Source organism: Hydra viridissima, unplaced genomic scaffold (assembly GCF_058129835.1).
Source record: "Hydra viridissima isolate aposymbiotic clone 2 unplaced genomic scaffold, HvirCarnegie_v1 scaffold_3, whole genome shotgun sequence".
Taxonomy (NCBI): domain Eukaryota; kingdom Metazoa; phylum Cnidaria; class Hydrozoa; order Anthoathecata; family Hydridae; genus Hydra; species Hydra viridissima.
In genome coordinates, this window is record NW_028324302.1 from 14,616,141 (window position 1) to 14,759,289 (window position 143,149).

Genomic DNA, 143,149 nt, shown 5'->3' on the forward strand with positions numbered 1-143,149 from the left:
TGTTCATTTGGTAAACCATTGTTAACTATACATTGGTTGAACACAATTTCAGCGACATCTGAAACCAATCACTTCATTGTGAAAAAAGTTAAAACAATACCCAAAAACTTATATAACAACTGGTCAACAGTCAATCACTCCTAATATGGAAAAGTTTAATGCCAGAACAGGAACTTCAAAAACCAAATTAGTCAGCAATATATATATATATATATATTAAGGTGGGCTGAAAAAACTGTCTTGAAAACTAGGAAACGGCAGGGCTTGCAATAGTTGCTCCATGACCTTGTTAGTTATTGTGTAAAATATTTTGAATTTTGGAAGTTATCTTGTGGTGCCCCAGGGAGTCCCAATTTTATGACTGCCAAATGGCCCTATTTGGTTTTAAAATGGTATAGCTTCCAATGAAGTACTACTAAAAGCAACCATAATTATAATTAAGGGCAGTGAAACAGAATCAGGTAGTTAGGTAATGCAACAGACTGTTATAAATAAACTGTGCTTTCTCTATTATCACTCATTCATAACGAAAATAAAGTAAATACTATACAATTAACTTAATGTACTTTTCAGCAAAACAAAGAATGTCGGAAGTTATTATGACACCCAGTAGCAAACCAAAGAATCTGACTAATGCTCAGGTAAGCAGTACGACTATATTTATTACGTTATTGCATTATTACATAACCGTAACCCTATTATTGTTGCAAGACAGAACTTAGCAAATCATGCTAACTTGAAAAGTGTTAAGGTTAAAATTAAAGTTTGGGTTAGGGTTTAGGTTTACATGCATCGGCCGCTTCTCAGCAATTACTGAGTTCGTGTTGTTTATGTTTTCAGGAAACAGAAAAGTGCAATACTACACCCCGCAGCGCATCGAAGAAGCCGACAAGAAAGTCCCAATGCTGTCCGGTTTTCGGTTATCTGTCCAGAGCCAAAGAGACCCAACTGCCAACAAAGTCGGATTCAATGCGAACCTTTTTGCAGATACGACGAGAGATGAAAGTGACAGACAGTGCTCCGGATCCTGCAGTTTCCACAGTCGCAGAAAGAACAGCGCAACATATCGAGCATATATGGATCAAAGCGTCAATCCCGGTAATATCACACAAGAGAATTGTAAAGAAAATCAGAATGCTCCACAGCAATTACTGAAACTTGCTAAAACCATATAAATTCAGAAATTGTGATCCGGCATACACCGAGCGACTTAAAAGATTTGCTACCGAAACAGATCTGCAACTATTTGATATTGCAATCTGCAAATGTATCAATTTTCCAAGTTGCAGATGCAAACTTGAGCATAAGGTGCCGCCTTCGGAGAGAAGCTTCTTGACGGACCAACGAAATCAACGAAAAATGATGATCGGCGGCGTTGATGTAAGAACTACAAAGAAACTCGTGTTACGACAAAAACGCCAAATACGAGTTGATGATTTCATGGAAAAACATCGCAAATGTATCAAAATTGATGAAAAAGTTGTCGATGTAAATGTTTCGGAAACGTCTGATGAGGACGACTCAAGAATGGATGCAATTGATCCGGATTTCAGTGTTACCACTGACACTACTGACAGTAAAGTATTGGATATTGATAACAAGCAGCGCAAGAAACAAATGCGACTAGAACTACCAAATGTATCTAAGATGTGCGATAGATATAAAGTTCCAGGTCGTTGTGCAGCAGCTATTGTCAGTGCAACATTGCAAGATGTGGGTCTTATACACAAGGGGGACACATCAATGGTAATAGATAAGAGTAAACTTGGAAGAGAACGGCGAAAAGTCATAAAGCGATTACAAACCCAGGCATTTCAGCAAAAACTGAATGGACTCTATTTCGATGGCCGCAAAGATAAGACCAGAGTGCAAACTAGAAAAAGTAACAAAAACCTTGGACGGATTATTGTAGAAGAACATGTGTGTCTAGTTCGCGAGCCAAATTCAGAGTACCTAGGCCATATTACACCTTCAAGTGGAGGAGCCGAGAGCATAACTACAGGTATCTGGGACTTTCTAAAAGAGAATAAAGTCAAAGCAGAGGATCTAATGGCTTTTGGGTGCGATGGCACTAATGTCAATACCGGCACACACCAAGGTGTGATCCGTTTGCTCGAAAAGCGCCTTGGTAGACCGCTTCAGTGGTTCGTCTGCTTATTGCATGCAAATGAATTACCGCTGAGGCATCTGATTACTCATCTTGATAGAGTTACGAGTGGTCCGAAATTGTTTTCTGGACCCATTGGAAGTTTACTGCCGACATGTGAAGAATTGCCCGTTGTACCATTTGTGGCTATAAAGTTTGACAACTGTCCTCCTGCGGATTGTGCTGACTTGAGCACGGATCAAAAATATTTGTTCAACATGTGTAAAGCAGTGGAGACTGGGCAATATCTTGAAGATCTTGCGTTGCAAAAGCCCGGGCCGGTCACACACTCAAAATGGTTGACTACCGCTAACAGGCTACTTCGGTTTTATGTAGCGACAGTTATTCCTTCCGAGAATCTTGTGGAACTTGTCACGTATGTCATGACTGTGTATGCACCCTTATGGTTCCACATTAAACTCAGGTCGACGTGCACGAAAGGATCGCGACATATGTGGAGACTAATACAGTTTTCCAGATACATGAAACAGTAACTCAAAGTGATCGTTGATCCCGTAAATGCCAGAAACGGTTACTTTTGCCATTCTGAGAACATCTTGTTAGCAATGCTTGCTGATGAAAGAGACCACATCAGAGAGCTGGGCTGCAGACGGATACTTGCTGCACCGAAGGAGAATCCATCAGAAGCACTGCGACAATTTCGAGTTCCAAGTTTAAACAATGCCAGAGATTACATTGACCTGGTAAACTGGAACAACGAAGACCGCTGCGAACCTCCGATGACAAAATACCTGGCTGAAGCAGAACTACAAGACTGCGTTAAGAACAGGAACAACCAGATTGTTAGAAGCCTGCCACAATTTCCCTGCCACACCTAAGCCACCGAGCGACATATTCGTCTAGTGACTGAGGCATCGGCGGCAGTTTGCACTGAACAACGAGACGGATTTATCCGTTCTGGTATTGAATCCAGAAAGAAAATGAAAACGTTTGACAACAAAGCACAATACAGACTTTAACATTTTATTTGCATGTATAGTGTATACTTGTGTACTGTGTAGTACAAGTATTTTAAGTAACTAAATTAAACATTGCTTAGTTGTATGTAAAATGTCAGAAAATTACAAAATTGCATAAAATTGTTGATATCTCAATAGTGTTGGGGCACCCCAAGACCAACGAATTTATGAGCTCTACTTTTTTGTTTTCACTAATGCTACTATGGAGCAACTATTCCACCCCCTGCCAATTTTAGATTTGCAAATTTTTTTTTTTACAATACTTTCAGCCCACCTTAATATATATATATATATATATATATATATATATATATATATATATATATATATATATATATATATATATATATATATATTGATTAAAAATATGAAAACAAAACAGAATAGATGATAAAAAATTAGTTAAAAAACATAGCTCAAAAGTGAATTTAAAGTCTACCTTTACTAGTAATTAAAACAATATACATTTTCTTAACCAACCGTTTTTTAAAAATCAATATCTGCCATTTTTATTTTGATATAGCATAATAACAAAATACACTTTTTTGCACCATGTTTTTTTTTAAAAAAAAGTTTGATTGAATGTTTTTTTGTGTTAACTTCAATTGAAGAGTTCTATTTTTTTAAATTATTATGAAGCTTTTCGACATTTAGTTTTTGAGATGTAAATGAAAAACTGAATGTTTCACTTGTAACTACCCAAACTATGGATATGACTGTTGCATACTGGAGTTCACCAATGATGACTGATCAACTGATTTAGAGAATTATTTTAAAGATTGCTTCAAAAATGAAAAGGATACTGTTTGATGTTTTTATAGCATACTGATATAATTTTTAAATCTTAGGTTTTCACGAAACCAAAATAAAAAGAGCAAACTTTTTTACACTGTCAAGTTTTCAATGTAAAACTGACATTTTTTTCTAATACATTAGAAAAGCACAGAATATTTAATTTTCAAAAAGTGAAACTTAAACAATGTTTAGTTAAATTGGTATGCTATCCAAAAATTGTATTGAGTGAAGGTCATAAAAAGATTTACCAGGAAGTTTCTTTATCAACTTTCTCATTGGTGTGGTATGCTTGTTTCCTTCAAAAGTAGAGTTACGCATAACAATTTTCCAATTGGCACTATTGACAATAACAATTGCAGCCTCTCTGTGTAAAAAGTTTAAAACAAGGATACAGGCTAAACCATCAAATACATTTAATGAACATCATAAACCATTTACCGCTTAACTGATGCTTTTAACATGTAAAGAAACAATTACAAACTGCAACTTTAATGTTTAGGAACTTTTTCAGTTTTGTAAACTTAGTTTTACAAACTTTAACATGTAATAAAAACTTGACTTTAATAGAAATTCAGTTTACAAAACATTAAAAAAAAAATTCGCTTGTTCAAACCTTTGATTATTATCAATTGCATAATCTAAGCAGTTCCTTCCTAGGTGATCTTTCCGTGAAATATCAGCATTTCTAGATAACAACAACTTTATCATTTCTACATGTCCTTCTTTGCTTGCTAAATGCAATGGAGTTATCTGAAAAAAGAAACACAAAAAATTAACACAAACTAAAAAAAAATATTAGAGTCTGGTTTATCCAAACTAAACCATATTTTAACAGGCTACATATAACTGCTTTGCTATCATCTAAAATATATAGCGCCCATGATTTTTAAATGCTCAATCAGAAAATATTTAAACTTGTGTTACATAAGAACTAGGTGTACCTTAAACTTATCCATTGGATTAACAAGAGAATCAGCATCTAGAAGAAACTCAGCACAATGCTTCCACCCTCGAAATGCAGCACAATCCAATGGTGTCCATAGCAATGCATTTCTAAAAGATTACATAATAACATTACTAAGATAAAAACAGCCAACCTTTGTTAGAACAAAAAAGAAACAGTACCAAATTTGAGTTCTTAATAAATATTCAAAAAAAACCTAGCATCCACAGCAGCACCAGATTTAATAAGAATCTCAACAATTTTAACATGTCCTTCCATTGCAGCAAGATGAAGAGGCGTGTTTGAAGCATCATCAACATCATTCACAATGCTTAAGTCATTTGATAAAAATATTTCAACAATCCTATAAAACAATATTCAAAAAAAAAAAAAATCTACAGCAGTCCTGGCATTTGTTTTATTTTTATATTGGCATGCACCATACATACCAGTGTATAAGTTGAGGCTTTAAGGCATTTAGAATGGATCCACTGGTAACATGTTTTTAACAAAAAAATCCACTGGTAACATGTTTTTAACAAAAAGTCTTTTTGTATATTGGCATTCATCATTAAAAAGCCAATGCTTATATTTGTTGATCAAAATGATAATAATTCCTAAATCCTTTTTAGAAAATTGTATGAGGCTATGTTTGCGATAAAGAACTATTCATAACTTTTCGGAAAATAATGATATCAATGTGTTATGGGAAACACTTGGAAAATAAATTAAGTGCATTTACTATAAGTGGAAGCTTGTAAAAGTAACCTCCAAAACTGACTTAAAAAAATTCAAAAATTGACATAAAAAATGTGTTAATAACAATTTTTAACAATCTTAAAAATACAAAATTTTGAACTACAAAAATGGTATTTATGAAGCCGTATTGAGAGACAGGGAATTTATTAACACATTCATGTTCTAACAAAATAACTATTAAATAATAATAAAATAAGATTTTTAGAATATTCAATGGAGCAAAAAAACAGGCACTGCCAACTTAAATATTTTCAACTATCATCTGTATTTGTGTTTGGAAAAATAAATTCACACTACATAATTCTTCAGTAGTTAAGTTTGCCTAATTAGTAAAACAAACACTGAGTAAGTATTAAGATATCAGCATTTGGTTTTGTTATAAATATAAAATATACATTAAAAAAAAGCCAATTTTAATAATATTGTATAATTAACTATAAAATATTACAAATAATCTAACCTGAAATGGCCATACTTTGATGCTAAATGTAGAGGAGTTAGATTTTCATCATTTTTTGCATCAATACGAGCCCCCAAGTCCAGAAGCGTCTACAAAACCAGTGAAATTTTTTATGTTTAACACAAAAATTCTTGTAATATAAAAAACATCACAGGCTAAAAAGAATGTAGTTAAAAAAGTTAGAGTTTCTGGAAAATAAAAAAACTTTTTCCCCTAGAAAAAAAAAAATTTTTTCAAAAATGCCTTTATGCGCTTACAAGTTAAAACATGCTAGATTGATAGATTCTTAGTTTTCCCGATGAGATATATAATCTTTATTCTCCTCTCCGAAAAATTTCAAAAAAATTTAAGAGCACAGAATTTGAAAATTTCATTTTAAAATTTAGCAATAATATGCCTTCATTTTGACATCCCAGCAACCCTGACACTTCTTTTTTAAAAAACATAAGTACTGTATACAGTTAGAGAGATAAAGATCTAAACAAAAAACTTTATTGTGAGAAATAAACTTTGGTAAGTATATAAATAATAAGCAATAATTCAAGGTAATAATGAGCAAGCTCAGTAAAACTTAGTTATTGTTCAAGACAAGGTAAGACATTCAGTTTCAAGGTAAGACATTCAGATTGATGCAAGAAGCAATTGGAATGGTATTGGTAGCCATCAGCAACCTGATTAAAAAGTACAAAACGTTTGGATTTGTGAAAAATCAGCCAAGATCAGGAGCTAACCACAAAACAGATTTGATTAACGAATTACTCAGATTTGATTAACAAATTGGCAATATGGTAAAGAAAGCTGATTTTTTTCAGCGCCAAACACATCAAACCTTCTTGAAAAAATTAAAGCTATAGACTCTGAAGTTTAAGCCAAAATTCTTGATAAAAATCTTCTGGCCTCAACTAAAAAACTACCAATGGGAAAAAATTTATTTTTCAATAAGACAATCACTTCAAGTATACATCAAAGATAGCAAAAACATTTTTTAAGTAGATTGAGTTGAATGGTTAGCTCAAAGTCCAGATCTCAATCCTCTTGAACACCTGTGAGCTATTCTGGATCAAAAAGCTGGTGCACAATATTTCAAAAAGAAAGAAGTGCTAAAGATCTAACTCCAAGTAGCTTGAACTCAAATTGAATCAGATACAACAAATTAGAAGGTTGAATAAATACAAAACTGACTTGCAGAAGTCATTTAAGTGATGGTGGCCCAACTTGATACCAGAAAGTCAAAAAAAATTTCTTAATTCTAGAAAATTTTGATCTCAAAAACCCTGTTTGGATATTTATCTAAGATTGAAAACTTTTAAGTAGAAATATTTAATTGTGATAATAGTTATAATAATTATAATAAATGTTACAATAGTTGTGGGCAGAGAAAGTTTTTTTGTTATCATCAGAAAGTTTTTTTTCCTGAAATAACTTGCTAAAGTTTATTTTTCACAAAAAAAATTTTTTATATACAAATTTTAATTTGAAAAGAGTAAATTTAAACAATCTGCAAAACATTTAAAAAAATCCCCATCATGCAAAAAAAGTTACTTCATACCATGTAATTACCACTTTCAATTTCCCATTTAAGGGACTGATCATCTGTTTTGAAATTGAAAAAACCAATTAAAAGTCAAACTTATAAATTTAGATAAAGGTTTAGAGCAATTAACTTTTTTAAACTCTGATTTTTTTTATAATAAATATGCAAATTTGTAAAACATTCCAGAGATAACAAAAATGTTTATCGTATTCACAAAATCCATATAAAAATAATTTTATTATCAAAATCAGAATATAAATACAATTTGGTAACTGGCATTACTAATTTATACTTATAAAATGGTTTTTTAAAATAAAATAAAAATCAACTAAGAGATGTTTTTTTAAAACATTAAAGAGTCTTTCAAATTTTAATTTGAAACCCAAATAAGTAAAAAAAATAAAGGTTTCTTGGATTTCTTGAATCTTTGCATGAAACCTATATATGAATTAAAACAAAAATATGTATTGACAAATGATTTTAAAATGAAACAATATGTATATAAGAATCTCAAACACTTTGTTCTACCTGATTTGATTTTTGTGTAATAAAAAAATACATTTGAGTAAGTTTAAAGAAATCAACAATCATATCTTTGTTAATAGTTGAAACCTAAACCTTTTGAAACCCTTTTTGAATTTGTGATAAGTAAATATGAGCTAGGATTATTACAATTTCTTTACATCTTATTATATAGAAACTCTACCAGCACAATGTTCTCATGGCCCTCCTTTGCAGCAATATGAAGAGGTGTCATTTCATGTTTGTCAAACTCTTCTAACAGTACTTTTATGTTATGTTCACAAAGAATCTAGAAGAGAATTTCCATCAATTAGCTTTAACTCTATTCATTAAAAGAAATACACTCTAGGATTCAATAATCAAAAACTTTAAAATAGTCAGTGTCACAAATTTAAAAAGTTGCATTAGTCACTTCAAATGCAATAAAACAGTTTAAAAAACAAGTTACAAAAAAAACTATGATTCCAATTTCAAAATGCCACCTCAAAAGCCTCAATAGAGTTTTCTTCAGCAGCAACAAACAAACACGTCTTATCATTTGCATCTTTTACTGTCAAATCAGCAGAATGATCCAGCAACAACTTCACTGTTTCCAAATTGTTTTTGCGCACAGCCATAAGTAGAGGTGTTTCGTTATCTTTATCTCTGCTGTTTATACTTGCTCCTCTAAAAGAATTATGAACACATAGAACTTTGATTGATACTAAATACAACAAAGTTTACAACTTTTTCAGTTGCCTTAAATATCAAATATCTAAAAATCCAGCTCATAACAACTGTTCATTACTACTGCTTCAAAGAACAGAGGATCAGCATCAGACTTGAGGTCAAAACTCACTTTGATAATAAATACTCTACAATCTCTGCACGATTAAATAAAGCAGCTCGATGCAGCGGTGTTTCTTGAAGGGAATTCTTTGACTCAATATCAGCACCGTTTTCCACAAGAAGTTTTGCAATTTCAATCAATCCAGAAGTGCTGGCCAGGTGAAGTGGCGAAGTCATATTTGCTTTCATAAGATTAACATTAGCACCTTTATTTATACAGAACTCAACAATATTTATATGGTTACTTTCAACAGCAAGATGTAACGCAGTTTGCTCATCTCGATCATGAGAAAAAATCAATTTTGCTAACATGTTAACGCCGCCTTGTTTTTCTGCATAGTCGAACAATAACATAACAATATCTGTACAAATAATAAGAAGAAAAAATCATAACTTATTGAAATATTGCCCAAACATTTATGTTTTTTTCTTTTTCTTATAAATAAAAACTGTTTTCTTCAAACTTTCATTAAAGCTACTCAAAATCTTTCTTAAGGCAGAAAGAAAAAAAAGCGCAAAGAACACAACAACTAAAAAGGAAACTTTTACTTACATTACAATGGTTTAATCAACTATGATTATAAATTAAGTATGATTATAAAAGTTTTTTTTTCCACTAATTACAACTAATTTAAGAAAAAAAAAAAGCTTCAAAAACCTCATTATTTTTATGAGAATTGATTGCAATTATTATCACCCATACATGGTAAACTGATACTTTGCTAAGTTCATGATTATTACTTATAAGCGTAACTTTTTTTTAGAACATTTTTTACCTAAGTGACCTTCCATAGCAGCAAAATGCAAAGGAGTCATATCTTCTTCATCTTGACAGAAAATATTTGCACCATGTTCCAGTAGTAAACGACAAACAGCAAAAGATCCTGCACTGGCAGCACAATGGAGTGGAGTAATTTTTGTATGGTCAATTGCCTATTATAAGTAAAATATTCAGCAAAATACAAGATATTAAAAATTTCCTAATCAGATTAAAAAAATCTTTTTTAAAAAACAATAGATAATCTCTTTAAAACAAAAAACAAAGCAAAAAAACCTCTATTTCAATATTTCGTTGCATTAACAACTGTTTAGTAGCAAATACATTCCCTCTCATTGCAGCATAATGAAGTGGTGTGGAGCCATGAAAGTCTTTTGCATTAACATATGCTTTTTGCTCTAAAAGATACTTCAATATGGAATCCTCCTCAATTCTGTTGCATGGTTGCTTCCTCCTAAATATGTCTGGTTTTTTTTTTGAAGTTTTTTCCTTTAAAAAATCAGTAAACTCATTAATAGTGCCAAATGACTTTTCCTCAAGTTCATTAACCTTTTCATTTAATGATGATGATTCTATGACTGTGTCAGATGAACTTACATTTTTTAAGGCTGGTAAAATCAAAGCATCTACACTATTTAATGCCACTAACTCTTCTTTACTAAGATTATCAATAATGATAACAGGTCTTTTAATTTCACTTTCTATTTCATTATCCTCATAACTGCTTTCAGGGTTTAAATTTCCAATCAAATCAAAATTAGAAAGTGTTCGATTTGTGATGACATTGTTATCTGTTTTAAAAGCATTTAACTGAGGTTTTTTCCCAAATAAATTGTTGATACCCTCTAAGGAACAATGTATTGTAGTTTTTTTATTTTGGTTCTTTTTCTTCCCAGTTTCAAAAACAGTCTTTATACTTTTTGTAAGAGATTTTTTACTATCTGATTTGCCTGAGTTCATAAACTGGTGTATTGGTTTTGAACACTTCTGAGGATTGTGAGGCCATATTAGCTCATTACTGACTTGAGAAACTTTTTTTTTTTCAACAATGTAGCGAGAAGCATAATGTAGTGGGGTTGCTCCATACTCACCTTTGATGTTAATATCTAAAAATAAGAAAATAAGGAAACAATATGAATAGCTAGATCTCATCTATTTCTTCTACTCTATTCAAGTAAGACTGATTTAAAATCTAAAAAATCTCAAACATCTTAGTTGCATTTTACTCATTAAATTGACTACCCCATTTATTACTAATCAAAAGCAATTTCAAGTTCTGAACAACAACAGTTTACTAAAAAAAAAGAGGTCTGATCACTTACATGGCAAAAGAAGTTTAGTTCAATCAGTAATAAGGATATGAGTATAGAAAATAAGAAATTATATAAACTATGTTAAACTTTAAAAACTTACTAGCACCATTTTCCACAAGAAGCTTTACAACTTGAAAATGGCCATAACGAACTGCATAATGTAATGCGGATGTTTGTTCTGCATCCTTCATATTGATTTTTTTTCTATCTTTGCCATAAGAGTTCAAATACTCTTTTACCATATTGATCTGACCATCACGTGCTGCCTCAATAGAAAAAAAAGGAGAGAATAAAATGAAACTGAAAACTGTAAGAAATAAGTTATAAAATCAAATTTAAAGTTGACAGTTATATTCAGAACAAAACCTAAAAAAAAAAAGCTTTCAGAATCTAAACAAATGTATATACTTGATGAAGTTTTAATAGTGAAATTTCTACATATTGATCAGACAGGTTACTTTTTTGCTTTGATCGACCAGGAGAAAAAAGAATTCCTGGATTTAACATTTCTTCTTGTGACACAAATGGCAAAGATTGTCTTGGTAGCATATGTGAAAATAAGTTAACACAAGAATCCAATCTTATATTAATCAAATTGATCTCTTCGTCCATTTTTTTTTTCAAATACTGAAGTAACAATAATAGTAATGGTCAGTTATTTTTAAAAATCCAAGAAAAGAAAAAAAAAACAAATTAATTAAACTAATTATTACTATTTAATGACTATGTTTTTCTCCTAATCAAAATTTATTTCCTCATTTAATCCTAGCATACCAGGTAGATTGAGATACTTTGGTTTTCATTAAGGTTTTAGAATGGCCCAATTAAATAAAAGGCTTCCCAATATTCTTCATATGCTTCTTTAATTTTCAGGATTAAACAGTCTTTTCTGAAGGTCCGCAGATCTTATTAATACTTTTTTTAATTTAGATATACTTGGTCCTTTATATTGTAAAATCTAAATTATATTTGAAAATATATTTATATATGATGTTTATTTTGAAGGTAACTAGCTGTTCAACTTTTTTTCATGCTTTAAAAGTTATTAAAACAAATTAAACTAAATAAAAAATAGATTATTAAACTAAACTTTTTAAGTTAGATACAAAACTAAATTATTTAAACAAAAAGGAAATTGGTTATAGACATTTTTTTTTAAAAAAATAAGGTATTGAGACAAACCTCATCCGCTCCCGACCAATACATCTGGAGACATAAAGTAATGATTCCCAAAAAAAAATTACTTACTTTACATTGAAATGCTTCATATATAAATATAATTTTACTTTCCACACAGTTTGAAAATGAAAATAATTTCTCTTCATATTGTCGTTATTTCTGCTTTGCATTCGTAACGGATGACCTTTAGCTAGATAATAGAGTTCGTAAACAAATTTATAGGAGATTGTATGAGATATTATGTCGTGAATTGATGAATAAGATTGTATCGTGGTGGAGAAAATTTTGGAATTTTAGAACCCCCTGTTTAACAGTTTTTCCTTTTTGTTAAGAATTGAAGTTTGGAGTACTGTCGAACCCTTGTTTTTTTCTTAGTTTTTTATAAAAGTATAGGGAAAAGAACGTGATTGGATTAAAGTTTTTACGAAACGGTTTTTGATGTTTATTATCTTCCGCCCTTATTAACTAAGAAAAATGAACGTTTGATCCAACTTGCGAGATGTTCAAACTTTGCTGAACGTAGATGTTTGGTATTTTTTCTGCATGAAAAATAAAAAAACTTCAATAAGTTTTTCAACATTTACCATCATCTAGCTACAATGTTGGATAGATACTAAACAAATCCAAAGTTTTGTTCAACAATGTGTTGGATTAACAGATTCTCCACCATCCTGTTATTCTTTTTTAAGTCTTATTTTGTTAAATTAGTTTTTAAAGAGAAAAAGAATTGAATTGCAAATACTTAAATTGATTGGAAACTAAGTACTTCAGACGCTCATTATACTAAAAAATATGTATTGATTTTCAAAAAAGTTTTCAACTTTTCCTGTGTTTCAAGAGTATTAGTTTAATACCTTACTCTCCTTTCTCAACACCCACAGTGAGCCAGAGAGACCGCCAGGTTTTATGTTGTCACTCAAGCAAAGCCTTTATTATTAGTTTAGTATTAGTTTATTTTGATCACTAAAAATATTTTTTAATTCAAAATAGCGTGTTATCATGTTAAAATTTTAAGTTACTAAAAAATCATCTTTGTATTGACTTTGAAATTCGGGTGATTAAAATCCTAAGATTATGGTTAAAACCAAAAAAAATCGAGTTTCTTTTTTCAAATGATACAAATTACTTTTAAAAGTAATTATTTAAGAATCAGATATTATAAAATTAATTTTCAAAAAGATCTAAAAAAAAATTTATATTAGCATATTTTGTAGATTGCATTTTAAATCATATTTTTCTGAAACCAATATATTTTTACCTAATTGTGTCATTTAAAACAAGGCACACGAGTCATTTTTGGATTTAATCAAAATTGAATTTAATTGATTAAAAAGATTGTTTTCTTAGCCCGTCGACTGTTTCTCTGCTGATAGGAATTTTTTGGAGCGAGATCCAACTCTTTATCCTCTTGTAAATTTAACAATAGAAGATCTGATGAAGCTGTATATATCCTAGGTATTCCCTTGAAATTAGCTATTACCCAACTTTAGTTTACTCTGGTTATGGAACAAACTCTTACTTGATGAAGTCGGATATACACCATTTTTGGTTTATTATAGACGAGAAAGTTCTTTCGAGTGTAATCAGACAGATAAGCGAGCTATAAAGCATGTTACATGTGATATCTTCTTGTAAATTTTAAATTTATAACAGAGTTTAAGACTATTTTTTCAATAAAATTTTTTATCATTTTAAAGAAAAAAAGTTATTTAAAAGATGAGCTTTCATCGAATAATAAAAATGGAATTACTTAATGATCTTTGAAAAAGCGGTTCTTTACAAATTTGTGTGGCTATGAAAATAGCCATTTTTACAGGATTATAGTCAGTGTTCTGGACTTGTTGATTTCTTTTTCTTTCTAAAGCAGCATTTCAAAGTTATTGCTAAATTAAACTTTTCTTTTATTAAACTTTACTGCAGAGGATAGCAGTTGCTCTCCATGTTGAGTTTGCTCTGCTACACAATTAAACCTGCTCCACGTAGGTTTAAATTTAGAATGAATAGCCTCTCAACACTGTTCAGATAAATTGGATAGGTCACAGTTATGGTATTCATCAAAGCACTATGGTTTCTGAGACCCGAATTTTTGGCAGAAACCCATTTTTTTTAAGTTATAAAAAATATTTTTTTTATGTGGTACCTTAATGCAAACCCATCTAAGTGATAATAAACGTGTTCTATTTTTAAATTAATTGCCTAGTTTGTTTTTAATATGCACTCAAGTTGAGGGTATATTTAATCTCAGCTTAGTTTGCAGTGAGTTAGCGTAAAGTGAGCTGTTAATTAAATAATACATAACTTTTGAAATAATTAATATTTTTGATTGCTGTAAAGAAAATTATTTTTATACAGGTATATACTTTTTAAAATTATTTAATTACATTAAAATACTGCATTATTATATTGATTATATAAAAGAAATAAGCGCGTGTATAGAATTTTTTCTTCCTTGACATTTTTCAAAATTTTGATTTGGCTTTTAAAAAAATCTCCGTATTTCTCCAAAAATATTTTTACACGATTAAATTTTGGTAATGTTAAGGAATATATTCCAATTTTTAAATCTTGCCCCTAGTTGCCCTAATTAAAAATATATCTGTTTTTTTGCAGTGATGGTCCGTTTCAAATACGAGGACTTATTTAATATATGGCTGGAAAAGAAAGATGTAAATGAGAAAAAGTCAAATGCTTTTGAGCACGTCATTTAAATAGTTGGAAATGATGAAACAGTAGTTATTAGCAATAATATTCAAAAGAAAAAATGTCATTTGTGCAATTCTTTTGAACGAAAATGGTCAGATTGTCAAAGAACAATATGCCGATTTAAAAGTAAAAATTCGGATTGGTTGAAAAGAGAAATTACATCTACTGATGATGCTTTTCCATCAATATCTTCTAGTCAATCAATTGCACCAACATCTTTTGGACGACCAAGGTTATCATATACCGAAAAATTGGATCGGGCCAAGAGATTGGAAGCATCAGAGTTATGCCGGGATAATTTGCACGAAACATCTTTTATATTACAAGCAGCAGGTATGGTTGTACGTCAGCAAAAGAAACGTGATTTAGCATTGGTTCTAAAAGAATTGAATACAAGTCCATCTCGGCCAACTAAAATTAAAAAAAATATATTTTCACCAAAAAAAGAAACAGTACGTTATACAGCCGAAGAAGCATTAGAATTAATTTTGGATATATATATATATTATAATCATATAAAATTTAGTATAAAATATTTAAAACATATTGCCAATCGTGAGAAATAAAAATTATTCGCTAATTTGTCTTTAAATTGAAGTTATTAATTTATGCCAAAAAATTGCGTCTCAGAAACCATAGTGCAAAGGGGTGAATATGAAACAGCAAAATGTGAAGCTTTCAACCTCTTGAAATAATTTCCCCTAGAACCTGTGCAATACCTTAGGTAGATAGAAAGGAGTTTTTTAATTCAGTTAATTCTAACTTATACTCGGATTCAATTGTTTGATTGACCAAAACAAGAATCATTTACTATTTTAAAGTCTTTCATCACTGTACTATAGATCTAAGTTGAGGAACCTGAAATGTTACTATTTTATCAAGTTCATTCAGGTTTTTCAAGATATTGATGTAATTCATGTGGTACCAAATGCTGGGTTAGAGAATCTGGACTCTTCTTGAGGTAAAGAGTCCTTTGATGTAAAACATTATGTAGTATTGGGTCTTTGATTTTTTGGAGTTATTTTCAATACTATAACTTTCATACCAATAATCTAGATTTCCAAAGTTTTCATTGATTTTTTTTTTTTTTAAGAACATTACAAATGGCTTGTTCTGCAATATCGAAAGAGCTGTAAGTGACAAGAACAATTTTCATTTTATTTATGTTTTTACAATCTGCTACAGGGCTATGCAAGTAAGAGGAACCAGAAAAATCAATTTGTTCCTGTTATACTTTTAAAACGCTTTTTTAAATCATTCTGAAAAGGTTGCTAATAGTAATACCTACAAGAAAATCTTATAATTATTTAGAAACCAACAAATGATTTTAATGGAAGAGTCTAATTTAGTTATACATTACACACACACACACACACACACACACACACACACACACACACAAATATATATGTGTGTGTGTGTGTGTGTGTGTGTGTGTGTGTGTGTGTGTGTGTGTGTGTGTGTGTGTGTGTGTGTGTGTGTGTGTGTGTGTGTGTGTGTGTGTGTGTGTGTGTGTGTGTGTGTGTGTGTGTGTGTAATATATATATATGTAAAAACTTAAAAATTGATTTTACAATCCTTAGTATGCAAACCAGATTTTAAAAAATATTTTTAATCAACCATTTCCATTAATATTAAACTAATAATAAAGATTTTGAGCGAATGACACGACATAAAATCTGGTGGTCTCTCTGGTCCAAAGTGGCGCCAAAAAATCATAGATGTTGAACCATCTATGATTTTGTAGCGTCATCCTTGTAGTTCTATAAAATGCTTTCTGAGTTTTTATCTATCTTTGCGTACTTGCTTACTTAAATAAAAATACAGCATAATACAAGAGTCAGACTATATCTTTATAATTTATGCTCATCGCTGATTAATTCACATCTTGTAAAACTTTTCAATTTTACAATAAATAATGCAGTTTATATTTGTGAAATGGGCCGTTTCAACAAGCATTCTTTTTAAAACTGTCTCAAATTTTTTATAAATAAATTTTCTGATAAATTGTCAAAAAAAGCCAATCCATCGATAAAAATAACCGATATTTGTAATAACATCTGCTTTTTAGATCAATATCAGATGTTTAAACTTTTGAGTTGTAAGATTTCTCAATATCTTCGATGTTAATCAACTTCTTTAACTGTTCTTCAAATCGAGCTCTTCAATAAGTTAAGATATTGTTCTTTACAGAAATTATTGCCAATTCTCAATGCACCAATAGGCAATAATTAGAATGAGAAATAGATTTTTAATGGCCCTCAATGGGCTTTTGGGAGTCCTTAAATATCCTTCTAATTTTTTTTTACTTTTGCTTAACGACAGGTTCGGACCTTTTCAAAAAAGAAAGTTTGTAATATTTCAACCTTCAAGTAAACTATTTGTTAATAACATCATAATATGATAATAATACTAATACTATAGCAGGTGTAATTAATTAATCAGTTGATGATTAACAAATACTTTTTATGTAAAAAAATTCTTTTAAATTTGTCGAATTTTAGTTCTATAGAAATCCTTAGGCTGTTTTTGAACACTGCTCAGCTTGTTTCAATTATTTGCATTTCTTACTTTAAAATAAAACAAAAAAAGATGTCGTGTAAGACAACGAAGTTTGCATTAACTAGAAACCGCCGGTTTGTTTACTGTTTATCGGATTGTCGGATTGTGCACTGAACTATCTATGCTGATCGGTTCAAACTATTTACGGATTGATTTGATCCGAAAAAAATGTCGCAAAATAACTCGTTAAAAATTTTTCGGATTATAATTTGGTCCGATTCTTTAAGATCGGGTTGCAGTCTGAAATTTTTTTCGAATTGGAATCCGAACCGATATTCCTTTTGCGGATTTATGCGGATACATAAGGAATGCTTTTGAAATTAAATTCATTTTTTATTTATTTTTAATATTCAAACATACAATCAAACGAAAATGATTTCCATGTTAAGAAATAAAAAAAGATGTCAAAACCAGATTGAATTTTTATTTTCCAAATTCATTTCCTGGTCACACAATGTCTTTAACTTTGCTGAGTTGCTTAGTGTTTTCTTTCATATATACCAACATCTCAATCTTTGAGATTGAAAGATTAGTTCTTCTAGAGTTGCACATGTTCCCTGCCATTGAGAAAACTCTTTCAGATGTTGATGATGTAGCAGGTTTGCAGAGGTTTTTTCTAGCTAGCCTTGACATGATTGGGTAAATATACTGGCTTTTTTTCCTGTTTAATTCCAGTACATTTTTATTTGCTAGAACTAGTTTTGCATTCAAATGACCTTCAATTTCAGCTGAAATGGCTTTCTTGGTGCTTGTTTCGCCTCCTGGATTAATGTAATCTGCACCAAACACTTTCTTCCTGAGCTGTTCAGTGAAATCCAAGTTGTCATCATCCTCATCATCCAGTATTGAAGGAGAAAGAGTGTTTTAGCTAGCCAAAATTTTTTTTTTTTGACAGTTTTTCCATAGCTTTCATTACTGCAGTTTCGACTATTTTAAATTTTGCCCTCTCATCCACAAAGCACATGCTTTTGTTGTTAGGGTCTTAAGAATGAGCACTAGAGAATTTAATACTCATCAGTTCCCGTTCGAATCTTTTGCTTAGATTTTGATTGAAGTAGTGAACAAGCTCTGATGACACCTCGGTTTTTGGCTTGATCATCTCCCTTACTAATTTTCCTCTGATGTTGTATAGGCAATTATTAACGGAACAGATGCTAACATTCTTTTCGCTGCTGCATTTCTCAGAGAATTCTGAGAAGTCTTTCAGGAGCCGGATAACAGACTGAATAGATTTCACTTCATCTTCTATTGATAAAAGATCTCTCAACCCACTATCTCCAAAAACAGTGGGATTCGGAAGATCTATCAGACTCCATTTGATGGAGGTCAGAGTTACATCTTGTGGGGCATCTCTGCACTAAATTCGTTTTGGCAGCATTAACCCTTTCGCGACTGAGTTAAAAACATTTATATGACTGCGTATAAAACTTGTTCGCTTTTTAGCCATTTTTCAAAAGTAATTTTTTATCGATCTATAAATGCAAATAACAAACGGTTTGAAGTATCAACTTAAAAAATTATTCCTATTTCAGATATATATTTAATGTTTTCTCAAGCCCATATAGATGTTCAGGAAAATTTAAAATTATTGATGAACCGCGGTTCACACGTCATTTAGAAACAAGTTTGCATGATTTGACGTTTACTTCTTGAATTAAACGTTTAAAAAATAAGACTTGCGTACAAAATAACGAATAATAGTTCATTACTTACATTCATCATGAAAAGAATAAATTTAGTTCCTATCATTCAAGAGTTAGGAATTAATCATGATAATTCATTTGAGGCTCTTCTACTTGAGTTTCGTATATTGGAGGGTGTAGATCATGAAACTATTGATGTATCTGAAATGATAAATCTCAAGAAAACGCTATCAATGTTTAAATGTTGATTCAAATCTAAATTACTGAAACAATCAAGAACCTTCTCAAGACTTCTGGAACATAAATGAAACTGTTTTGATAAAGAAATAACAGTTAGCAGAGAAGAAGTTGCAGCAAGTTCAGGTAGAAAGAACAAAGACTGGGAAGTATATTTAACAGAAGTTTAGAGTGGAGCTAAGCCTTATAGTTGAAATGCCCAAACAGGGTTTTGGCAACACTTATGATGAGAACACTGTCAGAAGGGCATTTGAAAATGCTGGGATCTTTCCTGGATATAGCAGGAGTAGTGGTAGATGTAGTTATCAGATAAAGGACAATCCTTATATAGTATACTCCGGTTGTGAGTTGAACTCTGAAAGGTTTGGTCAGTATTGTCATGACATTACTGCTCTTATACTAGAAATGAATTCTTGGTATGTGATTCCTCCAACTGTTCATAAACTCTTCGAACATAGGGCGTAGATATCTGAGACATTAGAACTGCCTATCAGTTTTTACCCTGAGGAGTCACAAGAGATTCTGAATAAGGAAATTCGCAAACCTAGATTGAATCTGAAGCTAAAATATTTAAAAAGAATGTTATGATGAACCTGTACCATTACCTCTTGATCAGAAGTGTTCTTACAATATCTAACATTAATTTCAAAAAACATAAATCCGAAAATGGAAAACCACTTCTCCCTGAAGTTTTCTCTTTATTAATGGCGTAATAACAAAATAAAGATGTTTTTGCTAATACTAGTTTTTTCTTTTTTTGTTTTGGTCATAGAAAAGTAAGACAGGACAACACTACATTTTGGTTTTTTAAATGCAAGTTTTTTCAAAATTTTTGTAAAAATCCAAGTTCATTTAGTTAGTATATGTGCGCGTTTTAGTTTAAAGAACTCAATTTTTTTTTTTATTTAAACCATTATTTGCCCGCGTAAATGACATAAAAAGACGAACGTAACCCGCGTCTTGGGTACGCGTAAAATTTATTTCTAATTTAAATTATCCGACCCAAAAATACTAGCATTGATATATCAAACTTTTATATTTGATGGTTACATCATTTTTACTGTTTTTTCACCTTTCTGACTCACTGTGCGTTGGTTGTTTCAGCATTTATCATCTTTATAGCACTTAATAAATGTAATTCCTGATGAAGGATGAATTTAATAAATTTATCATCCATCAAGAATTTCGACGATTCCGGTAGCAATAGTTTAATTCTTGCCATCATATTTTTCTGTATTTAGTATAACTTATCTTCTACAACATTTTGTATTGCTACTGAAAAAATATAAACAAATAAAAACAAATAAAAACAAATATGAAGCTGAATTCTTTATTATATACACTTTTAAAAAGTTCCAGAAAGTTCTAAAACGCCTTAGAGATGGTTACTTTCTTTTTCAATGTTTTTTATGCAAAAGTTCATCCATTAATGATACAGCTAACCGTTTATAAGAAAGAAAAAAAAAAAGTTCTTCACACTACTGTACAGTGTACATGTTAAAAAAAATAAAACATCATACAGTGCGGATTAATCACCGGCAACGATTGAAATGAGAGAAAAAAAACTTAATTTTTTTTCAATCTGAAAACTCTTTTAATAAAGAAATTATTCAAAATAAGCACATCACTTATAATTATAACTTGTTAACAAGAATGTTAAAAATAGATATAAAAACAATTTAACTGTCCTTAAACCTCATTGGCTTAATGAAGTAATTCGAAAGCAATTATGTTAACACCGATTAAATCTAATGATTTAAACTTAAAAAATATTTTTAAAAATTTATATCCAAAAAAAAATAACTTTTTTAAACATTTATTACAAAAAAAACTTTATTGGTTGACATTTAGGTGGTTGACAATGCCATTTAACATGTCTTCCACTCGATTATTTTGTGCTTCGATAGCTTTCATTCTTCTGCGTAAGCTATGAACGGTTTCTCTAAGTTCACTGTGTTCTTTTTTAATATTCTTAATGTCGTTCTGAAAAAAAGTATAAAATCCGCTGATATAAGCTTCTGACATACATTCAAATAGCTTTGCAAACAAATCAATCCTCAAAGATAATTAAAAAAAACAAACCAAGTCTAATACATTGTATAATGTATTAGACTTGTTTTTGTTTTTTTTAATTTTTAAATATGTACATAAGTATAATGTATATACTTATGTACATATTTAAAAATTTTACAATTTATTTACACTAAACTTTAAAATATTTATATTGCATACCCACCTTTTTATTTATATTTGTGGCCGGAGATTCAAAAGACCAAAAAGACCAAAAACTCCATGATTTATGTTCATTTGGGTAAATTGATTCTTCCAATTTCACTAGTCGCTTTTGAATTGAGATGGGCAGTGCTTTTTCTACATCCAATGTTAAATCCACCTTTACAAAATAGTTTGAACAACAAATCTTTAAATATGAAAGTAACCATGCCCAGAACATTTATATTATGCATAATTTATATTACGTAGGTGTACTTTGATATATTTTGAATGCGTGTAGACAGTAAATTTAAGTACTAATTTAGTTTGTAAATAAACATTATAGTGTTTTAGCTTGAGAAATCATTGAATGAGAAGGTTTTGGAAACATTGGAAGACTTACAGAGTATAAAGATCTTTCCTTTAACTTTTGTGAAAGTATAAAGACTAACTTTATATAAAGACAGAACTGATGGTTTAAACTCACTACATAATTATTATAAGTGTTGAATCAATATACTATACTATTATTCATTGGGAAAAGAACATTAGAAAATACAGGTGGAAGAATAACATTTTTTTTGTTTTGTTACCAGCATTGCCAATCTTTTTAGGACGGCTTGTTTTTGTACGCCTTTAATATCATCAACAGCTAAACCAATCTGCAAGTTAAAATTGAATATATTAATATAAAAAGTTTTGTTTGGGGAAACAAAGCACAAAGTTACAATAAGTGCAAAAAAAGTCTCAAAGAAAAATTTATTCTAAAGTGATTATTGCAAAGTGCTTTGCAGTGATAAAGATAAAGTAAGACTATTAGAAAAGTTTAAAATTTACCAATAAATTCATCAGTATGATGCCATTAATGATTACAAAAAAAATGTACAAAGCCCATCCAACAGGTAACGGATCATATGAATTATTAAATATTGTATCAAACTCATACTCTCCCATCATCCCCACAATTACTTTAACAAAGGCTCTAGCAGGTGTAGAATATGAGATAGGTTTCTTAAAAAAACAAAAAAAAACTATAATATCAATAAAAAGTTCCAATTGGTTAAAACATTTGACACAAAATTGTACAGTGAATTGTTTATTGGATACACACACACACACACACACACACACACACACGCACGCACGCACGCACGCACGCACGCACGTACGCACGCGCGCACGCACACACAATTGTGTATCCAGTAAATTATTCACTGATATTAACCAACTCTACACCCAACAATGTAACTATAATTTTAAAGCTACAAGTATTGCCATGAGGTTAACATTTTTAACATACTTTTAGCTTACAAAGTAAAATGCCTGCAGTTTAGCCTATTGTAAACTTGGCAATACACTATAATGATAATTACATAATAAATATTGAGTGCAGGGTTCATGGCAGTTTTAGAAATCCATTTTCCCTGAGTTTTCCCTGAGTATTCCCTGATTTTTATCCGATTTCAAGTACTTTTTCCCTAAGTTCAGGTGGCGAAAAGTATATAATTTTCCTTGCTAATGTTGAAGGATATAATACTTTCGCAACTGAATCCATGTTCCCCTAATATTTTCATCAAAATTTTTTAAGGATATAAATACTTCTTAATTAATTGATAGCAATCTGTTAAAGGAAGGTTTTTAAGTAATAAAAAGTGGTTTGATAAGGAAACAAAACCATAAAAGTTCAATAAATATTTATCATATTATCTTTCCATACAATTTATTGATAATTAAACCTTATTCCTTTTATTATTCTTTTATTTAAAAAATAAAATGAAGAAGTTTTTTTAAAAGATATTTTGAACAAAGTAATGTGTTTTAACAAAATATAAACTTTATATGAGAACCATTCTATATAAAGTTATTTTAGCAACTTTCTCTTTTGCTCTAAGATATCAATGCTAGCTCTAATTTCCTAATTTCTTCGTTTTTCTCATTTGCTTTTTGTTTCTTAGCATTAGTTTTAGAAATTAACCCTAGATCTTGCTTCTCTTCAGCTTCCTCAACAAATTTTACAAAATCAAACTGCAACATTTCACTGGTCTTCTTCAGTTGATCTCGTCTTGTTTCAACATCTTTTATTTCATCACTAACAACTTTCTTTGCCAATTGACTTGCTTTTTTTTTATTAGTGTCTGTTATTGAACTTAGGTAGCTTCTATATCTTTCATGGGATGATCTTACATTGATTATCATTTTGTTTATAATTTCAATATCATGCGGCTGAAGATTATTTGATAGCATATGATCTTTAACTAAACGCCTTGCAGTTATTGATTTTTCATTCAAATTTTGTTCGAGTGTTGCGGCATTTATACTAAAACCTCTCTCAACTGAAGCTTGTCCATGACTTATTGTCAAAAGTATTTTGACAGTTGATGCCAACTCGTTACATTTACTTAGATTGCACTTTTTAAAATAGAAGTCATCTAAACTATCTCTATCTCTATTGAATTCATGAAAATTGTTTTGATAAACCCTTGATTCTCTAAAGAAATTCGTAAATTGATTTATAACTTTATCAGAAAAGACTGGTGAAAGATACTTTAAGCTAATCAAGTGTTTCAATAAAGATTTGTACTTCTTTTCAGCATTTTCTGGAGTCATTGTTATCAATGCATTAGGGTTAAAAACCTGAGAATTGACCCTAATGGAGTTCGCTCTATCAACTTTTCAAATAACCGTACATACATGTTAGTGCAATCTTTTTGGAAACTTTGAATATCAGTAATTGTTATCATATCTTTCTTTTGTTAAAAAGCTAATCTTGTTTCAGCTGCAAATCCTAGTTTGATTTGATTTCCCTTAAGTAGATTATCTTTTTTATGAAAGTCAACTCTGGTATAGACCAATTTTTAACAACTTCACATTTCACAAACAAGCTCAGTATGGATAGCAACAGCTTTTCTAAGTCACTATACATGAATGGAATCATTGGCTTGTCAGTTTGGTATGCCAATAAATATGGCTCTAATATGCTGGCAACAAAGCTGAAAACTTCAATTTTTAAAAGAATAAATTTGTCTTTAACAGCTTTTTTGACAATTAAAAAGCTTTTTGATTTGGGTTGCTTTGAAGATGGTAACTTTTCCCAAAACTCAATTAACTTGCATATATTAGGCCAGATATCAATGCCACAATCTGCAACAGATTTGCTTTCAACCCACCTTGTTTCACAAAAGAAAAGAGGGTATTTTTTGCATCTGTGACTGTTTCATAATCTTGACACCTAGCCGGGCTGTCATGAAGAATTTGCCAACACCCTTTCAGAATTTCTTTAATATTCCATGTGGTTGATTCAATAGCTGCTTTAAAGGTACCATGAATTACATGCAAGGAGCAACTTCAAATATTTATAAGCTGTGGCATCTTGTTGTTCTTTCTGTGTTTATTTAGATCATTGAGAAATTTCTAATTTGTAGAGGGTCCATCCATGGAAACTTGAAACATTTTACTTGAATCAAATTTCGATAAGTTTTCTTTGAAATGAGTAAGAAGGTCAAAAGCTGTAGAATGACCAAGAAAAGCTGATGTCCAATATCGTATTTTGACTTTGTCATTGACATCCCATTATCGAACGAGTAGGTCCATCTGACATGTTTGGATTATGCCATTCAAACTCTCATCAAAAGATACAATGTAACAATCTGATTTTGTGATTTCTTCTTCTAAGAGTGTCTTGAAGTATGGCACTAGTCCATGGTTAACAATGTATGATACTTTTGAGGAACTCATGGTGAAATCTTCTGCTACCTTGCTGTCAGGAAACATCTTTTTAAAAGTGTTGTTTAAACTTGCACATGAATTATTAGAGTAGCAGCTCATTGTAGATTTCAGTGCCCATATGATCTCAGTGTTAGTTGATAAGGGTGATTTAATTGAGGAATCAATAGTTGTTTGTTTTTTGGTGGAAAATGTCATATTTTTTTTTCTTCACATCTAAGTGACTCAGCTTGCAACTCTTTTCTATTAACAAAGAAACAGCTAACAGGCTTTGCAGCAGATTGATGCTTTTTACCTAAAATAACATAATTGAAGATTAAACATTTAGCTTTCAAAAATGTGTCACATTTTAATGTTATCTTTTTTTTCACAGTCAGTTTAAGTTGCAAAACTTGAAATAGTTATGTGAAAAAAATAACAGCAACTACAAGGTTGATTACAATCTATTAAAAACTGAGATTATAATAAAAAATCAAGAACTAATCAAACATTATTTCTTTTTAATTTTCACTCTCAGGTTAAAAAAGTTTATACAAATACCTGCAGCATGACTTTTAACAGCCTGAATACCCATATTAGACAATTCAAACAATTTTTTACATCTTTTGTAATGAGCTTTAGTTTTTGCATGATCATCAGGAACTAACCAATCTTTATAAATATGATGTTGTAACCAATCTTCTTGAAAATAGGTCTTTTCTGAAGTCATATCTTATATTATTATATTTAATTAAATAGTTATCTTAAGATATAGTTACTATATATTATAAAAGTTATAAAACCACTGTAGTGAGCAACTTTCAATAAAAATAAAAACTCAAAATTTTTATATTGCAAAAATAACTTCAAGTTATATACAAAACTAAAAAACATTCCCTGAGTTTTTCTCTGATTTTAAAGATTTTCAAAAAAAATTCCCTGAATTTTCCAGGTATTCCCTGATTTTTCATAATTTAAAAACTTTTCCCTGGTTTTCCAGGTTTTCCCTGAGTGCCATGAACCCTGTGAGTGTTTAACTAATTACATTTAATAAAGTTGACTAAAAAAATATTTTACTTGTAATAAAAAAACATGAACAAGTATTGAAACTTACATCTATAAACATAACCAAATGAAAACCCAGACTAAAGGCAATTACAAACAAAAACAAAACTGGAGAGATTTGAGCAAATGTCTTTAAGATGTGTGTAAACATCACAACATAGATTCCAAGTTTAGGAAACTTCCTTAGGAACAGCACCAAGCCTAACCATGATAAAGTTACAGTAGCTGCTCCAAGCTCATGCTGTGTATCTGAACATCTATGGCAAGATGTAACATCTTAAATAAATATATTGATCTTTATTTATGTGTATATAAAAAATCTGAATTATGCATGCTATATGAAAGTATTTGGTTGGATTGTGTGTGTTTGCATTGTATTTATATGAATCAAACCATTACAAAAAAAAAGAAACTGAAAACAAAAACTATTACCGTAAACTATCTTTATCATTAGTAAAAGAAAATGATTCACAAGCATAAATCATTGAGCAAATATAAGCTGTTAACTCTATAACTCTGTGCATATGAAAGTAGTGATAGGGATCAGTTAGAAGTTTGATGAACTAAAGGTGATTGAAAAAAAATTAAAGCTAGAAGCAAGATTCATATAATTCTCAAACTTTCAAAAATTCATTTGAAATTTTCAGGTGATTGTAACAACTAAGGAGTTCCATTTAAAAAATCATGTCAGCAGAAATTAATTTTAAGAGGTTATTGAAGCTTTACAGAGGCTAATCTGCTTAAAGTCTTAATTATGAAATTAGTACGAAGATAGAATATATGAAAGAAATAGCAGCTTTAACATGCTAAAGAATATTATCAATGCACAAAATACCTCAATTCCCAAGCTGATACCACTTAATATTATAACAAAATATCTGCCTGGATCTATAAAGAACTTTACTGTAGAGCTAACTGATGTATACTTGGGTTCACAGAAAAAACTTGTTTCATTAGAATTGTTGACATTCTTTTCCACAAGTTCATATAAATTAGCTTGCAAAGATAAAGCGTATCCAGTTAAAAACAAAAGAAAGATCATATACAAAAACAGTCTGGAGTAATATACATATCGCCCACAGCAGCTCCATTTGCGTCTTAGTAAATATGTAACCAAAGGATGACACAAAAGTCTAGTACGCTCATTTTGGACCTGGAAAAAAAAAGTGTTTGAAATGATGTTCTTTACTTTCATTACAGAAAATATTGTTAAAAGAAAAAGTTTAAGTATAAAAATGATCAAAATTATAAATTAAAAGTTACACACTATAAAAACACTAAATTTGACAGTTTCTCAGGAGAAGGGAAAAAAAACTAATTTGATGAGCTAGATAAACTTATTACACTTACTAATGACAGCCATTTTAAGAGCAATATATGGTAAATATATGGTTGACCTTAGTAAGTACAATAAGTTACAATTGATATGAAGTATATAAAACATACCATTACATTAATATCTCAATTTTGAATAAAATACATTTTAAAATCTGAAATAGATAAAATGCTTCTAGTCAAAGTTTCTCTTTTTTTAAAGTAAGATTTTATATTATCAATAAAAAGTTCATAAGTTTTTTGAATATAGTTTGCATGTTTTTTTTTTTTTTTGTTTTTGTTTTTTTTTTGACTTTTTGTAAATTTGTTATAGCTATATTGTTTTAAATGTAAGAATAAATTCTTTTAAGTAATAACAAAATTTAAAAATACCATGAATTTCAATGGATGATTTTGTTTAAAATCCTTTCTTTTCATACAATCAACTGGAAATTTCATACTTGAGCTGGACCTTATTGAGAAAAATGATTTTTCAGGATGGATATCAAGTGATTTGTAATGTTGCTGGTCACCACCATCTAAATCAATAGTACCCCATGAAGTAAACATATCTTCAAGAAACTCATAAGTGCATGTTATTTTGAATTGAGGATGTTCACGAGGTAAACCGTTGTCCAATATGCATTGATTAAACACTAGCTCAGCAACATCTAAAATTATATTTTGCTAATCTTCAATATATATCAAAATTTCTACACACAAACTTACACAAAACGTATTACACAATTATTTAAAAGAATTAAAAAATTTAACTAAAAAATATTAACCAGGAAGTTTTTGAATCAATTTTCTCATAGGTGTAGTCAGTTTATTTCCTTCAACTGTTGAATTACGTAATGCATCTTTCCAATTATTACACCCAATAATTGCCATAGCAACCTCTCTAAAAAAAAACAGTAGATTTTGAAATAATCAAAGTTTTTTTTGTTCTGCCTGCTCAAAAAAAAAATGTAAGCTAGGAATTTTTTGATCTCAAAAACTCAATATCAATATTGATCCCTGTCAAAATCTAAAATAACATAGACTTTATTTCTTCTAAAATAGACGTGCTTCCTGCTTTTTTGTAATTTCTATTTTCCAAACGGCTTTCTTCTATTTTTAAATTATTGCTTGTTACTAGATTTAACAGTATAAAAAGCAATTGCAGTATTAACTATCTATATTTAATATTGGTGGGTTGTGTAACGTTTATTGCTACATGGAACTAATTCATTATTTAAAAAGCAAGTTATTTTGTTGTTTTTTATTGAGCACCAACAACTTTCTTTGAGCTTCATACAATGCCTGATTTTTGCAATTGTAAATTGTTATGTGCATGAAGTGTATTATCTTAAATAAATATTATCAAATGTGAATATTTTGTTTGTTTGTAAAACAATTAATATAGGGCAATATATAAACATAAAGAATCCAATTTATCATTTAGTTGCTGTGCAATAGCACTTTTTCAACATTATTTATTCGTTTGGAAAGAAAGTTCTTTTGCACTTGAGAAATTACAAATCAATCTTATTAAAACATGAAGAAATCTATGATTTTTGTTTTAATGCATCAATGGTAGATTATTTTCTAGAAATTTCCATGCAACTATATAAGCAAGTACAAGTGATTTACTTGACATAAGATGTCAGATCAGAAATCTCATATTCGATTGGTGAGGTGAACATAACATATGCCAAGCCCTAGACCAAAGCAGTATTACTTAACACATTTATCCAATTTGGTTTCAACATTTTTTTGTCCCAATGACTTCCAACTCAAGGATTGTCCAAGGTCTGCTTGTCTGACTGAAGTTGATTCTGAAGTAGAATGAAACTGGTTGAGGAGGATTCAAGACTTCAATGTTCTCAAACATCAGTGCTGGATCATCTTTATTAATTGGGAAAGGTCTTAAAGTTGGTGATTATTGGAGAGTTGGGGAGAACCCAAAGCAGGTCCTTACCAAGGTCATATTGTTAGTGTGGTGGAATATACATGGCATCATGAATTTTGAGCTTCTACCTTAAAACACAACCATAACAGCTGATTATTACTGTTAAAAAATGGAAAGACTCAGGCAGAAAGTCACTTGAACATGGCCACAGCACTAAAAGATTTATTTTTTGCACAACAATGTGACCACGCAAGACTAAATTTAAATCTTGCCCCACCTGCCATATTCTCCAGAAAAAGCTCCAAGCAACTAACAGCTTTTCCATGCCCTGAAATTTCATGTCAGAGAAGAGCTTAATGATATCTCAGATGGCAAACTCAAAGTCGACCTTTGTAAAATCTTTGAGATGCAGCCAGGCAGCTTCTACAAGAATGGGATCCATTCCTTTCCTAATAAATGGATAATTGTTGTTGATACTAATGGCAATTGTATTATAGATTAATTATGTTTATTCAGAAAGAAAATTCTTTTGCACTTTCATGAACTAAACTATTTGATGAAAGTGCAAAAGAGCTTTCTTTCCATCCTAATAATTTAAACAGACATTTAAACTTTAATTTAATTGCAAAATGAGACACAAATTTTCAAGATTAATACAATAGTATAATCTCAATTATGATTTGATTAATACTAATGATGAAGTAGAATTACACAACCAAAATGTTAAGTGCATGCCCAATAAAGAAGTAAACTACAGCATTTGTTTAAAAAAATGTAATTAAGTTATATTAATTTATTTAAATTTTGATGATAATTTTGTTTTATTTATTTTTCCTGAATCTATATGAAGTTCTAAAATAGCAAAAATTTCAGATGGATTTCTTGGCAAGTAAAGTATTCCAGATACTTTGCAATTCTGTCTTATTATCTGGAATAATTTGTCTTTAAACAAAATCATTTATCATGTTAAAGAGGACAAAAAAGATTTGCTTTTAGTTGGAGTCCGTGGTTTTCACATAAGCAAAAGTTTTCCAATTCAAAAGTTAATTAATAACAACTTATCTTTATCCAAAAATAAATAAAATGAAAACTGAAACTGCTGTAACTTCAACAAATCCTTACTATTTATTCTTCTCTTTTAAAAAAAAAATTATACAAAAACATGGAAAATTTTAAAAAGGCTGAGCAAGACATTAATCTTACTTAGGATTTCAACAAGAAATCAACTAAAGATGAGGAACAACTTCAATTTTAACTTTAAGTTGTTAGAGATCATTGGAAGCAAATCCTGACTGTGCTAAAAGCATTTGTATAACCAAACCATTATCAACTATTGAGTAGTTGTTAAAAATTTTTTTTAAATTTACAAGATTTCATTTACCTTATATAAAAAAACTTAAATTAAAATGCAATTTTTAATAAATAACTTTAATTTAAAGAATAAGGCTTAAGTTATGCATAAAATCAGTGCATAGACTACAATATACAATAAGCATTTATAAGCATTTTTTTGTAGACATAATATAAAAGTATGAAGATTTTCAGTAAAAAGATAACCTTTGATTATTTTCAATGGCATAATCTAAACAATTTTTTCCAAGGTGATCTCTCCGAGTGACATCAGCATTTCTTGATAGCAATAAATTCACGATATCAACATGACCTTCTTTACTAGCCAAATGTAATGCTGTCACCTAAAATTTAAAAAATAACTTTGAATATTAGATACTGTATACATCAATCTATAAGGTGAGATTTTAGCCCATTTAAAATACTTATCTGAATATTTTAAACTTGAATTAAATAGTTGCTAAAATATCTACAATCAAATAAACTATATCTACTAAGCTTCAGCATTTTTTTTTTCCATTAACAAACTAATACAAACTTCTATACCAGTCATTTAAAATAAATTAAATTTAAAATAGTTTATGCTTAACAGCTACTCCTAGCAGTTATTAAGTTAAAAGTTTGATTTAGTTAGCATAGAATGATGCTAATTGGTAAATAAATAAAAATCAAGATTCAATTGAAATATTTTGTTTTCTGATGTATAACAGCTTTACATTAAAGTATGTTAGTTATAAATGAAGAGGAATTACCTCAACTTTAGCTTTAAGTTGTTAACTATAATTGCAAGCAGATCTTGACTGTAGTTAAATTAAAACTTCAAAGAAACACATTACTTTAGTCAGTTGAAGGCTTTATAGATTGTTGAAAAATACGAAAAAACCATTATTTTCAAGAAAGTTTACAATAGATATTTTAATGTTAAGCTTAGTTTAGTTCATTGACATCAAGTAATATCTTTTTTAGATATCTTATTAATGATTGCAGTAACTGAAATAGTAGATAACAATTTTTCTAAAAAGAAAGCACCAAAAATAATAACATTTCTGCGCCTACTTTCCTATATCGTTGAAAAAAAAACTAGTAATACACTTCTCTTAAAATACAGAATTAACAAAATGAATAAGTTTAATATTTTCAGAGATTATTAGTTTTTTTAAATGCTAAAACAGCAAAATTTAAAATAGGTTTCACATTAGGTTGCTTTAAATTATCATTGAATGTCTTTTGAGATTGTAGATCCTTTGATTCTGCTATATTCAATTAAAAAATCTTCTAAAAAAAAAAGATTCTGAACCAAACATGCATTTAGCAAAGAAATCTATTTCTAGCTTGCAGAACAGCATGTAAAAGCTATTTTTACTTTTTGTTTATATGCTTTAGGTTTATCATAAATTTTTACTGCATTATCTTATGTGTTCGTCATAACTAATTTGCTTAAAATGATACTGAGATGTAGTATTCATTTAAAACAACATATTTAAAATTTTTAAATTCTCTCTCTTCATCATTTTTACTTTCAACTGTAAAGGTTTGTCAACTTAAAGCAGTGTTTCTAAAACAGGGAGAAATTCGACCCCAGTGGGGAATTTCAATTTTTTTAAGTGGGAAAGAAAATTGGTAACATAAATTTTTTAAAAAAAGAATGAAAATTAGTTTTTGGTTTTAGCCAAATTAGTATCATTAAAACCAAACATAGAAATAGACTAAATGTGGAGCCAGATGCTCACATCACACTATCTATAATTGAGCCAGACATTAAAGATCTTATGTACAAGAAGAAGCTCATAAGTCACATTAATTGTTTTAAACTTAAATTAAAAAAGGTTTTTTTAAACATGAAATATTTTTCTTCTAACTTACAACTACAAGTGCCAGGGGAATAACATTTATATTTTTCTAAAAAAAGTTAAAAGAGGGAATTGAATAATAAAGTTTAGGAACCACTGACTTAAAGGATTATGAAAATACCAAAATTCTTTATTTATGAACACCACCACAGCAACAGCTTCTTAATGATAGCATCCACATCATCATAAGAAGTATTAATATAACTTTAATGCCTTACTATTTTAGTTTAAATAGTTTAGTAAACAAAAAACTAACATTAGCTTGTAAACAAAAATCAAGTAGTCAATTAACATTGTAAATGTAAACAGTAAAGTCTAATGACAAATTTATTTATTACAAGAAATATATCTGTAGTCTTGAAAAGTCTTATAAAATTTTGTTTAACTTAAAATTGACACATTACAAGACCGCTTGCACTAAGCCTTGATATATCTGAAAATGTTTCAAGACCAAATCAAGTTTATGATAGTATTAGGGTTGAAATAGGTTTATTTTGAGAAACAGACTCATAAAAATTGTGATGTTTTTATAAATTTATTAAGTCTGAATACTTTAGAATAGAATTTAAAAACTGTTTAGAATAGAATTTAAAAAAAGTTTAAAATTGAATTTAAAAACTGATTGCCTATAAGAGAATCAAAAAAAATTTTTAATGGATGTGTAAACAATTAGAGAGAAAAAATAAAAAAAAGGATGCAATATGTACTTTGAACTTATCAGTAGGATTTACAACAGAATCAGCCTCTAGCAAACATTGTGCACATTGATTCCATCCACGAGAAGCTGCACAATCTAATGGAGTCATCAGTTTTGCATTCCTAAAAAAAAGAAATTGTTTAGAAAAAAAATTACATATACAAGTTCCTGTAGAAAAAGTGTATTTTAAATATATATGTATATATATGTATATATTCTTTTGTTTTAAACTAAAATATATTTTGCTTGTTTTAACAGAATAATAATTTTGCTGTTTATATTTCTAACTTGTGTCTTCTGTAAAAGTGAAGAATGTGTTGGATGGTTTTCACATTCTCAAATCATCCATCCACATCACCTTGTGAAATAGATGAAAGTTTTCTGTCTTACATGGTGATGCAAGTTCTTTCTGATGCGTTGTTCCCAGATTTTGGTGTATAGCCTGTTCAGCATATTTCTGATTATAATTAGTCAGTAGTTGGATGCTAGGTGCCTATTTCCATTCTTATACAAGGTTATTGTTTGGCACCTATTTGCTTCAACGGGGATTCCATGTAAGTACCACATGTTAAAGATGTTACATCGGGGACTTTTTTCACATCTTGTGGTAGCAAGCTGCCTAGACCTGCTGCCAAGCCTTTTTGCTTGCTTTTAGTACATTTTTTACCTTGGTGGTCATGATGCAGCCATATGCTTCTAGATTGAACACCTCATCTGTTGCTCTTATCTGAGTAGTATCAAGCCAAGATATTACCTCCAGCTTGTCAACTTACATCTGTTGTACTTTATCCAAACTAGATTTAATTTTTTCCTCAGGTGCATTTCTGAATGTTCCATTGAGTATCTTGCAAACAGTCACTTTCTTCTTTTCTCTATATCTTCCCTGGAAAAGCTATATTTCCTCCGAATTCAAAGGTTTCTATTGACTTTGATACCATCAGGAAAGTCACAAATTTGCACCTTCCATGGTTGTCTAAAACGCCTGGCAGTTCTCAGTCTCTTAAGCACAGCTTTTTTAGCTAAATCCCAGTCGTTTTTCTCCCTGCAGTATGCAAGGATTGACCTGCCAGTGACACAGTGAAGTTAGATAAATTTCAGCATACTGTCTTTGCAAGTCTAGTTCCACCTCAAAAACAGCCTGCCTTTCAGGCATTTCAACAAAATTTCCAGCAGTAGAGATGTTAATTTCAACTTACATAATAATAATACTAGCAATATTAGCTTGCAATCCTTCAATTGTAGTTAACTTATCAGCAAGACTTTAAACTTTACATAGCCCCAAAGAAAAAAGTCTAAAGGTTTAGTACCCATGATCTCGATTGCCGACTTAGTGGTCCAAGATAAAAAATGAACTGGTCATCAAAATGATTATGAAAGAAATGAATTGTTTCACAAGTTGTATGGCAAGTAGCACCATCTTTTTTAAACTAAATGTCATTGAGATCTCAGGCTTTAATTTCAGGCACCAAGTAGTTATCATGGCTCAATAATGAGTGCAATTCACAGTTAAATTGGCACTACCTCATTTTTGAAGATATGATTCTACCGGCTTCATTTCTTTCATAAGTTTAAGTTTATATGCCTTCAAACCAAGGTCTCTGCATAAAATTACTCAAGTTGTTCCATTGACCATGGTGCCAAATTTATTCTTCAGGGTCTTTGTGAAAACTCTCAACAACAGCTGCCATATTTTCTGCACTACATAACAGATGTGGTCTATTTGGTCATGTATTATCTAATACTTTAAAAAGATTCTCAATTTTGTTAATGGATGCCAAAAAGTGGGTTCAGTAGGTTCATATGTTGACAATTAAGTTTTTACTGCATTATCTTATGTGTTCATCATAACTAATTTGCTTAAAATGATACTGAGATGCAGTATTCATTTAAAACAACATATTTAAAATTTTTAAATTCTCTCTCTTCATCATTTTTACTTTCAACTGTAAAGGTTTGTCAACTTAAAGCATCAATATATATATATATATATATATATATATATATATATATATATATATATATATATATATATATATATATATATATATATATATATATATATATATATATATATATATATATACCTACTACATTTTAAAATTCAGATCATTTATAAGTAAATAAACCAAATCATTATATAATTGTAGCCATATATTAAATAATAGCCAAATATAGTAATACATTACTAGATTCAAAAAGCTAATTAAACAAATAAAAACTTAGTGTCTTTGAAAATCTAACCTAGTATCAACAGCAGAACCAGACTCAATAAGCATTTCAACAATTTTGACATGTCCTTCCATTGCAGCAAGATGAAGCGGTGTATTAGAAGAATCATCAACATCATTAACAATGCTCAAAACATTTGATAATAACATTTGAACTATTCTACAATTAAAAATGTATATTTTTAAAACTTGAAGTCAAAGTACCAAGATACTTTACACGTAAAATTTCTATGAAAAATTCCTGTAAACACATTTTTAACTTTCTAATTAATGCTAAACAATGAAATATACCTAAGTCTGTAAAAGTTTAAAAAGGTTGAGGTTTGCAGTTAACATTATTTCTAACAAATCTTTAATGCACTGATTAACTTCAATGAAATAAATTATGATAAAAATAAAAAACTCCTTTTTTTAAATGAATTAAAAACTTACCTAGAGTGACCATACTTTGCAGCCAAATGAAGAGGAGTAAGGTTTTCATCACTTTTTGCATCAATACGTGCACCTAAGCTCAATAGTGTCTAAGAAAAATAAAAGTAAAATAAACTTGATTTTCCCTCCTCACAATATTCTCCCTTATAAAATGTGCTCAGGTGTACAAGAAACCACTCTATAAAGTTAACCTAAGTTTTAGAAATTCCTAAAAGTCTTTAACTTTCTCACATTGGATATTTGAATTATTGCATGTAATAAAAACAATTTTTTAAAACTTTATTTAAATTTAGTATAAACTGAATATTTATAATCTAAAAAGTGCTCTTCTATTCTGGATCTTGTAAATTTTTTACACAGCTTAAAAATAAAAGAAGATTTAGTTACAAGGGTTAAACTTGTACTTGAAAAACAAATTCATCTTAACATTCCCTTTTAATTCAACTTAATCTTTTCTAACTTCCTTCCTTCATTTTTCAGGGTTTTACTATTTAAAAACATGTTATATATACAAGTACTTACTTAATTATATTTAACATACTAATTAACAGTAACTGTAAAGTATTTTCTATATATACAACTATGTTTTAGGTATATAAAAACACAACTGAAACTTATTATTTTCTGTTTATCCCTTTTTATAAATGCTGCGATGTCAGAAGGCTGGGAGACATGTTTAATTTTGTCAAAGGAGAAGAAATTAAAAAATTAAATAAAAATTAGTCTCAAATTTTTTAAATTTCTCTTACTGATAATAAAACTCTTTGCAGTTCATGATGACTTTTTTATAATGAAATGTAACTTATTTATCAACACCACATAAAATATCTTATAGTTTACTTAATATCATTTAATGTTATTATTTATTTTTAGATTAGTGTCTGAAACTAAATAATAAAATTAAAAATGGAGTCCACATTAGGCAGGTTTATCCATTGTAAACTATTATCTGAGGTCAACCTTTTTTTTTTGAATAGAAATCATCAGCTAGAACAATAATAGAGATCTTTATGTATTCATTTGAAATTTTTTTTGCATACAACTATTAAAAAGCCGAGGGGAGACCTTTAAATTTGTTCAAAATAATTGAAGCATTTTTATCTTTTTTTTTTATAGCAGTAATATAACAAATGAAAACTTTAAAAAATCATTTCTTAGGACAGTCTGATTAGGATTTTTAACAAAGTAAATTTCCTCAATATTAGTATTATAAAAATGATTAAGTTACTGAGTGCAGTCCCTTTTAATGAAAAAATTTTTAATGTATAATTTTTTTTAGTAAAATGTCAGTCAAAAAACAACTAATGAACTATTAAAGTTTTGGATTGGTGTTCAAAAATTCTTTTTTTAATTATTCTTTTTTAATTTTTATCATGCACTAACCTGGACAATATTCTCATGTCCCTCTTTTGCTGCAATATGGAGAGGTGTCATTTCATGCTTATCGAATTCTTCTAACAGATTATGAATATCAAATTTACATAAAACCTAGACAGATATAATAATGCAACAGAAAAAATAAAACACACAAAGAAAGAACATGGGTATAAAATCAGTGTATTTGTTTAAACAATCATAAATTAAAACAAAATTTTTTGAAAATATTTAGTTTATATTTAAGTCATATTTAAGTTACTCTTAGGATTTGATAACTACCTCAAAGGCCTCTCTAGAATTTTCTTCAGCTGCTATGAACAAGCATGTCTTATCATTTGCATCTTTCACAGTAAGGTCTGCAGAATATTCAAGCAATAATTTTACTGATTCCACATTATTTTTACGAACAGCCATAAGCAAAGGTGTTTCATTGTCTTTGTCACGACAATCAACATATGCTCCTCTGAAAAAAAATATCTTATTTGTCATCAATTCTTTGGAAAAAGTTAGATGAAAAATAACTGATAATCTGGATGATCTGGAAAAAAAAAAGTAATAGAAAATAACTATATTAATATTTAAGTATGCACTTACTTTACTAACAAAAATTCAATGATTTCTGTTCGATTAAATAAAGCAGCTCGATGTAATGGTGTTTCTTGTAGGGAATTTTTTGATTCAATAATAGCACCGTTTTCCACCAGAAGCTTTGCAATATCTACTAATCCTGATGTACAAGCTAGATGCAGAGGGGAAATCATGTTCGCTTTGACTAAATTCACATTTGAGCCTTTACTGATACAAAATTTGACAATATCAATGTGATTGTTTTCAACAGCAAGATGAAGTGCACTTTGTTCATCTCGATCAGGTGCAAAAATTAACTTGGCAATCAATGTAACACCACCTCGACTCTCAGCATATTCAAAAAGTAGCTTAACAATATCTATTAAATAGAGTAAAACAGAGTAGAATGAAATAGAAGGTACAATGAAATAGTTATGACAATGTTTATTCTTTTGCTGCTAGTTAATTATTGAATAAACTTCTTCCAAATATTTTTTGATCATGTTGTAGAGAATTTTTTTCTGAATAAGATGATATCCAACTTAAACTTTAAAAAAGAATTATTAAGTTTTCGAATGTGAAACAATATTTTTTTTCTTTTTTTTGAAAAATGGACATAAAACTCTTGGAAAATAAATTTGATATGATTGATCTTAATAAGTATACTGGTAAAAATTTTTACACTAGTTAAGAATCTTTTTTCAAAATTAAACTTTCTTTTTAGGGAAAAAAGTTAGGAGTTAAAAATGGAAACGGAGAATTGTGGGGTTAAATGAAATACACTATTGCTCACTTGTTAAATGCAGCTTTTACTAATTAATTAAATCTCAAATGACCAATCAATCTCTATAATTTTTTTGTATAAATTTTAAATGGATTGTTATTAAATCTAATCTAATATAAAATATGCCTCAAAACAACTTGCTCTAAAAGAAAAAAGAAAAACACTACACAGAAGATCAAGTTGGGCTTGCAGTGGCCAAAGTACAAAGCAGTGAATTTTCACTTAGTAAAACTGCTCAATCATTCAGCTTACAAGCTTGGGAGTGGTTCAAGCACAAGATTGTCACAACAGCTTGAATCAATTCTGGTAGATACGCTCATTAAATTATCCAATTGAGGCTTTGGTAGAACTTATAATGATGTCATCACAGTATTTACCAACTATTTGGAACACCAAAGTCAATCTCATTTGTTCCTAATGGTACACCAGGGAGAGATTGGTATAAGCTTTTCATAAACCAGTGGAGTCATAAGTTGAGCATCAGAGCCATATACAATATTTCATCACTCAGAACCGCTTATTGCATACAAGAGATAGTAGCAAAGTATTTCACTTTGCAGTAATACACTGCAAAGAGAATTCAACGAAGCCGATATCAGCAGGTATGTCATTTATGGAATTTTGATGAAATTGGTTTCTCTGGTGATCAAGGCAAGCAATACAAAGTTTAAAATACGCCATATCTCATCCCAGATGGATGGAAGATAAGCAATATGTGAAGTGGCTTACTGGTGTGTATGTTCCCATCATTAAAAAAAGTTTTAATCAATTAACTATTTAGTTAAATAAACATAATTATAGTTACCTAACTATGGCCATTTATACTTTAGTTGTAGATGGACATGTGACACATGTCACCTATTGGGTCATACTTATTTGCATCAAAAACAATATCTTGTTAATTTGCTTACCAGCTCATTCGTCACACATTCTGCAGCCACTAAATATCAGTGTTAATTGCCACGTTAAAAGAGTTTGGTGAAAATTACTTCAACAGTTTTATGGAAAGATAAAGTTCAGCAACTTGTCAAAAGAGTTTTAGTCAACTGCAAGCAAAACTTTTCAGCTCTGGTGAAGTTTTAATAGTCACTGGATTTCAGAATGCCGGCTTGTTTCCACTTGACATCAATAAAATCAATCAGTCAAAATTGTAAATTGCTAATACGTTTGAAACACTGTCATCTCAACCTGAGCCTTCATCATATCAACCACCAGAATACCATCTCAGCCACTGCCTTCTGAATGTACACCAACATCCTCTAGCATCAGCATATGTTGCATAGCATCAACTTTAAAGTCACCTCCAAAGCCAACTCGCCTGCAAACAACCTTCAATATTGTAGTAAATCCAGATATTCAAAAGGAAATTCATTAGAGGTTGAAAAATAATTGCAAAGGGTCAATCGCTTGCAGTAGCTTTGCAACAAATGTTTTGCATTCAAAACATTGACATAAAAACGTGCCAAAGCAATATGCAAATGGCGCTGAGTTTTTTTGTACCAAAAAGTGCCGCACAAGTGACAATTCAGCTCAACCTCTAGTACCTCTCTACGACTCAACATCATCACAAAAATAAAGTTTTTTTATTTGGTTGTTTTTAATTATTATTGGTTGTTTTTTAAATTGTTATTATTGGTTGCTTTTTGTTTTTTTTAGTTAAGTGCTGCTTTAGTTTCACGTAGATTTGCGTATTTCATTCTCCCCGAATGCGAGGATAGAATGAAATAACTTTTTTTTCAATTAAATAATGTTTCTTAAAAAACTAAAAACTTTTTTTATTTGATTTGTATATATTTAAAAACAATTCAAAGTCCTCTACAATTTTAAGAAGAAAAAAATTAAAAACCTTTTTCCCGTAAAAAAAAAAAAATTAATTAAAATCCTAAACTAGTTCATTTGACCCTATTTTACTCTAAATAGTTTTAAAATTAAACTTAATTTTTCTTTTTAATGCATTTTTTTTTTTTTTTTGTAAAAAAAAAACATTTCAAACAAAATGTGTAAATGCTATCGCATCTACTTCTAACTTATTGAAAAGTCAAAAAGTTTATTTGCAATTTTTCTGACAGAACTGATTTTAAATTGTCAGAAAAACTGCAAATAAAAGCTACTTAAGAAATAATCATTATAAAAATTATATTTAATGAAAAAAAGGGTTCCAGTAATTTATCAAAAAATACATACAACCAACTGTGTTCTTATAGTAAGATTTCAAAAGAAATATAAAAAAAAAGCTGAAAAAGTATCATAATATTTTTCTAATTTATTAGCAGTCTAGCTAAAATATAAAATAAGAATTTGTATAATGGAATTTATTTCATTAAAACATTTCAATTAGGCAGAATTGAGTCTAAGCATTGAAAAAAGAATCCAATTATGAGGATATGTTTATTTCATGTTATTCATTTAAGCTTATTTAATTATTTTCATTTAAACTCTTTAAGCTTATTCATTTCCATTACCTATATGGCCTTCCATAGCTGCAAAATGTAAGGGAGTCATATTTTCTTTATCTTGGCATATAATTTTTGCATCATGCTCTAGCAGCAGGTGGCATACATCAAATGATCCAGCACTTGCAGCACAATGCAAAGGTGTCATTTTTGATTGGTCAGTAGCCTAGAATAACAAGACAATCAAATTGAAGTACTCTAACCCGAATAATGTTGATATGAAATTCAGAATTGAAAACAAAATACCAAACTTTACTACTTTTTGATTCTTTGTTTTTGGAAACCAAAGTAATAAGTAATCTAATGAATATTTTAATAGTTTTACAAGTAGAAATCTTTGTGATTACTTTGTAAAGTAAAGGAAGCAAATAAAAAACTTGATTAAAAAAAAAAAAAAAAACTCGCTAACAAAAATATCACTACTATTCAAAGCACTGCTGTAATATTTTACTAAAATAATGAAAAACAATAAAGAAATTAAAAGATAAGTCTGTATTCTTTACGAAAAAAAAAAACAATTTAAAATAAATCCAAAAAATGTTTAAAAAAAAAGAGACTTTAAAGTTGTCTTAAAATTTTTAACTGCAGTGCTAAAATTTTGTTTAATAAAATCAAGTTTGTTCTTTTAATTTTCAAAGAAAAAACTTTAGATGGTATGGTAAATTTGATAGTAATAGAGATGGTAACAGTAGATAAGGTAATTGAGAAAATATAGATTTATATAAAACTTTGTTTGAATGCCATTAAAAATTCAATAATATTGTTTCTGATAAAAATGCAAATCAAAAAATTTTAAAAATTAGAACAATATCAGTTGAGCCAATGGGAATTCTATCTTCAATATAGCTTTTTGTTAATAACACTATCCAAAAAAGTTTTATGACAAACGTTTTACAATTTTATTTTTATGTTAACTTTGGACATTTTAATTTTGGTATTTGTTTGAAAATTTAGTTTGTAAATTCTAATTTTTATGAAATGCATTATATATGTAATTTACATAAAATAATCCCTTAATGATAATGCTTATGTAAGTAAAATACAGTTAAATTAAAATAAGTAAATTTAAACTTAAGTGAAAGTGCAGCTTACATAAACAAACCCATTCAAGAGATGTAAAGTGAGTTCTTAAAAATCTCATGAAATTTTACAATGCATGCATTAAAACATGTGTAAAAAAATATTACTGAATTGTGTAACTTGGAAAAAAAGTTCACTAAGAATCTAAATGAAAGACAATAGCAATATTTCATTTTTTTTTTTTTTTTTTTTATAGCAAAATTTATATCAGCCAAAAACTCAGTCTTAGTAATGTGGTGCAGTCCTAATATGGGTAACATTTTGTATATGTGCAGCATTTTGGATGTTGATCCAAAAGAGACCTAATCTTTTTACTCCATAGCCCCCCCCCCCCTCAGGATTAGCTAAGAAAGACAGTTTTTTTTTTCTGCTATTTAACACAATAACCAAAAACTATAACTTGAAAAGGACCTATAATATTCCTATTCTATACAGTTTTAAATTTTCTTTTTAAAAAGTATTAAGCCACATTTTAAAATTAATTTTTGGTATCAGGTAGTACTAACTTAAAATGAAAACTATGAAAAGAGCAGAAACATTCAAAATAAAGTCTTTCAAACATGGCTTGCTATATAACAGGCCTTGCCAACGCGGCTTGCGTAAAAAACTGGTGTCAAGATTTAAAATATTACTTTGCAGTAATTTACATTCTCAGTTAGGTGATTTTTGCCTGAATATAATATTTGTATGATATATTTACTGAAAGTAACTTATAAAAAGTGAAAAGATGAATTTACTATTCTTTTATTTTTTAATTTTGTTTATAACTAACATTGTAATATATAAACTAACAAATAACATTTATAACAACTTTAAATTAACTTAAATGTATCTAAAACTAATTATGTTTAAACAATTTAGTTAGTATATATATAGATTTATATTTTGCTATAATTTAATGTTAGCATTTACCACAAAATTTATTAATGGGTTTTTTAAGTATTAAAAATAAGTTTTTGAGAAAAAAAGAGATAAAATCTTTAGAGAATAAAAAGTAAATACAAGCTTTTTAGATATTTTACTAAACACTATTTTACAGTTTTTGTTAAAAACATTGCAAACATTTTACTTTGTGCTGAGTTTTATCAACTTCTGCTTTGGCTCCTTATGTGAATGAGGTGAATAGAGTCAACAATAATTGTTAAATGAAATATTTGTCACTGTTAATCCATGATGTCTTTGCATACCTAATGAATAAAATTCTGATAATATCATAAGGAGGTTACACAGTGATGACCAACAAGTGTCATTATATACTTTATAAAAAAGAATATAACAGTAAGTTGTCCATTGACAAACTTTGTCACCAGGAATTGTTAAACCTCCTCGATTTATATCCTTTACAAAATTTCCATACACTTCATAGAAATAAAAGGTGTCATCTGGATTTTCATCTTCATGAATAATGTACCCAGCAATATAAACTAATGACATTTTAATATCAACAGTCAATGAATCACACAGAGCAGGTAAATTGTCAATAACGTTGCAAATACCCTCGCTTGGTAAAAATTTACATTTTGGACAAGAGTGATCTGAACCTTGATTGGCTAACACATCTGAACTTTTCTCAAACTTTAATAGTAATTTTGTACGGTATATAGTTACTTTTTCAAGAACTTATTTTGACAACTGAACCAAACCATAACAGGTCTGAGCTAAACAATTAGCAGTGTCTCTTGTTAGTAATTTAACTCTTTTTCCTTTTTCTGTTTTTTTTATTTGTATTGCAAAATCACCCATTGCAGAAAGTTTGCTTAAACTGTCATCATTAGCAGAAGCAATAGCAGCTCGATTAGAATCTTTCAAACAAATGTCTGCATATAGACTGTGAACATTACAAATTTTACAAAATTCAATGACTTTATAGATAAAAATAATTGTCCCTTCATTTTCATGCAGGTCTGGATGACTTTTTAATGCTGACAATGTTTCATCGCAAAACACTTGCAGACAAGTGATAACTTTTTGTCTTTCAATCGACTTTGGATAAACAGAAACTTCCATTAATTTAGACATTTTAACAATGTTTTTCATTTCAAGCTTGTACAAATTAATGATATCAACCCAACGTGCTATTTTCTTTTCTCCATCAATATAAAATTCAAGTTCTTGAGTTTTTCTGTGAACCAGTTATTACGTATACTTTTTAATGAATGAACATAATCAAATAAAAGAAAAATATTTTCTTTAGTAAACCATACTTCTTTTTTTTCAAAAAAGTTATAAAACTTCCGATTGACTGTTACCATCACAGACAATAGCAACAACATTGCCCCCATTATTTTTAATTGCATCAAGAATAAGGGTTGTCTGTTCAAAAGAAACTCAGCATCAAGTTAAACTGGTAACATTTTGTAAAAAAATTTTGGTCCATTAAACAATGTTACAACTAAAAGCTCAGTACTGTGTTTGCTAATAGATGAGGTTTGTGAACTGATTTACCAAACACTATGCCACCATGATACTGCAACATTGGTTTAATATAAACCTCATCAAGAAGTAAAATGCATGTTTTTTGTCTATCATCTCTAAGATTAGAGAAAATATGTTGTGGTATCATCTAAAGATTTAAGTGGTAAGTGGTCTCATCTAAAGATTTGCATTTAGATGTAATTCTTCCTAAAGTATGTAAACTTGGAAGTTCAAAATCTTCTCTGATGCAATTGTAGGCTGATTGTGAAAGAGAAAAATACTAAAATGCTCACACAACTGTTTCAATCGGATACTTTTTTTCCCCAATACATGTTTTATTCATTGAAAAAATTTCTTGATATTTAACTTCTTTTTTGGGTGTTATTTCACAACAGTTTAAAAATCTTAATGTTTCTTGGATATGAGAAAATTTGTTCATAATATAAACTCGGTTAGATGATAAAGTCGTAACACTAATTTTAACTCCACAATGAAATGCTTCAAATGTGAGATCTTTATTTATGCAAAGAACAAATCTAGGACTAGCACTTTCCTTTAAAAAGTCTGAAGACTGAATATATAATTGCATAAATAATTGATAATAGCAAAATTAAATTCATTAGTTTTTAACTTTTCATATAACACATTAATACTTTCTATTTTTTCTTGTGAATTAAATATTGCTAACTCATCCTCTTCTTGCCAGCAAACACTATTAAGACTTTTTGATGTTTTTCTAAGTGGCATGGGTACAGTAGGAACTAAGCTTGGCTTTATGCAATCAAATACTGTCAGAGCATCACAAGGTCTGAGCTTCCCATAAACAGTAACAGTTGAATAATTTTTAAGGCAATGTCTTTCACATACTACGGTGTTATTAGTATCAGGAAGATTGTCTCTTGGTATTATAACAATCCAACATTTTCGTTCTTTAATGTTTCTTGGAAGTCTAAATGTTTTAACTCTATTCTGAGAATTATAATTGCCATTGCAATTTGTTACACAACATCAACAAAACATTTTCTAAATACTAAATTAAATACTTTGCTTAATCCTTCACCTCTCAACTAATTTTTTTTTTTAATTTGGATGTTAGTTAAAATAACGACGGGTGCTTGGTTATTGTAAATTTTATGCAAATATTAAATTTATGCATGCATACATATATATATAATATATATAATATATATATATATATATATATATATATATATATATATATATATATATATATATATATATATATATATATATATATATATTCAACTTAAATTAATTTTATCTAATAAAAATTTTTATAATAATTATATTAATTTTATAATAATGAAAATTATTTTGTTAATTTTATTTATTAATGTTATATAATTTTTATTGTTACAAAAAAACCACCCCCCATATTTATTTTGTAAAACTGCTTTCTAGTTTTTCAAATATAAAATTATCTTGCATCCAGCTTTTTATGTAAGCCGCGCATTGGCAAGGCCTGTTATAAAGTAGCCATGCATTCAAACAATCACACAAATTTATTTAATTCTTACTTTACCTCAATATTTATATTCTTTTGAGCCAGAAGCCTCTCAGCTGCAACTGCATTCCCTCTCATGGCAGCATAATGAAGTGGAGTGGAACCGTTAAAGTCTTTAGCATTAACATTTGCCTTTTGCTCTAAAAGATACATTAGTATGGAATCTTCTTGTGCTTTATCATGGTTTCTTTTTCTTTTAAAAAGATGTGGCTTCTTTTTACTAATTTTCTCTTTAAAAAAGTCTGTAATATCAGCGGAACCTCCATTGGATTTTTCACAGTTTTGTTGGTTTAACTCAATTTCTGATGATGAAGTAACATTTTTTATGGCTGGTAAAATAAGGGCATCAACACTTTTCATATCAGCTATTTCCTGTTGGGTCAACTCTCCCACAATGACAACAGCACTCTTTCTTTCATTCTCCTTTTGATTATGCTCATAATGATAGAGAAAACTGGCCCCACGTTTAGAGCTTAAAGCTTGATCTGTTTCAGAATCTGGTGATTTAAATTTAGTTCTAGAAATATTGTTATCAGCAAGATTGTCAGTGTATAACTTATTGATTTCTTTAAAAGAACCATGAAGTGTAATTTTTCTTTTTGGATTGTTAACTTGGTCTTTTTTCTTGCTGCTATCAGATTTTAAAATTTTTGCAAAGTTTTTTTTGTCTCCATGTAACTTCCCAAAGTTTATTATTTGCCGTAGTGATTTAGTTTTTTGCTGTGTTGCGGGTGTCACTTGTTCCTTGATTTCAAGGTTTATTTGATCTGTATCCTTTTTTTCAATGTATCGAGAAGCATAGTGCAAAGGAGTAGCACCATATTCACCTTGTATATTTATATCTAAAAAAGATTTTTATCTAATAGAACTTAAAAGAAAAAAGCAGCTGTTTTGATTATTAATTTTTTTGAGAATGCAATTAAATCAACTCAAATGAATCAGTTATCAAATTTAAAAAAGTAAACAATTTTTGTTGTGTACTAAGGGAGGTAATAAAAGAGTTAAAATAATTTAAAAGGAAAATGAAGATTTTTTTTTTAAAGCAACTTACAGTTTAGAATGGTTTTTTAATGAAACTGTAAAACGACAACAAACATAAAAAGTTTACTTACTTGCACCATTTTCTACAAGAAGTTTGACAATTGGAAAATGGCCATAGCGGACGGCATAATGAAGAGCTGTTGATTGCTCTTCATCTTTTTTGTTAATTTTTCTCCTATCTTTACCATACAAATTCAAATATTGCTCTACAACTTTTAACTGACCATCACGAGCAGCCTATAAAATAGGAGAGCTGTGCATCAATTCAAGATGCGCATAAGAGATTTGTGTACATAAAAATGAATCTAAGAAATTTGAAGAATTCAAAACATTTCTACCTGATGAAGTGTTAGTAAAGATGCTTTATTGAAGTGTTCAACTTTTTTTTGTTTTACATTCTGATCAGATGGAAGTATGATATTAAGAATGTGCTCTTGAGGAAAATTGGCCAGAACACCTTGACTAGTCGATTTCTTTTCTTTATCGATCATTGTTTTGTGAAAACTGAAAAAATGTTAAAAGATTTATCATTAGAACATCAAACAATATCTTAGAACCTTGTTTTGAAAAAAACATAATTGAGTTGATTGGATACGAAACTGTTTTTTAAGATTTAATACACAAAAGTTGTTTTTAGCTTTATTTAAACGCACGTGGAAAGCTCGTTGTTGTTGTTCTGGAGTTTTTAAACAATAAATCGAGGCTAACATTACCTCATCTAAAGATTAATTAAAACTGTAGTCATGCGAACAATTCAAATGTTCATGCTGCAACGAAATGTTACAAGCACAGCAGGATGGATTTCTATGAAGCAGTTTTAGCAAGAAAGATTTCTTACTTAACAAAAGTTTTACTAACTTTAATAATGGTATAATTAACATTTAAGTCAAATTAAATCAAATTAAATCAAATTAAATCAAATTACAAAAACAGTTTTTGTTAAAAGTTAAATTTTGAGGTGGTAAAGTATTATTAGCGTTCTCGAGTATAAGTACGAAAAGAAGCTTACACGGTAAACTTTTTAGGTTTCGAAAAGAATAACATAAAATAATAATCGCGTAATTATTTTATTTTATAGAAAAAAAGCTGTTCGTTTTTTTTGTATAGAAAACAGGGCGTCTATTAATTCCGCTGAATTTTAAAATACTTAAAATGAACCAACTTATTTTCTCATATTAACTCGAAAATTTTCTTTTTTAAAAAAAAATGTTTATAAAAAATTTCATTCTAAAATGTTATGAAATTAAAATGTAATTAAATGGCCTGAAAACAAGAAAATGAAACCGTAAAAATGAAACAGCCAAATCATAATCGAGCGAACAATTTGTAATGGTCTGAAGTTGCAATAGCATTAAACCAGTTTAGTGCTAGTTTTTGAAACAATGTACTGATATCATAAGATAATAATAGCAAAAAGTGTTTTGCAGAGGATCAACCAACTGGCTTTATCAACGTTTTCTTATTCTGGAAAATGCTGAAATTTTTTAATTTAATAACTGCTTAATATACTTTGCAAATACATTAAATTTCCCAGTAAGTTGACTTCTATCAAAACAATTTTAAACAGGAGTTGTTTTTTTCTCTTCTTTTAATCGGATTATTAGGATTCGAGGCAATTAGTAGTTTTTGATTTATTTAAAGGATCGACATAAATAAAAATGTTATTTAAGTCAAATCATATTGTATGCAATTCGGTACTTCTATTATTTCATCAAGGAAATACTCGACTTAAAGCATATTTTCAAGTTAATCATGTGAAAATGAAATCAGAAGTTCTCTAAAAAAAATTAAAATATTAAGTTAAGATATATCATTATATATAACTGATAAAAACTTTGTGCAGCTAGAAATATTTTATAACACTTTTAAAAGTTTAAAAGGGTGTAAGAGTTGTCCAAAGGTTGCCCAGATAGGGGATTTTTTTTAAAGGAGAACAACTGTAATAATATATCTTTGATCAGATAAAAAAAAAATTGTAATAAAAGCCAGCTCTTTTTTTAAACTCCAAGTCATTTTAAGGGAGCTTATATAGGGATCAGAAAAGATAAAAGATATCGCATCAAACCTTCATCACTAAATTATCAATTTGGTTTATATTTAATTGTTTTAAGCTTTTCATAAATTGTTTTAAGCTTTTCATTTAATTGTTTTAAGCTTTTCATAAATATTTTATATTTAATGAAAAGTTTAAAACAACTATATATATATATATATATATATATATATATATATATATATATATATATATATATATATATATATATATATATATATATATATATATATATATATATATATACAGGCGCGGATCTAAGGGGTGGCCATTGTGGCAATGGCCACATAGTTTAAATTTAACGGCAGCCACGTTAGTTTTGGGTTTTTTCGCTTAAGAAATATCCCTAAAAATTTAAATTTGTCTGCCTTAATTTACGGATTTTGAGTGCAGAGATTCCTGCTATGGCCACAACGGTTCTTATTTTACGTTACCGACGTTATATTCAGTCAATAAATGCTGTGAAAAAATATTAAAATATCGATCTTTTATCGAAGTTTCAACCGTGAAAAAAAATTTGGCCACACAGTTACAAATTCCTGGATCCGCGCCTGTATATATATATAAAGAAGAAACAACAACTATGTATGGTACTTAAAGTTTCATGCCTAACGGCAATCATCAGCCATGAAATACCCATGAAATACTTACATATATATATATATATATATATATATATATATATATATATATATATATATATATATATATATATATATATATATATATATATATATATATATATATCTTGTGCTGAAAAATACAAAGTTTTTAGATTTATTTAGTTAGACTGTAATTGTGATTGGCTGGAAAAGCAACAATTTTTTACATTACAAAAGTATTGCAAACACTAAACAATTGTGATTAAACTTGCAAACATTTCTAAAAACATTTGTTTCATGAGAATCCATGTTTTCTAATACCTTTTTTAAATTACTTTCATCCAACCCGCTTCGTAAAATCCGTTGAATAACACTTTTCTACTTTAGCGAATCATTCAATTCAGACCTGGTTCAAAAGAAAATTTTTTCTTAAAAGTAAAACAACGCTATATAAAAAACGATGTTCTTGTTGTTCAATTCGAACAAAGATACGAAGTTTGAAGATTGATACGGTCCATAAAATCATATACATAATTTTACTGATTTATTTTCTACATTTTACTGTATCAATGGTCAATGCTGATAAGAGTTCGTTTTTTTTCTGACTCAAACATAGAAGTTTCTCTTCATAAAAAAAATCTTTTTCTTGAATGCTCCCGATTAATGCATTCCCATATTTCAAATCTAAAGAAACATTTGAGATCTTGAAAATTCAACTTTTATACTTAGATTCAGGATTATCTTCAACGAAAGAAACTAAAAACTGCAACCGGGGTTCTTCAACTGGGTTTTACATGGAGGTTACTTTCTAAACCTTTCGAAAAAATGGTATTTCTTTTGTTTGAAAATTTTAGTAAAATTTGTAATTGCTTGAGAATTTTCAATGAGTAAATGCTGATTTGATGTTCTCTTTGGCTTATCCTCTGGTGTGCTAACAGTGAATATAAGAGGATTTTCACCTGCTGGCAAGTGGTAAGTAGACCTATCAACCAGATTAGTAATCATGTTATTGTTTATGATTCCAGAAGCAACTTAGTAAATATATTTTGAATACAAACATAAAATTTTTTACAGCTTGCTAAAACAAAAAACAAAATATAAATGATTGAATGAAATTGGCAACAACACTGGTGGAGTTTCTGTTGTGATACTGACCAGGTGTAAGATATATAAAGTAGGAAGAATGTAAGTTAGTCTCATGCTTGAGTGTCATTTTTTTCAAAAGAAGGGAGGCTGGAAAGTTTTTAACTTGTTTAAAATACATTTTTTCAAAAGAAGTAAGGAAAAGGAAGAGAAAAGGAATGCAAAGATCATTAAATATACCTTCACTATTTTTGCTCTCCATTTAGCTCTCCGAAATGTGCCCACTTTCATAAGTTTGTAAAGACTTTTTCTGCAGACATTACGAAGCAACAGATGGTATTCGTTGTTCATCAAATATTTATGAAAGACCTGATTTTTTTTTAGGTTTTCATTTATACTATGTAACGACTTGAGCCTACTTCAAAACCTTTTCCAACTATAGCAGCGTGTAGAATTGATAGTTAGTGCAGAGAAAAACACTTTGGCACAAAAGATAAATTTTTTCTGGTATGTATTTACACGCAAAAATAAGGAAGCATCTAGTTATCATTTCAGAAAGACTTTTTTCTTTAACTATGCTCTAATGCTGTCATAAAAAAGTTGTCACTTGAGTGCCACGACATTGAACCTAGCAATTACATTGTTTCAGTGAGGTATTTCTGAAATAAGAATTAAAGTTTAGGATATGCTTTTTACAGATATGCAGGTTTACAAGAATCCAATTTGCTTTGCATTCGGGCAGCTTGGTCATTATTACTCTGACATAAATGGCACATTGGATTTATATCTGGTGGCTGATCTTCAACATACTTGGTTACCACAAAACAGAAATGCAATAGCTGAAAACTCCTTCAGACCTGGATGTAATTAATCTTTTTGTGAGTTTGAATAGATTGTTAAGAATTATTAGTTTGCCAACAACAACAACAAAAAAGCTATTAAATTGGACGAAGCCTAAAAAGATTAAAAGAGGTAGGACATATACATCTATATGAACACTTATGAGAAGTATAGGTTCCAGAAGAAGAATCTGCAGAGAACTACTTTAATCAACATCAAAATATCTGTCATGACTTTAAACAAAAATATATATTTCTTCAAGAAATTCTTTTTAAATAATTTATTCAGAGCTAAAAATTATAAAAAAAAAACAACTTCTTGTAAATCAGCTAAATTACTTCCCAAATCAATGACTAATAATGTTTTGTTAAAAAGGATGATGTTTGAAAAAACTAAATTTACAAACTTTTTCTTTAGGAGATTTATTTTGAAGTGGTCAAAGCTAAGATTTGGTTTAGGACAATGGCTAACTCAAACTGTAACTTTAATCCCGACCCTCTGACTTTAACATAAAATTAAAATAAAATTTGAAGTGACTTAATAAATCTAAACCTCTTATGTACCTTTTTTAAAACTAACGCAATTAACAATATACAACACAAATTATTTTCCTTATTCGATTAGCTAACCTTTCTTTTCTTTTTTTACCTATATCATTTCGTAAAAATGACGCAAGATTATTAAATGAATCATAAACCTCAAGAATTAGTAATCAAAAAAATCCAAAACTATTTTCAACTGCGAAACAAAAGAACACGTACATTTATATTCAAGTGTAATTAATGATTCGTATCTCTCGACTTAAATATTTTATTAAGACGTTAATGCATTTTGTAAACATTTTTAAGTTCTTCAATTATTTGAGATGGATTTAGTAAGAAAACAATCACTGAATGTTAGCAAATTCTATTCGAGAGATAGGGGTATAATACTCAACTTTTCATCTTTTAAATCGCAGAACAAAGTTTTAACAATGTTTTAAAAAAACGAGAAAAATATATTTAAGAAAAACCGTTTACCAGTCTCATGTTATTTCTAATCATACTACCATAATTCAGCATGTAGTATGGCGTTCATAAAACTAAAAACAGCTGTTCCATTAGTTATTCTTAGTTCAAAACTCGTATCACTAAGCAGTTTACGCTATGTTAAAATTTTAACACCACATCACATTTTTAAAAATATAGTGGCACTAACTTTTTACAGCAGTAATTTACAGAAAAAAAATCACATTAATTTTATGAATAATTAAATATCATTTTATAAGGAAAAAACGTAAATTACCATAACTTCCTTGTTAGAGTTGTACTTGAATTGCTTTATTTTACTTCAACGATTTTATTAAAAAAAAAAAAAAGAAAAAAAAAGAAAAAGAAACAAGCAAGTATCGTAGAATATGTAGATCTAAATCCGTTATGTATTTTTAAACATTGATTTCTAAGCTAGTTATAAACCGATCGATAAAGTAAAGATTAATTTAATAATGAAACTTGACGGCTTCGTGTCTTATTCTAATCGATTGGTTGCATACGTCACAGATCGTCGTATGACTATCGAGTTTGTTAAGTTGAGCAAATGAGAAAAAAGATTTTCGGTTACGCGGGTCGTCTGTTGTGAGTTTGTAAACCAGGGTTTCTCAGCTACTTAGGTGTGCAATTACAAATAAATTTTTAATTAATTAAGTAGATGAAATCCATAAACTTAATTTAAACTGTTACCTAAACTTACGACAAGCTCTATAAGTTTCAGAGCAGGTATTTGTGCTCTTTAAAACACATTGAAATTTAATTCTATTTACATCTTCAGTGGTTGAGTGGCAAAAGTTACTTCTAAATAAATTAATTTTGTGGACAGAAATTAACTAAAATAAATCCTTTATCCATAGTGCAACGAAACTTTTCTTTTTCTAATAATGAAACAAGTTTAATGATATCTTCGTAGATATTAGCTCATTTTGTAATATTAGAAGACGAACTTTTATTACTTTAAATTAATTTGTAACAACTAATTTTCATGTGTGGACCATTGATTCTAATAAACTCCTTGACTTTAATTTTCTGTGGTAATCTACTGTTTTAAAGAAATTACCCCCTTATTAAACTATCACTTTCAAAGTAATGTACATACCCCTAGGATGTAATGATGTGCAGGTAAACTCACATTAAATCATCAGGTGCATTGAGCTATACCTCTCATATTTGTCTAAAATTTTGTCAACTTATTCTACTAAATGAAACCAATTAAAAACTTTCAGCAAAAAACGTAAGAGATTTCATGAATTTTTGACCTGGCTTCCAAAATTTCTAAAAAATTGAATGGCTTGACACAGAATAACCCTACAGAATCTGAGCTAAAAGATAGAACTATAGGTTTTAAAAGTTGACTAGGAATTAATAAACATCTTCTTGGTTTTATGTATATATGTACTTGCATGATCAGTTACTTATCCAAAAAGTATTAAACTTTTAAAAAAAAATTTAAGGGTAATAGTTTATTTTAGAATTAGAAAAAGGGTTAAGTTTAGAACATCTGAAATCCACAAATAGCCAAATAGGTAACAACTTTATGCTTCTCTACTTGGGATGAAAAGTTCTTCTGCAAGGATATTTAAAGTTTTTCTTTTTTTTAAATTTTAAATAAGTTAAAATATTATGTAAAACGACTTTAAAAAGCCAACATAAGTATAAAAAATAACTTAAGAAATACTGAAACAATTATTCAGTTTAATGTGTAAAAAAATACAAGAATCAATTTTGCTCTAGATTAGAAATAACTTATGTCTATTACTACTACATAAAAATTAAGTATGCTAAAAAATAGTTTGAATTTATTATTCTTTTTTTGATTTTTTTTGTTTTTGAATGTCACATGGTGTAATAGCATCCTTATCTGATATTTCTTTGGCAACCTCAACTTGCTCAGGCTCACCTATCAATCCAAACTCATTGACTCGACTATGGTCAATAGGGTAAATCCATCGCTGATAAAGATATATAAAAAAGATAATATCATCACGTAAGCACCCAAGACGGTACAAGGTTGGCATTTTAATAACAAAAGCAAATATATCATCAATGAAGGTATTAAGTGCTTTATAGGTAAGCATTCTCCATGGAAGATGAGCTATGCTTTTCATTTTATAATTGATAAACAATTGTGGTGTCATCATTATAAATCCGAAGGTTAACAAGAAACCATATGCAATGTTCAATACAAAAGAATACCACCCTTTATGCTCTGAATAAAACAATGAGTAAATTGCATAACACCCCAGCAACGGAAATAAAACCCAAGATAAATATTGAAAAGCAAGACGATCATACTGTTTTGTATCTGACTGAACATAACTTGATTTGTCTTCAAAAGTAATGGCTGAAAATGGTCCCCACTTCCTTGTTGGATGAAGCCTAATATCAATAACTTTTGTAATTTTCCATGCCTCTATTAACAACCCAACAAAACAGCTAATTACAACAATAGTATTTGTTTCATTATCAAGTACATATAGTAAAACAATAAGGGATTGAAATACATTGAAGAATATTGATCTTACTGATAAACCTTCAAGTGTTTTTCGTGATTTCCAAAACTGAATATCATTCTTGAATGCTAAAAATTCAAATACACTATGCACCAAAGATACTATCACTGTTAAACCTAGTAAATATGGATTTGTTTCTTGTAAGGTCCTTTTAAGCATGTCTTGCTCTTGATCAGATTGCTCAACACTATCACCAAGATATTGATTCCATTGAGAGCGCATATTTTGAGATATATACATCTGCCATCTAAACATTGATATAGGAGCAAATGTTATATGATATTCTAGTTGTGGTGTTGTTTCATTTATTGGCATATAATCACTCACATAATTCCAGTAATCATTAACATAAAGCACTGGCTTGTAAAAATTTTCCCCTGGTAAAAATGTTATATATTGATCAAGAGGAGAAGGTACACTGTCTTTTACCCAAGCTGTTTGGTCATCTAACAAGTTCAATGTAAGATTTGGATGCCAGTAAGACATAATTTTCAAAGTTGTTGAATTAGTTTGCATAACTTTGTCTTGAGAATCAGCTTCACCAGTCAAAAGATTTTTTGTTTTATGAACTCTTTGTTTCCGATAAACTGTCATTAAATTGGTATAATTTACTACTGAATACTTTGAATAGGATTTATGGTTAGGATCAGGGGAGTATCCTTTTTTTACAATATATATATGATAATATAAAGAACCATTATTTTTTACACTGTCAGAAGCTTGTATATATCCTGATGACTTTCTTGAGCCATCACCATAAGGACCATCATACCAACTACCAAAAAAAATATTAGTTTCCTTCCATAGCAGCAGACTTTGATTTGAGAAACTATTGAAATCTTGAGATTCAGAATAGTAAATATACAAATCTAAACTGTCGCCGAGATTGAATAAATTTTTACAACTAACTCTATCAGGATGCTGTACAGCTTTAGAATCGCTGGCTTCCTTTTTTCCAGTGAAGGATTTAACAATTTGCATTACTACCCAGAATGTTACCATTTGCCATAATATTGCTTTCCATAATGGTTGTTGTGGTTCTTGCTGTGGCTGCTGTTGATCAGGAGCATTATTAATTTGGGGACTTTTTTCAGTAAGATCAGAATTATTTTGAGAAAGAGCTTTAGAATTTATACGCGAAGTAATTTTTGGTTCATTGTCTTCGGGTGTATTTTTATTCGCCATTTTAGTCAAAGACACGATTACAAAAGGCCTCTCTATATCAGCACAAATTGAAAACAAGAAGTTGTCTACGGATCACTATTAATAGATAACTCGCATTTTACACAATCAAGCGGCCAAGCTTTCTAGGGTGAACAAATTTTTAAAATAAAGTTTAGTGTAATGTTAGCCTATACCACAGTTTTACTTGTTGAATGGGGCTCAAGGAAGTTGGACCCTTTATTGTAATAATTTGATCCTGGTAACGGGATAGGGGTCCAAACTACAGTCTGCAATATGTAAATCCGTTTTCGTTCTTCCGTAAACAAACTCAAGCATATATAAAACTGCATAATGGCTTCTACGAACCTATTCAAAAATTTTGACTTTTAAGATCTAACAAAATCTTGTTGACCATCTAACTTTTATGTTGATTCTTTCTCAATTTCTAATGTGATGAGCTGGAAAGATACCAACTTTGATCTTTACCCTCATCAATATTCAACTTTGATCTTAATTCTCATTTAAAAAAAGTTGTTCAATCATTCGAGAGGCTTGTGGTATGTTAATCTTAATTTGATTATGTTAATAATTTGATTTAGTTTATATAATTATTTTTTTGATGATTTCAAGTATTTACATCATATAGGAGAACTCAACTTTTTTTTTAAAAAAAAGCCTGTTATTTTTCAAAAAAGCTATTATTTTTAGGCAAGCATAAAATGCAAGGACGTTATAAATCGTATGTCAAAAATAATACAGCCTATAGTAGGCATTGCACGTCCTAGTCGTCCATCGGATGTCTAAGGACGTCCAATGCCTGCTGGGTAAGAATAGTTGCATTTCTGGAGGTTTCATGACATCGTAAATCTAAGGATGGTAACAAAAACCAAGTAGCCCTAAAAAATTCCTTTTGAAAAAAGGATTATACTGATTATATTTTGGGATGTCCGGGGCTAGTTGCAACACAATTTTAAAAAACCATATTTATTTCCAATACTTAAATTTTAAAAATTTATTTGCTCTGTGACAAAATAGATGTTTGTGACGTAAGCGTCTGTGTCTCGTTATTTTTTTATTCGAGACAAGACAAGACGATCCTAAAATCTTTGTCCCGATTAGCGATAAATATCGAGACAATTTTAAATTTTCAGTCGAAATCCGGGACTTAACCGAGACGAGACGAGATATCCCGGACGAAATAGGAGTTTTACAATTTCCCGGAATTTACATCTTTTAACGGGGCATAACGAGACATAACGAGACATACTAGTTAATCCTTGATGTGAAATTTGAATAATGAATTTCTGGTACAATTGTCATTATTTATTTTAGCTGCTATTATTGATATTGTTATACCATCTATATAAACCCAGCTTTACAAAAATTAAGGGTAGCAACTGAAATCAGGGGGAAATAAATATTTTTGGGATAGTATTTAACTTTTTTCACTAAAAATCGTTTAAGAAGGGGATAAATGTGTCCAAGGGCTAAGTTTCTGAACATTTAATATTGTTAATCGCTGAGTTCAGTATTCACTTCTAATGCAAAAGTTTACTTTACACTCATATTTAAGGGAAAGGTTATCTAACATGTCTTTAACTTTTTTGATCTATAAAACATTTGACACTTTTTTTAAAAAGTGTAAATCTTGCAGAGACTAACAATAGAGCATGATGTTCAATGCCTAGTTCTTTTATTTTTTCTCTTTTCCTTTGCTCTCCGAGGACCACCCATTGTTTATGGGGTTTTCCTGAACAACAATGGCTACTTTTATTGTTCATATTTTCTAGAAGCTATTGGTATTCTTTTTCTATAAAAGAATCATAATTTCTACTATATTGTTTTAGTTTTTTTCTTCACTTTTGAAAAAAATGTATCTGAAGTATTCTTTATTTATGTTCTCTTTGTTAATTTCTTCAGTTTTATATGATTTCGTGAAGTAAATCCTTCCAAAATTGTAATTTATCCACTCCTAATTCACGTATATTCGGGATAAGATCTAATCTTCTTGTTGTTGTTGTTTTTAAAATCATTAATATATATCAGAAACATTTTTGAGTACTTTATATCATTTTTCACTTTACACTGTTTAACATTTTATGTTATTACTTCTTTGACAATTATCACATTACGTTTCCTATAATGTTTAAGTAAATAATGTTACTTGTATATTACAGAAAATACTGAAGTTGTTAAGTAATGCTATTTAAAATATCTAGCACTTCTTGAATAGTAAATCATTACTCAAATAAAAACATTTTAACAAATTTCTAAGTAGCATATGATGACAAAAACATGTTTCATGAAACTATATTTCATATGTTGAAACAAGTTATAATAGTAAAAAACTCAAATTCAAGAAATACAAATGTCAATGAGTCCATAAAAACCTTGTTTTCCGCCGTTTTCATTTGTTCAAAATGGCGGAAGACAAGGTTTTTATGGGTTCATTGACATTTGTATTTCTTCAAAAAATATATAAAATTAAAAGATTATCTTAAAAGTAAATATAGACTTTAATTTAGATTAAAAGTTCTCCATTTTTACTGCATAAAAATCTCTCATTTTTTAGATTTCTTTGAAAATAATATTAAAATTTTTAACTTCTTTTAACCATAAAATGTAAATAATAAGTTTTATGAAAAAACTGTTTTTACTTTTTAAATAAATGATCATTCTAATTTTATATTATTTAAAAAAGGGCACTATATTTACAAAAAAGTTGTAAGGGGTTTATTGCTATTTGAGTCACTGTGCGTCATTTCTGGCTGGCAAAAAGAAACTTGGTTGGCAAAAAATTTTCTTTACTGCGAAAGCGCGAGTTTAGATATCTAATTAATATAATTGATCTGTCTCGTAATGTTTCATAATTATCCGGGACACAATTTTTAAATTCCGAGACAAAATTTATGTCCCGATTTATAGCTTTATTCCGGCACAACCTTTTCCTTTGTCTAGTTATTTTTTTCCGGGAAATTTCTCGTCTTGTTACGCTTGTCCCGGTTCATTTCGAGAAATCGATTCCGAGACGAAGACGCTTATTGTGAAGTATTAATCCATCATTGATAGTTATAAAAATTTGTTATCTCGCGATAGTGTAAATAAAATTTAAAAACATATTGCAACTACTCCGCTCAGCGGCAAGTAGCAACACAATCCTTTAAAAATATAAACCTTGCTGAATTCTTAGAAATATTTATAATTAGTCCTGTAATTTATGTTTTATAAAAATGTTATACTTAAAAAATAACTCTGAAAGAAATTTACTGGAAACTTCCGTATGTATAATTATGTCGAAATTTATTGTAACCCTGTTGGCATGATCATTCTAATCAATGTATTTAACTATTTACCTTGAATAAATCTACTTTTTTTTTTTAGCTTTTTGTGTTTGAAAAAGATTTTTATAAATCTCATAATTTTAGCTTGTTCATATACTTTTTAGTTTACTGTAAAACCAAAAAATGCTTTAAAAATGCAAGTTAACCGAAAAAAAAAAAAAAAAAAAAAAAGGAAAAAAATGTTAAACTATTTTCAATTTTTATTTCATTACAAAATATTGGAAAGAATTCAAATCCATCAAGAAAAAATTGAACTACAACCCCCATTTTTCAGCTGTAGGTATTAAACCTAGTGAATCCGACCTCAAACTAAAACAACTTTCCTATAAAAGTTAAGAGTTTAGTGTTGAATAACAAAGTAGCACATAATTCTGTGACAGTTAGTTTTCTGATTTTTTTTTAAACTTTACTTTATTAAATTGAAAATGATTATTTCATCCTTCATTTAATCAATTTGGTAATCTATTAGTAAAGGGAACGTTAACTTTAGTCAAATTTGTTAACAAATGATAAGTAAAAGAAATATCTCTCGCTTCTAAATGTTCGCTCTTGTTTACAAAAAAAAAAAAAAGCTTGCCTGTTATTTCTGACCAATCAATTTTCAATATCACTAGAAACTTTTTATTGTGAATTAAATGTTAATTAGTTTATTATTCGTATGTATAAAATCTCACTTTCGTTACTAAAACGTGTCCCTTGTTATTAAAAAAAGGCCCATCCGTTAAATGTGTCCTGTCCGATACTGGTGTTTTAGAAGGATTTCCAAAATATATAGTTTTTTATATAATTTATGAAAAATAATCTACATTGTCTTTCACTAATAAAAACAATGGCTGTTTTTGATCTTAAAACAACATATTTCGCTGAAATCCTAACACATTCAATGACAGCTGGAAACCGGTGCTTAATGTCGAAAATACTTAGAAAATAATGTAGCACGTGATTTCTAATAGTAAAATTTTATCAATCTTGTTTGTTAGCGTCAAGCATCGCCTTTTATATATATATATATATATAAAACGAAGAAACAACAACTATGTATGGTACTTAAAGTTTCATGCCTAGCGGCAATCATCAGCCATGAAATACCTGATGATTGCCGCTAGGCATGAAACTTTAAGTACCATACATAGTTGTTGTTTCTTCGTTTTATATATATATATATATTGCTCTATTTATACAAAATATTGAGCACTCTTATACGAACAAGAGATATTGTATTTGAAAATAATACAACTTGAAATAGCTATATATATATATATATATATATATATATATATATATATATATATATATATATATATATATATATATATATTGAATGTTGCACTTGCTGAGTTGGTTAAACTTTGAAGCCGAAAAGTCAAAACAAATAATAAAACTAAAGTTAAACTTTTGTTTTATTAATTGTTTTAACTTTTTTAGCACCTCCAATGCCCTTAAATACTGACCTTCAACTCTCGGAATATTGACTCTTGGTTTGTGTGTGTGTGCATGGCCGTCGAGAGAGGGGTGGGGGTGGACGGGGACGATTCCTGGGGCCCCCTGTCTGTACAAATAACTTTTTAAAATAACTTTTAAAAGATTAAAGTAGTTTTGACTTTTAAAAGATTCAATTAACTTTTTTAACCCTAACCCTAACCCTACCTTTTACTTTAGTTTAAAATTTTTTTATCGAGCTTAAATCTTGGTTTTCTATATACTTGAAAAATCAGCCAAGGAAATCCACTATGAATTGACTTTAGCATAAATAAATAGCGTCCTTTAAACATAATTATTTGGAGGCGGTTTAATTAGTTTAAAAACGGCATCGAGGATCTTAAAAAACAAGACCGTTCTGGATCCCCAGTTAAAACCACAAAGAGCATCGAGATTTAACGGCAACTATCAACTATTAACTCCCTATTTCTTTACATCAGCTTAAAGCAGGAACACTCTTATTCTACCGTAAGAATCATTCACAATCATCGCTATCTTCAAAAACTCGAATTACGCTGGGTTCTTTTTAGCTAACGACAGCTCAAAAACCAAATTGATTAGCCTTTTACCAGCAGAATTTGGCCAATACCAACAAATATAAATGGCGGTTGTTTAACGCTTTCACGACACCAAATCCTGTATATACTTGAAACAAGTTGGTTGCAAGCAACTTCATTCATAATGGGTAGGTGTCCGAGAATAGCTTTTCGTTGAAGTTAATTTGAGAATAAATAGGCAACCGTCATGTTTAAATCGACAGACTCCCTTCTGATCAACTGCATAAATAAGAAAAAAAACCTTGGTGCTCTACCTTATGACTGTTGTTGCTGCTATTAAGAAACAATGACCAAAATCAGGCACAAAAAGATGAAAATCTTGCATGAAAACGCAAAGGTTTTCCGAAAGTACCTGAATAACAAGAGCATCCCGATAATTGACTATTCAACGTTATCGCTAGATTTGACACCTGGTGATTTTTGACTTTTTAAAAAATCAAGCAATACTTGAGTGCATAGATATTAACTCCGATTGCTTTAAACATTAAATTAAATAAAAGTTTTTAATATCTCGCTTTTTTGTTACTTTAATTCATTATATCATTACTTCTGGATACCAGTCAGTAGTTTTCATCTCTTGTGTTTGCAAAAGTTTTTTAAATTTATTAACGGGACCGAACTTGTTTCACCGTTACCATGACCTTAACAAACAAAAAGATGTATTGTAGGAACGAGATTCCGTCTTCTTTAATTCATAAAAAAGTTCTTAAACATTTACTGAATAGATTCACTATCAAAAAGTTACTATACTATCAGAACTTACTATAATAATAAAGTTAATATGCTATGGCTATCAAAGATATTGAAATAAAACCCGAAAAAGTTGAATTCTACAATGCCAAGGCACACGTGCTTTATGAAATGAACATTTATGTTAAAAACCTTGGAAGTGCTTCAAAACATGTAAAATTTCTTCCTCCTGAAACCGAAGTGAGTATAAATACCTATGAAAAATGTTCTTTAAATTTTTAAAAGAGATTACAGGAAGCTTTATATTACAATTAATTCCTGCTTATGCAAGCCAAAATTTAGTATTCTTAATGGCCTAGCTGGCATCCTAACCTTGACTAAAGAAATCTTTCTCCGGAGGAGCAATTATTCTCCGGAGGAGCAAATATTTTTGTAGATATATTTTAATATTTACTTAAAATAATATGTGGTTTAAAGCAAATTAAACGCTAGAAAAAGGATATGCTTTTTTAAATGTAAAGCAAACTTTTTAGTTAATTGTATAAGTAATTCTTTGACATTAATTTGTAAAAGTTACTTTGAGGAGTTCCATAAACTGGCACCTATTATCAAACTCATCTTTTAAATTATCTTTTTCAGAAATTCTGTTTGAAAGTTGCTGAAAAAGAAAAAACTATTGCTTCTGGTCTTCAAGTCACAGCACTTATCCAATATTTCAATAAAGAAGATGCAGATTGTAGTGATAAACTTGGAATTCTGGTAGATAATGAACTTGTTAGCATAATATTATTATCGTAAGTTTAACTTTTTTTTTTTTTTATCAGTATAATTGTTAAGGAAAATAAATTTTTATAAACTAACATATTAGTAAAACCCAATTATTTGCAATTGTTAAACAAAAGTTTCTTGTTCAGACAGCTAGTTCTTTTTTTCTTTTTTTTTCTATTTCTCTTTTATATTTATATATTTTGAACTTTACTTGCCTATGTTGGATTAATAATAATTTTTCTAATGAAAACTTTGGTACTTAATACTAAACAAATTTAAACACGGATAAACAAAACCTTTTAATATTTACTGTTAAATACTATGAAAATGAACTAGTTGTTTTTAACTAATAACATTTTTATAAAGTATTTGCATATACATATGGTTTCAGTTGTTATTAAATTATCTTTAGTCTGCATTGAAAATATTTTAAGTTGGTTACCTGTATAAATGTCCCAGGTAACCTACTGAGGAAATGAGTGTTTCTAAAGCCAAGACAGTGCTCACTTTTTATGAAACAAATGAATGTAGCACTTTCATAAATTTAAGAACAATGAGGATAATGACTAGGCAAGTGTGTAGTAAATGAGTGGATGTTAAGCCAGGAGTTGTTTAAATGCTTGATAATAAGTCTGGTGCCATAAAAACATCTAGGATGATTTCTGAGGAATTAATAGCTAAATACAGTTTTTATGATTTGTTTTAATATCTTTAATTATAAGTATCAAGTTGTAATTTGTAAATTTCTTAGATTTTCTCCTAAACCACAATTAAGCTTGGTTTCAAAAGTTGATTTGGGCATCTTGGTTGCTGATGGAAAATCAGTACGAAAACAAATAAATATCATAAATGAAGGAAGTAAATGTGGTGCTTATAATATTGTGCATGAATTAAAGTCAAATTTTCGTATATACCCATTGCATGGAACTATACATCCTGGCTACTCACAACCTGTTTGGGTAATAGTTTTTAGTAGATAATACACACATGTATAGTTGTATAGTATATGTTTGTATAATATATGTGTGTATATTATATAAACAAATAATATATATTCTATACTATATGTGTCATACATACATACATACATACATACATACATACATACATACATACATACATACATACATACATACATACATACATACATACATACATACATACATACATACATACATACATACATACATACATACATACATGCATGCATATATTTTTGAATTTAAACCTTGTTATATATATATACATAAATATAACTTTTTTAAACTACTTCAAATGACATTTTTTGCTGAGTTTGTTCTTGAAGATAGTTTAACAAAAATTATATTGCTTTTTTTCTAGATTGAGTTAATCAGTAAATATATTGGCCTAATTGAAGAAGAAGTGAAGTAAATATATGACTTTTTCATCAATTTATATATATATATATTTTTTTTCCAGTTTGAAGTTAAATTTTATCATCTGTCTTATTTATTGTCTATTATTGTTAATAGTCATATTACAGCTTAAGCAGATATAAGATTTAAAATATCTTGAAGATAATTAGAATATATGATAATATATACGTACATATATATATATATATATATATATATATATATATATATATATATATATATATATATATATATGCTACAAGATGTTTTTGGTTAAGTACTTGAACCATCAAATGTTTTGTTTAAAATCTGGCTACTTAATATTTCTTATACTAACTAATTTAGAAAAAACTTAATTTCAAAGAAAATAGAAATTTAGAAAAATCTTTTATAAAGTTTTTTACATAGGTAAATTCTTTTTACATATTTTTTTATTATTAATCATTTGTGAAAATTTCTGTCTAATTAAACAAGAGAAAAAATTTCATGTGAAAGAAGTTAAAAAAACAAGAAATGTAAAAAACCTGTTTAAAACAGAGAGAGGTTGAAAAATCTTGAATTGTAGTTGAAATGAATCTGTGAATCCTCAACAGAGTGGAGCCTTGATATTGAAATATGGACCTTTGCAAAAAAATATTTTTTAATTATCTCAATGGTTAAAAAATATATGTTTTTACTGGTTATTTTTGCAAAGAATTATATGGAATGCATTAAAATTCTACTGGAGAGAAGAAGTACCAACATCAAATAAAACCACAAAGTATTCAGATTTTAATGTAAACATTTAATGTACAAATAGTGCACAGTTGAAGTAGTTTTATTCGTTCTCCCCACTTTGAACTCCCTTTCATTTTATAATAGAGTAAATTGTAATTTGCAGATATTTTATTTAATGAAATAAGTTACTAACAGTTACAGGCACAATTTATAAGCCTTTAGTATTGATTTCAATTTGACACTCATGCTTTAGATTTTAAAATTTAAAGCTTTTTAGATTTTAAAATTTAAAGCTTTTGAGAAAGTTTGTGTAAATATCATGAAATCTTCCTGTAATATTGGCTGCCATCACAACTTAATTGTCATTGACTCATTGACTCATATTAGGTAGGGGAGGCCAGGGCCAGTTGGCTACAGGGGTAAGTTGACACACTACATTTAACTTTTGAATTTTCCACCAGAAATTTCCTAAATTCACATGGAACCTTCCTACTTAACTAATTCATCTTTCAGTGTAGTATCAAGGCTATGAGTGCATGTGCATAGAAGTTATAGCAAGTTTTGTGTTTTTTTTTTTACTAATTTTGTAACATTTGTAACTATATTACTTTTTTAATTTTAAAAAGCAGTATCATTAGCTACAAGTAAATTTGAATAGATGTAAGTGTTGTATGGTTCACTCTAACCAGCCACATTTTACGATTTTTTGCATTGGTTGTAACTTACAATTTTTTGCCTTGGTTGTAAATTTACTAAAGTTATGTAATACTGAAGATCTACAGACATGCGAAATTATAAAAGATAAGTAGACAGGTCATGTAAATTCTAGAAATGTTACAAAAAATTCTGTTGATGTTATATTTTTAGAAGGAAAATCTATTTGATCGACTTAAGGACAACAAAAGTTAAGATAAAAAAAATGATTGGATAAAAATTATCAAGAGTTTTTATAAAAAAGATGCACTTGAAATAGACTTACCATGAGAGTTTAGGCAACTTACTCCAGGCCGGGGTAAGTTGGCACATGTTTTTTTTATTTTGGAGGCCCTTTTTGGGCCACCAATATCTTTTTTTGTCATATTTGACACTTGAAGATGCTTGCCAAATTCATATTCTTTGGAACTACAGTTTGATATCTTCAAAAAAGTTCACCCAGAAATGCACAGAGCTCAAAAACTAAAACTGTAGCCAACTAGCCCTGGTCTCCCCTATTTTATAAGTTGTTTTGCTAAAAACTATCATTTTTAACATCTTAATGAACCTTTCTTAAGTTTTTGAGTTTTTCTTTAGGGTGGAATTAGAAGCTCAAATTAATCCTCACTTTCTCATAATAAAAGCAGATGTTGTTTTGCGATCTTTACAGTTACTTTCATGTGATGACAAGGTTGTTGATTGTTTAAGATTTGGCTATGTTTACTATGGAACTGATGTCATTCAAGCTCTTTGGTTATATAACAATTCTCCTCAAGAAACAAGTTTTGTTGCAATTCTTGATGAACATTGTGATGGTCAAGAAGTGGTAAATATAAAATGATAGAAAATGAAGCTTCCAAAGTATTCTCATTCTTTTTTGTGAGGCAAAACTTTTTTCACATTTTACATTAATCTCTTAAAGTTATTTTAAAATTAGAGTCCAAAAAATGTCCTAAATTACTAAAAATTTACTAGTTAGTTTTTTACTAAAATTGTGTGTTCATTTCTGAACTCCTCTTGATATCCTCTGAGCTGTGTTCATTTCTGAAATCCTCTTAATATCCTCTATAAACTGTTTATTTTTAAACCCTAATCACATCCTCTAATAACTGTTTAAAGGAGACAACTCAATATTTAAAAGTTTTTGAGATGACACTAGTTCCATAACTAATAAATCTAACTTGGAATCTTTTTGTAACTAAGGGATGAAGTCATGCATAAAATTCTACCAAATTATCTTTACTCAAAGTTTTAACAAATAAAAGACTTATTGGTGTTATAATATATTTCAGTTGATCTTTTTTTGTCTGTTAATTTTTTTAAAGTAGGTTTCATAGAAGTTTTTCTTGTGAACAATTTGCTGTGCATGGTGTAGAGATAATGGCAATCAAAATAAATGAATTGTGTTATCAGCAAGGATAAATTCTTTGATAAGCATTATTTTATTATTAGGGTGTTGACATAACAAAATCGACTATTGGTTCATTTATAGACAATCAAAGTGGAAAAACTTGCATTTATAAAACTTCATTTTTTTCTGCCTTGCCTTTTGAAGGCAAAATAGATCCCTTTCAAAGAAAGAAAATATATTTTAAGTTCAGCCCAAGGTATATGCAACCTTCAAAAAGTTGGAAAAGTATTATGAGGATTCCATCAAGAGAAGATTTTGCAATGTTTATAAAGATTATAAGTGTTGGAGTACTGGTTAATCCTTTGGAAAGTGAGTTTTAGAAGTTCACTTACATATTTCCATATGTATGCTTGGTTATTTCACAATCAAACTAAAAAATCATTCATCAAAATAAATTTTATTTTTTTAGATTTGAAGATTGAGTTGGCAATGACAGGAACAGCATTGCCTGTGAGCTTGTCTATTCATCCATCTCAGTTAATAAACTTCGATAAATGTGTTATTGGAAATATTGTTAATGAAAGTATTACATTAAACAACAATTCTCCTCATCTCCCTATACATTTTTGCATAAAATCTTCTGCCCATTTTATTATTGAGCCTGGCTCTGGTGAAATTGATATAAATGGTGCTAAAGAATTGGTATTTTCTTTCTTACCAAAGCAATTGGGTAGTTTAAGGAATAAATTTTACTTAGATGTTGTTGGATATGAATGTGAAGTCACTAGTTCTCAACAGCTTATGTATAAAAAATCTGTTATTAAAACGTATTTATTTTGCTGCACTGGAATAGGATTATTTCAGAAAGGGATTAAAGTGTTGTCTTCGAAATCAGTCAATAAAAATATTTTAGGCTTGAGTTTACAAACTGAAAATGAAAACGAAATTTGTAAATGGTATGTGGTTTTAAATATTGAAGGGTTTTCTCTTTAATAGGAGCTATATAAAGAGTATATAATAGTCTGCTATCATTTTCCTAAAAATTCAAACTTTAAGGTTGAAAGAGCAAGATGAAATTAACCGAGTTGTTAAACCCGCAAAAATTCCACAAAGCAAACAAAAGCAAAAACACACTAAAAACCCACTTATAAAAGAAAGAAAAGAAAATGACAAAAAAATTAGAGGTATACTTTAATACAATATTGAATGACACAACAGCTGTAATATAAAATATCTTTATACTTTCAAGTAGTAGCTGTGTTTTTACATATTTAGGAAAACTAATATAATTTTATCATATTAAAAATGTATTTTCATCATTTGCATCTATTCATACATAAGTAATTTAAAAAAAAAAATTCTTGTTTATAATTGTCTTTTTGCTTATGTCAGATAATTTTTACCATTTGTTCTATTAACAATAAATGATAAATAATTTCTATTCATCAAAAGGTATGGCTTTAGGAACAAGAAATGTTGGCATTCATTCAACTGTTTGCATCTCAATGGTAGTTTATCATTATTAGAAATTTCAAAAGCTAACAGAAGGCTTTATATGTTATATATTTTTTTCTGCGATACTTTTTAGAACACTGAGAAAAGTATGCCAGTACAGAACTCTACAACTCTTGATTATGCTTCATTGTTGACTCCAACAGAGCTACACAATATTATTATAGGTAATAAAATTGTAAACACTAAAATGTCAAGTAATGACTTATAGTTATAAATAAAAAATCTTTTTTCAAAATTTGTTTCATATTTAGCAATTGAATGAATTTTTTTTAAGTAAGTATAAGAATATTGGAATCAAAATAAGTTTTTGACCTATTCAACCAATTTTTGACAGTGTTATTTTTTTATTTAAGTCTTATTGCACCTATTTTTAGTGAATTTTTGATAAGATTTCTTTTTGTAAGTTGAGTTCACTGAGACTCTGTAAATATAAATATAGTCATCTGGCTCAGAATTTTCCAATCATAATTTATCTGTGATTAGTTCTAAATGTTGCTTACAGCCTCTTTTTGATATATTTTAAACTCATACTTTTCTTTTTATTTATTACAGGTATTTACTATTTATCATATCATTTTTGACTTAATATAATGTGTTGAATGGTGTTGTGGTTGAAGATGTTTTGAAACTGTTTTTCTTTGAAATAAGGCTTATGGGAGCATTTAAACTCATTCCTATTTTTAAAGCATTTTGTTATAGAAAAAATATTCCACAAAAATAACCATAAAACAAAGTCCTATCAGTTCTGAATTTTCTAATTCATCTCTTTATTGCACCGAAAATAACAAGGAAATAGAGCTCTATAATTTATTTTATTTCAGAAATAGACACATGGTTGAATTTTATAAACTTTTTTTTTTCATTTAGTTGATCCTTAAGTATTAAGGTATATTCTTAAAGTGGTATTGGTGGATATAAGTTTACTAGATCAAAGAATTCTTAGAACTTTTGATTGCTGTTTTTTTTTTTATAGGACCTATATGGCTTTTAAAATAAAAAAAAATGTATATATATGATTCTTCAATGTTTATACCCGGATAGTATAAGATACAAGGACCACCAATAGACCATTGTAAACATGACTCCTTGCCCTGTATTGGTTTATTGCTCTGTAGTTGGCTGCTCATTAACTTATACATACACTATTTTAATGATTATTTCACCAAACAAAGCCTTATATGGGCCATCATATTTATAATTTAGAGCCAACAACTTTCAATTTTGGAAACATATGTCAATCATCAGTCTCAACAAAAGAGATGACAATTACCAATAATACAGAGAAGCATATACTTATTGATATCAAAGTAAGAAATTTTGTAGTAAATATAAATAAATATTTAATACCTAATTTTAGCAATTAGCACTTTGGATTTTAGAGATTTAGTTCTGTAAAGTCTAATTATAACTCTAAAGACCAATTCATGTGACAAAAATTTAAATGTTAAAGTTTCTGTTAAGTTGGAATACAAAGAGCTGCATTTAACTTCACCTTTATCTCAAATGGTGCCACCAAAAACTATTTCTAAAATGGAACTTGTTTTGAATTCTGAACATTTAGGATTATTAGAGAGGTATTTATTTATTAGTATTTAACATTTATGCATATTGTTTCCACATGATATTTAAAATTTTTTTTAGCTCAAACATTTTTGTTATTTGTCTGTTAATCTCTTTTTAGCTAAAACTTTGTGATTCATAGTTTAGAATAATTGTGATGGCCACTGATAATTTTTTTACATTTTAAGGAGTGTTAATTACATAATCAATGGTCATCATAAGGGCCATTTCTTAATACAAGCTAACATAGTGAAGTTGAAACTGAAATTATCCACAAATAAACTTCACCTAACGTCTGTGAATGGAATGCCACCAGAATCAGGTTAATCACAAAGTTTGCACTTAAAAATATTGTCTTTTCATTAAGAAGCTTTTTAAATTGCTATATGTTTTAGGAATATAATCATGAATATAAATATTTGGAACAGTTGTTCTGCAAAATACTTTAAGGAAAGCACACGAAAAGGAAAAGCAGTCAGTTTATGATTTACTTTTTACCATGTCTCCTATTCTCAACTTTTTAAATTTAGTAACTCATTTATGCTATAGGTCTTCGAAGATGTGTTACACTTGTTAACAATAGAAATATGTCAGCAAGTTTCTCATGGTCTCCAGTAGGTCAATATAAAAAAAGGTCTTTTAAATTCAGGCCAATTAAAGGTATACATCTTCTTTAAGCTTCTGGTATTTTTAAAAAGTATCTATGAATATTAAATATTCACCCTCACTCTGACTCAATAATTTCTTGACTTTAATAGTAAAAAAGTAAAAATCCTAATTTTTGACTTTCAGAACTATAGTTTAAATAACTTTAGTTTAAAATTGAGAGAAATTTCAAATAAATAATTAGAAGTAGGTATAATTCTTGTAATCAAAAATGAGTATACAAGTAAAAATATTTTTATAATAATTTTGAAGCATAACATTTTAGATATTTTCACTCTCTATTTTTAAAATAATTTAAAGTAAGTTAAATACACATGTGCTATTCAAACCAAACTAAACAAATTTTTTAGAAATCTTTTTTTGAAATCAGGTACTGTTGATGCATTTTCTTCATTGGAATGTGAGGTAGTATTTTATCCTTCATACTCTGCAAGTTTTGATGAAGATTTTGTTGCACATGTTGAGAATGGAAATAAACTGCTTCTTAAATGTTCTGCTGAGGTAAAATATTATACTCATTCAAATCGCATATCTTTATGAGCTTAAACACCTTTAATGGCACCAACTTATTTTCATTTTAAAAGCTGCATTTTCACATAATATTCTTATAGTTTCACATAATATTCCTTTAACTACAAATCAAAATTTCCAGTGTTTACCTTCTTTTATTTGATTTTTCATCTTTGTAAATGAGAAGTTATTGTTTCTAAACACCTAAATAACAATCCTGCTCAGAAACTTGGAAGCAAAATTTTGGAGTTTTAATGTTAGATATTGTTTCAAACAAACAAAAAAAAGAAGTGTGATGTTTTAATAAAATAATTTTCTTATTATGATCATCTTTGATATCAGAAAATATTCTTTTGAATTTTGAAATGTTTTTCTCGTCAACTAAGAGTCATTTAATATCTGCACTCAAACCAAAAAATCAAGCTGTCATGGAAATGGTCATCAATGTTTTAAAGATTAATTATTTTTATCATAATTATATGCTAGGAATTTTTTTAGCTAGGTACAACTTCCTGCTCATTTGTTGAAAGACACCTTCTGTTTGGTAATATTCCATTGAATTTAACAACAATGTGTTCAATTTGGTTGAAAAATGATGGTAGAAATCATGCATACTTTAAAGTAAGCTAACTCTTAAATTTCAAATAAGTCATTAGTTACTATATTTTTCAATAAATTCCTGCTGAAACTTAGATTAAATACCAATAACTTTTTGACCCATTTATCAGATCTTGATTATACAGATGATAAAGCTTTTGTTGTGTTATGCTGGAAAAAAAGTTTTTTTGCACTTGCATGAAATAGTTTAATTCATTACAATCCTCTAACATCATCAAAGCTCTTCTCTGACATGAAATTGCAGGACATGAAAAAGGTGATAGTTGCTTAATGTTTTGTCTGGAGAATATGGTGCATGGGCAAGATCTCCCATCCCATCTCTATAAACTTAAGACATGTTGTTTTTGCAGTGTATGGCTGTACATTGCTGTGCAGAAAATAAATCTTTTAGTGTTGTGGCCACATTTGAGTTACTTTCTGCCTGAGTCTTTCCAGTTGTTGACAGTAATATCAACTGTTATTGCTTTTGGGAAGAAGAAGCTCAAAATGCACAATGCCATGTACATTACCTTCTTTTGGTGAGGATCTGTTTTGGGCTTTGGTTCTGTCTGCTCTTCAGTGTTAATTCACTGATACGTTCATATGTGATTTACATAAAGTACCCACTTCTCATTACCATTGATTAAGTGATCTCACCAGTCAAAGCATCACTTTTTGGAGAGCAAGAATCTCCAGATCTCCAAGTTTATGTCCTTGTTATGTTGTGTCAGATTGTGGGGAACCCAAAACACCAACTTTAGAACATTTCTCAAGCAATGAGGACAGTGCAGCACTGAAGTATGAGAAAATTGAAGTGTGGAGGTTATACAGTGGCTACTGAGTCTTGGATCCTCCACCACCAGTTTGCACACTGCTTCAGAATCAACTCCAGTTGAATGACCAGACCTTAGACAATCTTTAAGTTGGAAGTCATTGGGACAAAAAAACATTCAAACCAAATTTCACAAGTGGTTTAGTAATACTGTCTTGGTCTAGGGGTTGGCATATGTTATGTTTGTCCTCACTGGCAGAATGGCCAAGCTGGAGCTCATACAAGATGCAGTCATAAATATGGGATTTCTGACATTTTATGTCAACTAAATCACTTGTACTTGCTTATATAGTTGCATGGAAATTTCTACTTACTCTAGAAAATAATGTACTGTTGATGCATTAAAACAAAATGCTAGAACATTCTAAAAAATTATAGAACTTTCCATATTCTAATGAGATCCATTTGTAATGGCGCAAGTGTGAAAGAACTTTCCAACACAATGTCTTCAAGATCTGAATAAATTCCTTAATATGTCTTTGATTGGATAATAATTATTATTATTTAAAAAAGGTTGTGAATCCCAGTCCACTTGAAGGAATGTTAATTTCTCCTAATGAGAGTGTAGTTCCTGCAGGTGGTTTTACAAAACTTCAGGTATAATTTATAAATAAGAATGCATATATAAAGTTTGTTTTTAGTTATGCCTTTTAAATGTAATCGTTGTATTATATTACTTTAGTAAAATCTATAAAGTTAATGCATACTTATATTTTTTAGGTTGATTTTAAGCCAACTGTCCCTCAAAAGTTTGAGGCACTGTTAGAGGTGGATGTATTAGGTTGCAAGAAAATTTCTTTAAGATTGAGTGGAATAGTTGATGCCCCTAACATTGATATATCAGTGGTATGGTTGTTTGATAATTTTTTAGAATAAAAGTCATCTGTTAACAATCTCACTATAAACAATATTACAGTAAACCCATTTGATAAAATTCTTTATATATGAACAAGTCAAATCAAAATTTTTCTAAAAAGAAAGTTTAATTCATCATAATAAACTAAGACATGTTTTAATGCCCAGATTTAGTTATAACTTATGATGGCAAATTGATATTTCACTTTGAAGCAATTAGGGGAAAAAATAAATCTGTCATCTAATTTTAGTTAATTAGACAGTACAATTTTGCTATATGAGTCTTTTGATGCTTCAAATTCCTTAATATTTTCAACACTATTATAGTTTTCAATAAAACAGAAAAAATCCCCTTGTATCATTTTTTATTTTGTACTGGTCTCAATTTCCAACTGCTTTTCTGAGACATTTTTTTAAAAGATAGTAAATGTTGATTCAAATTTTTGATTAGCCATTTTTTTAAGGAAATAAGATTTTATTATATTTATGAAATTTACTGCACCATTATTTTTCTTTATTCATTTTTATTATGGCTCTTCTTCACTTTTTATTTTTAGAAATCATTTTATTTTGTTGGTGTTTATGAAGGTTCCTTTTCAAGCATACCTTTCCAAATATTCAATTTGGTATTAATAAGTGTTATGATGTCTATTTAATAATCAATCATGTTCAACCATCTACATAGTTGGCACATCATTTATTGTCAATTTTAACTCTTTTCGCTATTTTTTTTTTGAAGGCAAAATCAAGTGTTGAGATTGTTTTTGATTTATCAACTTTTCCAGACTTTAAAATCACTGATGTTTTACAAAATGTTATTGAAAATGAAAACTACTTTCAAGTATCGTTAAAAGGAGAAGAGTCATTTAATGCCTGCCTTCAATTTCATCCTGCTCAGGTTTTACATTTAACAGTAGAGCTTTATAAAAAATTATTCTATTGAATAAAACTTGTTGCTTGTATACTATGCATAATCATTTTGTTATGCAAAAAAATATTTACTGCTGTTCAATTAGCTTTTTGTTCTGTTATTTAAAATATATTTCATATTTTTTTAGGTTGCTTCATATGATTTTATCCTTCCTTGTTCAGTAAACCATTTGAATCCTTTGTCTGTATTCTGCAATCCACTCTATCCTAATATTTTAAAGTACTTCTGTTTCTATAATTGTCTCAGCACTTTTTCTTATAACATCTATATTTAGACATTAAAACAAAAATAATTGTGAATCAAAAATGATCAGTCATTAGTTTTATATCTGTCTTAAATATTTTCTCTATTTTGTATTACTCCTCAAAGGAGGGTTCAGGCTATTGCATTGAGAGAACCTCTTCTTATATCTGAAAGGATATTAACTTTCAGTCTACCTGCTGGTTATTTTGATGAGGATAAAGTAAATCAAAAAGGCTGCATGAAGGTTATTACTATGCAATTAGTATCATTTTGTATAAAACTCTTAAATTATTTTTAACAATAAACTTGGTCAAAACTTTATTGTTAAAATTAATGAGTGTTTTTCTCTTAGAATATTTGTTTAAAGAACAATAGCGATGAGTCAATAAAATGGTCACTAGACATTTCAAATCAAACCCTAGTTAAACTTGGGCGTAAAAGCGTCTTTACACTTTTGCTGGATGCTAATAATTCTATTATGCATTTAGAAAGTGGGGAAGAATTTAATTTAGCAATAATCTTTGAACCAAGTAGGGAAATTTTGTTGTTTGATAAAGATGTTGGAAAATGGAAGATTAAAAGGTTGATGACATGCTATTAGCTTACAATTTCTATTTAATTTAGCTTCGAATTGCATTCCTTTTTATTCCTCCAAAATCCCTATTATCCTGCACAAAGATTCATCTCAAGTTTATGCCAATATTGAACTAATTGGCAAAGTATCATTATCCAGATTGGTGTTTGAACCTGAATTTATATCCTTTCCTCCTGTCCCATTATGTAGAAATATTTCAGCTGATATTATTATTTTGGCACAAAACTATGCAAGGTTTGAATTGATCTATATTTTTGCCAAAATGTTTTTAAAGTTATTCGCTGATACGGCAAATAGTTACAAAACAACTGATACTTTTAGTTTTTAACAAAACTTAATTTAATATGTAATTGCCAGGTATTGTTGAATTTTAGTTTAACAACTAAACAAACTGTTGTTCATTTTTAACCAGCACATTTCTTTTTTTATAGACCATGTGAGTTATCAGTTCAAATCCCAAGTGTTAAATTTAATGATGGAAGCTTAGAACCAGTTTTATCTGTAGAGTTTCCAGATGGCTGTCAAATTAAGAAGCTAGATAGAAGTGAGGGCACAGAAGCTATTAAACTTATTGTTAAATTTACTTCATCTAAACCGGTCTCTTTCTTAACACAGATCATGGTATTAGATGGTGAAAAAAGGTAGCTAATTTAAAATTGATTGTTTCACTATTATGAGTCTTTTTTTCCCAGAAGTAACTTTTTTGAATAATTATAAAAGTGCTCATGACATTATTTAAAATCTTTTTCTTACCATTTAGTTTTTTGCTTCCTGTTGCAGCCACTGCTGATAATTGCCTTTTGACTTGCTCTAACTTTTTATTAAAAAACCAAAACGATTTTCACATTATTTGTAAAGAAGGCAAAAAGTCAAAAAATGGCTCATCAAGTTTATTTGTACCATGCCTTTCTGCAATCACAGTTCCAGCATGCTCTTCACATACTAGTAACTCAAGTTTGTACAATGTAACATACAATCTTTCTGAAACCCCTTTATCATATTCTGATCAAGCATCTTCTAAAGTCTCAGGTAAAACTATAACTTTTTTTTGTTTGTTGTTGAAATATATAAAATTTATCTAGTTGTTACAAGTTACAAAACATGATGAGGTATGGTAAAGGCTTAATAAAAGTAAAATGTTGATATTTTAAAGGTTTTAATGTTAAAGATGATCAAAAATTTATTGCATATATTTTTACCTACAACAATATTTTTTTTACCTGTTTTTCTTACAAATAAGCTGTAAAGTTTTTATATAAAACTTCTATAAAGTTTTAAAAAACTATAAAGTTCATAGTTTTTAATGTACACACGATTAAAAAAAAGCATATTTCTAGGTTTATGGAGATTAATTTATAAAAATATTTTATTTTTAGTTGCAGCACTCTCTTCATTATTTGAGAATTTAAGCAATGAAAATATAAACTCTGACGAAGGGATTATTCAAACAGAAATTAGTACTGTTCAGAGGTTATCAAATTAACTTCAGTTTGATTTACATTAATGAAAATTAAATAAATCTATATAGTGAATGATAACTTTATTGGTTAAAAATGTAGGAAACAGTAGGAATATTTAATAGAGTAATTTTTTAAATTTGCTCTGTAAAATTTTAACTAAATTTTTTTCTTGCAGATGGTTTTAACTAAATTTTTTTCAAACAGATGGTTTTCTTCACAATGCTGGAGCTCTGGACCTTATCCCATATACTTACCTTATACTTTGCGGGATAATCTCTCTACAGAAGTACATGTTTGGAGATCTTCTAACAGCTATCTTGAAGGAAAGATTAAGTTAATGTCTGTTTTTGATCTAATTGCTCAGTTATATGGAAAATCCATACCTGGAATAGCAATAAAAAGTTTATTGTCTTTGAAAAAGAAAGAGCATGTTAAATGCATTATAGAAATGTATGACAAAATGTTAGCATTTTTAAAGTAAGCAATTTCTACTTCTGATTTTAGATTATGAATGAGCTAATGAAGAGTTCTCTATTCTTTTAAACATCAATTTTTTATAAATTTTATAGAAAACATTTTGGAAAATTGTATAAACAAATATATATATATATATATATATATATATATATATATATATATATATATATATATATATATATATATATATATATGTATAACTTTAGATAATAAAAATAGTACAGTAAGAAAAACACTTGGTTAGAAATTCAGAAGTAATTTTATAGTTGTAAATAGTTGTTAAAAATAATTAGTTTAGTGTTTTTTATGTCATTATTAGCTTTTTTTTTTTTTTTTTTTTACTAGATTCCAAGGTGCAATGCTTTCATCTGTTAAACCTGAGTATCTCCTTAATACTAACGATTTCAAGTATTTTAAACAACTTGAAAATAGTAAAGACAAATTTCAAGAATCAAGCTTTGAACTAATTTCAAAAAAAAGTTGGAGTACTCTACTTCTCCAAATTTATAAAGTAATAATTATATGCTATTTTTGTTTTATGGTTAGTACAAAAAAAGTTTTTATCTTTTTAACACTTTTGATTTCTGAAAATTATTACAATTATTTTCCTTTAACTAGATATTTGTGCTTTTCCGTATATCTCCACAAACTTTCAAGTTGAGTTTTCCTTCTGGCTATCCCCCCTTATCTGGTTTTAACTGTGATCCAATTTGCAGTAATATTTACAGTTCAAGTGAAAGAGTTATTTTATCTTGGTTAAACCATCATTATGAACAGCAGAGACTAAAATGTTGGAAAAGTTAGTTTTAAATTTTCATAAAAACTCTCTTCTCTAGCTTTAGTCATTTTTACATTAAATTTTTTCTCTGCAACTTAAGAATTTGTATTGCTTTTATTTGTGCAACATTCCTATAAGTTTTTTTTTTTAAATTCTGCAGATGCTCCTCCATCGAGATGGGTGGTAAATTTTGGAAATGATTTAGTTGATGGTTTAGTTCTGGCTTCTGTTATTGCAGCATATGCACCTTATTTAGTAAAAATTTTGTACTAATTTTTATTCATTTAATATCAGATGTTTTTTCAAACTATGCATATGTGTTTAGTAAAGATTATCTACTTTATCATAGCTTTTTTTTTATTTCTTTTTTCTTTAGATCAAAACACATCATCATAGTATGTATACTCAACCATCAACAACTGAGCAGTTTCTTCATAATTCTTTGAAAGTTATTGAGATGCTACAATTTCTTGCAATAGACTATGACATTATGGTATGCTGTACCTTCTTCCCTTTGGTCTCTTTTGTACTTTGAAATATACCCAGTTTTGCTACAATATTTCAAGTGCGTGCTTGTTTTCTTTAGGCTACAGACATTATTGAATCATCTCCTATCAGCATGCTTATGTTGTGTGTTTTCTTAATTCAAAATTTGCCATTATATCTACCTTTATCAAATGTTGAGTTTGAGACTTCCCTGCACAGTTCAGTGACAAAACATGTAATATTTGTATCTATTTTAAATTTTGTATAAATATCTGTTTAGAATATGTTTTTAAAAGTCTAATTTTACTTAAAAACAGTCATAAATATTTGGATAAGCTAAGAATTTACATGTATTAAGCTTTTTAAGATCTTAAAAGGTTTATTTAAATAGTCATCATACTAAATTAGATAAACTCACTTATATCTTCTTAAGCATAAAATGGACACCAAATCTAATTTAATAAAACACTCTTCTCAAACAAAGCTAATGTTCCTTCCACTTTTGGAAAGGATATTAGTTAAAATAATTGGTTAAAATTGATTTGTACTCACTTTTCAATAAGTGATAGTTTTTTATATTCTTTAAGTTGAAAGTTACAAATCCAAGCAATAAAACATTGTCTTACCAAGTTTTGCTCGCTGGTGAACATTCTGCACATTTTCATGTGCTAAAAGGAACAAAAGTTCAGGTTTGTGGTTTATTGAAATTTTCTGCCTTTTTGTAATATTTCAAAATCTTCCGTTAATTTTCATAATTTAATTTAATTTTGTTAAGGTGCCACCCAAGGGTATGATAGAGTTACCAGTGGAGTATACCAGTAGATTTTTGCACTCTTGTAATTGCACACTATTACTAGTTGGAGTAAGAGGAGAATCTGTATTGGGTTCAACACTTGCCTTCTATTTAAATGGAACAGTGAACTCTTTACTTTCTTCTGTAATTTTTTAAATCTTTATTGGTTTTGTAAGTTGTTTTTTTTTTTGTTTTTTTGTTTTTTACTTTTGGTCAAAAGCATAAAGGAATATCATTTGTAAATGAACATCGTAAGTGGGTTTTTTAAAAAATAATTTTTTTTATGTGATGGTTAGTATAAAAGTTTCTTTATCTTGAAAAAATTTGTTTATTTTTCAATATATATGTTAAATGTTGAGTATCTTTCTCATTATAGAATCAGTTCAGATATGCTTCTCCATGTTATGAACTTTTGAGAATAACTCTTAAAGTGGAATGCCCTTTCTCCTGTGATGGAATTTTCAATGTTTTTTTAGTTGAAACTGGGCCACAATTGGAACAGAAAAAAGTTGCAAAAACTTTAACAAAAAGTTTAAATAGCAAGTTGTTTTTAAAACTTAAATTGACTTTCATAACCTTTGTTATTTTTTAATAGTGGCAAATAAGCAGTAGTTCTTTTGTTGATTTTTTTGTTATATTTATAAAATTTAATAACAAATGTATTTCAGAAAAACCTGTCTTCAGTGCCTTTTGGTCTGCATCAAAATCAATTCATGTAAAAACTGGTGTAGATTCTAGAATTGAAGTAGAGTTTCTTCCATTTGAACTGGGAATAAGACACTGCTCTATATTGTTTTCAAATGAAAAAATTGGAGATTTTTTATATTTAATTGAAGCAGAATCAACATTACCTCTACCATTATATGTTCCATTTATCAATGGACCTTTTCATGTAACTAGTGCTATGGCTATGCAGCAAAGTTCTGGAATGATAAAGGAGAACAGTTGCACAATTTACTTGAATTGTGATGCTGAAAAAGAATGCATTACAGAGTTAAATTTGGATATTTTGAATTCTGCAAAAGAAAAGGCTCTGAGTATTGTATTTTATTTGTATTCTGTATTTTTTTAAGAGTGTATTATAGCATTGTATTGTTATAAGAGTTAGTTTTCATGCTCATTGGAATGTCAGTTCCTTTTTTTTTTTGCTTCAAGCAATTGCTGCACGTCAAAGGATGTCAGATAAAGAATTGAGAAGGAGAGATGTGACTGGAATGATTTCATATCAGACAATTTTATCTAAAATTAAATTGCTACAGATTAATAGAGAAGACTATATCCAGCCATCACATGCTCTTGATATTAATGGTTTAGCGCAAGAGTATAATGTTGAAGTATCTTCTCCTTTTTTTATTGCACCAAGTCATGTAGCAATATCTCAGAATGATACCAATTCGAGTTCAGGTCATGATTATTTTTTGTAATTTTTTTCTTTCTTGTAAATATACAAAGTTCTTAGGATTTTGACTCCCAATGTAGCATAACTCAGGTTTAACAAAGTTTTCTATCATCAAAAATTTTAATACTTTTTAGTCAAATTTTTCAATAAAACTTTTTATTCAATAAATAACATTTCCAAGGAACTTATAAACTTTAGGACCAAATTTTTTTGTACAACAGAAGATAAATCTTCAAGAGACAATTCTTAACTTAAAAAGTTTAGACAAACATATTTAAACATATTCAGACAGAATTTTACATTTACTATATAGTCTTTTTGTTAATTGGCAGTCTACTGTAGCTGAAAACTTATCAAACATATTCTTCAAATTTTTTCTTTTATAATTTTTTATACATATAATTACTATATATATACAAAATAATTTCAGCAGCTTGTAAAATTTTCTGTAAAAAGCTAGGAGAATCTTAATTTCTTTTTTATTAAATTCAGAGTATTTTTGCTTCAAAAAACAACTAGCTGTTAAAAATTAAAGAATTAGTATTTTAATCATTATGACATCTGTAATTGAAATAATGTTTAATATATTCTGTGGTTTTCTTTTGTTTTTCAAACTGCCTGCAGTCACTATGGTACAGATAGATTTGACTCTTTAGTTAAGATTATTTCTCTTTTCTTTTCATGGTCCACTTAAGTTTATTTAGGTTGCTAACTCTTTTTTGGTAAATATTATATATAGATGCTAAATGGTATTATGATCTGAAGATTGAGCCGGTCATTCAAGAACATCTTTGATTTAGTTAACCATTGCTTTACACTTTGTGTAATGTGCTTGAGGTCACTTCTGAAAAATAAAAACCATTCAATTTACATCATTTGGACACTTTAGTTCAAGGAAATTTTGTTCAAAAATACTTTTGTAGAGAAAAAAGCAGCCATACAGTCTTATACCACCAGAAAACTCCATACTTAACTGCTATTGTAAAAGTTTTGCTATTGTTACATATTAAAGTGGGTCACTTTAGAAGAAATTTCAAAACAAGCTGCCGATTTTTTTTACGTCTTCAACCATATGTAAATGCTTAGGAGTATATTTTGAAAATTTTAAAATTTCATCTTTCAATGTTTAGCCTTAAAAAAAGTTTTATTTTGTGAAAAATATGCTTTTATTTGTAATAGTGATTCTAAAAAGATTCAAGATTGGTTCATTGCCCCTCAAATACCTTTAATTAGATCCTTAAAATGGGCCCATAAGCAAATTTTATAATCATTAAACTTTTGCATTTTCATTAATATGTTTAAAATCTTTTAGCTCATATCCAAAAATAGGCTTGTAAGCCTCTTTAAAAATCATCTAAGTACTTTGACCAGGAACAGTGAATTGAGAAACTGACATAGAAATGTTTTAAAATTTGATAATGTCTTCCTCTATTAACTAACTTGTCAAAAAAGGTTCCTTCATATCTTCTTCCTAATTAACAAGCTTAACTAGATTTTCAGCAGTAGGATTGAATTTAGGAATTTTGTTTATATCTTACAATTCTGGCTTCATTGTTTTCTTCTTCTCTGGATTCTAATATTTTCTGCACTGTTAACCCTATACTTTTCAGTGATTATTAGTATTAATGGATTAGCTTTTTGCAATAAACTCTTTATTTTAACCCAAACCTTTTCAAAATTATTTCTCAAGCAAGAAAACTAGTTATGTTCATCAATTCCTTTAAGGAACTGTCCATATCAAAGAACATCTCTAAGAGTTGGAAGCTGTAACTTTAAAAACTTGCTAGTTGGACCAATAAATTTAGTCAATTCATGGGAAATTTTACTTCTAGCTATGTTAGCCATTAATTGCCATTCTTAGACAAAAAGATTTTATGAAGTTATTAATTCTTTCTGAAAATAATTTTAATTTGTTTGAGATTAAACAACATTTAAGATTAGTTTACTTCTATAAAAACAAATTAGTCAATATAAAATAAAAAAGATTTTTTAAGTTTAAGTATCTAATGTCAGATTTTGGTACAATATATCAAATATTGTGATTTTTTTTTAAAAAAGATCACCTACCTGGTTGGGTTGATTTACTCAATTTTTTTTTAATGAGAAAATTCTTATAGATAGTTATGAAAATGCTAAATTTTAACTTTTGTAAAATTGCCTTACATGTCCCAAAATAATTTTATGTTTAAAGGTCTAGTTGGGGTTATTTAGCAACAGGAAGTCAATCTAGAATGTTTTTAGAAAGTCAATCAAGAATGATTTTAGAAAGCAATAGAAAAACTATGTGAAAAAAAGTTATATATTGGATAGAACTTTCATAGCAAAAGTCTTTGGATAGACTTCTTCAATTATGTTGTTTTGTAGCTTTTTATGGCTAGCCAGATCTAGCTTTGCTGGATACTAAGCCAGTTGTAGCAAAGCATTTGAACATAATTAAGTTTTGACTAGGGTTTGAAAACTATTCTATTAAATTTTTGTTTTATGATGGCTTTTTATTTAATAATGTAGTTATGTTAAATATATAATTCTCATGTGATAAATTTTAGCAATTCTATTGTGATTAATTCTTAAATAATATAATTATCCTAAATAATTTAATTCTAATGTGAATCACAATGTTTAATTTTTCACCAATACTTTATCAAATTAGTGTTACTGACATGTAGTCACATCAAACTAACACATAGATATCATAATGATAAAATCATTATATGATTAATTTTTACTTTCTAACTGCTATGTATTTTGAATAAAAATGTCCAGAAATTAGCAAATAAATAAAAAAGAAGTAAATTAAGGCAATTCTTGTTAAGAAAATGAGAAAAAAAAAAGAAAGTTCCAGGTGGCTAAAAATGTTTTTAGTGACTATGTATTTATAAAAAAAATGTACAAATAATTTTTTACTTTCTTTAGATCTGAAGTCTATAAAAGTTCCAATAAAACTACTACCTTGTGCACCAGGTCAATATAATTGCAAAGTAGTTTTTTATGGTGAGAATGACATTCGAGTTTATAATATTGAGTGCACTGTTAAACTTACAAACTCTTTTGTTGAGTTGGAATTTGACACACCAACTCATGAATGTGTTGTTCAAAGTATACCTGTTGTAAGTACAATTTTTAGTATCACATTGCTCTAAATATAGTTATATATCACTACTATATAGATGTTTCAACATTTTTTATCTGCAGATGGCTAACAGTTAGTATCATTTGTTTTTAGGTCAACCATAGTGATTTTGATTGGAAGTTACAGTCAGAAATTATTGGGGAAGGTTTTTTTGGCCCAGAAAACTTAATTGTGTTTTCAAAATCAACTTGCTATTATCCATTGTCTTTCAAGCCTATTTATGAAGGATCTGTAAATGGGTCTCTAAAGCTCCTAAATAACAGTAATGGTACTGAAAATATATTCATACTCAGAGGGTTAGGAAGCCGGCCTCAGCCACTTGACACTATTAAAATAGAATGCATTGTTAATGAACCAACATTAAAAATGTTTGAATTAAAAAACGACTTACCATATAAAGTGGTGTTTCAGGCATTTTCAGACCTAAATATAATTACCGGCCCATTATTTATTCCTTTACTGTCCAAACAAACTATTCAAATACCAATTAGAGTTTTAGCATTGAAACGTGGTTGCACAGAAGGAGTTGTATTTTTTGTTTATGATGCTGATGTTGTCACAAATATGGGACTGAATAGGTCAGTAAATAAGTTTATGTATTAAAACAATGAGAGAAGAAAGTTTTTTTTTCTAGAAATATTATTTGTGATCAAAAATGAAAATCGGAAGTTGTTTTTATTTTATTTAGTTTTTTGTTTACCATCCAGGATAAATGGAAATAAAAGTGATAGTGACAGTGAAGAAGATTATAACTGCACTGCATTTATGTCATCTTCATCTGTTCAACTTGCATCTCTTACATTGTTGGAAAAAATAAAGCGCCCTTATAGAGTTTGGTTTAAACTGAATATAAATGCATATCCCGGAAAACCTGTGAAAACTCTTTTTGCCTCATGTCATGTTTATTCAAGCACTAATATAGAAATATCTCTAAAAAATCCTCTTGACCAAGAACTTTCTTTAAATGTTATTATCAATGGTATTGGGTTAAATGGTAAGAATGTATTGACTTTACCTCCATTGGGTTCTGATTTCTATCAAATAACTTTTTCTCCTGTTACAATTGGAAAGCAAAAAGCAAGGTAGAGAACTTTTATTAATTCTTCAAAAAATGCTATAGAAAATCAAAATATTTATATCAGTTGTCATTAAATTGTGAAGTGTTGTGAGTAGAAGTTGCAAGATTTTCATTTTATTTTAGTGTTGTCTTTCAAAGTGATTTATGTCCTGAATTTTGGTATGAGTTAGATCTTATTACTGAAGAAGCATTGCCCTATATAATGCCCACCATGCGATGTAGCCTCGGATGGTAAATGAACGAATAGAACTTTTTTTTAATTACAAATGAACTACTTTAACTTTTTTATTTATTCAAAAAAATTTTTTGATGTGTTTAGTTTGACAGAGTCAGTTATTCATCTTCAAAATCATTATACTTATCCTATAACCTATGATGTATTATGCACTAATTCAAAAAGCTTTGTATTAAAAGGAGTTGCTGGCAAGGTGATTATTATATAGATTTTTGTGTTGATTATTATATTGATTTTTTTGTTTTTTGATATCCTATTTTTCTAATAAATAGAAAGATTGCCATTTTTTAAATTTTATTTTTAAGTTATGTGTATCTCCATCGAGCATCATCGAGGTGAATGTCATTTTTACTCCATCATCCATTGGTAATCATCAAGGCATGGTTGTTTTTCAAAATGAATTGGTACTTGTATTACTAATTGTAATTGTTTTTTTATATATATACACATGTAGTGTTCAAAACTATTTTTACTGCTAGTTTTTGCTTAGGTATTGTCAGTAGTCAAAGATCTTTTGCTTATTTTTGATTAAATGTACATTAACAGCATGTACAGTATAAAGTTTTTATTGGACTTTGGATTAGTATATTTTAAATAACTTGTATTTAATATTGCTTAGGTCAATAGTATTTTTACTAATAATAGTATTTGAAAAAAAAAGTCAAAAATGGTAATAGTTATCAAAGTGCTTGAAATTTATAATTGTTTTTATCATTATGGGATTATTTTTTAAGATAATCACAGCAGTACATTTTTGAAGAATTGAGTTGAAAAGCTTAATTAGTTTGTTTTCAGGCATATTTTTCCATTTTTGGGGTAAAGCTGCAAGCAAATCTTTTTTATTAGTAGAATTTTCTTTTTAACTTGGCGATCAAGCTCCTTCCATAAATTTTCAATCAAATTTAGGCCAGTATTTTGGCTAGGACAGTCCATTTCTATGGCCAAAACACAGGCTTTATTAGGTACGATCCAATTTTTCAAAGCCTTTGAATTGTGTTTAAGGTTTATTATCTTGCTTGAAACATCCCCTTTTGATTTTGACATGTGCTAGCATATGATTTTTCATCAAATTGGTATAGTATTTAGCATATGATTTTTCATCAAATTGGTATAGTATTTAGCATACGATTTTTCATCAAATCAGCATAGTATTCTATGTTTTACAATTGGTACAGTGTACCAGTGGTTTTCTCTGTTGTTTTTTGAATGTCTAGCATCTTTAATACCACCAAATGAAAACAAATCATACTTACTTTCATAATTCCACAACACTTAACTCCAATCTTGTGTAGTCTAGTGTAACTGCTCTTTGGTGAATTTTACTTGAGCTGTCCAGGTTGTTTTTTTTAAACTAATGGTTTTTGACTAAGACGTCTTACAAATGAATTGTTGTCACAAATATTTTTTACAATTGAGTCAGATATTTCTACTTCAGAATATTTGTTTTATTCAGAAGTAATCTGCAGTGCAGTAAGGCAAGTATCACCTTTTGTTATTTAACATACTTAACAATCATCCCTTTCAGCAGTTTTTCATGGTTGAAGTAGTTTTTCTTATTTATTACTGATTTTATTTCAAACTTTTTTAGAATGGTAATCAAACATTTATTGTTTCGGGTTTGGGTGAGGTCCCTGAACTCAAATATTATGTTATTCATGCACGATATGGGGAATGTGCTTCTACAATCATTCATTTCCACAATTCTTTTGATCATGATGTTTTGGTTAAAGTACAATTACAAGCTGAAAGTAAATTTTTATTAGTTATTTTTACTCAGCAGATAATGAATTTTATTTATGCTATATATTTTACAAGTTTCGCTCATTTAAAAACCTTTTTTGCTATTAACGTAAGTGGAAAAAAAACTTTTTTCTTTTTACTGTTGTTTTTGTTTTTCTTTTCAAATAAAAATCTATTGAAAGACTATAATATGTATTAAATATGGATTTGTACAATAAATATGGGTTTATAGCCTGAAAAAAAGGTGGTATTGACTGTGATTAATTTACTATTTTAACAACTATGTATTTTATTTTTCATTTGGAAGATTTTGACTTCAGCATGCTGTCAGAATCTTCAGGAGATATTTTTTGTTCATCGAAAGCTGACATCTACATACCAATATCTTACAGTGCACATTCGACTGAAGCATCGCAGTGTACATGTCATATTGTTCCAAAAGCAGTTATCAAAGATGTTCAATCAGAACAATCTTATAACGAAACTTCATTTAGCTGGATTTACTCGGTTCAGGGAATTCCAGTTATTGAACCGATTGAGGATTATCAAGCTCCAAAACTTACTTGCCGTGCAAGAGAAAAGTTAGTTGAAAAAATCGAAATTTTATTGGTAAAGGAAAATTGTATTGGCTTGAGAAATAATTTATCCCAGCATTCTAATTTTCCCATTTGTAAACTCGGTAGGATTTAGCTATATATTTTTGGTTAAGATTTATCCCGCTTGTTAAGTAACTTCTATCAATCAGATAGGCTTGATTAAAATCTTTTTAAAAAATCTTCGAACTTGATCAAAATCATGAAAATTTCTTTGAACTTGATTGAACTCATTTAAAAGAAAAAAAATTTTTTTTTTTTCTAATTATGCTTGAGTTTCACATAATTTACCAGTATAATTAGTTGTTGTTTAAACTTCCTAAGTATTGTTGTAGGGCCGATCTTTACCTCACCTAATGTAGAAGATCATTTCAAAGAAGAATTTGGTTATAAACTACAATGTGATCACACTGAAGTCGAAGCTGAAATCCAAAGATCGGTTTTAATATCCTTGGAAAAAAAATTTATTGACCATGTTTCTGAAGTAGTTACTCTTGTATTTGGATTTGTTTTTTTTCCTTCAAAACCGTTTTGGTACGTCTGACCAAGTGCAATCTTTTTCTTTTAAATATGATCCGAATAAAAAGATATGACAATCAGAACCTAAACCTATTTGATTTAAATTATCCAAGTTTATTTAATAATTCTTATGATTTTATTAAATAGGATGTCAGTAGTTTAAACCTTGATAAACATTTTTCTTTTTTTTAGTGTTCTTTTTTATCCTTATCATTTTTTACTACTTTTCAGCCATCTTGTCCGTTTGGTCATTACCTCACCAAAAGGAGGGATTTGGAAATATCCATTTAAATTTGTGTCTAATGAAGCAGCTGTTGACGATGTGATTACAATTCAATCTGTTGGATTAAACAAAACATCGAATGTGTCTTTCAGACTCAACAGCCAAAACGAGTAAGTTAAATGAAATGATTTTTTTTTATATAACCTGTTTCTTTGAGTATAATTACTCTTAATCTCTTTTCTTTTCTTTTTTTCGGATAATTTCATTAAAAAGCTTTTTAAATCACTTTTTTAAAGTTTTTTTTAAATATTCCTTAGCCCCCTTTTTAAAGTTTCTTTTAAACAGGTTCACAACTATACTGACTTGATGCTCACGTATATGAGTATCAAGAGTCCGAGTTGTTTTTTTTTTAATTACTGGATCATGTGGTTTAGTAAAACTATTCACTCAACTCCAAGTAAATCTTCAATAGGAAGCACTTAGATTGCAAATTTGTAATTTTTTTAATGCAATTTTTGCTTTGTTGCAGGAGTGAAAGTAATTTTACTGCTTACTTATCGGCCGGCACCGATAAAATGTTTGAAGTTGTGCCACAAACCGGAGTCCTTCCTCCTATAAATAGTGAAGGAGTGCTTTTTACTGTAAGCTACAGACCAGCATGCTATGGAAAAGAGCACAAAACAAAGTTAATAGTCCAGGTGACATACTTCCTTTCTATTTAACTTATTAGTTTTACAGTGGGCTAAGATTTTTGTTAGTAAATTCGGTAAATTTTAAATGAGGATTTTTATCAGACGTTTTAGTAATGCCTCTTTATTTTTTAAGTCTGAGTTGATGCAATGGGTTTACGAAGTAAGAGGAGTAACACCTGAGTATCAACCTCCCAAAGTCGATGCTTCCGTAATTAGCCATCATAAAAAAATACAGAAGAAAAATCTTAGGAAAAATTTTGTTCAAGAAAACTTACGACTTTCTAACACTGGTGGTCACCGCTAAAGTTAGATGTTACCTAATAACTGAGAATTTCAGCTGAAATAGAATGTTTTTATATTGTGTAATTTTTTCGATTGATTCTAGCGTATCTGCTGATACTTCATCCTGTTTGTTTTAAATGTAATTATTTACTTCCTATATTACGAATTTTTTTACAATAAATGATGTTTGGATACCCTCCATACACTTGTTTGTTATTTTTGACTAAATTTTTTGTTGTCAATTTTGATTGAAGGCAGCTTTTCAATTTTTAACTTTTCTTAAAAAAAGAAGTTGCTTTAGATAAAGTTTTTATTGGCAAAGAGTTCTCAAATGAAATGAATTTTATTAGAAATAATGAATATTAAAGTAATAAATATTATTAGAATTATTAATAAAATTTAGCCCAGTTTTTAACGTGGAGGAAGTTATTCAATCATTAATTGACGCCAATAACGAAATGACTTTCTAAAATGTGTTCTAATTAACACGACCTTCATATATTTTCAATGGAATTTGATTAACCGATTTTGATCGTTATGATATCACTCCCTGATAAGTGATCAGTACGTAATATCATATGATTAAAATTGGTACGTCGCACAGTGTATCGCTTCATACAAGCTAGGTGGACAAAAATATTTTGTTTAGTAATTTCATTCCTAAGAATGTAGTTAACAATATTTTGGTGTTTTATTGATTAGTTATGCAGTAGGGTAGCCTGGGGGAGGCAGGGGGGCAATTACCCCGCGCGTTTAAGCTTTAGGGGGCGCCTAAAAGTCAATTTTACTATAAAAAGTTTTTTTTTTTTTAATTTTATTATAAAAAAGGAGATATTTTAATTACTTTTAAGATTTTAAAAGTTTTTATCTTGAAAAAGTTATAAAAATAACTTTAAAAAAGTAATAAAAATAAATACTAAATTTCAACACATTAATAATGTAATAAAATTTTGCCTAAAATAAAAATATACTCACTACAAATATACAAAATATAATAATAAACTCACTACACTACGTAAAATAAAAAAATATTTTATTAATAATTAATCATTATCGGATGAATCATTGTTATCTTCAGTAGCCGATGAATCGGACTCTAAATAATCTTCATCGTCACACATAATTCTATTTTCAACAAGCTGTGGTGGTATAATAGGTGGGATAATTAAATTCAAAACTTCTAACGGTAGTTTGCCAATTTTCTTACTTGACACTTCTCTGTGTGAGTTGATGACAGGATCTGATGTTACCAAAAGCATATTGAGCAAATCTATATTTGTGCAAACACGTGAATTTTTTCTTGTATGGTGTTCGCGGAATCGACGAAAATCTTTATTGCGGGCTTCTTGAGACTCTTCCGACAGTTGTCCTATTGGAAGAAGGCATGTTTTTATAACTTCCGTGCTATGTACAAGTATTTTGTGCACAGTAACAGGCATATAGTACCACGGATACAGATTAATATAAAGAGTTTTGGTTTCAGAACAAAACTTTTCAAATTCATAATAGTTAATATCATAGCCAGAGGAAAGTGTTCTTAATAAAATACTAAAATTTTTAATGAGATTGATGTCTAAACCCGTAATCTCGCCGCTTAACTCTGGCTTCATAAAAAACCTGCGAGCAGTGTTCCCATCATTTGTATTCCCAAAGCCAGGTTTTGGTTTATCTACAATAAGACCCATATGCTTTTTAAATTTTTGTTTGATATCTTCTGAACGTTTTTGGACACTAGATTTATCTTCATCGCTTCTAACTTGCCACTTTTTTATATCTAAACGATAGCTAATGTGTAGCATGCACTCAAAAAAACGAATCCACGCATGCAAAGTAGACAGACCAAAACCATAATGTTCTTTTTTAACAACTAAGTCTTTTAGTTCACCGTTCATCATTTTAAGAGTCGCACCACATATGTAACATTTTTGTTGGGAACTTGTGTCAGTCAAGGCATTGCAAACTTTTCCATCTACCATTGATAGTATTAGGTCGTGTTTAACAGTAATTTGAGATTCGTTGAGTCTTATAGATGTTGGAACAAGTTGAGAAACTTCTGTTAAAACTTGGTTAGTTTCTGTTGTAGTTAAAAGATTTGTTTCTTTTGAAAAAATAAATTTAATTGGTCGGCAATAAAGCGTGGATGAAGGTCGTGGATTTTGCCAAATAATATTTTGACCGTCACTCAGTCTCAACGGAACAAATGAAAATACAAACAGAAACTCATCAGTAGCATCAGAGTTTTTAAATTTCTGTTTGTATGTGCTGTGACCGGAGCTCCCATCACATCCCCATTTGCTAATTAGTGTGAATGGCGTAGTAAAAGTAATACTTTTAAGAACTTCGCATTGGGCTTCAATTAAGCGTTCAGTAGTTTTATCAAGTATAGCTTGTAGGCTAATTTCGGCACGTGTTTCTGTAACAGAAATATGTTCATCTAATGGATAACATAACTTTTTCGACTTGCATAGACTATAATAAGATGGAAATAATATATGCCCTGCCTTTAAAGACCACTTTCTCGTCTGTTTATAAGAATGACTTGTACATTTAGAGTCAATATAATAAGCTAATGCCTCGTCACGATTTAACTGCCTGCCCCCACAAATAAAGTCTTTTGATTTAATTTTTTCTGATGATTCCAGACTTTTTCTGATTAAAGTAGCTTGGTTTCTGTGCCCCAACGCACGGCATGCTACTTCAGCAGCTGTGGTCAACTCAGTTGCACTTTGCAATTTTACTAAGTTTTCAACTCTTCGTTTTTTGGTTTTAAAGGACGAGTCTTCAAAGTTCTTTTTTGGTCGTCCTTGAATTTCTCCAGATGATGAAAAAGTACATTGCTGGTATATACTTATTTTAAATTCTACATTTGCCCCCTCTAACCAAATTTTATTTTTGTTTAAAAAACGGTCCATCATCATATGTGCTGCAGACCATTTTTTTGCGAATTTTGAAGCCATACATGAAATTTTTAACTGCAAAGACCTCTCAGAATCTCTAGTCACATCAGTTACATCAGTAACACAAAATCTTTGCAAAATAAATAACATTAAACGAGAATTTCTTTCTTCTTGATTATGTCTTCGCCATTCTTCAAATAACTCCATTTTTGAAAAAAAGCGCACATGATCTAAATGAAATTTAATAACAAAAAATTGTGGATTTATGTGGTGAAAATTTTTTCTTTGTTGTACACCTTAGGACTTTAGCTATACACTGTTAATAAATTAGCTTGGATACATGTGGATACAAAAAGTTGTATAAGTTTAAAAATTAAAAACCAAAAAATATTTTACAATTTTAACCCAGTTTTTTAAACCATACTTTAACACATATTGCTTAACTTTTAAATAAAATATTTAATGTAAGTAAATAGTACTTACCCTCAAAAGTAAAATCCATCGCTGCATTAAAATGATTGCTTTCTTTAATTCTTGCTAAATGTTAATGCAACGATTGTAAATTTTTATTTAATTTTTTTCAAAAATGAAATTACATTTTAACGCCTCTTTAATTGCTTATGACTCATTGCTCTGTAATGTTTTTCATAATTAACATCGCAAGTTATTACTAATATAGGACTGTTATTGTGAAAATATTATCAATTAGTTGATTTCTTGATATGACTTTTGTCCACCTAGCTTGAATGAAGCGATACACTGTGCGTCGCAAAGTAGCGGCTTTTTAAAAAACTAAAGTCAACAAATGAAAATCATTTTTTTGACCTTATTTTGTAGCAACAAAAACAAAGGTCTAGTGAATTTTATTCCTCAAGAGAAAAATTAATAGATTCTGTAATTAAGTTTTAAACACTCAGTCATACTTTTGTTATTGAAAACGTATGTCTTGTGGTTTTATAAATAGCGAAAATATGTGCTCAAAAATGTATTGTTTACAAAAAAAGTTTTAAATCATTAATGAACGAAATCTATTTATGATACTCTTCAAGAAATTTATACAATTTTTTAGTAAAACTTGTTATTTTTCTGGTTTAAATTTAATGTGAAATGCGATGCGAGATGAAAAAGTGAAAATGTACATAATAGAATTGGGTTTTTTTTCCTTGAACATAATTTTCAAGCAACGAGAAAATTGTGATTCCACTAAGTTATTTCTTGAATATTGTTCATAAAAGTGTATTCTATTGAGCCATGAAAAAAATATAGTTATAAGTTTTTGGGTCTAAAAGCGGATTTTTATTTCAAAATAATCAGTGAAACTGCATGTAAGCTTCGATAAGGATATTACATTTTTACAATATATCATTTGTACATATTTTTACATTTCTGATTGGCATTGAAATAATATAGAATGGGTTAATTTAATTCAATTTAAAACCATAATTCCATAAAACTATAATGTGTTTATAATTTTTTCAACTCATTATTTTTACATTCTAAATAACTTGTCTGGAAATTTTGAAAAAACGGACTATCTACAGTTTTAGATAATCAGCTTCAGGTTTTGTAATCGCAGTTGCGTGTATAAAGACAAACTTGTTTCTAGGTTTCAATAGATGCTAGGAAAAAGTTGAAGAAAGTCTTGACAAAGTTAAAATTAAAGTGGACAGGAACCGAACAAAAATGATATTTTGGGCCTGTTTATATGGAAAGCGTTTGCCGAGATCTCGACGTCGTCCTTATTTCAACTTAATTTTATTTTACATTTATATGAATAAACGAACTAGCCCGGATCGCTATCTGAGCCAGCTCGTTTATTCATATAAACGCAAAATAAAATTAAGTTAAAATATTGATGACGTCGATATCTCGGCAAACGGGCTGGCTCGTTTGCCGAGCCAGCCCACTTTCCATATAAACAGGCCCTATATGAATAAACGAGCCAGCCCGAATAGCGAGTCTCACTGTTTTTTCCCTAGACGATAATTCGTCTGACCTTTTTTTCCCGTGAACTTTGGGAAGTCAGACGAGAAAACTTTGGTTATTTAAAAAAATAAATAATGGCGAAATATAATTACGTTTTGCAGGTTTAGGGACGGGGGTAAAATGCCATTGCTGAGAGCTTTTAAAGCTTCTTTTTCGTAATCCTTCAGAAGTTTAATAAGAAATAAATCACAAACTATTTTAAAAGCATACTTTAAATTATCTTTTTCTTTTGTTATACTGCTGCTGAATAGCACTAATAATTTATTTAACTAAATTTTGGCGCAACGTGAGATTAACCCCTCGAAACTTTACGATATTTCATTAAGATCAAAAAAAAGCCGCAGGAACATATTTGTTCCGGTAGATGAAAAATTGCATTAGCGCAAAAACCAAAGTTTTCTCGTCTGACATCCCAAAGTTCACGGGAAAAAAAAGTCAGACGAGCTATCGTCTATTTTTTCCCGAGATCTCGGCAAACGGGCTGGTTAATTTCTTATGTAAATTTGTACTCATGCGTACAAGTTCTTACATTTATTAAATTTGAAAGCTTCCGCGTAAAATAATAAATTTAATAATAAAACTGGCAACTTCCATGTGCTTAAAATTTAAGTTGTTTAACTTTTATAATTTACCAAAGATCCAGTATCTTTTAAGTAATATAAAGTAATAGCTACTTTTTTATCTTCTGATAGAGCTCTAGAGTTAGGCGAAAAAGGTTCAGGAGATAAATAAGGGCTTAACTCTGAAACCAAACTCATGAAAAGAAACCGTGAAAGCCTAAAACTTGTTTTCCATACATCAATGGGAGCTACACTAGTTATTATATTATGCCACCATAAATCAGTTCTGCCAGTTTTAAACCAGCAACTACGATTTTTTTCTTTTAAAGCGCCTCTCTTGCTTGCTTCATCTTTTGAAGTGATTCTGATCGTTTTCGTAAAAGAGTAATATTTTAAAAATTATCAAGTTTAAATTTATGAAGCTTATATAATACAATTACGCTTTTAAGAAGCATTATTTGTATTATAATACCAGTTAAACATATTGTTAAAATGCAATGTGTTTTTTTGTCACTAGCCGCCATCTTTAAAGTTATTATTTCACCGATAAAGAGGCCAGTCCTGCTAGAAAAAGCCAGGCTGACCTTGATATCATTTTTTATTTTTTGGCCAAAAATTCATATAAACACAATTTTAAAACTAGACGATAATTCGTCTGACTTTTTTTTCCCGTGAACTTTGGGAAGTCAGACGAGAAAACTTTGGGTTTTGCGCTAATGCAATTTTTCATCTACCTTAAAGGTTGTACCAGAATTTAGTTAATTAAATTATCAGTGCTATTCAGAAACAATATGACAACGAAAAGGATAATTTAGAGTATGCTTTTAAAATAGTTTGTGATTTATTTTTTATTAAATCTTTGAAGCATTACCAAGAAGAAGCTTTAATAGCTCTCAGCAATGGCATATTACCCCGTTCTTAAACCTGCGAAACGTAATTATATTTCGCCATTATTCATTTTTTTAAATAACTAAAGTTTTCTCGTCTGACTTCCCAAAGTTCATGGTAAAAAAAAGTCAGACAAATTATCGTCTATTTTAAAACTGGCTCGTTTTCTGGGCTAGCTCGGCAAACGGGCTAGCCCTTGTCCATATAAACAGGCCCTTTGAAAACAAAAAAGTCTCATGGTTGAAAACCTCAATGAGCATCGAGATATTTTAACAAACAGTGCATCGAGATATTTTTAAGTTTTTCTCAAAGTCTTCAAATTTTCCATCTGTATTAAACATCTAAAAATTTTCAGATTGTTCACGCACAAAAAAAAAAAAGAAAAAAAAAAAGCTCGTGTGCAACAGATCGACCATTTGAAAATTTTGATCAAGCAAGTGAACAAACGAAACATCGAAAATCTGAGGAAATGCATTCCAAATTTAGCTCAGCCGAGTTACTAATTGCAACTCAAATGAATATTCAGGGCTTCAGGAGCAGACCATACTGCAAGTGACCATGCTGCAAGTATAGTTAAAGAATTAACTTACACTTCTTAAAGGCGAGCCTCAAAATATAAAGAGAGTCTTAAGTTGGCCCAACTTCCAAGAACAACTGACTGGCGGTATGTGGCGAAACAGGATTTTTTATTCTAATGAAAGTAAAGCTGTCTAAACACCAATATTGTCGCTATAAGAAGTGCTCCCAGTGCAACTTAAAGAAGTTAAGAAACTGTGTTATCCTGAAGATACCATGGTAACCGTAACAACTGTAGTAGTAAAACCGTGATCTTTGTTAGATCACACTTGTTTACGGTTTTTAAAAACTCAACAAATGCAATTGACTTCTTGAACATCAATATTTTATCAAATATAATTTTTATTCTTAAGTGAGAAATTTTTGACTTGTTTTTTTGTGTCTTTTTTGAGATTTTTCAAGGTTCATCTCACTCTAATTTTTATTAGTCTGGTTTTTAAGAAACATTATTTTGTTTGAAATTTGTTTATAAATATTTAAAATGAATTAAAAATTCTTAAAACATGTTTTGACACATAAAATAAGTCTTCCAACATTTTTTTGTTATAATTTTTAACTAGTTTTACACATTTATAAATAAAATTCAAATAAAAGAACTTTCCAAAAAATCCGATTCGCTAACTTAAAAAAAACATAGACAGCACTGTGCGTCGTTTTAACGATTACTTCACTTCCATTATATTGAAAATGAGATCATCGTTCACCATGATTTTCGTCTATTCCAAATCATTAATCAAGAAAATTTCCTATGCAGGGTGAATTCACGTTTTCTGTTTTCCAAATAAGTTAAAAAGTAAATCCGACTTTTTTTTTTTGAGGAAAAGAAGAAAAAAAAAATTAGTTTACTGTCTTTACTCAATAACAGAGATGACAGCATTTATAATTTTGCATTTTATCAGCATTATAAAGTGTTTTTTCTAATACAGAGCATACAATATCATAAATTGTAACTTGCTGGCAATGAATACCATTAGCTTACAGTCTATGCCCTTCTCAACATTCTAAAAAAACTCAATGTTTAAAATGATGAAAAATAAGCGTGCATTCTTGTAAAATAGTTTTTTTTAATTGCCAATACAGGCATTAACTTCCAAACTATATTTCTCGTGTTAAGACCACACCAAATATTAATTTCAACATCAAAATGAACAAAAGTAAGACTTAGATATTCGCAAAATAATCTTTTGTTACACGGAAACATAAGTTTTAAATGATTTGCTCACAAACTTAAATATAATAAACGACAGGAAAGAATTTAAAAAGTCAATTCATTTATTTTACTCTTAATTTTTAACCAATTTGTTTTATTCTATTTTTAATGTATTTAATCTATCTTGCGTTCACTAGATTTTTATCTTTTATTGCATATCTTGTCCATAATCGAATATATTTGATGTTACTTACTGTGATTTAGCTAGGTTCTTGTAATGATTTATTAAATATAAAATATGGAATATTAATCTGGAGTTACTCTGAGAGAGTGTCCATCTTTTGTATTAGATATCTTCAAAAACGCCTCATTAATATTGCCTCTTTATTTGTGATTAAATGTGGTGCAACTCGCTCAGCTACAGCAGCTTCTTTAACAACTTAAGTTCTTTTATTTCCGATTGTTTGCATATGTAAAATCCCCTTACCCCGATTGTTCGCAAGTGTAACAATCTTTTCCTTTCTCCTTTCTGCGAACAGCAGAACGACATGATTTATAAATGCTTTCAGAATGTCTAGCGTAACAGTCTGTTAGATTTGAAGTGTCTTTACAGCTAAAACGGTGTGTTTAACATCGAACGTTTTTATGTATAAGGTTAAGTAATCTTTCATTTGACGGGGGGTTAATTTCCTCCCCACTCAAATTAAAAAGTTTTAAATAAAATGAAACTTTACAATTTGCGTAAGTTAAATTCACAATGTAAATGCACAACGTAATATATTTTGTATAAAAGGTAATTAACTTATTATAATCAGTCGCTTTTTGTAAATTTTTTCTGTATTTACAATGCTTTAGAAAAATCTCTCTATTTGCAAAGGGTTACGAGTGTTTCAATAAAATAAATCTTCGAATTATTTTCATTTTTAATTATTACTAGTTTATTTCACAAAAAAACACCAGCGAGTTTTAGAAAATTTCGTGACATCGCCTTACGCCAAGGATTTTTCTATCTTTAAAGTAAGCAAACACTTTATCTAAATCAGCCTGAAGTTTTTGCTTGCTTTAACAAAAAACATAAGAATAACAAAAAGAACAATAGAATATCCAAGCATGGCTTGTTAGAAATCGTCAGTGGTTAGTGACAAAAATTTGTTTAACGGTATAAAAATCTAATTTTTAAATCAAGTTCTAGAGAGGTCCTTCAGATGTCTAACTAATCTTCTGTCAGATTTTTTTCGTATTTCGCTAATTTGGGTTTTTTCGTATGTTTCTTACGTTACTACAAAAAAAGCACATACACAGATATATATATATATATATATATATATATATATATATATATATATATATATATATATATATATATATATATATATATATATATATATATATAATAGCATATTCTTGAAATAGAGGATCTTTCTATGATTTTTCAAATTGTGAAGCCTTTTATTTGTTGTGTTTTTCGAATAAAGTTTTTATTTTCAACAAATTTCACTGTTAATATACATAAGAAACATCCACTGTTAACATACGTAAGAAATAAAAAGTTTGTTGGTGTGAAAGAAAAACGTAATACCGTCGACCTTTGAATCGTTTTGTAAACATTGTAAATATTGTTACCTTTCTGATAGGTTAAGTCACATTACAAAATGGTATTTACCTGAAGAATATAATTAAACGTGGTAGTATTTAAGTTTACTTAAAAATTTTTATTTTGTTTTGTTATGAATTTTTATTTGAAAGACTTTTTAAATACGCAAAATAAAAGTTTTATTTTTAAGGAAGATCGTTTACTTTGGAGGCTTTTTAAAAATTAAAAAAATTCGCACGAGAACGAGTAAACCACCGACGTTTTTTGTCACAAGTTGATGAACAACATTTTAATGTAAATTTTAACTATTGAAAATTAATATAAAAGTTTAACTTTTTGTTTTTATTATTTAAACTTCTTTTTAAATATTGCTAAGTAATAACGTTATGTAGATTACAGTTTTTGATTGATAGCTTAAATAATTTAAACGTTTTGTCTTAAATGTTTTACATTTTGTCTTAAATGTAAAATGTTTCTAAATTTCAGTTCTCCAAAAAAGAGTTCACATCGGCATGAAAATCAGCAGAATAATACGTACAGCTTTCTACCCTGATGGAGCGACATCGCTTCCAAAAGGAATATGCTTCACTCTTTTTTTACTGATTGTAAGTTTTTATCTTTGATAACTTATTTCTTATTTTGTTAGAGTACCTGCTGAAAAATTGTTTTTTACCTATGATGATAATTTTTGATATTTGAAAACCCCATCCTTAATAAACTTAGGTGCACGAGTTGAATTCTTGCAAAATTGAGTTGTTGTTTTTTTTTTTTTTGTGTGTTCCTCCCCGACCTTTTGTAAATTCAAGTCAAATAATCTCTCATTTTTTGATCGCCTTAAAAACAATCTGAGGTTTTGCTGCTACAAAAACCAAATTCTATATAGATAGCACAGTAAATATTTTCTGTGTTATTTCTATATCAATCTAAATATAACACTTTGTTTCGTAGAAAAACAACACAAAAATGACTTATTGTTGATTTTCAACTAATATTTTAGTCTCGAATTCTATACTTAGTTATGTAATCTTTTAATTATAGTATCTCAAATAAAGAAAATTTTTTCTTTCTCTGATTAACTTATAGTTATGCAATGGCATGGTGGTTAGTAATGTTTTTCCTTATCTGCCGGAGCTCGTAAAGGTGATTAAATAATTTTTATAAAGGATTGCTTTCACAGTTTCATTGCGTGTGCATGTAGGAAAATGAATCAGTTCGCAGCTTCTTCAATTTTTAAAAAGTTACATTAGACCAAGGCTCTAATATCTTGTACAATAATCAAATATCTAATACAATAATAATGTATCTAAAATCTTGTACAATATGATTTCTGTGAAAGACTCTCAGCCGTAAAACCGAACATTTTTTATGCATAGATTATAGTAAAAATCTTCCTGCATTTAGACTGCCGGCATGCGATACACTTTAGTAATTTTGAACTTCCTGCACAAATGGACTTATTTGTATTTTGCAAATAAATTTGTAAAAGTGTTTGTTTTAATTTCAAGATGTTTATGATATCTATCCTGCGCCTTCCACATCAATTCATAATGTTTTTTTTTTTTCTTTAACATCTTTCTTAAAACCTCGGAAGATTTTCAAGAATGATTTTCATCTGTAATTCTCATTTGTTTCGGTTTAAAGTTCTGTGATTTTTAATTAGAACAAGGATATCTATTAAATAAAGAAATGTTTTTAATATTTTAGGCGCACGGCGGGAACGAAGTTAATGCAGGTAAATTGTTGGTTAATTAAAAAAATGGTCTTTAAATTTTACACTCAAACTTTTGTCAAATAATTTTGCTATTTGACTTTTTTATAATTATTAGATAAATTTAAAGAATACTCGAATAATTTTATCTCTTTTTTTTTATTATAATTTGTAATCATTTTGAGTTTTAATTCTTCAGCGAATAAAGTTGGCGTTATAGCGTCTACCATGTTTTTAACACGCATATTTAGCAGGTAGCACTTTTTCCTATATATTATCCAAAAAAGAAGCTACTTTTGGTTTAGTCAAATGTAAACTTTCAGTTTATTTTTCAGTTTAATGTGGGGCTACATCTGTGACAAGTTCGGAACAAAGTTTTCCCTTATTTTATCTGGAAGTGGTCTTACATTTTCAACTCTAATGTTTGCATTCAGTTATAATTACACTTGGGTTGTTGTTTTCAGATCTCTGCAAGGATTTTTTATGGGTATTAATGAAATTATGTCAAACTATTTTTATTGCCGTTTTTCATCTTCATCTTCATCATCGTCGACATCATCATCATCATCATCATCATCATCATCATCATCATCATCATCATCATCATCATCATCATCATCATCATCATCATCATCATCATCATCATAATCATCATCACCATCATCATCATCATCATCATCATCATCATCATCATCATCATCATCATCATCATCATCATCATCATCATCATCATCATCATCATCATCATCATCATCATCATCATCATCATCATTATTTTAAAATGAGGATAATCATCCTCATTTTTATTACCTGACTTTTGTTTGATTAATTCATTCAACTTGTTCAGGATTATTTGTCATTTCAAAATCGATTATATCTGACCTCTCTGATGATACAAATCTCGCTTTTGGCCTGAATATAATATTTTCAGGCCGCAATATTGGGTTTATTCTTGGTCCTACCATTTCCGGTATGAATTATAATTATAATTTTTATAACTAAAGTTGAAAAAAACTATCGCTATTATGGTTTATCCTTAACTTCAAATGCAGCTGAATGATTTCCTTGGTTTAACTGTTAATTTATCTAGGGTATCTAGTATTTCCAGTGGAAAAATATCCGAACGTTTTTAGTAAAGGTAACTTCAATTTTTGAATAAAAGTTTTATAATTTGTTGCTGAGGACTTTTTCTTAAATTTGAAACGCTCAATACGATTTTATTAGACTTTGAAGTGTGCATCAATCAATTTTTTATTTTGAAATAACGCTAATTTATTGATGTTGTAGGTTCCTTTTGGGACGCTTTTAAAGTCTTTCTACCGAACCTGATTATTTCAGTGGGTCTTCTGTTGGGGCTACTGGTTACAGTTTTCCTATTTCCTAAAAATTCTAAGTAACTTTGTTGAACAATTTAAGGATAGTGCACTTTTTGTAGAATTAAAAATAATAGCCTTGTTTCTGTATTTTGATTATTTCATTTGTTATTAGAAATAGATTAGGAGATGAAGTGATTGTACGCTATGAAAATCTTAATTGTACAAATGTGGAGCCGGATGCTTACTTAAACTTATCTGTCAATTACGCTTCAGAGTCAAAAAATTGCGAGGAGTGTTCAGAAGTAACTACTCTAGTTCCTTCTAGTGCGTCGATGTTTACCAAATATTGCTCTCGGCTGAAAAGTACAAATATAGCAAAACTCTTTTCGTAAGAAAACTTTCTTTTTGATAAAAAATTGCATCAAAAATTTTGAACACTTTCTAACATTTGAAGGATTAATTATTGCTCACCAAACATGAAATACTATAACATAACCCTTAAAAAGAAATATATTACAATGCTTAGATAAGTGAATTAAAAAAACGCCTTGATTGGTAGATTGATGGATTTGAATAATATCATCAGATGTCTCTAAGATATAAGATCAAAGTGATTGAAAAGATTGGTAGATCAGACTCTATTTTTTTTTAGTTTATTTATTATTTTTTTCTAGGAACAAAGATTTTCTGCTGACTAACACAATATATGTTATATTTTCGATGTTTTTTATGGGGCATAACGAGCTGTTTCCGGTGTTTGTTGCAACTCCTCCGCAATATAGTAAACAAACTTTGTTAGTATTGATTTGATTTTATCCACTTGTTTAATCACATTTTACCCTGATTTTTTTTTTGGAATCTATTTTTATTTTATTCTTTTTAGAAGGACTTGGAATGACGACATCTGATATCGGTTTGCTCTATTTGATAATTTCGCTTGTTATTCTCGTAGTTCAAGCCACAATTTTGAGTAAGGTAAGTTGCATTTGTAAGATTCGAATGTTTTCATTTCTTAATATTTTTCATTCTTTAATATCATAGATTTCTTTTTCACGGCTGAAGGGAAAAAAAAAAGGAAATTAAATTTTTATGATAGAAATCTGTTATTTTTGTTGTTGTTTTCCAGTTGGTCAATAAGTTTGGAGCCAAAAAGGTAATTCTTTTTTCTCGCTGTTTTAAAATTTATATTTTAGAAATTTTCCTTTTTTAAAAACATCTTACAAAGCATCGTAAAGATTTACTTTATTTTTTTTGCTGGCATGTTCATAGTGACTTAAGACTGACTTCAATTGCATGGGAAAGGGAAAACCAATCATGAGGTTTACTCTTTTAGACAAGACGTTGATTTTACATGAAATTATTTGTTTTGAGTAAATTATTTCCTCCTGCTTTCCATTTTTGATCAGGTTTTTTGTGCGTCTTCGCTCCTCTTCAGTGTGTCAGTTAATCTGCTGCCTACGACTGAATTAATTAAAAACAGGTATAGAATTGTAAGCTTCAAAAATAAAAATATTTTTTTGTGTAAGCTTGAAAAATAATATTAATTACTGTATTAAGGACAACTCGGTGGATGGTTTTATTGGTTAATCAATGTCTTATAAGAATAGCAACTTGTGCAGGATTTTTGTCGGTCAATATCTTTATAAACAACTCGGTTGAATCTGAGCTTTTGGGATTGGCAAATGGATTGGCGATGTCTACTGCGTCAATCGGAAGGTAATTTTTATCTAGCTGATTTAGAAATATAAATAAAATTAGCAGACCAGAAAGTTTCATTTAAGTTACAAAACAACTGTACAACTACAATGCACATCAGAAAAAATATATGTAACGAAGATTAAAACCGTCGCTCTGATACAAGATAAAGCAGATCCAACATAAAACAGTTCACTGATCCAAGTAAAAAAAGTAGAAACAGAATCAATAAATGTATTGGATTAAGATTGTCTGTTTTTTTTTGTCAGTTAAACACTTTCAGGCTTTTTAAAGATGAAAAAGGTCCAGAGTTTATAATATCTGCAGATGCAAGATATTTTCTTATGAATTGCATTTTATTAAAAGCGTTATTAATTTTGTTGCATAAGTAAGAATGTCTTTTGTTTCAGTTCGATTGGGGCTATTGTATTTGGAAGTGCTTTCACATGGTCAATGAAAAATATTAAGAAATCTGAAATAACCAAAGAAAACGTTAAGTTTCCAATCAACCAATATTTTGCATTCACTCTGATGGCTCTAATGTCTTTACTAGTGATGATAATTGCAATTCTCATCCCTAAAAGTTTAAACAAAAAAAAAACACGCAACCAGCAAGAGAAGCGAGTTCCGGAAGTTACTGTTAGTTACTTTCAACTTGTATAACAGATCAGGGCGGTTTTAAGCAATCGGTTCACACCACAAGAGCATAATTTCAATTGGTTGTTTTGAATGCGAATTGTTATTTCCCAATCCGTTAAGAACCGGTTGTTAATAGCTACAATGTTGGAAGGCCAATGAACTTTTACAGGAAAAAATCTTTATATAAATTAAGCTTATTGAAGCTTTTCTACAAAATATTATTAAGCTGTTCTAATTGTTTAAAATGTTACTACAATAAATCAAAGAGTTGTAAAGAACCCTATATCAATAAAAAAAAAGGTGAATAATATTGCGTCTTTGACTGCATATTTCATTTGTTAAAAAAAGTTGATTATAACAAATATGAGAAAGGATTTGAATTAAAAACTTTTACAAAATTGTTTTGATAAAATTTAAGCGATTGACTAATGAGGAAGCAATAACATGCCTTCGAGGAAGCAATAACACACCCACGATTTTTTTTAGACGGTCAGAGATTTTTGAAGGAAATCGCAGAGTAGCAAATACTTTCGGTAGATAAGCTGCAAAACGGTTTTTGGTTTTTTAATTAAAGTTGCTAATAAATCCAACCTCCACTATGAAAATATAACTCTTTTTCATTTTATAAGATCTATTTAGCATTCTTCGTGGTGTATCTTGCATTCTTTTTACATCCGTCTAAAAATCTGGTTTTTATCCAGCCTCGGTAAGATCAGTAGCTTTTGAGTAAACAAGTTGGCATCTTAGTTCTCATTCTCTATTATAAAATGCTCGCCTTCGTTTAGGTTGTCTTTAACAACAAGTGGATGATCTTTTTGTAATTTTGAACGTTTAAAGTTTGCTTCGTTATTATTATCTACTTTGCCTCTTTTAAAAAAAGTTGAATAAACAGCTGATGTGTCATTTTGAGGGTCTTTGTGAACGTCTATGACGCTCATGCGTTTGAAAAATGTAGTATAAACGTCTACTGTATTGTTACCAGTCGGCAGAACATTGTCTCTTAGGGCTGGCTCAATATTTCCTGGAGGTCTATATAGAGCTGTGACATAAACGTACTTGTTATTTACATCGTCAATACTTTTCGCAACTCCCATCCCTAATTCTTTTGTGGACTTCCAAACGACTTGAGCAAACTGTCCAGTATTTTCATCTAAATGTGGATCGTCAAACCTGTAGTTATTGCTTTGAGTGTACCACATTTTTGTAGCAGCTTCTCCTGCATCCTTAAACGTAGCCCAAACCTTTGCAACATTTTCACCATAACCTTCTTTTTCAAGATCATTTGCGATTTGTAATTCCTTTCTATCAGCTAGTGATTCAGCAAGCTTTTGCGCTCTGGCAGCTAAATCATCAGACCATATAAGAGGATCAGAATGATGCTTTGAACGATATAAATTATGTGATTTCAAACCGCCAGCCGCAAAATCCTCAATTGTTCCTGTCAAAAAATGGATTTAAATTACTACAATTTTTTATTTAACAGATCCTATTGAGTGAAGAAAGCAAATATACATATTTACCTGGATCTTCATCATCTGTATCAGTTCTGGGGTCTTGAGCCTTGTTCAGTAAAGTAGCCAAAGAGACTTTGTCGCTTTTTTTAAGTAAATCTTTTAACACTTCCAAACTCAGAGCAACCGTTTTTGGTTCTGCTGATTTTTCATGTAATGTTTTCGAATCAGCACTTTGAATATCATTAATTTTATTGTTTGGTTTAATTGCATTCAGCTTTCCGTCATCTGATACAAAATACTTTTGGAAATCAAGAGGTGTAGAGGACTCTTCTTTAACATTTTCTATTGGTTCAATACGGTTGCCTTTCACTGCCACTATTTTCCCATCATCAAGAACAAGACCTTTAATATGACTCAGTATATCACTTTTAACTGCCCCAGTCGTTGTTTCCGGAAACATTACCTCATCTTTTACGACTTCTTCTTTTATCTCACTTGTTGCAGTGATGTGGTCATCGAGGTTTTTTAAATACTGTTGAAGCCTGGACAGTTTTGAAGAAGATTCCCCTTTCTTACCAAATTTATTTTCAAACTCTTCTTCAGAACTAATGTGAGTATTTTCTGGAAAAGAAAAAGACCGTCGTTCGCCTGTTACTTGAATCTGATTGGGAGAAGTTATAACTTGTTTTTCTTTTAGTACTTCGTCTTCGGATATTGCAGGCCTATTGACTACTTTTAATTCTTCTGTACGAGATTTTTTAAAGGAAGTTTCTGGTAGTTTTCCAAGAGGAACTATTTTCCCGTGATACATTGCAAAAATTGGGGCAAAGTCAGTAGCAGAATCATTGATTGCTTTGCGAACATCCTCTGGACTAGGAAAAATTGCTCTTTTCTTTGATTTTTCCTCTGGTTTTATGACCTGTTGTATTCTTTCTTTGTTTTCAACAGAGTTTATTATTGGGACTCTATCTTCTGTTTCAACCATATCTTTTTGAATATTTTTGGTTTCCAAAATGTCCGCAGCTTTTAGAGCTTGATCATCTCGTTTTTCAGCTTCTTCGGTAATGGAAATTTTAATGTCTTGCTTTTCAGCTTTCATTGGTTCTACAACTTTACTGACATCAACGGATGAATGTTTATTGGCTCCAAAACCAGGAGCATGATAAAACGAACTTAAACCACCTTCAAACTGGTTCCGATGATTAGTCAGTGCTTCCGCATCATTTAACAAGTTTGCAAGTGTTGCAAGAAAACCTAAGACAAGAATGTTTCAGACAAGTAGTGTGTTAGACGAAAACTATATAAATTTTTACAAAAATTTTTGTTTAAAAAATCTTTGACCTAAAAGCATTTTCTTCTTCAATACAGTTTCAATATTAAATAAAGTTTCACACTTAGCCAGATAAACAGAAGAGACTTATGTTTATAAAATAATTGAATTAAAGTTAATTCAAAATTAATTCATTACTTTCGATATATTATAATTTGCATAACTGACCTCTTTTGTCCTTGCGCTCGCCTGTTTCGTTCAGTAGCGATTTGGTCACAGCTTCAATGTCTGATTTTTTGGTTTGAAGCCCATTGGTTCCTAACACTTCATTGTGCGTTCCGAATATCTCGCTGCCTTTTCGATGTGAGTGCCTTGTCACATCTTTTACGAATCCTTTAATATTGCTGAAGGGCTGCCGTTGTGCAATCAAACTCTTTTTGTGACTGTTTTCTTTAAATGGTTTCTTTCCTGCATAGAATAAGTTTCCAATGAAAAGATTGTCAACTTTTGTTTATGGTTTTTTTTACTTTTTTAACAAATATGAAAAAGAACTTTATCCAACGTTTGACTTCTTAATTACCCATCGTGCGTTACAAATTAATATAAAAATTAAAAATTAAAATAAAGAAATAATATCTAATCAGCATTAGGTCAAAGCGTTTTAAGTTTGCCCGCCAGGCAAATCCGCATTTAATCAGGAGAATGGAAATTTGTATCTACTCAGAAAAATAGTGGATATAAAAAATAGTGGAAGTCTTGTAGCTTTAAGAACTACTTAACAAGAGATGATAAAATGTAAACTTTTTTTTGTGAAACTCACAAGAAACGGATATCGATGACTAAAGGATAAACCCATGTTTGGAAAAAGAACACCAAAACAAAAGATGGTTGAAGGATTTTAATCGATGATTAAGAATATCTTTGACATTGGAATATCTAATCATAAAGAGCTGATAAAAGCCAGTCACAGTATGCCGAAAAGGCTAAGGAGAAAAATGAAGTATTTTTGGAAGACTAGAAAAATGCATGAAATAGTTTATAAGTGAATGTATAGCGAGGAACTGAAAGCAAGGATACAGCGTCAATAAGAAAGATAAAACAACTCATCAAGATTGAAAAAAAGAAATGAAATGGAAACTGCACCATGCATCCCATTCCTTGCTTGTCAATAAAATGATCAAAAATGACCTAACTGATGTTATAATCCTCTCGGCGTAAAGAAGGGTTTAAATTATAGAGATCAAACAGTATGGAAAGCTGGTATTATGAATTAGCAAGAATCAGATTTGAATAAAATTATTACGAACAATTAAATAGTCCGAGACAAGTGCTATGAAATTCTTCAACACCAAGAAAATAAAATTAGAGAAAATTTTATTGAAAGAAAATATCTCGTTCTTCACTTTTATAGAAAATTAGCTGCATACTTAGAGAAACCAGACAACAGGTTACAATGGACAGAATTTTGGCGTCTGTTACTGGTCATAAAATGTAGCACAAAATGACCATTTCTTATGCGTAGTTCCATAGACACTGAGATGCCACCTGATCAAGCTCAGGCTGAAAGGAGGTTTTCCCCCAAGATGAAAAACAGGAACTTTCATAGTATAAAATAGGAATTTTCAAAGTTTTTTACCATTTTTTAAAAATAACTATAAAATGCAAAAAAAAAAGATTGTCACCCTAATACACAACAGAAACGAAAATAAACATTACGATAATACCTGGGTTGGTTTTACAGTGAATGCCGACAATAAATACCCCAAGTACAACAAGGCTAAATTTTAAAAAAATAACCATGTTTGTTCACCATATTATCATTTCATAGCTGTATGTCTTGGGTTATATGGGGCTTCTTTTTTTTAAATAAAATATTTAACAATGAAAAATAATTTTCGCTTAGGCGCACATTTTTTTTTTTTTAGAAACTTTCAATGTGCAATGAACCGTTTAATTGAATCAAACAAACCTGTTACTTAGAAAGAACAAGAAGCGTGTCAAACTTTTCAAAGTAATAGCAATTCAATGTTGTGACTTTGAAAGCATTTATATTTCTAACTTATTTCTTTCTATTTTTAGCAAAAAACTTTCATTTCTCATAGTTCTTCTATCATTTTAAAATCAGTTTTCTTAAAAACCAGGAATAATTCAGCATCGTGATATTATTTAACATAAGCGGTTTTTAATTAAAAAAAAGTTTGGCGTAAATAGCAAAATGTAAAACGAGTTGAAAATATTATTATAATAACTCCGTGTTTAATCGTCGGTAAAGTCGGAATGAATAAGAAACGAAATAAGAAACGAAAGCGAATATTTTTTATTTAAATAAAAATAAAGATTTTTCATAAACGAACCTTGATTTTTACAAAAGTTAAACGGACGGACTTTTCCCCATACGAAATAATACACCATGAACGCAAAATAGAACTTAAACATCGGTAAGCCCCCGCTGTCCCACCAAGAAAAATTGAATATCAATAAGAACTTTAATTTGCGCAGCACTACTCGAATGTCTATTAAACAACAGGTGAATACCGAGTTGCTACATAGTTAAATTTCGAATATTTGACAAACTGAATGGACTTTTGCGGTGTTAAAATCATTTGATGTTTTAGAGAGTGAGATTAACACATAATACATGCCCATAACCTCCAACAAAAACACAAAGACAGTGTGCAAAAAACACAGTGTTGTGGCAATATTTCTCCGAGACTCGAGCTGACTATGTTGAGTGTCTTGTAGACACTTAACATTTTCAGCTACATTAAAAGTTGCCTTCAAAATTTGCTTAGATGATGGTAGTAGTAGCAACATTCTGTGATCATATTTCTTGTTTATATCAATAAACGCAGTTATGCAAAAAAATTAGAAAATGATTTTGTTTATAGAAGCTATCTATGTCAGTTTTGTTTGCAATAATGTTGTTTTATCTGTATAAAGTCCGGATAAATTTTGCTGAAGTCCGTATACCCTGATAATAATATTCGTGATAAATGACGATCGTATCGTGCGTAACATTTAAACTAACCAAAAAATAATCAAGTATCAGCATCACTGCTGTTGTTTTGTATATTTTCTGTAACTAGTTTTTATATTTCTGGCAAATAATAATTTCTTCTTTTTACTTAAAAAATTTTTTAATTTGGAACTTAAATAATTTGCAAAATAGTTTCAGGGACCTGTAAGAATATACGTCTACACATATACCCATATATGCTTTATTTATCTACACATATACATATATGCTTTATTGGAAAATTTTTAACTTTCTGATACTCTTGTTGTAATAAAGGCGCTGCATCTTAATCTGTTAAAGGCTTTCCTCGGATATTTATTGTTATAAAATGGATATAAATCAGCAGAGAATTTCTTTTTTTTTGTTGTTTTACTTCAGCTGAATTGCAATTACATTAAAATTTCCATAATTTAAAGAGGCGACAAAAGCAGATAGACTAATTCAGAGGTTTGCAAAAGCACTGGAACTCAGAGGTTTGTAAGAGCACTGGAAAAAATGAAAGAAAAAAAACTTATGAAATGAATGCTTATAGCATCAATTCAAACTTGTAAGATATATTTTTTGTTGGTAATGAGCATGTTTGTTTACAAAGTAGTATATTAATTTAAGTTGTTATGACAACATGAATAGCAGATTGATAAATGAAGATAGTAATTCTTTAGTAACAATATCTATTTTGTTACATGACCAGGAAAAACTTTTCACCTTGAACACAAAAGATATTAAACTTTTCACCTTGAACACAAAAGATTTATCAAACTATAAAAATATCTCATCTCAAAAAAACGTTTTCAAGAATTGAATGATAACAGAGACTTTTTAAAACCATTAAACAATTAATTTTCTTAAACAAATTAAATAAATCATTAAGCAATTAAACAATCTTAATTTGAAAGCTTAATAATGTCAGTTTTAAATATATCTAAAGTTAATGGTTTTCTATTTATCGATGGCCTATGTTGCTTATGCACTGCATGCCATCCATGACATGCTAGGATCAAAAACACGTCCAATTTTCATAATTTTGATTTCTAATTTTTAGACGTTGGTTTTTAACACCAATTTTTATTTGATAATAATATTTCTTTAAAAATCTGGAAATAGTTAATTTTAGATATTATTTAATTGCGTCTCTTGATGCCTACCAAAACTCTGTGAATTAAACAGAGCTAAACAGTGATACTGGAAAATGTTTTAGAAAACAATCTGAAGCTCCAAACTTATAGTGAAACTTTTTATGAATTTGTGCTGGTTTCATCAATTATTATGCAACCTTTTGAAATTTTTTTTTTTTGCTCTTTATATATATTTTTTTGATTGCAGTAAATCTTGAATGTAAACAAACATGTTCTACATATTTGTTTACATTGTTTTACCATTTTTTGATTAAAGCTCAACTTCTTCAATTATATCAACTGTGAGTTGGATTCATTTAATTAAATTATTTGAAAAATATGCTTTGTTGCAGATAAATTTTGTTCATTTGGCATATTTTGAAATGGGTCTTTTTACGTCTTTTTATGTTTTTTTTTTTTTTTTTTTAAAGGTGCTGAGGTTTTGTTTGGTTAATAAATTTAAGGACTATAGGATTGGGTGTTAGTTGTTCGTAGGCTAGGAGGATTCTATGTATAAGGTTGTGGGATGCCTCTTGGTTCTGAATAATGGCAGCATTGACTTTATGGAAGCACTGACTTATTTATGTTACGCACGTACTTTTCTTTAGCTGCAGCACTTCTTGTCTTAAATCCTAATAACAATCTTTTCCCTTCTAAATGCATCAAAAGGCAGCTGGTGAAAAGCAACTAAACTGACTAAAGTAACAACAGACGATTGAAAAGATTCTGGCATGTGTTTTTTTGAGATGTATAAGGCATAATATTAGTCAAAAGTTTGGAAAAAAGGAAATACTATAAATAACGGGTGACAACTGAAAAATGAGACTGGGTTTAAAGACAAATATCTCTTTTAAGGTATAAGGTAAAACAAAAAGGAAAAATTAGCGCATTATACACAGCGCTTTGGACCGATAAAAGTGTGAAATCAAAAAGAAAATGCTCTACATATTATTAAAGGAAATTCACTTTTACAAAGACAATTCACCTTATCACGTCTATTGTTACAATTACAAAAACTGAATTGACGTTCTAATTGAGACTGAGTTTTAACAGCTGATCGAACTAAAAAGTACCTTATGCTCTAAAACGTTTTTTCCATGTTTTTTTTGTTCTATTAAAAATGTAAAATGTAACACAAACGCTTTCTGCTTTGTTACTTGTTTTAGTGGTTGGAAGTTTATTTCTGATATTGTCAAACTTAGTAAGACATTTTCAGAAAAAAACAGGTTATCTTTCTGTTGGGTTTGAAAAGCTTTCATACTGAAGCAAGAAGAAATATATATCAAAATTAAAGGAGTACATATTGAAATTTGTAAAAACATTACAATGTACCACCAACTATTTTGATTAGCATATATAAAAATACTAAGGGTCTGCGTATCGTTTCATTTCTGTATCATTATTCCGATACGGTAACGGAAGTGTCATCGGATTGACGAGAGTTCCGGTATATAACGAAATTTAAAGTAACAACAATACCGAATAAAATTTTTTTAACGATTTCTTGTCCTAATTATTCCGATGACACTTTTTTTTCCCGCTATCATATCGGCTTGAACAATATGGAAATGAAACGATACGCAAACCCTTAAAAAATACCTTATACTTTACTGCCAACTTTTGGTGCACACAATACATTGAGATAACATAATAAAAATTTCTGCGTTAAAAATGTTTTTTTTTTAGATTTAAGTTTTTTTTAAGATTGGGCTCGTTTAAATAGCTATAAAAAACCAATTTTTTATAAAAATTGAGCCATTCTTCATAGTTTTTTGAAATACAGTGAGAAATCTATTCATTTTTACATCTGGAAATACCTAGCAAGCACTCGTTTCAGCGTCTCGCGGAAGATTTAAAAGAAATACGGTAGGATAATGGCATAAAAACCATCTGCATTCCAAACGACAAAAAAAAACTTTTACAAGGTTGTTTTTACCGTTTATTCACTCAATAATGGTTTGTCCAAAAGTTAAGTCCTTCTCGTAGGATTAAGTTAATCAGGGTCTATCAGGAGAAAACAAGTACCAGAATACGTTCGCATTCATGGGATCAACGAATAGGAATTTTTTTTAACTATCCTCCTTTTCTAATTGGATTTAGTATTCTTATTTTTAGTTTATCGAAGAAACCTTTCACCACTTTTTTTCTTTTTCAGAAGGTTTAGCTTTTTGTGTTGTCTAGTATTCAGATTGCGAGAATCAAACAGTCATTTTGGGGAGATAATACCGTCTATTTCAAAAAGACAAATTATCAAAAATATGCTAAAAACCATTTCAATAAAAACAATAAAAGAATGCTAAAAAATAAAAAATCATCTTAAAAAATAAAAATTTCTAAAATAATTTAGATTAAGTCCTTTATAGGCTTTAAGATAAACAAATCATTTAGAACTTTAAGTGATCAGATCAGCAAAAGCTATTAACAAAACTAATCCCAAAGTTTTACATCGAAATGTAATGCAAAGACATATTTATAACTTATACATACTTATTACTACCAAAGATCTCTGTTAGCTGCATTTAAATTTATTGTTCAACAGCTTGCACTGTTAAAACTATTTACTTAATGAAACCTCGTTGACTTCCCCTTCCAAAGCTGATGGATTTAGGCAAGCTTCTTGAATTCTTATTCGCACTTTGAGCAAGAATCGTACTTGATGCTGCACCATTAACACCATTCTCAACTTTTGACAAATCTTTATTTTTAAGTTTAGATTTTGTAACTGCTTTTACTTTTAAAATGCAAGATTCTTTTCCAGTTGAAATTTCATTACTAATTGGAAGGTTTGAATTATTTACAAATGTACTATAAACTCTATCAGAAGATTTAGAACTTTTGGTATCAAAGGTTTTTCTAGAATCACTATCCATTTCAGATTCATTTTCTTCATCTAGCTCTTTTGTTTTCGCTTTTTTTTTCATCTTGTATCCGTGATTCCTTTTTGAAAAGCTAAATCTGAAATCAGCTGGATAATGATGAACATCCACCAGATGCTTTCTCCTAGTTTCTTCATTGACAAATTTCAGTTTACAACTCTGTAGAAAACATTGGTACACCTCTAAGCCTTTCTCCCTACAAGCTTCAAAATAAGAATCATGAGTTTCCAATAAATGAAGTTCAAGTAGATAATTTGAAGGGAAATGTCTTTTACAAGATTCACAAATGTATCGATGAAGTAAATCAAAATGTTGATTGTAAATTAAAGGATTTGTAAAGGTTTTTGAACAGCCTTTTATGCTACATTTAAACTCATCAATACTTACAGCATCTAAACTCTCAGTAATAGAATCAACTGCTTCATCAAAAGTTCGACTCTGTCTTGCAAATAATGTGTCACCATCATTAAAGAATGGATGTTCAGGTGGGTAACGCTGTTTTATTGGATGCATTTATAAAAACAAAATAGGTATTTTTCTAACCTGAAGTATATTAACAAAAATTACAAATCCTTTTAATTAAGTCAAGAAACACACAACTTAAAACTATACCTTTATACACATACAGATAAATATATATATGCATATATGTTTATGAATGTTTACAAACATATACATACATACATACATACATACATACATACATACATACATACATACATACATACATACATACATACATACATACACACATACATACATACAACATATGTGTGCGTATACATACAACATATGTGTGCGTATTCATATATATGAATTTTATATATAAAATTCAAACTCTTCTAAGAAAGAGCCAGTATTCCCTAAAAGCAAGACAAAAATAATAGTGAAAATATTCTAAAACCATATAACAAATGCTGATTGCTTACCGAATCTACAGGTAAGCATTTCAGTAAGAAAGATTTTCTACAACCATCTAAAGTACATTAAAAACACTATCTAACTCTTTATTAAAAAATTAGATAGTGTTTTTAATCTCATGTCTCCCAATTGTGGGATAAAGACTTAGGAATAGGCACAAAACATGCTTTCACCAAGAAACATTCTTTGTCACTCAATGATAATACTAAATGTAGAGAGAACTGATCTATTGAATTCTTAGCTATTGATGAATAGTTTTGCAACTCTAGTTCTAGATTGTTCTACATTGGTTTTGTATTAATAAAAATAATTTAACATTAAAATTTATCTGTTTTGTCTGTAACATTTTTATCTGTAACATTTACATTTTTATCTTTTTTATACAGATTTGAATATTTTAACAAATACCATAAGAAAAGCAAGAAACTGATGTGCATTTGACTGTTGGCTATATATAGAAGTCATTAGTTCAAAAGTTATATATAGTAACATTTCATAACTTACCCTTAAAAAAACAAGGATAGAAAACTGGTTTGCCATTGTGGAAACTAGTTCCCTATTCTAGACTTTCTAAGAGTAAGTTATCAAATGTTACTGCAGTTCTTGAGATTTGGAATAAAGAATGATTGTCTGAAGTGGGTCAGAAGTTAGAAATGAACAAAAACTTAAATAACAGTTGAAATTTATTTGCTGAGAAATAAAACTATAAACTAGCCATTCATAGTTTCTACAACTGAAAATATTCAAATGAAATCTAGACTACTTTGACTGAAAAAGAAGAGTTTATTGCTAAATTTTTATATATTCCTGCCTCTCACTTTGCAAGAAAGTTAACAGGTGACAGGGACAAAAGCTTTTTTTTTTTATCTTAGAGGAAAAGCTAAAAATTGAGCAATTAAATACATAAACTACAGCATCAATCAACCTCTTGTAAAATAAGATGAAGTGGGGAAAATTGTGTAATCTTAGCATCTATAACTGCCTCTTGAACAAATTATTGCAGGGTGGTGCTACCTGTGTTCCAATTTGACGAGGAATGAAACAAGATAATTACTTAACTTGGTTTTTTTATGTATGCTATTTAAAATACAATCAATATATGTTAAAGCGTTTTCTTTATCAGGCAACATCATATTAATCTTGGAAAAATTTAACAATATACCTATTACCTAACTGAGTAACTGATTTTGTTTTTTTAGTAGAAGTTGAGGAGAAACAGAGAAAAAATTTCTGAAGGATATTTAATATCATTCACATCACTTTTCCTTACTTTAAAAACATAGATAAAAAATCTATTTACTTTATATTTTCAGCTACATCTGTGGCTCTTTTTTTTTTTAAAAAAAAAATGGTCCTTTTCAAAAGTATATTCTAACTTAAATTTCATAACTCCAAATGCCAATGATAAAACCAAAAATTTATAATTTTCTTACTCCCATTTCCATTTCTGGAAATGGGTGTTGGTGCAATAAAGTTAATAACTCTTCCACAATTAAATTTAAAAAAACACAATTCAATTTAAAAATTGTGCTAACTGTAATATAAATATATACAAATATAAAATACCATCTGCTGATTATACTGGCAATTTTCCATAAACTATTTGCTGATTATTCCATTCAGTTATAGAATACGAATAATTAACAACAAATACTAATCCAAATACAGCAATCCACAAATTGGAAAAATTAGCTGTAATTGGTTCATTAATAATTATTGCAACTATAGAAACAATAAGCATTGATACCACATTAAAAAATCTAACATTTGGTAGTGAAAATAGGTAACATAAATACCCATAAGAAAGCATAACTAAAGCACCAAAAAAGCCACTTCCAAGAAAAAGCAAATGAAAAAACTTATCATGCAAATATTGAAAATTAAATACATTAGAAACTTCACCAGTCAAAGTACCAAACAACAATAACAAAACCACACTGGATTTTGCATTCAAAAACATTTTATCGAATTCCTGCATTTTTAGACTCTTTAAAAATGATGCATATATGGAATAAAAAGAAATGCAAAAACAATTCAATAATATCCAAGTATATTTCACTTGATTCTCAGAATCATTATCAAAAAGGTAAGTTATCCAAAGACAAAAAAATGCAGCAGCAATGCAAGCTCCTTGATAACTTGAAGGTCTTTTCTTCATTTTATACATTTCCACAACATGAATAGTAACTAACAAAAATGTCTGTTGAATAAGACAAAATATTGGGATAGGTAGCATGGATAGTGCTTTTGATCCAGAATAAATACTAAATGTGAATAAAAATACCAAAGGTAACCATCTTCTAAAAGAATTTGTTGATAGCGGCCTAATTGTTACAATGTCGCCTAAGTGTGCTGATATTAAAATAAGTGCTGCAACAAACATTTGCCAACTTTGAAAAACCGATGGATAAGTAAAACGTAGTTTGCATAGTATATACTTGTTTATAAGAATCGCTAAGGAGGAGGAAATAAAAAAAAGTACTAGCCAAAAAACTTTACTTTCTTGAAATTTCATTTATGAAAGTTTTTTCATTTTTTAAAAAATCACAAGTATTAGTAGTGAAGAGGTGTCCACAGACAACTCGCTGCTGACTAAGAAGAGGATTGTTTACAGACCTTACGGAACAAGTTAATGAGAATTTACCAACGAAAAACACATTGGAATTAGTGGCAAGGTTGCTGTTTGAATAAAGGTCTTGACTAACAAGTCTTCAATTTTCTTCGCTTTAGGATTTAAACGGATGTAAAAGTTGCAAAAAATGAATAATGAGCAAATGAAAATTGAAGAACCAGATTTACTAACAGAAGTACCTCCGATATTAAAGAGATTAGCTAAAACAGTGGCATATGCACTTTATGAACCTGAGCAGATAGTTACTATAAGCATTTTGACTAAGTATCCATGCATTGATGAAGATACATTAATGGAGAAACTTCAATTTGACAAAAGACAATTAAGACAAGTTTTAGGAAAGCTGAAAAACGATAAGTTGGTAAAACAAAGAGTAGTAAAAGAAAAACAACAAGATACTGGCGTTTTTAATGTGTATAACTTTTATTTTATCAATTATAATTTGTTTGTAAATGTTGTTAAGTATAGGTTAGATCATATGCGAAAAAAACTGGAAAATGAAGAACAACAAGCAAAGAACCGTCCATCATTCCAGTGTGAGCAATGTAGTAAAACATTTAGTGATTTAGAAGTTGATCGTCTACTTGACTTTTCTTCTGGTTTGTTTAAATGTACATTTTGCAATGGTCTTGTTGAAGAAGATGTTAGTCATATAAAAAATTATAGTAGTAGTTCATCTTTAGCAAAGTTTAATGAACAAATGGAAACAATTTTTAAATTACTTCGACAATGCGAAAATATCAATCTTGCACCTGAAGTGTTGGAGCCCACCCCTTCAACAGCTGCATTAAAAATGTCAACATCAACTAAAGCACATTCACATTCAAAATCTGGTTGGTCAACTGATCGTAAATCCATTGACATATACAATCAGAAAATACAGATTAATGTTGGTAATGAGGTAGAACAAGCTGAAGCAAAGACTGTTAAAGAACTACCTGTATGGCTTGCGCAGAGTACTGTATTTGAAGAGAAGTCAAATGAAAGTTTTGTCACTAATGATATCAAATTGAATACTGATAAAAATAAAGGAGTGATAGAAGATCATGAAATTATGTCCGATTTACTTGCCTATGAGTCATCTAGTAAAAAAGCAAGACTGGAAAGCCCTGCTGAGGTTGTACAACATGAAAGTTTGGATAGTGAACCTGACTCAGATTTCGGATTTACTGATAACGTAACACAAGATGTTAATAAAAGTGAGGAGGAGGATGGAGAAATAACAGTTAAAGTTGGAGATTTAAAAGTTCCACTTTCTGAAGTTAATGATGAAATTATTGCTAAAATGTCTGATGCGGAGCGAGATATTTATCTTAAGCTGTACAATGAAGCATATGAACAGTTTTACTAAAATTTTTGAAATGAGAAACTTAGGCCTTTTATGTTTTTACAAAATAAATTGATTTCTTTTTTTGGTTGGTTGTTTGTATTAGTATAATTAATATTATTATACTGTTACTGCTATCATTATTTTAGTTTCTTCGTTATTTTATTGTTACATTTTTATTAGTATTTATTTTTTGTTTATTAGTTTATTTTTTATAGCTTTTAAAATAGTTATATCAACAGTTTTAATGTATGTTTTATTGTACCCTTCATTATCAAGTAATGCATTTTTGTTTGAATTAAAACAAACACAGCAGTCACTAAATCTATGATTTAGTAACAACAGTTTTGGTGCTGGTTATAGTGTTCAATAAATTTGGAATCAAAAAAGTTTTAAAGTCAATATTTGGTATTCTAAACTTTCTAAAAAGGAAATTCCAAAATAGGGCGTTTATTTTTCAAAATGTTGAAATTTTCGAAAAATTGTCGCCTTATTTTGGAAATTCCGAAATTTTTAAAAATAAATCTACCTCAAATCTTTTAAAATAGATGTACCTCAAAAATTTATATTTGTTTGGAATCTATCGGGATGAGCAGCATTTATCGGTACAAATTCTTTTATCTATTATCATTTCACTGCTACACCAGTACCCAAATATCCATGCTAATCTCAGCAAAAAAAAGATAGATGAAATGAATGAGAATTAAATAAAGAACAGGGTTGTATGATATATCATCATTTTATAGCTTTATACTTTTAAATTTTTATAGAGTAATAGTAAGTACTTTATCTACATTAGTTGAAAAAAATTACAAGATTTATCATATTGTGAAGGGGTGTATTATATTTATGTACGTCTTGTCTTTCCCTCTCAATTGTTACACGCAATCAAGTTCATCAAAGAAATCCTTTCTAAAAATCTTTGAAGCTTTCGCCTTAAATGTGCATATGTATTTCTAGTTGTCATTGCAAAACCAAGTTTAAATTTCAATTGTGTGACTGTCTTACTTTTATGCAGTTGTAGAACTGCTTCTGCCTTGTGTTTCGACACCTTTTATATCGCAATACGTTTAAATTGAGTGAAAGTTATGAACTTACGTATATAATTTTTTTCGTTTCCCTTCCTCACAACTTGTATTAGAAAAAAAATTATTTTTAACGCTCAAGAAATCATTGAGCTTTTAATGAGATCAGATATGAAATAAGAACAGGGAATGCACCTTTGCATAAACAATCTATTCAAGCTATAATAATGGAAACCGGAAAATAGGAGAATCACGTAGCAAGACGCTCGAGAGTAGGGGTAGTTGCACCTAAACTATTAATTAAATTAGAATAATTTCTTATCTTACCAGCCTCATATCTGATTATCACTCTTGCCGTAACTCAACGGAATTTTAACTTTAAAATGTTGAACTCAAATTTGAAGATTACGATACCATTTTTGTCGTTTAAAGAAAGTAAGGAGAATTATAGATTTGGAGCAATTCCTGATAAAGCAAACTTTTTTAAACTCAGCTAATATCTCGTTCTTATTTTTGGAGGTACCTCACGAGTGGCTAAAAAGTAGTAATTTAGTACAACCTTGTAACAAAATATCTAAAACGGTTAGCAAATTTATCATTTAACCAATATTGCAAAGTCTTACTTGATTTGAACTTACACAACAATAATTAGTGGTTACTGGTCAACCCTTAGCATTATATATATATATATATATATATATATATATATATATATATATATATATATATATATATATATATATATATATATATATATATATATATATATATATGTATATATATATATACTATTAAGTATTTTAACACTATTTTTTTCATTTCATCGTTATTATTTTAGAAGATACATATTTTAAATTTCATAATCTTTTTAAAAAAAACAGATTTAAACTAGAATCAATTAACCAATTAGTTTTTTAGCAATTATTATTCATCCCTATTCCAACAATTTCACCAATAGCAATTTTACGCTCTTCTCACCATGAGGCCCCCTGACTTTCTTGCTAGTTTCGAAAGATATACGCTATTCCCCCTGTGAGTAATCAGACGTCAACTTAAAGCTCAAAGCAACTTTCAAAAAGGATAGCGTTGTTTTTTTTTATCGAAACCTAATTTCCTTTTGTTTTGTTTAAATTATATCACAGTTTTACAAGAACCTTGGACAACATTTTACGTTAAAGACCAGTTCCTAAACTTATCTGATCATCTAAATGTCAGCTTTATAGTGGTGCATGGTGGTGAAATCCTGTGAATTTATGAGCTGCCTATGAAATTAAGTTTATTTGCAAATCATGTTTTTTAGAAAAAAAACTATTCTTCATTTTTTTCTGGGTTTTCTTCTTCTCGTGGAATATAAAAGTAACAATGGTATTTGTAGTTTTGCATTTACTTTACTTAATCCATGCGACCGTCACAAATAAACCCCCTATTATTTACTTTGTAGATGAGAGTGGTTGAAATATTTTGAATAGAGAACTCAGACATTTTATTGTTTCCATAGTTATGATGCATATGCATGAGTGTCAATATTGTAATATAAATTAATAATATAGTTTTTTTTTTTTTTTAGGTGTTAATGGTGTCACTGATGTTGTTGCAATTAACAAAGAACCAGATGATCCTAATGAAGGTACAAATAATTCTGCTGAATATGTCACCAACGAACAATTTATTCCAACAAATGAGTGGAAAGTAATAAAACCAGGACAAGTCATTCCTGCAGGATTACATGTGCGTATGAATTTTGAAACAGGAATAAAAGAGGCAAAAATTCTTGAAAAAGATGAAGTTCGTAAAAAACCAGGTGAACATATATCTCCAAAAATTATTTTGGGCGACAATATAAAAGAATTTCCTAAATCAGATGAAAAGATTTATTTTACAAAATCAGAATTAAAAGAAAAGTTACATAATTTCCGTGATAAAATTGGTACTAAAGATATTGTTAATAATATCATGTGGTCAGAAGAAGCAAAAGATGCATTAAATTCTGTTGAAAAAGGTAATTTTTAAATATAAGTTAGTTTTTTTGAACTGTTGAAGAGGTTTAAGGGAAAATAACTAGAATTTTAAAATAGTTATTTTCCTGTGAATTGTTTGACTTAGGTAAGTTTTATTTAGTTTTAAATAATTCAGCTTTTCCTAGATGTAAAATCAAGTTTTCGAAGTATTGAGGAAATAAGAGCTGACCTTGAGAAATCTTTTGGCTGGAATATTAAATCAGATCTTCAAATTATGCAAGAATCCATTTTTTTGCTAAAGAATTTATCTTTATCAGTTGAGGAGAGGGTGGCAGCTCTGGACAACATAGAGTATTATGCACATCAAATTGACAATGGTCGTGATTTGGAAAAAGTTGGAGGATTAGAGATAATTGTTCAATTGCTGAATCAATCAAATGAGCAATTGCAACAAAAAGCTGCTGGTGTGATTGGAGCAGCTGCACAAAGGTAAGAACAATCAAGGAATTCTTTAGCAGGATTATTTAAGGAAAAAGTAAATTTATTGCTCAAAAAGTACAATTTAGTATAAGTTACAAAATAAGAATAGTCAACTTAAGTTAAATTAATTTTTTTAAAATTATAGCAATACTGAGGTACAGAATGCTGTTGTTAATCATGGAGGTTTAATCTTTCTCCTTCGTTTGATTAATGATCAACATCCAATAACACGTAAAAAAGCTCTTTTTGCTTTATCTGCTGTGGTGCGTGGAAACAGTAATGTTCTTAAAACATTAATTGAACTTGGTGGTTTAAAAATAATTTTGAACATAGCTAAAGATCATGATGCTGGCACACTTAGAGTAAAAGCAGTATCCCTCTTGTATGATTTGATTGTTGAGCAGCAAGAGGCCATCCATAGCAGTAATAATCTACACAGGTTACAATTCTAAATTTTGTGTTTAAATTTTGGAAGAAGGAGAAAATTTGAGTAAATATTTCAGGAATAGAAACAACAAATAACCATTCTTAAGTCAGTAATATTTCAAAGTTGCATTCTTTAAGAAAAGTTTAAACATCAGCACAATCTTTTAATCTATCAGAATTTAATCTTATTGCATTTTAGATCCCCATTGTTTGAATCACTAATCAAAAATGGCTGGTGTCATATACTAATACCTTTGTTGAAAATTGAGGACTATGATACCAAAGAAAAAATCATGCAATCATTAGAGATTTCAGTTGAAGAGTGCAGTAAAGAATGGATTGATGACCATGCAGTAAATGTCTTTGATGAGCTATCTCTCAGTTTAAAAAAAGACTTTGAATCTGAAGAGGATGCAGACTTAAAAACGTATATAGCTGATTTGAGAACATTACTGAAGGAGAAGATAATTAAACGCTTAAAAGAAGTAAACCTTTCATAAAAAAAGAAGATTTTCATCTGTTTCTTTGTTTTTGTTGTTTTTGTTTTTTTTTTTAAATTTTCTTATTCAAAACCATACTTCAAGTTATAATAGTTTACGTTTTCAGACGGAAAAGGGTTGTCCCATTTTTCTCACAAATTTACCCTCTGTTAGTGAGAATTAGTGTTGAGTAATCCCATATCAACTCAGCAAGTTTTCATGCTTATTTAACCGGCTTCTTCAAATGTTTTTTTATCTGGCATAATGGACTCCTTATAGAAAAATTATTCCAAATTCATAATTTCGTTAAATTTGGGTGATTAAATCTATAGATTTTATGAAGTTAATTTTTTAAGTTGCCATCGTAAAAAATGTAAATCAGCCTCAAACGGTAAATTAAATCATCTTAAGAACCGTTTTGAATTGCTTATATTTTGTCAGGAAAATCATCGAATCATTCAACTGAACCAAATTTAAACAGAATCAAGGAGGCATTGTTAAATAGCCTTTTTGAATTGACATGGAACTATTCTGTTAAAATGATTAGTTACCTGAAACTTTTTATTAATTATGTTTTTCAACGATTTGGAAAGAAATAACGGTTGCTGCAATAACACCTGCACGATTATGAAAATGTGAACATGATGCTAGGTATAAAAAAAATAACAAAGTGTTACATCAGGATAACATCACCAAGATACTTAGCAGATAATGACGCAATAACAGCGTGATGATGTCTTATGCAATATAGCAAGCATCAAAGTTTGTGCAAATTTTACATCGTTAGTTCATGTCTCACAAGACAGTTTTGTAAGGACCTGCTCAGTCATGAGGTTGAACTAAATTCTGCTTTATCTTGATATGGACCTATAAGAGATCGACGTGCAATGTATCGCTTAATAAAGAGACCGCAGATATCAGCAAACCATTTGAAAGGATTTCCAACAAATTATTTTCCGTCATGATCAAAATGACTGTAAATTAAAACTGAATCTCATTACATGGTATTAATTTATATTTAAGTCTTTTCTTTAAGAATATTCAGGCTAAAGTAAGCCCTTCACGTGTTGGTGAACTGTTAAACAAACTACATCAAGATGAAGTTAGATTTTATCAGTTTTTCAAGATGGACTAGTGTAAATTTGGGAACTTTTCTCGTCTAAAGCCAGTGATAAAATAAGGGTAATTTTTGATTAAATATGACTTAAAAAGTGAAATAAGTATAAAATATTTTGTTTAGATTTGGTTCCCATTCATTTTCTTTGTTCCTCATTCAGCTACGCCAGTTTTGGGTATTTATCATTTTTTTCCCAACATGCCGTCATTTTTTTTGTCTCAATTACTCTAGAAATTAAGTCTATGCTACACTGCTTGCTTGTTTTTTAAATGGGTTTACTTTCTAATTGACTCCTTTTTAAAATGTTGTTTATAGTTGTCTTGTTTAGTGCTGCCAGATATAATTAATATAGATTATTTTTACACAATTTGTTGCTACGAAAAGTACCTGACAACCCAGTTATTACTTTTATTCTAAGATTTCCCCGGGGGAAAGAACGCGGGAAAGTAGGAAAAAAAAGGTTTATGACAAATATAAACTTTAGAAAGCAAGCTAATAAGAAAATTAAGCGTCGTATTAATTCTTAGATGAGAAGACTATTTTCAGTTGTTTGTAACATCAATGGTGGGTATACCGGGGGTAAGTAAAAAAAAAACAACTTAAAAACAATTTTATAAGCACCTGAATTCATCTGATTTTACTTCAACTCTACATTTCTACTTTTTCCGTTTCTAATAAGAAATTTCATTCTTTACAAAACTAAGATTTAACTCCAATAAATACATTCGTTCATATATACAATACAATTCATAACTACAATACATTCTCTAATCGATGCTCACGACAAACGCGAAACGTACAATAACTTACGTGTTTATGAAACATTGTGGCATACTGTTGTGCTATGTATCTTTGACCATCTAATCAAATCGTTGGTTTACTCAAATACTGCAGTATTATTTAAAGCGAAAATATGTTTTCGTAACAACCACAGGTGTATTATGCCTATCACTTTTAGCCCTTTTTTTGTTCAAGTTTTCAGGAATACACACTCCAATAAAAAAAACAAGCACTGACATAACTGCCATCAACACAAATGCAAAATATTGGTTGATAGGAAACACTGCTGTAGTTCTCCCTCTTTGTGCATTTTCAACATTTTTCATAGACCACGTGAAAGCGTTTCCAAAGATAACAGCGCCGATGGAGCTGAAACAATTCATTTTGTTAATTAGCTCCCACCCTTGCATCAAAATTACGAAAAGTATTTTTTTTGAAGCCTTATTTTATTGTTGCCAATGTCTTAAGAAGTTTCAATGGAAAAATTTCTAAAATGATTATGCAAATTTTAGAATTTTTCACAATCATTTCAGAAAATCGTAATGCAATATACTTAAAAAAAAACCAAAAAAAAAACCTTCCAACTGAGGCTGTAGACATAGCCAATCCGTTTGCTAATCCAAGCATATCAGATTCAACGGAGTTATTTATAAAGATGTTGATCGCTAAATATCCAGCACTAATTGTTATTCTGACAAGGGTTTGGTTAACCCATGCTGCCAACCATAATGTGGATCTAGATTTATAAATTGATATTTTTTTATTTTTTTGTTCAAAGCATATAAATTTGCTTTTTTTTAGAAACTCAAGCATATTAGGCTAATAGTAGGGTAAGGTTGCTAATATTGTACCGATGCCTATATTGTACTTTTACTATAACTCGCTGTTTTTACAACCAACAAGAAATTTTTAAATTTATTTATCATCTTTGCTGAATGAAATTAAGAAGTCAACTGTTTTTTTTTTTGTCATCCAACTACATTAAGGCCAGAGTAAGCTCTTGTTGGTTTGTTATTAGAAATTTCTTATTTTAGGGATTTATGGATAAACGTATTTCACAAAAGAAAGTAGAAGATATGATTTGTTCAGTGTATTTATGTTAAAGCATAATTTATCTAGATTTGAAATAACTACCTAGAATTTAAAATACCTTATTATTAGTTGTCAAATTTCTTAATTAACTGAATGTCAGATTAGTTGCGTAAATTGTACCTCAAGGCATATCCTAAATTGTACCGACGCACAGTGGAGTATTTCAAAGTAATAGTCGATCAAAAGTCGATTACAAAAATTATTACAAAATGTACTGAAAATGAACAAAGTTCACTAAAAAACGCCTTAAATACTTTCAAGTTTCATTTTAAACAAAAATGGATAGCTGCTAACTAGATAGAAGAACGTTTTTTGAAGCACAATGAACTATGGCTCAATGGTATCATAAGTTTACCCACCTGTATAATAAAAAGGCCTGGTCGACCATCAAAAGATTTCGAGTTGTTGAGTTCGCCAAGCAAGAGGCGTAGAACAAAAGCTTTGAGAGACCAATAATCTTATGCACAACTAACCTATGCTGCCCAAATGAGTCAGCGTGATGCAGGACATTGTGATGCGTCTAGAATAATGAAAGATATTAGCTGCTCACCGGAAAAGGCAAACAAATATATAGAAAACTTCAATTCCATTCAGACGAATGTTAGAAAAAAACACACACCATCGGAAGCATTATCAATTTTTGTGGAAGCCAATATGACAAGGAGACAATATGAAATAATTCATGCAGCTAATAAAAATATTTATCCATGTTATTCGCTTTTGAAAGAATCAAAAAAACAATTTTATCCTCCACAAGAGTCAATGACAGTTTCAGAAACATGTTGTGAAATTAAACTACACATATTCTAGACCACACAACTAGACGCTTGTGTGAATATTTAGATGAAGTTTTGGAAACCTTAAACGAAGAAGAAAGAAGCAATTTAGAAATGTTATCAAAATGGGGTTGTGATGGCTCACAGCAGCAAACATTTAAACGAAAATTCCAAAATAGTACAGATAGTGACTCTAACATCTTTCAAAGTTCATTTGTGCCTCTACGGCTTATATGTCATATTGGTAGCCAGAAGATTATTTGGCAAAACCCTGTGCCCTCTTCTACAAGATATTGTCGCCCAATTCGAATTCGTTTTATCCATGAAACTAAAGACATAACAAATGAAGAAATCTGCTATGTAGAAGATCAAATAAAAAACTAAAAAAAACTGAAATATAGAAGTTTTTAGGTGGTATTATACATATAAAGCATACCTTGGCATTTACAATGGTTGATGCAAAAGTATGCAATGCTGCAACCAACACGACATCTACTATGAGGTGCTATATATGTGGACTAACATCAAAAGACTTTAATAATTTAACCATAAAAAACATAGATAATCCAGATGCCCTTAAATTTGGTTTATCGATATTGCATACAAGGATTAGGTTTTTCGAATCTTTACTACATTTATCATACCACATTCCCAAAAAATGGCAAGCGAGAACACAAGATGATAAAATAATTGTAGCTGAAACAAAAAAAAACATTCAAAACAAATTCAAAGAGAAAATGGGGCTGCTGCTGGATATTCCAACTGCAGGTTTTGGGAATACTAATGATGGCAATACATCAAAAAGATTTTTCTCAGATCCTCAAACCTCATCCTGCATTACAGGAGTTAACATTGGACTTATTAAAAATTGTGGTATCATTTTGGAAACCTTGTCAAGTGGATATAAAATAGATATCAAAAAATTTGAAAAGTTTGCAGAACTAACAGCAGAACAAGATATTGAGACATGGTGCCACAATAATTGATCAAGCTATATTGCCTATTGGTCAATTATCGGAAGAGGCGGCTGAGGCTCGAAACAAGCACTTCCGTGATTATAGACAGAATTTCTCGAGGAAATTTTCAAGAGAAATTTGTAATAGGGATATCATAAACAGACTTCTGTTAAGTTCCGATCCTTTGTTGAGCAGTGTCAGAAAGAGGCTCAAGAATAAAAGAAATGCTATTTCCAGTGAGGCATTAGAGTTCTTGCAACCAGAAACATTGAACGAACTACAGCAATATGAAGAGGAGGCATCTAGCGAAAATGAATCAGACTAATGTTTATTTTTTATCGTTTTTTAAGTATATTTTTTTATTTTATGTTGTTTTTACCTTTATAGTAGGGTTTATTTCACCTTTATAGTATGTGTATTTGTATATTTCCTTTTGTTTAAATTGTTTGTATTTGCATCATTTTTTTAAAACATTTTTACTCTTAAGGCATTTAATGTTTTAATTGAAGTTTAACAGTTTATATTGTTGTTTAGTTTTTTTTTGTTTTTTTTTATTTTTAAACTTCTTTTTGTATGGTTTATATGCAAAACTGTGTTTTGAGTAAAAAAAAACCTGCACAATCATTTTAAATATTATATTATGATTTCAAACTGCTTTTAATTGTTTATCTAATTGTTAAAAGCCATAAAATAATTTTGATCAACTTTTTACCATAAATACTCCACTGTGCGACGTAACCATTCTGACCGCTAAAAAACGCGTGTAAAGTTTAACAAATTCCTTTTGAGATTCCAATTAAAGAAATCCATACTTACAATACGAACTTCACCACTTAAATAAAAAAAGAAAAATTCCAGTATTACTCTTGTATTGACAAGTAGTCTTTACAAAGATGCACTCTCTAGTTCAGTTTTACCAATATCAGCTAAAAAGATAGAACAGGGCAGAAATGGTGTAAAAAGGTTCAAGCATGCAAATACATCTCTTCATAGTGAAAGCTGGTTTTGTTACCTTTGTGAAGAAAATATAAAAAAGAATATAATAAAATGACTTGCTTGTCAAGGCTGGTCTCATGTCGACTGTGCAGGTATTAATCAAAAATAGAAACAATATATCTGCAACTTTTGCCAAAAACAAAGTTTTTATGTATTTTATTTTACAATATTTAGTGTGATTGTTTTTAAAACAGATATAGCATATATTGTTTACATTATTTAGTATAACTATCTTTAATACCTGCCTACCTCCTCTATTCTAATCTTAGCTAACCCATTGGTAAACTTACAATTTAAATAAAAATTCTACCATATTTGGTAATACCTGTTTTCTGCATTTTCCAGAAGAAAAAAAATTCAAGTTGCATAGAATCTATTAAATAAAAAAATTAATTTCATTATATTATGGGCAGTTAGGTATTATTTTGTTATATCAGAATATTTACAATTGCTGATTTTATAAAAACCATTCGTTTTAATCAGTTCTTTTAATCCCTTAAATCTAAAACCATAAAATATTTGCGAAGTTGTAAAATATTTGAAATCAAGAAAGTGGTACAATATTGGATTACAATGGTACAATCAAGGATCTAGTTTTCATAATTGTTCTCTAAGGGCTATTTTTTTAATTTGATTTTTCGAGACTAAACGCTTTTTAAATTTTGAGTTTTTTTAACATCTTTACAACAAACAATCTCTAAATTATGAAATAAAATTGAAAATCCATGTTTCCACTCAGTAGATTGCCTACATTTTAAAATTTAGTCTTAGGCAGTACAATATCGGCAACCTTACCCTAACATGAAAAATATTGTGTTAAACCAAAAATTTGTACCTAATTTTTATCAAACTAACTGTTGGGACCAGTAGAACAAGAGCACCAAAAAGTATGGAAGATACGCAAACAACCTTAAAACCAAAGTAAATAAGAAATATATCATATTCCATTAATGCTCAAGACTAAAGCATTTACTCGATGAAATAACGCAAAATTGATATAATTTCTAAACAACGTTGTCTTACCTTTTTTGAACCAAATTTGTTAAATAACTATAAAAAAGTATAAAAATATTTTGTGAAATAATATTTGCCGGGTTTATTTTAAAATAAAACTAATAAAATAAACTAATAAAAATTATCACTTAAATTGAACCGACCTTGTTCAAGAGAGTGCTATTAACTATAAGAAGTACAACCGATATTATTAAGTATAGCAATCCAATATCAGATGTTGTCATTCCAAGCCCTTCTAAGTAGAAAATAAAAGTTCAATTTATAAAATAAAACAATCAACTTTGTTAAATTAAAAAAAAAAAATATTTAGAAGAGTATTTCTTTTACTATATTCCAAGGGAGTTGCAGCAAACACCGGAAACAACTCGTTGTGACCCATAGCTACCATTGAATGTAAACCGTAAATCAAATTCGTTAGCAGAAAATCTTTGTTTCTAAAAAATTGAATGAAACAAGTTATTACGAATTTTTTTACATCTTTTTAATGCTCTTTTAAAGTTTTTTCTTTTTTCGGTTTCAATAAATGTGAAGCAAGACTCTGATGGAATAATGCTACTAATAGTCTATCAACTCTAAAGTGTCTCTTTTCACAGTTTTGTTTGACAGCTTAAATTGTCTTGCTTCAGGTTCGACCAAGATTGTTGAAATGAAAAAATACGAAGTAAAAATAAATATAAAACAATAAATACACAACAATAAAATATATAACAATAATCTTGCCCAAGAAGTTTTCCGAGTTTTGAATTTTTGATTTGGACAAAATGTTTTAAGAGTCCCGATTGGTTGATTGATTGCGTTGAACCAATTAACCTGCTTCTTTCTGTTTTATTTTCTCGAGTATAATTTAAATTGATATCGGAATCAATTATTGAGTTTTGTAAAATTTCGTTATCATCTTGAACTATGACATCTTGTTCTTTAGAACTTCTATGGAAAAAACTTTAGAAAAATACCAATTTTAAAAGTCAAAAATTTAAAATACATTTATCAAAGTCAAAAGCACATTACTATTAGTGTAACTAAATAATTAAGTTTTTTTTTTCATTAGGCAAATAATCATTTACGATTTACTCTTTGGTAGAAGACAAACTGTGACCAATAGTGAAGCCAACAGCCCGCTTGCACAAATGAAGTTTGGTAGAAAAACTTTGAAAACGTCAAAGAACGATCCTGTAAAATATGCAAAATGTGTTTTATGTAATATCTTAACTATCTTTAAAAAATAACAAATAATTATTTTTATTTACTCTACGAAGGCTACGCTTAAAATGATAACTCAATTTAATCAAAGCCGCAAATGTATTGCTTTCTAAAAGTAGCTTTATTATTACCTTTGGTGAAAAACTTTGGATATTTAGTAACTGGAAATACAAGGTAGCCTAAAAAACATTAAATACTTTAAAATAAGTTTTTTTTATCAAGATGACTTTAAAATTCACTAACCAAAATAACGCCGAGTCAGCTAACTTAGCAATCATTGTCGTCTAAAAACTGTTTAATGTATGATATGTTTAATGTATGATATTTTACAAAAAAAAAAAGAATCGAATTTATCGTTTTTATGCAAATACAAAATCCATTTAATGATGAATTTCATTTTATTATTTATCTAAAAAAAATAAAAAATATAGATAAAATATAAGATAAAAATAAGTATATAGAGTAAAACGGGATCAAATGAAATAGTTAAGAATTTTAATTAATTTTTTTTTAAGGGAAAAAGGTTTTTCTTTTTTTTTTTTTAAAGCTGTAGAGAAATTTGAGCTGTATTTAAATATATACAAATCAAGTAAAAAAAGTTTTTAGTTTTTTAAGAAACTTTATTTAATTGAAAAAAAAGTTATTTCATTCTACCCTCACATTCGGGGAGAATGAAATATGCAAATCTATGTGAAATTAAAACAACACTTAACTAAAAAAAACAAAAAGCAACCAATAATAACAATTTAAAAAACAACCAATAATAATTAAAAACAACCAAATAAAAAAAACTTTATTTTTGTGATGATGTTGAGTCATAGAGAGGTACAAGAGGTTGAGCTGAATTGTCACTTGTGCGGCACTTTTTGGTGCAATAAAACTCAGCGCCTTTTACATATCGCTTTGGTATGCATGTTTGACAAAGCCAAGCCTTGCATTTCGAATTTTCACACTGATACCATTCCATGTATTGACTTGTTGAAGCTTCGCCTAAAACTTTACGGCACTTTTTACACTTCACTTGGTTTGCAGCTGTTATTGTTGTTGGAGTTGCTGTTGTTGCTTGGTTTATTTGCTGCTCGTCATTAAAGCTTAGCTTACGTTGTTTTTTAGCTTGCTTTGTTGCTTTTTTGCTCTAAGCATCTTTTAATCTTTCGAGTATTTCAGGTTTACTGAGACACTCCCCATCGAACCTTGGTACATCTACATTTTTTCGTTTTTTTTTGTGTCAACGTGTTGGATGCGAAACATGGTTGTGGTACTTTCATTGATTCTGGTGGTTGAGATGATGATGGTTCAGGTTGAGATTACGGTGTTTCAAACGTATTAGCAATTTTCAATTTTGACTGATCGATTTTACTGATGTCGAGTGGAAACAAGCCAGTATTCTGAAATCCACAAACTATTTGGGTGCGTGTAAAAACTTCACCAGAGCTAAAAAGTTTTGCTAGCAGTTGGCTAAAACATTCTTTTGATAAGTTGCTGCACTTTTTCTCTGCATAAAACTGTTGGAGTAATTTGCGCCAAACTCTTTTGACCTGACAGTAAACACCGACATCTAGTGGCTGCAGAATGTGTGACGTATGAGCTGGTAAGCAAATTAGCAAGATATTGTTTTTGATACAAATAAGTACGACCCGATAGGTGACATGTGTCACATGTCCATCTACGACTAAATTATGAATGCCTATAATTGGATAACTATAATTAGATTTATTCAATTAAGTAATTAATTGATTAAAGTAAAGATTAAACTAATTACCTGGAATTTTTTTAATGGAAGGAACATATGGCGTAAACGGCATCGTCTGGAACACTTAAGCACCAACTTCTGTACAGGCGTTTTTTTGATTTAAAAAAAATATATGGAGCAAGACGATTATCAGCTGCATTGATGCAATTTCCAACTGTATAATAGATGTTTTCATTGTTGCCAACCAATTTAAATGGTCGTTTTGCACCACGCCGGCAAACCATATGTTGCTTGGCTTGATCACCAGAAAATCCAATTTCATCAAAGTTCCACAAATGACATGAAGTACTTTCATTGATTCCTATTTCGTTGAATTCTTTTTGCAGTGTATTGAAATACTTTGAACCTACTTCTTGTGTGCAAGAAGCGGCTCTGAGTGATGAAATATTGCCTATGGCCCTGATGCTTAACTTATGACTACACCGGTTTATGAAAAGCTTATACCAATCTCTCCCTGGTGTACCATTAGTAAACAAATTAGATTGACCTTTGTGTTGAAAATAGTCGGTAACTAGTGTGATGACGTCAATGTAATTTCTACCATAGCCCCAATCGGATAATTTGATTAGGATATCTACCGAAGTTGATTCAAGTTGTTGCAACAATCTCGTGTTTGAACCACTCCCAATTGTTTCACCTATGCTGTGGACACGTCTGTGAAGAGTTGCATCTGGTATGCTGAATGATTAAGCAGTTTTGTTAAGTGAAAATTCACTATTTTGTACTTTGGCCACCGCAAGCGCAACTTGCTCTTCGGTGTATGGTTTTTCTTTTTTCTTTGAGAGCAACTTATTTTGAGGCATATTTTTATATTATAATAGATTTAACACGAATTTATTTAAAATTTATACAAAAAATTCATAGAGATTGATTGGTCACTTGAGATTTTATTAATAAAAGCCGCATTTAACAAGTGAGCAATTAGCGTATTTCATTCAACCCCACATGTGTCCGTTTTCGTTTTTATCTCATAACTTTTTTTCCTGAATAGCAAATTTAATTTTGAAAAAAGATTCTTGACCGGCGTAAAAAGTTCTACCAGTATACTTATTAAGTTCATTAATATCAAATTTAATATCCGAGAGTTTTATAACCATTTTTTAAAAAAAAGAAAAAAAATATCATCACGCATTCGAAAACTTAACAAAATATAAAAAAAACTTTTTTTTTTTAATTAGAATTTGATATCATCTTATTCAGAAAAAAATTCTCCGCAACAAGCTCAAAAAATATTTGCAAAAAGCTTATTCAATAATTAATTAAGAACAAAAGAATAAGCATAGTCATAACTATTTCATTCTACCCCTTATTTCATTCTACCCCGTTTTACTATATATGCTATAATTAATTAATGTTTTTGGGGTTTGTTTTGTTTAAAGCGAAACAATTTGAATAAATAAATTAGTTGCTCAGTCAAGCTTTCAAAAGAGAAATTCAAGTGCCGCATACATGGATCAACAAGAAAAAGATACAACATCTCACAACAACAAAGTTGCAATGTAATTTTTTTTTAAAAGATATTAAATAAAATAGGTCATGTAACTAAAATTCATGCAACTAAAGTTCGTGTAAATAATGAGTGCATTTAACAAATGGTAAATTTTATAAAAAATCTAACCTGCAATGGTAGGTCCTATAATAAACCCAAAATTAGAAGCTGAGAACATGATACTGAACCCAGTTGCAATGTTTGTATCATCAGCAACTTCAGATACTATTGCTTTAGCTATTATAATCAATCCTACAAAATGCGTATGTATATATATATATATATATATATATATATATATATATATATATATATATATATATATATATATATATATATATATATATATATATATATATATATATATACATATACATATATATATATATATATATATATATATATATATATATATATATATACATATACATATATATATACACTGTGTCAAAAAAAGTTTTCATCCACCTGTCCTGTTCATTTTTCAGACACGATAACTTTTTATTGAACAATGATATAAGCAAAATTTCAACTAAATGATATCAGTTAACCATTCAAGAAATGTTCTAAAAAAAGATTTTACAATATAAAGAATAGAAAATTAAATATCGCATTTTAAACTACACAATGACTGTTTTTTGCGCCAAAAAAGTTTTCATCCACTTTACAAAAATCAAATAAAATTGTTATGCAAACTCAATTCGCTAGTGTTTTAACATCTTGTGTTTCCACCACGAGCTTTTATTACCTCATGCAATCTGTTTTTCATAGTATCAACTAATTTTTGGGTAATTTCTGGAGTGTTTGAGCAAAGTGTAGTCCTTTAGCTTTGTTTACTTTGCTAATGTAGGGCTTTTTCAATGGTACTCTATCATTGTATTCAGCTCTTCTTAAGGTTATTCTAATAGTTTCAAGATCTACTTTTAAATTGTAATCATTTTGCAGCATTCCAGCAAGTTTTGGAGCACTTATTTTAGGATTCTGGATGACTCTTCTCAGAATAGCTTGTCGATGCAATACTTGAATCTTATTTGGACATCCTGTACATGGCTTATCAGGGATTTTTTTGGTGGTTTGGTATTTCTTGATCATGGACTGCACAGTTGAACATGGTTTCTTTACTATTTCTCCTATATTTCGCTGTGATTTTCCCTCCTTCCATAGTCTAACAATAAGTGATCGAATTTTCTCTGCAACTCTCATTTTTAATAATTATTCTAACAAAAATCAAAAATATAAAAGATTCATATAAAGAAAAAATAATACAAAAATCTTACTAAATCTAATTTACATTTAAAAAACGTTACTTTAATACTGATTACATAAAAAATTGAGGTTGGAGTGCAGGGTGAATGAAAACTTTTTTGGCGTAAAAAACAGGCATTATGTAATTTAAAATGCGATATTTAATTTTCTATTCTTTATTTTGTAAAATCTTTTTTTACAATATTTCTTGAATGGTTAACTGATATCATTTAGTTGAAATTTTACTTATATCTTTGTTCAATAAAAAGTTATCGTGTCTAAAAAAAGAACAGGACAGGTGGATGAAAACTTTTTTGACACCGTGTATATATATATATATATATATATATATGTATGTATGTATGTATGTATGTATGTATGTATGTATGTATGTATGTATGTATGTATGTATGTATGTATGTGTGTGTGTGTGTGTGTGTATGTATGTATGTATGTATGTATGTATGTATGTATGTATGTATGTATGTATGTATATACATATATGTTAAAATCCTCCTTCGTAGATAGCAACTTTACATGTGTAACATAAAACAACTTTACAGGTATAAGTAACCTCTACTTAGGTATCAATATGTATCAATCTGTACATATTGATATGTTATCATACATATTGTATGATAACACTTAAAGTAAATTTTCAATGTAGAATCTATTCAAATTATTTTCGTAGAAGTAATTGTTCACTATAAAGTTGAGTTTTCTTTATAGACGCTATAATAACTTTTCTTCATAAAGATCCTCAAAAAAATTAAGTTTTCATTTGTTCAAAAAAATAAAAAAATACTTCAGAGTATTTTTAGAACAACAGCAACCAAAAAAATATCCCAAGTACAACAAATGCATTTAAAACCTTTGTAAAAAAAAGTTAAAAAAAAAAAAGGAACAAACCCATACACAGCCCTTGTAGAGATCTCGCAATGATAGCCCAGACATAGTTAATGCTAAATCCGAACATTAGGGTGGAGATTACAAGACCCGTTCCAGAAAGAAGAAGAGATAGTTTCGTTCCGAATTTGTCACAGATGAACCCCCACATTATACTGAACCAAAAAAATACTATAAATGGTAGCAGTTAATGCTGCTATTTTAAAAAAATAACTTCAAAAATAATCTTACCTGCTAAATATTTTCATCAGAAACATTGCTGATGCCATAAAACCTGCTTTTTTTGCTAAAAATATCAAGCATTACTATATTATTTGATATATTACATACAGCAATTGTATGTATAATATCCTTTAACATTCATGGCTGTTAAAACAGAACAACCTGCTATCTTCAGACCTCCTTCCTCTCCCCTTCTCCCAATTGCATATAGATTTTCTGATTTCATTTTTTCTTTTTTTTTTTATCAAAAAATGTTGCATAAAAGAATTCTAAAAGATTGAACATAATTTGATTGCTATCTGCATTACCAGCAATTTACCAGTTTAAAGTTCATTTTTTACATACTAGTAAGCATTTCTATATTTAAATCGCTTCTTGGATTTTTGATTTGTATATCAGAGCAATGATTGCCGTAGGTAGCAAATAGTTGTATTTCTAGTAGTTTGGTTTTTTATTTCCTAATACCACCATCACTAGTTACTTTAAATGTGACCTTCTTTTTTAAAATTGGTTTCAACAGCCCTGTTGGTTGTAAAACACGCGTCTGTAAATAAAATCGTGTGCACAGTAATCACACATAATCGTTCTGACATGAACAGTTTTGCCACACGCAAATACTTTTTGTCCAATCAAGTTACAAGGAAATGCAAGGTTAAAATATCTTTTAGATAATATTTACCAGGCCATTATAGTATAGTTTTCTTTCATGCGAGTACATAAGACGAATTGAGTTAATACAGCACTGCTTACCTGCTTCTATTTCCGTTGCGCCAAAAACCTAAAATCAAAGTTTAGATGTAATATTTTTTTTATATTTATATTTGCTAGCAATACTTTTTATTGCAAGATATATTTGATTTTTCTTTTAAATACTGGATCAAACTTATATTATCTTTATAAGATTCTTAAACTTTATATATATGTATTATATATTATATATATTACATATTCATACAAAAATATATTTACCTTCACAAGCTCTGGTAAATAAGGAAAAACGTTCGTTGTTATCATACCATTGCAAACCTAAAGAAAATTAAAATTATAAAAAATAAAATTATGGGTCTTTTAAAGTAATTAATTTAACAGTTTGTTTAAGTAAATTTGTTATAGCTTTATTGAAATGTTACATATAGCTTCATGTAAGTTCTGTATCAAAGTAGCCATAATACTGCATCAAGGTATTTGGTCCTATATCATTTAATCATCCTGATAGTAGAAACCATTCTATACTTACTATTAATAAAAAAACAGTGATCAAAATTCCATTTGGTAAGGGTGTATTTCCTTGACCATATACAACCTTTTGAATTAAACTTCTTATCCCCATTTTTTTTTTGACTAAAAAAAATATCATATAAAATACACAACACACAGTGGCTCAGGATGATCAAAAAAACAGCAAAAACTCAATAAAACCTGATAAACATCGTAAATAAACATAATATATGTAAAAATAATAGTTTTTTGGGTCAAAGAATTCAAATTTATTAACAAAAATGTTTATTATGTGCACCTTTGACACATACATTGCGTGCATACGCATTCACACACGTAAGGCTTGACTACATGGATGAAAAATATTTTTAGTTAAAATTTTTAGAATCTTCAAGCCAAAACACAACACTGATACCTTACTCAACTTGATATTTGTAAAACAATAGTTTTCAAAGGATGTCAATGCATAGAAAAAAGCTTCATTTCAGATTTTTTATATTTGTTTTATAATTTATATTACAATTAGATTAACAACTTCATTCGTTATTGGTTTTCCTTGATAATTCTTATGTTTTCTAAATAATATGCTTGATATTTTTGGATCTGATCTTAATAGAAGGTAGTTATTAATTGGATATCCACAAGATATGGTAATGAGAATGTTATGCAATCTTTTAATTATATCTCAATCAACTTTAGTAATTTCAGAAAAATCTTCATTTTTAAATGCTCTTCTGGCAGTATTACCATCATTGCTATTGCCGAAGCCAGCTTTAGGCATGTCATCTGATAAACAATCGTTCTCTAAAGTGTAACTGAATCTCTTTCTTTTTTAAGTTTACAGACAACTTCTCCTCAATTGTTTTTGCCTAATACTTTTTGATTTCAATTTTTTAACCTAAATGAAGAATAAATTCCAAGCACTTTATCCAGCAGTGCAGACCTGAAATGCCTCAACACTCATATTTGAGGGAAAGGTTTTATTCAAACTGTCTTTAACTTTTTTGACATCTAAAACATTAGACATGTATTTCTTTAAAATGTAAGCTTTATCATAATTTCTACCACATTGTTTTAGCTTTTTCTTCACCTTTGAAATAAATATAGCTAGAGTAACCTTTACTTTACTTAAGTTCTCTTTGCTAATTTCTTCAATTTTTTTTATTTCTTTAAATTAATCCTTCCATAATCGTAATTTTTCCACTCCTATATTACGTATAATCGGGATAAGATCTAATCTTTTTACTGTTAATGTTTTCAAGAATCACCAATCTTTATTTCATGCATGCATACAAGATTTCCTTGAAGCCAATTATATTCTTTTTCTATAAATGTATCATAATTTCCACCACATTGTTTTAGTTTTTTCTACACCATTGAAATAAATATAGCTAGAGTAATCTTTACTTACTTATGTTCTCTTTGCTAATTTCTTCAATTTTTTTTTTTTTTTAAATAATCCTTCCATAATAGTAATTTTTCCACTCCTATATTACGTATAATCGGGATAAGATCTAATCTTTTTACTGATAATGTTTTCAAGAATCGCCAATACAATAAAATCTTTGATTCATGCATAACAGAAACATTTTTTAATTCTTTATATATTTTTTACTTAACCCTTAAATGCCCAAAGCAGCATAAAATGCTCAAAAAATTCTGATTTTTGGTGCAAGTAATCCTATTTACATTAGTAAATTGGGAAAAAAATTTTTTGTCAAAAAAACGATGACAATACACTTTTTTGAGTTGTATCAAATCTGATACAACTCAAAAATATGCATTGTCAAATATTTTACACAACTTTAATTTTTTTGACTTTATCCTAAGTGTTCTAGCATATTTAACGTCATAAGTTGAAGTAGATTTCAAATTATTATAAATACTCAAATTAAAGGGGCATGGAATTTATGAAAAAAAGCTAAATTATTTGTCAAAAGTCAATTACTTTCATATAAAGATAACAGTAGGAATATTTTAAAATACTTATGAATGAAAGACCTCAAAACAGTTCTTTCTTTGTTAAGGCAAAGTCATGTATTGCATTTCTTACAGCTTATACATGATAGTCCTGACTTGCAGGACAAACACCTCTGTCGCTTTTCATTGTAGCATGACATATGGTCAAACCCATCCTTTCTTACACCATTTGAAGGATTTCCTTGAATTCGAGCTGCCTTTTGTAGGTAGTTGTAGGTTTTGTAGGTAGTTGTACGTTTTGTAGGTAGTTGTAGGGTACTATCAAAGGATGGTCTTCCACAAGATGATGTAACTTTGATTAGAATCTTAGCAACTTCTGCAAGATGGTATTTAAATTGCATGAACTGAGCATCGGGTTTAAAAATCTTTAAGTCACGCCGGTATAGCAGTCTAAAGTTAATCCCGTCAATAAATACTCCCGGAGTATTTATTTCCTAGGAAATATGTACTCCGGGAGTATTTTTATCCTAGGAAATAATTACTCACGGGAGTAATTATTTCCTGGGATAAAAATACTCCCCCAGGATATAAGTACTCCCCTAAAGTTGAATTTTGAAATATATAAATATAACACTGAATTTGAGGTGGCGCGTCACATCTCTCTGATGCGTACTGATTAAATAATTTTAAGCGTAACAACATTGGTTAAAAAACAGATGGTTTTTACAGTATTTTTACATTGAAAAGAGGTTGCATCTTTTATTATTTTACTTCCTTTAAAGTTTTCAAAAATATTATAAAAATACCGTGGCACCTCCAAATTTTATCAAGAGGATATTTTTTCTTTCTACTTGTACCGTTTTTTTTGGTAATCGGCTTTAATCGGCATTTTATTGGGTTTCCCATGGTTAATTTTTTATTTTTATTTTAAACAGTTATATCTTGTAGTATTTAGAATCCTTATGATTCCTTGGGATTATCATGAGAAAATCCCTTATTAAAAATTTCTTCCTAATTTTTCTTTTCTAAAAAAATGCTAATACTGGAACCCAGCACTATTTTTGGCCTGCGGTTTTGGTACAAAAAAATAATTAATAGATAAAAGTAATTATTTACAGTTTATAAAGTTTTACAGTTGTAATTATTGTGTTTGAATACAATATTTATAAACAAAAAAAATTCTTTTGAGGAAAAGGTAAAAGATGCTGAGACTTTAAACATGATAACAAGTGTCCCCGCATTTTCAATACATCAAAGTTCGTTTCCATAGGTGATTTACCTGCTAATAATTCGGCTGCAAAGGCAACAGCAAACAATCCACAATTAAAATCATCTGTTTGTTTTTGTACAGGCAGAAAAGTTATAAGTAAGTCTTCATTACTATTAACATTGTTTTTATATAAAGACTGAACACATTTCAAAGAAACAGGATTCAGTGAATCATAAAGACTATCACAAATATTGACTCTTCCATTAGAACAAAATGTAAGAAACCAATGGCATGAACCATTATGCATAAGTTGAATATGTTCAGTATTGACTGGCTGGTATGGATTATTTGAACATTTTTGAGAATTTAGTACAGATTGGAATTCTGCATTTGGTCCTAGCTGTTTACAAATAAGCATTTGGGCAGCATCCATGATGTTGTCATTTAGCCACGAATTATGAGACAACAAAATCTGTTTATCTTCATTTTTAAGATGATAAAGATTTGGAAAATTTAACCATAGTTTTTGAGGTTTTAAAGCCTTTTTTGAGTCAACTGAATTGATTATTTGATGTGATTTCCAAAATGTTTGTTCAACTGTAAACCATGAATGTTTTTCTGCACAAATGATAATCCATGCAGATTTCCATTTTTCATTATTGACAATATTGTTCAAGCAAGCTGCAACTCCACTAAAAGATCCAAATATTTTTAATAACTTTTGAATACTTACTTTTATTCTATTGTTCCGTTGCATTAAACTTGAGAGTTCGTGATCTTGAAATTTAGGAAAATACGCGGAAGAAGAAACTTTTTTTTTTGTTGCAAAATGTTTTTAAATCTCTTACAGGTATGATACAACGATTGATATGTTTCCGTAACAATAATGGATGTTTTCACTGCACTAATCAATATCATTTCAACAACTTCGTCAGGTAACATGCACCATAAACTTGTAACTTTTTCTTCAGTTTCAACACAAGAACTCAACATATCATTATATAATGACTTTTTATTTTTATCAATGTATGGCTTAAGTAAAGTAACGTTGTATTTTTTCTTTAGAGTAGTATTTTTTTGGTTAACCAAAGTGCACAAGTTGTTTTTAGAAATTGAATGTACTGTATATGGACCAAGCCATTTAAATGAAAATTTTCCTCCTTTTCTATCTATCCTTTTTTGATTTTTTAAAAGAACTTTATCATTAATTCCAATCAAATGAGGTGCTTGATGGCGTTTATTATAATCTTTCTGCTGTTTATTTTGAGCAGTTTGAATGTTTTTGAATGCGGTATGGTAAACTTTTTCTCGTAAAGAAATAAAAGAAGTAAGAACTGCATCAAAAGTTTCTCTGTCAAAACTTTCAATGTCATGCTTTTTAATATCAACCATTCCGTATTTAACATCTACAGGTAAAGTGGGTTCTCGATTATATAATAGAAAAAATGGTGAATAT

The 143,149-nt window shown here is 29.1% G+C and overlaps 14 protein-coding genes and 3 pseudogenes across 44 annotated transcripts in view; 5 read left to right on the forward strand and 12 right to left on the reverse strand.

Moving 5' to 3' along the window:
* Positions 1–12,626, reverse strand: part of LOC149891137 (uncharacterized) — an 18,966-nt gene extending 6,340 nt beyond the window's left edge. For 2 of the 7 annotated variants that reach the window (XR_016450647.1, XM_090081550.1), the window contains exons 1-14: positions 12,241–12,399; positions 11,467–11,685; positions 11,159–11,324; positions 10,022–10,851; positions 9,744–9,900; positions 8,978–9,329; positions 8,622–8,805; positions 8,324–8,428; positions 6,084–6,172; positions 5,082–5,228; positions 4,863–4,974; positions 4,535–4,671; positions 4,170–4,285; positions 1–58 (exon numbers count right to left, since the gene is read on the reverse strand). The exon at positions 1–58 is cut by the window's left edge and continues 217 nt beyond it. Coding sequence is in view for 5 of the 7 variants with exons in the window: in XM_090081550.1 (XP_089937676.1) it covers positions 1–58; positions 4,170–4,285; positions 4,535–4,671; positions 4,863–4,974; positions 5,082–5,228; positions 6,084–6,172; positions 8,324–8,428; positions 8,622–8,805; positions 8,978–9,329; positions 9,744–9,900; positions 10,022–10,851; positions 11,159–11,324; positions 11,467–11,685; positions 12,241–12,264 (2,696 nt within the window). In the remaining 2 variants the exon portion in view is untranslated. Of the gene's footprint in view, positions 59–4,169; positions 4,286–4,534; positions 4,672–4,862; positions 4,975–5,081; positions 5,229–6,083; positions 6,173–8,300; positions 8,429–8,621; positions 8,806–8,977; positions 9,330–9,743; positions 9,901–10,021; positions 10,852–11,158; positions 11,325–11,466; positions 11,686–11,771 lie in introns of all 7 variants that reach the window. The other 5 variants (XR_016450648.1, XM_090081551.1, XM_090081553.1 and 2 more) reach the window with 5 other exon arrangements.
* Positions 12,627–20,698: 8,072 nt separating this feature from the next.
* On the reverse strand, positions 20,699–53,493 carry LOC149891138 (uncharacterized). 3 transcript variants are annotated; one of them, XM_090081559.1, is made up of 21 exons: positions 53,230–53,493; positions 47,706–47,871; positions 47,439–47,604; positions 46,345–47,168; positions 41,316–41,472; positions 38,097–38,448; positions 37,782–37,965; positions 37,509–37,613; positions 36,126–36,214; positions 35,707–35,853; positions 33,476–33,587; positions 31,126–31,262; positions 28,463–28,578; positions 28,068–28,345; positions 27,196–27,513; positions 26,793–26,923; positions 26,410–26,617; positions 22,431–22,604; positions 22,187–22,255; positions 21,619–21,774; positions 20,699–21,365 (listed from the first exon to the last, which is right to left on the reverse strand). In XM_090081559.1, the coding sequence occupies exons 2-21, from the start codon at positions 47,856–47,858 to the stop codon at positions 21,216–21,218; spliced, it is 4,026 nt and encodes a 1,341-aa protein (XP_089937685.1). In that variant the 5' UTR covers positions 47,859–47,871; positions 53,230–53,493; the 3' UTR covers positions 20,699–21,215. The 3 variants fall into 3 exon arrangements, with proteins under 3 accessions (XP_089937685.1, XP_089937687.1, XP_089937688.1); XM_090081561.1 differs by lacking the exon at positions 53,230–53,493 and adding an exon at positions 52,965–53,086; XM_090081562.1 differs by lacking the exon at positions 53,230–53,493 and adding an exon at positions 50,344–50,366.
* Positions 23,455–26,126, reverse strand: LOC149891139 (uncharacterized; annotated as a pseudogene).
* Positions 43,883–45,736, reverse strand: LOC149891140 (uncharacterized; annotated as a pseudogene).
* A 1,155-nt stretch (positions 53,494–54,648) lies between the features above and the next one.
* LOC145199756 (putative lipid scramblase CLPTM1) lies at positions 54,649–56,724 on the reverse strand. The gene has a single exon (XM_080074352.2). It carries the CDS (start codon positions 56,669–56,671, stop codon positions 54,776–54,778), a length of 1,896 nt encoding a protein of 631 aa, XP_079930478.2. The 5' UTR covers positions 56,672–56,724; the 3' UTR covers positions 54,649–54,775.
* Positions 56,725–62,482: 5,758 nt separating this feature from the next.
* LOC145202184 (cilia- and flagella-associated protein 47-like) lies at positions 62,483–90,016 on the forward strand. 3 transcript variants are annotated; one of them, XM_090081547.1, is made up of 50 exons: positions 62,483–62,957; positions 63,357–63,511; positions 64,237–64,444; positions 64,827–64,873; positions 66,869–67,097; positions 67,724–67,991; positions 68,092–68,578; positions 68,679–68,806; positions 69,075–69,130; positions 69,211–69,301; positions 70,341–70,444; positions 70,599–70,711; positions 70,886–71,019; positions 71,247–71,357; positions 71,734–71,864; positions 72,372–72,494; positions 73,816–73,899; positions 74,023–74,148; positions 74,715–74,783; positions 74,897–75,055; positions 75,216–75,307; positions 75,458–75,575; positions 75,684–75,861; positions 75,956–76,160; positions 76,358–76,567; positions 76,687–76,955; positions 77,303–77,396; positions 77,591–77,863; positions 78,209–78,374; positions 78,482–78,662; positions 78,802–78,896; positions 79,018–79,134; positions 79,228–79,362; positions 79,715–79,816; positions 79,903–80,064; positions 80,297–80,459; positions 80,589–80,957; positions 81,076–81,324; positions 84,233–84,426; positions 84,543–85,027; positions 85,157–85,531; positions 85,651–85,758; positions 85,847–85,955; positions 86,068–86,166; positions 87,351–87,510; positions 87,810–88,181; positions 88,431–88,629; positions 88,846–89,007; positions 89,367–89,535; positions 89,663–90,016. In XM_090081547.1, the coding sequence occupies exons 1-50, from the start codon at positions 62,814–62,816 to the stop codon at positions 89,831–89,833; spliced, it is 8,748 nt and encodes a 2,915-aa protein (XP_089937673.1). In that variant the 5' UTR covers positions 62,483–62,813; the 3' UTR covers positions 89,834–90,016. The 3 variants fall into 3 exon arrangements, with proteins under 3 accessions (XP_089937673.1, XP_089937674.1, XP_089937675.1); XM_090081548.1 differs by having other exon boundaries at positions 62,638–62,957; positions 66,869–66,962; XM_090081549.1 differs by having other exon boundaries at positions 62,658–62,957; positions 66,869–67,150.
* A 753-nt stretch (positions 90,017–90,769) lies between these two features.
* Positions 90,770–93,470, reverse strand: LOC145190110 (uncharacterized). Its single transcript, XM_090081587.1, has 2 exons — positions 93,192–93,470; positions 90,770–92,938 (listed from the first exon to the last, which is right to left on the reverse strand). Exons 1-2 carry the CDS (start codon positions 93,208–93,210, stop codon positions 90,855–90,857), a joined length of 2,103 nt encoding a protein of 700 aa, XP_089937713.1. The 5' UTR covers positions 93,211–93,470; the 3' UTR covers positions 90,770–90,854.
* A 5,897-nt stretch (positions 93,471–99,367) lies between these two features.
* Positions 99,368–105,125, forward strand: LOC145199143 (uncharacterized). 12 transcript variants are annotated; one of them, XR_016450664.1, is made up of 17 exons: positions 99,368–99,756; positions 99,949–100,067; positions 100,546–100,602; positions 101,167–101,194; positions 101,370–101,424; positions 101,506–101,657; positions 102,018–102,140; positions 102,261–102,308; positions 102,458–102,563; positions 102,659–102,874; positions 103,161–103,280; positions 103,370–103,461; positions 103,613–103,639; positions 103,756–103,805; positions 103,893–103,966; positions 104,044–104,202; positions 104,592–105,125. XR_016450664.1 is itself a non-coding variant. In XM_090081595.1 (17 exons), exons 3-17 carry the CDS (start codon positions 99,975–99,977, stop codon positions 104,842–104,844), a joined length of 1,590 nt encoding a protein of 529 aa, XP_089937721.1. In that variant the 5' UTR covers positions 99,506–99,553; positions 99,640–99,756; positions 99,949–99,974; the 3' UTR covers positions 104,845–105,125. The 12 variants fall into 12 exon arrangements, 3 of the variants coding, with proteins under 3 accessions (XP_089937723.1, XP_089937722.1, XP_089937721.1); XR_016450661.1 differs by having other exon boundaries at positions 103,161–103,267; XR_016450662.1 differs by having other exon boundaries at positions 103,161–103,267; positions 103,373–103,461.
* A 5-nt stretch (positions 105,126–105,130) lies between these two features.
* On the reverse strand, positions 105,131–109,991 carry LOC145199129 (uncharacterized). Of its 2 annotated transcripts, none has more exons than XM_090081585.1 (4): positions 109,899–109,991; positions 107,773–108,012; positions 106,341–107,528; positions 105,131–106,258 (listed from the first exon to the last, which is right to left on the reverse strand). In XM_090081585.1, the coding sequence occupies exons 1-4, from the start codon at positions 109,978–109,980 to the stop codon at positions 105,564–105,566; spliced, it is 2,205 nt and encodes a 734-aa protein (XP_089937711.1). In that variant the 5' UTR covers positions 109,981–109,991; the 3' UTR covers positions 105,131–105,563. The 2 variants fall into 2 exon arrangements, with proteins under 2 accessions (XP_089937711.1, XP_089937712.1); XM_090081586.1 differs by lacking the exon at positions 109,899–109,991 and adding an exon at positions 109,269–109,500.
* A 3,763-nt stretch (positions 109,992–113,754) lies between these two features.
* LOC145202036 (zinc finger protein 511-like) lies at positions 113,755–116,902 on the reverse strand. 2 transcript variants are annotated; one of them, XM_090081613.1, is made up of 2 exons: positions 114,939–115,186; positions 113,755–113,904 (listed from the first exon to the last, which is right to left on the reverse strand). In XM_090081613.1, exons 1-2 carry the CDS (start codon positions 115,062–115,064, stop codon positions 113,860–113,862), a joined length of 171 nt encoding a protein of 56 aa, XP_089937739.1. In that variant the 5' UTR covers positions 115,065–115,186; the 3' UTR covers positions 113,755–113,859. The 2 variants fall into 2 exon arrangements, with proteins under 2 accessions (XP_089937739.1, XP_089937738.1); XM_090081612.1 differs by having other exon boundaries at positions 113,885–116,902.
* LOC145202035 (UDP-N-acetylglucosamine transporter SLC35D4-like) lies at positions 116,828–117,987 on the reverse strand. Its single transcript, XM_080074911.2, has one exon. The coding sequence runs from the start codon at positions 117,985–117,987 to the stop codon at positions 117,049–117,051; it is 939 nt and encodes a 312-aa protein (XP_079931037.2). The 3' UTR covers positions 116,828–117,048.
* Positions 117,988–118,231: 244 nt separating this feature from the next.
* LOC145202034 (general transcription factor IIE subunit 1-like) lies at positions 118,232–119,679 on the forward strand. The gene has a single exon (XM_080074910.2). It carries the CDS (start codon positions 118,232–118,234, stop codon positions 119,453–119,455), a length of 1,224 nt encoding a protein of 407 aa, XP_079931036.2. The 3' UTR covers positions 119,456–119,679.
* Positions 119,680–121,447: 1,768 nt separating this feature from the next.
* Positions 121,448–123,844, forward strand: LOC145202493 (nucleotide exchange factor SIL1-like). Its single transcript, XM_080075459.2, has 5 exons — positions 121,448–121,821; positions 122,024–122,455; positions 122,600–122,903; positions 123,040–123,333; positions 123,520–123,844. Exons 1-5 carry the CDS (start codon positions 121,746–121,748, stop codon positions 123,818–123,820), a joined length of 1,407 nt encoding a protein of 468 aa, XP_079931585.2. The 5' UTR covers positions 121,448–121,745; the 3' UTR covers positions 123,821–123,844.
* A 1,681-nt stretch (positions 123,845–125,525) lies between these two features.
* The window catches only part of LOC149891141 (uncharacterized), a 21,973-nt gene continuing 4,349 nt past the window's right edge, over positions 125,526–143,149 (reverse strand). Inside the window, exons 1-16 of one of the 8 annotated variants that reach the window (XR_016450670.1) lie at positions 139,975–140,079; positions 138,583–138,686; positions 138,315–138,371; positions 138,096–138,123; positions 137,355–137,409; positions 137,127–137,278; positions 135,102–135,224; positions 131,862–131,909; positions 131,602–131,700; positions 131,251–131,457; positions 130,858–130,964; positions 130,674–130,765; positions 130,540–130,566; positions 130,352–130,425; positions 126,274–126,432; positions 125,526–126,065 (exon numbers count right to left, since the gene is read on the reverse strand). Coding sequence is in view for 7 of the 8 variants with exons in the window: in XM_090081600.1 (XP_089937726.1) it covers positions 125,813–126,065; positions 126,274–126,432; positions 130,352–130,425; positions 130,540–130,566; positions 130,674–130,765; positions 130,858–130,964; positions 131,251–131,457; positions 131,595–131,700; positions 131,862–131,909; positions 135,102–135,224; positions 137,127–137,278; positions 137,355–137,409; positions 138,096–138,123; positions 138,315–138,371; positions 138,583–138,675 (1,581 nt within the window). In the remaining variant the exon portion in view is untranslated. Of the gene's footprint in view, positions 126,066–126,273; positions 126,433–128,951; positions 129,533–129,841; positions 129,890–130,351; positions 130,426–130,539; positions 130,567–130,673; positions 130,766–130,857; positions 130,965–131,250; positions 131,458–131,594; positions 131,701–131,861; positions 131,910–135,101; positions 135,225–137,126; positions 137,279–137,354; positions 137,410–138,095; positions 138,124–138,314; positions 138,372–138,582; positions 138,687–139,974; positions 140,080–140,564; positions 140,928–143,149 lie in introns of those variants that run through there. The other 7 variants (XM_090081600.1, XM_090081599.1, XM_090081602.1 and 4 more) reach the window with 7 other exon arrangements.
* LOC149891142 (uncharacterized) lies at positions 126,737–128,049 on the forward strand (annotated as a pseudogene).
* Positions 132,255–135,002, reverse strand: LOC149891143 (uncharacterized). The gene is made up of 2 exons (XM_090081619.1): positions 133,493–135,002; positions 132,255–133,417 (listed from the first exon to the last, which is right to left on the reverse strand). The coding sequence occupies exons 1-2, from the start codon at positions 133,533–133,535 to the stop codon at positions 133,038–133,040; spliced, it is 423 nt and encodes a 140-aa protein (XP_089937745.1). The 5' UTR covers positions 133,536–135,002; the 3' UTR covers positions 132,255–133,037.
* Positions 135,441–136,312, reverse strand: LOC149891144 (uncharacterized). Its single transcript, XM_090081618.1, has 2 exons — positions 135,721–136,312; positions 135,441–135,538 (listed from the first exon to the last, which is right to left on the reverse strand). The coding sequence occupies exon 1, from the start codon at positions 136,173–136,175 to the stop codon at positions 135,750–135,752; it is 426 nt and encodes a 141-aa protein (XP_089937744.1). The 5' UTR covers positions 136,176–136,312; the 3' UTR covers positions 135,441–135,538; positions 135,721–135,749.

Coding starts and splice junctions, on each gene's coding strand:
- LOC149891144 (XM_090081618.1), bottom strand. CDS start 136,175: ATGAGAGTTGCAGAGAAAATTCGATCACTTATTGTTAGACTATGGAAG.
- LOC145202034 (XM_080074910.2), top strand. CDS start 118,232: ATGAATAATGAGCAAATGAAAATTGAAGAACCAGATTTACTAACAGAA.
- LOC145199756 (XM_080074352.2), bottom strand. CDS start 56,671: ATGGCGAATAAAAATACACCCGAAGACAATGAACCAAAAATTACTTCG.
- LOC149891143 (XM_090081619.1), bottom strand. CDS start 133,535: ATGCCGTTTACGCCATATGTTCCTTCCATTAAAAAAATTCCAG. Junction 133,418..133,492: donor TTCCATTAAAAAAATTCCAG/GTAATTAGTTTA, acceptor ATCCAATTATAG/GCATTCATAATTTAGTCGTA.
- LOC145202184 (XM_090081547.1), top strand. CDS start 62,814: ATGGCTATCAAAGATATTGAAATAAAACCCGAAAAAGTTGAATTCTAC. Junction 64,874..66,868: donor CTAATTGAAGAAGAAGTGAA/GTAAATATATGA, acceptor GTTTTTCTTTAG/GGTGGAATTAGAAGCTCAAA. Junction 87,511..87,809: donor AGTACAATTACAAGCTGAAA/GTAAATTTTTAT, acceptor TTCATTTGGAAG/ATTTTGACTTCAGCATGCTG.
- LOC145202036 (XM_090081612.1), bottom strand. CDS start 115,064: ATGCATCCAATAAAACAGCGTTACCCACCTGAACATCCATTCTTTAAT.
- LOC145199143 (XM_090081596.1), top strand. CDS start 99,975: ATGAAAATCAGCAGAATAATACGTACAGCTTTCTACCCTGATGGAGCG. Junction 103,268..103,369: donor TGCAACTCCTCCGCAATATA/GTAAACAAACTT, acceptor TATTCTTTTTAG/AAGGACTTGGAATGACGACA. Junction 103,462..103,612: donor AAGCCACAATTTTGAGTAAG/GTAAGTTGCATT, acceptor GTTGTTTTCCAG/TTGGTCAATAAGTTTGGAGC.
- LOC145202035 (XM_080074911.2), bottom strand. CDS start 117,987: ATGAAATTTCAAGAAAGTAAAGTTTTTTGGCTAGTACTTTTTTTTATT.
- LOC145199129 (XM_090081585.1), bottom strand. CDS start 109,980: ATGTTTAAGTTCTATTTTGCGTTCATGGTGTATTATTTCGTATGGGGA. Junction 107,529..107,772: donor CGAGCGCAAGGACAAAAGAG/GTCAGTTATGCA, acceptor TTCTTGTCTTAG/GTTTTCTTGCAACACTTGCA. Junction 106,259..106,340: donor TACAGATGATGAAGATCCAG/GTAAATATGTAT, acceptor ATTTTTTGACAG/GAACAATTGAGGATTTTGCG.
- LOC149891138 (XM_090081559.1), bottom strand. CDS start 47,858: ATGATCGATAAAGAAAAGAAATCGACTAGTCAAGGTGTTCTGGCCAAT. Junction 28,346..28,462: donor ATTGATTCAAAAACTTCCTG/GTTAATATTTTT, acceptor ATATAATTTTAG/ATGTTGCTGAGCTAGTGTTT. Junction 21,775..22,186: donor TAAAAAGATTGGCAATGCTG/GTAACAAAACAA, acceptor TATTTTGTAAAG/GTGGATTTAACATTGGATGT.
- LOC145202493 (XM_080075459.2), top strand. CDS start 121,746: ATGTTTTTTAGAAAAAAAACTATTCTTCATTTTTTTCTGGGTTTTCTT. Junction 122,456..122,599: donor ATTAAATTCTGTTGAAAAAG/GTAATTTTTAAA, acceptor AGCTTTTCCTAG/ATGTAAAATCAAGTTTTCGA. Junction 123,334..123,519: donor AGCAGTAATAATCTACACAG/GTTACAATTCTA, acceptor ATTGCATTTTAG/ATCCCCATTGTTTGAATCAC.